The sequence below is a fragment of the Onychostruthus taczanowskii genome, unplaced genomic scaffold (genome assembly GCF_017590055.1).
Source record: "Onychostruthus taczanowskii isolate IOZ18803 unplaced genomic scaffold, ASM1759005v1 scaffold135, whole genome shotgun sequence".
Classification (NCBI taxonomy): domain Eukaryota; kingdom Metazoa; phylum Chordata; class Aves; order Passeriformes; family Passeridae; genus Onychostruthus; species Onychostruthus taczanowskii.
Window position 1 is genome coordinate 1,005,194 of NW_024498518.1, and position 141,497 is coordinate 1,146,690.

General features: G+C 42.4%; 5 protein-coding genes across 18 annotated transcripts in view; 3 read left to right on the top strand and 2 right to left on the bottom strand.

Moving 5' to 3' along the window:
- The first annotated feature begins 1,087 nt into the window (after positions 1-1,087).
- Positions 1,088-8,034, top strand: ITGB2 (integrin subunit beta 2). The gene is made up of 15 exons (XM_041397088.1): positions 1,088-1,151; positions 1,457-1,545; positions 1,846-2,029; positions 2,221-2,391; positions 2,594-2,835; positions 3,170-3,325; positions 3,530-3,625; positions 3,758-3,847; positions 4,025-4,165; positions 4,418-4,602; positions 5,271-5,515; positions 5,753-5,972; positions 6,129-6,343; positions 6,464-6,630; positions 6,928-8,034. The coding sequence occupies exons 1-15, from the start codon at positions 1,088-1,090 to the stop codon at positions 6,988-6,990; spliced, it is 2,328 nt and encodes a 775-aa protein (XP_041253022.1). The 3' UTR covers positions 6,991-8,034.
- An 867-nt stretch (positions 8,035-8,901) lies between these two features.
- KMO (kynurenine 3-monooxygenase) lies at positions 8,902-18,028 on the bottom strand. The gene is made up of 15 exons (XM_041397091.1): positions 17,975-18,028; positions 16,824-16,893; positions 15,645-15,742; positions 14,729-14,818; positions 14,500-14,548; positions 13,828-13,915; positions 12,840-13,005; positions 12,266-12,337; positions 11,022-11,143; positions 10,396-10,543; positions 9,935-9,992; positions 9,741-9,823; positions 9,385-9,486; positions 9,241-9,300; positions 8,902-9,069 (listed from the first exon to the last, which is right to left on the bottom strand). The coding sequence occupies exons 1-15, from the start codon at positions 18,026-18,028 to the stop codon at positions 8,902-8,904; spliced, it is 1,428 nt and encodes a 475-aa protein (XP_041253025.1).
- Positions 18,029-20,708: 2,680 nt separating this feature from the next.
- On the bottom strand, positions 20,709-27,629 carry CUNH21orf58 (chromosome unknown C21orf58 homolog; the record flags this gene model as incomplete). Its single annotated transcript, XM_041397094.1, has 7 exons — positions 27,564-27,629; positions 26,879-26,936; positions 25,432-25,496; positions 24,695-24,838; positions 23,752-23,866; positions 21,429-21,568; positions 20,709-20,867 (listed from the first exon to the last, which is right to left on the bottom strand). Coding segments are annotated over exons 1-7 (741 nt in total), but the record flags the coding sequence as incomplete, so codon positions are not given.
- Positions 27,630-31,303: 3,674 nt separating this feature from the next.
- On the top strand, positions 31,304-102,701 carry PCNT (pericentrin). 14 transcript variants are annotated; one of them, XM_041397067.1, is made up of 55 exons: positions 31,304-31,439; positions 36,388-36,585; positions 38,114-38,164; positions 38,987-39,166; positions 39,933-40,076; positions 42,353-42,517; positions 42,814-45,270; positions 45,356-45,448; positions 45,661-45,837; positions 46,853-47,108; positions 48,906-48,964; positions 49,140-49,314; positions 49,911-50,047; positions 50,574-50,685; positions 51,596-51,628; positions 53,254-53,518; positions 53,758-53,845; positions 54,389-54,605; positions 55,465-55,703; positions 56,600-57,066; positions 58,242-58,818; positions 59,450-59,683; positions 60,658-60,822; positions 62,462-62,596; positions 63,144-63,295; positions 64,575-64,789; positions 65,229-65,455; positions 66,720-66,882; positions 67,345-67,488; positions 67,822-67,860; positions 71,590-71,819; positions 72,262-72,381; positions 72,916-72,936; positions 75,039-75,266; positions 78,359-78,529; positions 79,707-79,859; positions 80,240-80,410; positions 80,670-81,782; positions 83,611-84,138; positions 84,842-84,938; positions 85,380-85,534; positions 88,272-88,469; positions 88,713-88,886; positions 89,479-89,674; positions 90,699-90,912; positions 91,400-91,550; positions 93,314-94,030; positions 94,599-94,873; positions 95,130-95,229; positions 97,167-97,331; positions 98,075-98,310; positions 99,446-99,534; positions 100,227-100,389; positions 100,878-101,005; positions 102,316-102,701. In XM_041397067.1, exons 1-55 carry the CDS (start codon positions 31,386-31,388, stop codon positions 102,357-102,359), a joined length of 13,455 nt encoding a protein of 4,484 aa, XP_041253001.1. In that variant the 5' UTR covers positions 31,304-31,385; the 3' UTR covers positions 102,360-102,701. The 14 variants fall into 14 exon arrangements, with proteins under 14 accessions (XP_041253001.1, XP_041253002.1, XP_041253013.1 ...); XM_041397068.1 differs by having other exon boundaries at positions 84,845-84,938; XM_041397079.1 differs by having other exon boundaries at positions 80,670-81,641.
- Positions 102,702-129,544: 26,843 nt separating this feature from the next.
- The window catches only part of DIP2A (disco interacting protein 2 homolog A), a 54,246-nt gene continuing 42,293 nt past the window's right edge, over positions 129,545-141,497 (top strand). The window contains exons 1-3 of the mRNA XM_041397092.1: positions 129,545-129,554; positions 129,729-129,800; positions 137,810-137,929. Coding sequence (XP_041253026.1) covers positions 129,545-129,554; positions 129,729-129,800; positions 137,810-137,929 — 202 coding nt within the window. The remainder of the gene's footprint in view (positions 129,555-129,728; positions 129,801-137,809; positions 137,930-141,497) is intronic.

Below are 141,497 nucleotides of genomic sequence, written 5' to 3' on the forward strand. Positions count from 1 at the left end.
AAGGCAGGACCCACTTTTCTTTCTTGCAAGCTCAAACTGCTGGCAGAATCTGGAGGTGACAGGAGAATGTGTTGGGACAGCTAAGCACAGGGCATGCATGACACACAGACGGGGACATTGCAGCTGTGACAATAAATTATGCCCTTAAGATCTTACCATGGGGAACTGTAGTGGTGGAGAGGAGCTTGCAGAGTTCTTTGTACAGAAGGGCTCTGGCCACCCACCAAAGGATGGTCTTGTGCAGATGTGGCAGAGTGAGCTCCCAGGCCACATCACCCCGAGGGTTTGGCTGAGTGTCCTCAGGGGTGCCTCTTGTTAGCTGTGGAGCTCTGCCCGGGGGACTGGATCCAGGGCAGGGTGGGCTTCCAGGTGGCCCCAGCCATAATCAGTGATGGCCACCACCCTTAGAGTCCTGCCACATCTCAAAATATATAGCACAGCTGGGCACCAAACCTCACTGTGCAAATATTACCCTCTGACCTACCTGGGCCTTCTCTCTGCCCTTGGGAGGAGACCAGACGTCCTTTCAAGGCTGACCAGTGCCATCCTCAGCTGAGGTTGTTTCCTACAGAGCCTGATGAGCTAAGACAGCACACCCTGATGCCTCAGAAGGGGATCTGAACAGCCCTAATGTATCACCTGCCTCAGTGTCTTTTGACGGTTTCTCTTGTTTTCTCATTTCCACATCATTCTGAGCTGTTTATTTGGTGAGTTTACAGGAAGGGGTGATGGCAGGAGCCAAGGAGTGGTTCTTTTCTTACTCAGGGCAACTATCAGAGCTATTTTGAAACTGATGACCTGGTTTTCAGACACTGTGTCTAATATTGCTATAATGGGCAATGCCTGTTGTTCCTTTTTTTTTCTTATTCCTTTTTCTTCTTTTAACAAATTCCTCTTTTCTGACTTCCCCGTGTTCCATGTTGCAAGGCCATTGTACGGTTAGAGTTTGCTTTGCTGGAGAAAGGTGTGACACATGAGAGTGTTAATGAATGTGATCTCAGCACAGGCTGCCCAGAGAAACTGTGGCTGCCCCATCCCTGGGGCACATCCCAGGTGGTCACAAGAATGCTTTTTTGTCCTGCAGAAAATGCCTCGTGACTGCTGCCTCCAGCTGCCAGAAGTGACCTGGGTGCTGCTGCTGGTGACAACAGGTGAGCCCAACCTGCCTTCCTCCCAGCACCTTTCACGGGCAGTGAAAGAGTGGGGGGATTCAAAATGCTGCCCAACAGCAGCAGGAACATAGCATTCAGAGGTGTGCAAAGGCCATGTCCTTCCACTTCCTGGGATCTGGAGTTAACACAACCCTGAAGGACAGCAAGGCAGCTGAGGGCCCTTCCAGAGCCCCCAGCATTGGCTTGAGAGGCAGGGCAGGCTCAGGCCAGCATGGGTGCCTGGTGTTGGTGTCTGAACACCCCCAGCTGCCCCCCACACCAACTCTGTCTTCTTGCCTTTCCAGCCTTTGCCATGGAGTGCCCCAAGATCAAGGTGGGGACGTGCAAGGACTGCATTCAGTCTGGTCCTGGCTGTGCCTGGTGCAAGAAGCTGGTAGGTTCATGTAGCCTGTCTAGTTGTCACCCCCAGCAGCCAGCTAACAGGCATCAGGATAGTCACCCTCCCTTCCTGGCTTGCCTGACTTCAATGTGGGAATGTTTCATGTCCTGCGTGGAGGATGGGGCCAGGAGGGATCCAACAGCCATGACCTTTCTCCATCAATACCCATCAAAGGTTTTCTTTTCTCCATCAATGCCCTGGAGACGTGGTTTGGGGGCCAGGTAATCTTGTAAGGTGCCTGTTCATCCCCTGCTCCTCTGATTTTTGTTTTCCTGCTGGTGTTGTCACACACAGAATTTCACCAAAGAGGGCGAGCCTGACTCCATCCGCTGTGACACCATTGAGCAGCTGAAGAAGAGGGGGTGCCCAGTCAGTGAGATTGAGTTTCCAGGCAATGAGATCAAGAGAACACAGGACAAGCCCTTAAGCAATGAAACACAGCTGACTCCACAGGAGGTGCACCTGAAGCTGAGGATAGGTATGCTCTGCCCGGTGTTCCCAACTCCCTTCTCCCAACAATGCCCTTCCACTCATCCCCAGACTCACCTGAGACACAGCAACACATTGCAGCCTGCATTTCCACCCCTTTTCTTCCAAGAGAGAGGAGGGGTGGGTGACGGCACAAGGTGGCACAACATGGCAGCTGATCCTGCCATCCCTGTCCCTCAGGCCAGCCTGCTGAGTTTGAGGTGAAGTTTCGCCGTGCCATGGGGTATCCCATTGATCTCTACTACCTCATGGACCTCTCCTACTCCATGCTGGATGACTTGGAGAACGTGAAGAAGCTGGGAGGGGAGCTGCTCAGGGCGCTGGAGAGCACCACCCCTTCTCGGCGCATTGGTGAGCCTGTCTTCAGCCTGGCACATCTGTTTGCTGCTGGGAAGAGTTGCAGGGCTGGAGGGGGATGTGGGAAGTGGACAGCAGCTGTTCTCTGCCAGGCTGAAGAGTGTGGCAGGGCAAGGGACACGGGCATGTACACTGGGGCCAGCAGATTGTCCATGCCCTGTGTCCTGTCCCTAAAACTGTAGTCTGGCTGCCCTAGGGTTTGGCTCCTTTGTGGACAAGACAGTGCTGCCATTCGTGAACACGCACCCCGAGAAGCTGCAGAACCCCTGCCCCAATAAGGACACCAAGTGCCAGCCTCCCTTTGCCTTCAAGCACATCCTGTCGCTGACGGACAACGCCCAGCAGTTTGAGAGCGAAGTGGGGAAGCAGTTCATCTCAGGGAACCTGGATGCCCCAGAGGGGGGGCTGGATGCCATGATGCAGGCAGCAGTGTGCGGGGTGAGTCCTGCACCTGCCCCGCTGCCAGCAACGGTGCTCAGGCAGGAGGGCTGCTGCCCACGCACACCCTGGAGAGGGCTGCTTTTCCCCCTCTCCAGCTGAGCTCTGGAAGCCCATCCTAAGTTCTGATGTGGCATCAGGGGAGGTCACTCTGGAGGGTACAAGAGAGCATCTTACCCCAGAGCTTCCTAACCCTGATCTCCCTTTTCCCACCTTCCTCGTGCCCCCTGCCCCATGCTGTGGCTGGCAGAAGACTTTGGAAAGGGCCATACCCACTGGCACTGTCCTGCCAGCCTTGCTCAGGGACGGGGGCCACTCTCTGTGCCACTTGCAGGACCGGATTGGCTGGCGCAACGTGACCCGCTTGCTGGTGTTTGCTACTGATGACGGCTTCCACTTTGCTGGGGATGGCAAGCTTGCGGGCATCCTCACCCCCAACGACGGCGAGTGCCACTTGGAGGACAACATGTACAAAAGGAGCAATGAGTTTGTAAGTACCTGGGGGCTGTTCAGCATCTCCAGAACCCCCCACCTCCTTCCCCCAGGCAGAAAAGACAATGTCATGTAAAACAGCCTGTTGCAGAGACCAAAACATCACCTTAATCACCATAAGTTGTGCTGCCACACCAGAAGTGTCTTCTCTTCTGCTGGTGGGGGAGGTTGTGTTGAGTGTGATATCCCTCTCCCCATCCAGGACTACCCTTCTGTTGGCCAGCTGGTCCAGAAACTTGCCGAAAACAACATTCAGCCCATTTTTGCTGTCACCAGTAGGGTGGTGGATGTTTACAAGGTGAGAATATGTCAGATGGTCCAGGTGCCTCCATCCCCTTCCCAGGAGGACAGACTGTGTATCTCCCGCTGCTGTCTCCTGCTCTGCTGTCACGTGGTAGGAGGTGCTCACCTCTTTGCTCTCCACTGGCAGAAACTCAGTGAGATGATCCCAAAGTCGGCGGTGGGGGAGCTGAACGAGGACTCCAGCAACATCATTGAGCTCATCCAAGTGGCCTACAATGTAAGTGCTGGAGTTCTCACCTCTCCAATGACATCACCACATTTCCAGAACCACGCCAGGCAGCTGAGATCCTGACCTGTGGTGCTCTCTGGCTCTTCTTCCTGACCTGCAACCCCATACCCTCTTGGTTCAGTCTACTCTTGGACTGATGGCACTTTCTCCACCATTTTTCCAAAGAACCTCTCCTCGCGGATCATCTTGGACCATTCCACCTTGCTGGACACTCTGGATGTCAAATACGACTCCAAATGCAAAAATGACAAGGACTCCGTGAATGAAGCCAGAGGCCAGTGTGACAATGTCAAGATCAATGAAGAGGTATGCTCTCCTGCAGCAGGAGCACCCCACAGCTTGCACAGCTTCTGTTGCCCATCCTGTTTAATGGCAGGAACCCTGGTTGCTCTTCTAGGCTTTCTGTTTATATTAATTTAATGCCAAGAATGTCCAAAATGCTATGGGATGTGGGAAATCCTCCATTGTTCTGGATGTGCATATCCTGAGCCTAGGGCCAATACCACACTCTGACAGCTGGACATCTGGCCCTCCCCTGTCCTACTCTGCACTTTCTAGGTCACCTTCAAAGTGAAGGTCACAGCCAAGGTGTGCATTCCAAACTATTCCTTCACCATCCGGCCACTAGGCTTCACAGACACCCTCACTGTCCGTGTGGCCAGCAACTGCGACTGCCACTGCAATGACAAGCCTGACCCAACTGCTTGCAATGGGCAAGGCACCATCGAATGTGGGACCTGCAGGTATGTGCTGTCCACCCAAAACACAATTTCAAATGCTGCCAGAGCTGGTGAATTACTGGGAGAGGGATGTTGGGCCAAGCCAGGGCTGGGCTCCATAGCTTTGCACACATTTTTTTGCTCTGAGAGGTGGATTTGTGCATTCCCCTTGGAACTGTCCCCTGTGTACATGGAGGCAGAGGATACAATGAGCTTGCTCTTCTGTTGGTGGAGGTTATGCTGTTTTCCTAAGGGCATCAATCCCTCCAACTATCCATCCATCCCAGTATCAAATCATCCACCAATCTACCCACTGAGCAGACACAGATTTCTGTAGAAATCTCTCAAAATCCTATTTCTTGGCTGCAGCTCACACAGCATAATTATTGCTTCATGGCCTCTCAGTGACAAGGAGAGGAAAAGACTGGGTTTCCTCAGGAAATACTCACATCTTCTTGGCAAGGGCTGGGAAATTATATATACAACAATAATTTCTGGGTGGTGTGAATATGACTGATGAAAAAGCAGCATTTCTGAGGTTTTCTCCCTGCTCCAGCACGGAGTTAGCACCAACATGCTGTCATTGTTTTTTGGTGAGGCTGTCCCAGATTTGCTCCACTTTTGCAGAGGTCTGGGCCCTGTGCACGACGCATGGCCGCTGACCCAAGCTTGCTCCTCTCCTCTGGCGGCAGCTGCAATTCAAGGTACACAGGGAAGAACTGCGAGTGCGACACCAAAGGAAAGACCAGCAAGGAGCTGGAGCACAGCTGCCGGAGGGACAACAGCTCGGTGCTCTGCTCGGGGCAGGGGGACTGCGTGTGCGGGCAGTGCGTGTGCCACACCAGCGACGTGCCTGGCAAGTACATCTACGGCACCTACTGCCAGTGCGACAACATGAACTGCGAGTTCTTCAACGGCTCCCTCTGCGGCGGCCCAGGTGACGCACCAGGGACAGCTTCTCCACTCCTTAGAAGAATTAGATGCCATGGGAGATGTGGACTTTTTGTGCCATAACCCCAGTGGGAGGGTTTGGGGCTGCTGGGTCCCACCACACCAGCCTGTAGGACTTCCTTGAGGGTGGTGTGGTGAGGGCAGGGTGGGTGATGCTCCCCAAGCATGGGCAGAGGGAGGGTGGCCTGGCTGTCTGCAGGATCTGAAAGATCTTTCTCTGCAGCACGTGGGCAGTGTGACTGCGGGGCGTGCAAGTGCCTGCCTGGATATGAGGGCAGCGCCTGCCAGTGCCAGCAATCCACGGAGAGCTGCCTCAACGCCCGCAGGCACGTGTGCAGCCTCCGTGGGACCTGCCACTGCAACCGCTGCCAGTGCACGGGAGGGTACCAGCCCCCCTTCTGCCAGGAATGCCCAGGCTGCCCTTCTCCCTGTGGCAAATACATGTGAGTGATGGGCACAGAGAGGGCAGCGGGGATCCCCAGTATCCCAGAGATGCACAGGAAGGCCTTGCCTGTGCTTGGGCAGAGCCCAAAATGCCCAAAGTCAGGTGAGAGCATTTCTGCTCCTGCAGATGTGAGCTGCAGCTGCTTGTTTTGCAGCTCCTGTGTGGAGTGCAAGTTCTTCAGCAGCGGCCCCTTTGAGAAGAACTGCTCCCAGGCCTGTGCCAACATCCAGCTGGACACAAACTCAACAGACTTGAGCACAAGTGATAGGAAATGCAGGGAAAAGGATTCCCAAAACTGCTGGATGTCCTTCCGTATGTTCCAGGAAGATGGCGAGGAGATATATACCGTCATCGTTAATCCTGATAGAGGTATACCATCCCCGCTCCTCCTGCCCTGCCACAGGCAGGCTGCCAGCCCTGCCATGGCAGCCTCGCTGCTTCACCAGGGGCTGCACCCCGACACCGTCTGTCTGTCTGTCTGTCCCACAGAGTGCCCACAGCCTCCCAACGTCCCACTGATCGTGGGCAGCACCATCGCTGGCGTGTTCCTCATTGGCGTTCTGGTCCTGGTCATCTGGCGGCTCTTGATGGAGCTGATTGACCGTCGGGAATACCGCCGGTTTGAGAAGGAGAAGGCCAAAGCCAAGTGGAATGATGTAAGAGAGCCCATCCGTGCCAGTGGGGCATTCTGGGGTGCTCAGATCCACTGGGGAGGGGACTGTAGGAGGGGACATCCTTTCGAGGCAGCCATGTAGACCTGAGCCCTCCCCACTGCTCATTTTTCAGCCCAGCTGGATTTTGCCATTTAGGGGCCTAAATATCCTATGGATAAATATCCTACAGCCTAAATATCCTTCTTCCAATGCTCTCTGTGCTGTTGGCATTGGGATGGGTGGGATGGGTAATGCTCTGCTGGAAAGCCCAACACAAGCCTCTCTCTTCTCTCCCTCCAGGCTGATAATCCCCTCTTCAAGAGTGCCACCACCACTGTCGTCAACCCCAGGTTTAATGAATGAGGCCGTACCTGGCAGCACTGGGATGCACTGTTAAATAAGGAAATGCCAAGCTAAGGAAAGTTCAAACTAAGGAAATCTTGAACTAAGGCTCCCACCCCTTCTTCTTTATCCTCATGGTTTCGTCCCTTCTTCCAAGAGGCCCCCATCATGTCAGGTGCTGGCTGAGGGACTGCAGCCATGCCAGACTCCTGGCCCACTGCTTGATGATTGTGTTAGTGGAGCTGGTAGAGCAGAACACCACAGGAATATGCAGTGGCTCCTGTCCCATCTCCTGATGCTAACCTTGCTTTCTGGCAGCAGTCTTGGACACTGAGCCCCAAAGCCAGCTGAGAGCACAGAGTGCTTCCAGCTTTGATTTTGAACTGAGATTTCAAAACTGCCATCTCTCTTCTGCTGCAGCAGGATCTGCCTCCAGGCTGCTCCATGCCTTCCCCTGCTGCCTTGGTCTCCACCACTGTGCAATGTTTTCCAGAGAACTCACTGCTGAGTAGGACATAAAGGGTGCAAGCAGCTGTTCTAGAGGCTGCAGTGATATGATAGACCCTAAGGACTATTGAGCACCTGTACTTTGTGATGAAGAGCAGCTGGAGAAGATGCACTGGATCTTTTTCCCAAATCACCAACTGCTCCCTGACATCACTCAGATCTACCTCAGGCAAGGTTCTGCCTGGGCTTCTGCATGCTTGGCTTACCTCCTTCAGCCTTGAAGTCCTCTGCACAGTAAGGAGCCACTGTTTGATCTATGAAACTTGATCTATGAGCGCCTGGAAAATGAAGGTTGGAGGTCAGCCATGTCTTCTTCCACCCCTTGGGGCATGATCTTCTCCCTGCTTTGCGAGCATGTTAGACATACCAGGAGCCAGCTGTGCAAAACACCTGGCAGTACCCAGAGCATCTCCAGCTCGGCACTTATCCCAACCCCACACAGCAGCCAGTTGCTCTTACATTGTGGGTCATTCCTGTGAAATGGTGGTACAGCTCCTTATTTGCCTTAAGTTTGGGATTAATTTGCATAGAATTGTATTGTGTTGCATCTTTATTTGCTCTCTGAAGAGGTTTAATGTGAATAAATATTAATATATAAGGTAAATACATCTGTCCTGCTAAGAATTAGATGCAAGAGCAGCAGCTAAAGCATTCATTGGAGAAACTACAGTCACTGTGTTTTCCATAGGTACAGTGCCTGGGAAAGACCCCAGCTAGAGAAGCAAACTGTTTTCTACACAATTTGCCATCTATGCCATGAATGGTGCTCCCTTGCAAGCCAAAACTGACTCATTGAATAGTGCAGAGCAGTTCTCATCCCTCCCATGTGCTGGCAGCTGTACATAGACCACCTCAAATGAGACTGGCAGTGCCACATCAGATCAGGGGTCAATTTGAGCCATTTTATTGTTCTTAAGCAGTGACTGTGAGGGTCTAGGGCAAGGTAAGAAGAAGAAAAGTGTGTCTGATAATCCTCCTAGTTCTAGCCCAGGCTGCAGCTATTTTTGGCTTCAGGACCCTCAAAATGTTGTCTTGTTTTTGGCAAGAGCAGCAGTTTGCAGGCTGGGACACACTGGTCAGGTCACAGAATCATGAGATCATTAAGGCTGGGAAAGAACTGTACTATGACTCACCATCTAACCACTAACCCAGCATGGGCAGGTCCAACACTAAACCATAATCTGTAAGTGCCACATCCACACACCACATCCCTTAAGGCCAGGCTGCCAAGGTTACACACCTGAGTCCCTGGAGGGGCTTTCTGGGCAATGTGCCTGATGGGCTCCTCTCAGCTGGGAAAGGGAGAAAGGCCAAACTGCCTTTCTTTCAGAGATGCCAAACCACATCCCAAGAGAAACAAAATCACCCAGCTGAGCCAACAGTCCGTGCCTTCGTTTTTATTACAACAAGGAGCTCCCCATACATTTAATCCACTCGTGTGCCAAAGGGAAGGGTTCCAATATTCTTCAGATAATGGGGCCAGCCCCACAGGTCTTCCAAGCAGAAGTTCAAGTTCCGTGCCAGATGCTTTATCAGGAGGTAGGTGCCCCCCAGTCCTGCTGCCCCCACTACAAAGAGCCCTCGATTAATTACCTGCAAGTGCAAAGAGAAACCCCAACCTGGTCAGAGGCCGGCCCCTACCCTGCAGCACCAAGCAAAGTCATCACACCTGGCAGCATCCCACCACCAAAGCTAGCAGTGCTGGTGTGCAGGACGCTCCCAAGGCTCATGGCATGGGGAGGATGGGCACCACCCCTGACCAACCTTTGTCTGCCATTTCCAGCGCTGAAGGGCCTCATGGTAGCGAATTCTGGTGAAGGTCACCTGGGAGGGGTTGCAGGAGAATGTCACCACCCCAAAGCCTGGCAGGAGGAGCTCACGGAAGTGGGGAATGACATGCTGGCTTACCATGGTGTACAGTGGGACAATGGTGGAAGGCATGAGGGCGTGGAGGAAGTTGTCTACGCGCTTCCGGAAAATGAACCACGTTGAATTGACGTGCTCACGCATCTGCAACAGAGCAACACTCACCCCTGTGCTGTGGGTTTTGTCAGAGCTCCCCTGTGCTTTGCCAGCTCTCCTACTGTCCTGGAGGTGATGCAGGGATCAGTGCCACCTCAGCCCCAGTGACATTCCCAAGGAGCTCTGAGGCTAAACCTGCCAGGGTGAGAGCCCAGCCAGAGGCCCTGCCTGCTGCATGTACCCTGAGAGCTCTGCTGTGGGCATGGCCCGTGGGACCACGGGTCTGTGTGGGGCTCACCTACCTCTACATAATTGTACATGGCTAAATCCGAGATGGCGTGGTCATCTGGCACCCTCAGCCTGGAGAACTCAGGGAGGCAGGCAGCTGGGAGAGGAAAGAAGCAGTTCACGGGCAGCTCCCTGCAGGGTACCCAGCTGCCCTCAGGTGCAGAGGGATGTTCCTCTGCTCCTGCACGTCCCCAGCCACCTCACTCACCAAGGTCATTGTGGAACTGGTCCATTAATTCATCAAAGACCAGACAATCTTCAAAGCCCTGGGAGGAATATTAGGATGCACACATTCAGGAGAAGTGCTCTCATGGATGCTTGCCTAGTGTAGCTCTTTGGTCCCACTGACCACAGCTTCAGAGCAGGAGTCTTACTCCAGGCCCCTCTGACAGGGGTCTTGAGAGAAATCGAGGGGATTGCCTTTCCCAGCTGCCTGGAACCCCCTCCCATATAGTCCTCTGCTCCATGGGAAGGTGGCATCACCACCCTGTCCCCTGTCCTTCCCAGGAGGACATCCTGACAGGAGCTCAGCCCCTGCCAATGCAGAGGACAGGAGGCTGTGGGACAGGCCAGCCCATGAGCTCTACGGAGTTAAACACTAAAACCAGGAGTTTGTGGGTGAAAGGAGTGGGATCCCCACCAAGAGGGACAGGCCCGCCATGAACTTACTGCATTCATGCCCTGTCCGTAGAAGGGCACAACAGCATGAGCAGCATCTCCCATCAGCACGCACCGGGAGGAGAGGTTGTAGGAAGAGCACTTCACAGAGATCATGGCCTGGGCTGGCAGCAAAAAGTAATCGTGCTTCAGCTCTTGCCTTCAGGTAAAACAACAGATTTTGTTGTGTGGGACCACAAGAGAGAAGAGCTCAAGCCGTGCCACAGCCAAGCTGAGGAAGCCAGGCCACAGACACTGTCAGCTCTTGTATGCAATCCCCAAGCGTGTGCACTAGGCTGTTTGTGCTGGGAAAATGTGGAAGTCAACTTCCCCCCTGTGGACCAGACATTTTGTCTGCAGGTTTTAAGTTCTGCACACATCTTAATATTAAATCAATAACTTGATCATTGACATCTTGGTCCTCTTATTGTGAGCAGTGGTAGATGTTGGTCAATGTAGGAAGAACATACCAGAGAATATCTGAGCTTCTCAGTTAATATGAAGTCCTGGGATAATTCATTTTAAGAGGAAAAGAAACTGCCTAACACAGCTGAGACTGTTGATATCACCCAAGAAAAAGCCCATCCCATAATAGATACCTGTGTTGATGAGTGAAAAGAGGAGATGGGAACACTTACTCTCCGATAAGGGGAATGGCATCTGGGAAGTAGGTCTGGAAAAACCCCAGCACTTGCTCGCCTGTTGTGAGCTTCTCAAACTCCTCAAAGGGCATGAAGAGCGTGCAGGTGAAGGACTTGTCCTGCCAGCCAGGAAACAGGGTCAGTAAGAAGCCCAGAGAGCAGAGGGAACACGTGGCACCTGAAGCAGCAGCTCAGTGCCCAGCCTGCCACCTGGCAATCACAGTGACCCATTGGCACAGCAAGGGACTAATGTCAGGCCACCCACTTTCTCATGGTGGGCAGGCACAGGGGAGGCAGAAACAGTGTGTGGCTGGGCCTGGCACAGTGTCCTGATGCTCCTGGTGTGTAGTTTACAGCATCCAGCTCCAGAGTGCTGGTTTGTGGGGTCTGCTTGGGCTCAGGTGTGTGGGCAGAGAGAGGTGCCACAGGTGCCTACTCAGCACTGCGAGGTGGGACTGGCTCTGAGCACCCTGTCCTGCACCCCCTTAGGCTGTGGTCAGCCTGGCACAGGCTGGGTGTCCTTCCTGGCTCTTCTCTGGACATGTGCCAGAGTGACCAAGAAGGCCAGTGGCACCTGGCTTGTGTGAGAAACTGTGGCCAGCAGGACCAGGGAAGTGATTCTTGCCCTGCACTCAGCACTGGGGAGGCCACACCTCGAGTGCTGTGTCCAGCTCTGGGCCCCTCAGTTTAGGAAGGACATTGAGGTGCTGTAGCATGTCCAGAGAGGGACAAGAGAGCTGGTGAAGGATCTGGAGCACAAATCCTATGAGTAACAGCTGAGGGAGCTGGGGGTATTTAGCCTGGAGAAAAGGAGGCTCAGTGGAGACATCATCACTCTCTACAACACTCAGCTCAGGCTCTGCTCCCAGGTAACAAGGGACCAGATGAGAGGACACAGTGTTAAACTGCACAAGGGGAGGTTTAGACTGGACATCAGGAAGAATTTCTTCACAGAAAGGGTGATCAGACATTGGAATGGGCTGCCCGGGGAGCTGGTGGAGTCACCATCCCTGCAGGTTTTTAAGGAAAGACTGGATGTGGCACTCAGTGCCATGGTCTGGTTGACGAGGTGGTATTGGGTCATGGTTGGACTCTGTGATCTCAGAGATCTTTTCCAATCTAATTGATTCTGTGTTTCGGTTATCCAGTGACTCCTGACCCTTCCAATCCCTGCCACCAGAGCCGTTCATCCCCACCAGCCCCCTCCTGTGCCCCAGGAGAACATGGCCCTGGGCTATCACCATGTTGGGCAGTGCAATCATCATGAAGGTATTCCTCGGCCAGATATGGAGGTAGTTTGGTTCCATGGCAAACTGAAAGAGAAAGAAAATTGCCTTGTATCCTTGACCTGCCCTGCTCAGCTTCCCCAGCCCAGGCTCTGGCTTCCCTCCAGACCAGCACAACAGTTCCCATGGGAAGATGCAACAACTACAGGGCCTCTTTCTGGTCCCTGATGCTTCAGGGAGACACAGAGCAAGGGAAAGAGGAAAGGGTAAAAAATTTGGGCAAAAATCTGATGCTTTGCAATTGCTGGTGTCCTCACAGACATGTTCCCATACCTCCAGGACCACTCAGAGCCAGAGTTAATCCCACCACTCCAGCACAGGCTCTCTAGGATTTTTGCATGCAGGTACCAACATTGGCCCCACGTTTGGAAGAGGAAGAGATCCATGCCTTATCTTAGGAAAGGTTTAATCCCTGAACCCCAGGTGAGAAATCAATTCTTCCAAAGCTGTTGCAGCAGAGCCACAGTGAGAAGGGGGTGGGATATCCAACTGTGAAGGTTGTAGAAGCCCCTGGGACAGGCACACTCACATCTCCATCCTTGGGAGGGATGGTCAGCTCCATGTAGCCATGAGGAATGTACTCGTGGCTGTAGTTGAAGCGTGTTTGCCTCATGAACTGTTTCCTGACTGTTGAGAAGGCTCCGTCACACCCCACGATGAGATCGTAGGTCACTTCCAAGGTCTGCTGGTCAGATCTGAAAGCAGGACAGTACCTTGGATCAATCTGCTCTTTAAGGCCCCTTCCCACCCTAACCATTCCATGATTCTGTTGTTAATCCTCCTGTAACTCCAGACCAGCTCAGCACCCCTATGCCCAGAGGATCTGCCTTTTGCAAAATGTGTTAATAATCTTCTAGGGTGGGGGAAGATCAGCTCGCACTGCTTAGGAAGCACAGCATTAGGATGAATAATTATCCTGTAGTTTATCAAAAGCATAACTCTGCCAGGTCTACTCAGCAATGCAGTGGGCACTTTTGGGATAACACTGCTGTTTTGCAGAGCCTGCAGCACCCACCAGGAGGATGGGGGCAGGACCAGAGCTTGTGTGAAAGACTGTGAAACAAGGTCATGGAACCTCGAATGGTTTGGGTCTGAAGGGACCTTAAAGCTCAGCCCGTTCCACCCCCTGCCATGGGCAGAGACACAACACCAGGGTGCTCAGAGCTTCATCCAGCCTGGCCTGGAACACTCCCAGGGATGGGGCATCAGCAGTTATCCACCCTCCCTGATGAGCAATCTGTCCCTGCACCCAGTGCCATGGATATTGGTAGTTTATCCCCTGCACAGGTAAGGAAGTGTGTGCCTGCTGCCGGCCTGGGGGCTTAGGGAGTTCCTTAAACCTTTCTCACTCTCCCCAGGAGTGCTGCCTTGATGTCTCTCCTTTCCAAAGCTGGAACAAGATTTTGCCTGCACAGAAGTTTCAAAACTGAGATTGCTCAATTGTTTGAGGTTTTATGAATGATTAAGCAGAAACTAACTGACCACAGTGCTCGATCTCACTCTTGTCCAGGGATTACCTTTTTATGGATAATGTCCCCAACTCTGCATTGCACCCGAGGAGCTTGTGTCCAAAGAACAGTTTAGTGTTGGAGTACTTCTCAGCAGCTGTGAAAAGAAAAGACAACTAAATGTAGAGGAGTTTACTGTGACTGCAAAAAATATTTCCAAGAGATCCCTAAATTACAGGGATTTTTGCCATTACAGCAAATAATTTGCTGTGTTGCATGAGGGCCAGCAGGCAGGGCACACAGGGACTGGTCAGCTACGGTATAAACTACTTGAAAATGCAAGGAATCCTGCAAGGATTTTTTTCTTCCCCACAGTGACATGAGTCACTGACTGCTTTCCACCATCACTCCACTGAAGTTCAGGAAGGGATGAGGTGCCTGCAGTCAGCGGGAAATTTGCATGAATTTGGTCTAGTCTGATTGGCCATAGAGCTCCGATTTCTATTTGTCTCTGTACAATCAGGGGTTATGGAAAATGCCACAAGCCATGACAAGGCTGAGCAGGTGTCTCCTGCTCAGCTGGGAACCAGCACAGATTTTCCTCTGCTCTTTCAGGTTTGCACTTTGTGAGATCTTGGTAAGGGAGCTTACCAAGATCAAAGTCTTCTAGTCATGGGGCAAACCCTAAACCCCCAGCTAAAAGTGTGTTGGAAGAATTTGCAAACAGAAGTGACAGCCTACCCGTCAGCAGCTCTTTGTTTAAGTTTGCTCTGTCCACAGAGAGAATATACTGCAAGGCAAACAAACAGAAAGCTTTGCTGAAGGACACACTCTGCACGGCCAGACAGGAAAGCCCCCCTTCCCTCATTCTCTCCAGCCTCTCCCACATCCATGAGCCCCACACTGTCCATGACACAGAGACACAAATGCTGACAAAGACCTCTTGTGCTCTGCAAAGCAACTCCAGTACCTGGTCCTTCTTCCCATAAGGGATGGAGTATTTTTTCCCTGAAGGTGTGTGTATCCGCCTTGCCCGCATGGGAATGCCCTTGGCCACAATCTGAAAGAGAAGGGAACACAGCCCACACCTCTGGCCAGAACTGTGGGTTTTTAGTATGAGTTACCAAGCATCATCCCCTCTCCCAAGCACTGCACTTGAGGGAGAATGGAGGGCTCTTTCCTCACACATTTCCAAATCTCCAGGGAAAACTTGAACAGGGCTGTCATGTCAATTTACTACAGTTTACTGAGATTACTTACAAGCTCATGCTCATAAAAATCAGAGGGAAATTGTCTTCGGATAGAGGGACATGAAAAATCCCAGAGTGCTGGACAGAGCAGAGGATGAAAGCCAAATTACACCCTGGGACTGGGATGTGTGTTGTCAAATTCTGGGCTCCTCTGCAGGGATCCAGGGAGCAGGAGATCCCACCACTGCCAGCAGCTGGATGTTAAATGGTAGCCAGTACCCTGCAGAAGAATGCTGGGCTCCCAGCCAAGCGTGCTGGGCAGAAAGCAGCGTGGATGGATTTCAGGGGTCAGCCCAGAGATCAAGGTTTTCTGGGAAAATACAAATCCGGACATGTCAGTGGGGAAAACAGCTGCCTTTATTGCATCCTGCTTTATTGCATCAGCTCTTTTGGGAGTCCATCTACTCCTGCCCTGCTTGCCCTCTGCTCCAGGAGGCAGGGGAGCACAGCAGGCAGGTAAACACTGGAAGGTGCTTGGTGTCCCAGGGAAGCACCCACTGCCAGCAGCCTGGGGTGGGGAGGGTCCTGCTGGCAGAGTGCAGGGAAGCAGGGCACAGCCAGACTGCAGGCATGCAGTGGAAGGGGTCTGGCTGGGGCAAGAAAGAGCACAGAGACCAAGAGAGTGTGCCAGGGTACCTGCTCCTCCATCCCCACAGCTCGCAGGGCTTGGCGTCCCCGGTGAGACAGGGCCAGGTTGATGCTCCTGCCACGGGCAAAGCTGGCCACTCGGATATCTGCACGGGAGAGCAACGGGTCATGGAGGCAAGGACAGCTCAGCCTGCTGGGGGGAACATCTCCCAGGCCCCCAGCAGCAACAGCCTGGACCCTCCATGCCACCTCTAGCCTGGGAGAAGCAGATGCAGCCAGCCCAGCAAAGGGAATGCTGGATTCTGACAGCACCCCACGTGCCAGAGGGTACATTAATAGGAAGAGCCATTTCCCTTCTAAATGGAGAAGGCTGAGCAATGAATGCCTGCCAGGCTCTGCTGAGCCCCACAGAGTGATGCTTTTTGGGACATTGGCAAGTCACCTCCTTCGTGGCTGATCAGGTGGAAAAGTCTGGGCATTGGCCTGTTCCTCCTCCAAGCTGCCTCATTTAGATTCCTGGGTTGTCTGGCCAGTGCATGGGGCAGAGCCTCCTCCTCCCAACATGTGCACCAGTGTAGGCAATGGGCCAAAAACAGTAGGATCCATCCAGTTCAGAAGGCAGGTAAGAGCAATCAGAGGCTTTCTGAAGCTGTGGGACTTCTGGCAGTGTTAAGCAGTGCAGCAGAACTGCCTGTTCTGATGTCTGTCAGGGCAGGAAGGGTTACCACAGAGTGACAGGCATGGCTCCTCCCTCCCTTCTCTGCACACTTGAGCCATTTCCATGGTATCATTCCCACCTGCCACTGGGCTTGCCATCTCTGCCCAGGTCTTTTTGTCTGCCAGCTGACAGATACTGAAGATGAACAATTTATCTGCCTTTGAGCTAGTGGCTTGGCTCTAAATCCTAATTTCTCTTTTGTTGGTGCCTTGTGGGCCTGGAAGCTCCATCTTCTGACCCAGCACTGTACTATGATGATTTCTGCAGAGACCAGGCTTCAAAGGTGGGGATTTGAATCAGTGTTTAAGCCAAGAATATAAAAAGGGCATCATTTTAGCAGCTAGAGAGTGGGTTCCCTCCACACAAGATGAACTTCAAATAAATGCTCCTTCCCACCACAGGAGCTAAAGGGGAGAGAGAAAAGAATATCCCCAAACTGCCACTCTCAGCTTTCATTATTTTCTTACAGTTTCAGTGAGCTCACACCGTAATGATCAGGCTGCCCTTACCTTCTCTGGCTTCATAAACATCAACATGGAAGCCTCGTCTAGCAAAGAAACAGGCATTTAATGCACCCACCTACAAGACAAAGATCAGGAAGGGTGGATGAGGCATCTCAGAGGTCACTGCTGAGATGCATCAAAGGAAAGAAGTGATCAGGGGATGCAGCTCAGCATAAACAGGGAGCTCCTTTGAGCAAGAACCTCAGAAGATTTTTTTACTGAAGAGCAGTCCTCTGCCAGCCCTGTGTGTTTGCAGAGTCTCCAAGACAAAAGCCACCCATCAAAACTCTTTTTATGAAGTCATACCAAGCTCAGGCTTGTTTACACACAGCAACTGAATGAGCAGGGCTCACCTCTTCAGCCAGAGACAGCAGGGGCTGGTGCAGGCAAGCTCCAGCTCTGCTCTGTACTGTGTTTACCGTGCTCACTAGTAAAGGGCAGAGCAGCATTCTCTTGAGAACATAGTGAGGGAGAACACTATAAATTTGTCCTGTTTGTAATTTAAATAATTTTTAAAAATTTAATTTCCATTATGAATTGTTGTCAGAACTACAGCCTCTTCTGTCATCACTCTTTTCCAAGAAGCTAATGCCCAAAAAGTCAAGAGAGAGATGTAGGTGAATCAGAGACTCATGGAAGGGTTTGGGTTGGAAAGGATGCTAAAGACCATCTTGTTCCAAACCCCTGCCATAGGCAGGGACACCTTCCACTAGACCAGATTACTCAGAGCCCCATCCTGCCTGGCCTTTAGTGTCACACCTCTCTGCAAGTAGCAGTGGATGAAAACCACCCCCAAACAAAAGTGGGCAGAGGAAGGCATTTCCTCTCAGCCTGACGTTTACTGGTTCCAGTCCTTGCAAAGCATTTCACATTAGAGCTTTGGTTACAGCCAAAATCAGCCAAGGGACAGGGGAACCTGGCAGCCCAAACCAGGGCTGGTTTTTAGTGTACACTGCTCACCCACCCCCCAAACCCCTTCACCCAAGAAAAGAGCAGGAGCCTCCCACGGCAGGAACTCAATCAACCCCTTCGCAGCACCCCGTCATCTGACAGAGGAATGACTTTAAGAAAAACATTCACCCCCACATTCAAGCAGTGTTTTTACAGCCCCAGCTCCCCAGCAAACAATCATGCAGCAGCTAAATGGCATTTCCTACCAGACCACCACCAACAACAGCAACTCTTTTCCCTCGTGGGTCACAGGGCTCCATGCTGGGTCACCCCTGGGTCTCAGATCCCTGCTCTGTCTCTGATCCCTCTGCTTCTCTGCCCTTGCCAGTGGGGAGGGGAAGGGCAGGAATGTGGGTGGCTGAGTCATGCCTGGGTTCTTCTCCCCCGAGTCACATTAAAGTTTAACTCCCAGCCCGGAGACCGTCAGGGAGCCAGCCTGGCTGAGCCTGAGGTGTTGAGATGGCAGCATGGTGTTATTCAGTCAGGCTCCTCTGGAAATTGTAGAGCAATCCTGCAGTCTCCAAGGAATACACACAGAGCAGGAGAAGAACTTGCATTGGCCAGGCTTTTTGCTGCTTCACTGGGATGCAACTGCAGAGGCAGTGGTGGGACAATATGGAGTGACTTCTGGAACCTCTCCTGAGGGTGAGTTGTGAGCTACACTACTTACCAGGAGCCTCATCCCATCTTTGAGGACATCCTTCATCCAAGGAAACTGTGTGTGGCGCAGGGTTTGGGGATGTGATGCTCAGGAGAGGGTCCATGCCTGCTCTGCAGAAGCTTTACAGGACTTAGACAAATCTAACGAGGAGACATCTCTGCAGGCATTATTTCACATGCCCATCCTTGGGAGGGAATGCTCTGCCGAGCCAATGCTGCCCACAGTAAGCATTGCAAAGGGAGGAGCCAATTAGAGCCAAATACAATAATCAAACAGACAGTGAAACTGCAGATATTTGTATCACCAAGTACAACTTATTGCTAAACCTGCCAGGCCCCAGCAGATTTGGCTCAGAGAATCATTAAGGCAGAAAAAGGCCTCTGAGAACACCGAGTCCCAGCTGTTAGCCCAGCGCTGCCAAGCACACCACTAAGCTGTGACCCTAAATGCCACATCAAGACCTACAGGGATGGGACAGGACTCAAGTGCTTCCCTGGGCAGCCTCTTCCAATGTCTGACAATGTTTTCAGTCAAGGGTTTCTTCCTAATGTTCAATCCAATGGCACAACCTGAGGCCATTTTCTCTTTCAGGTAGTTGTAGAAAGTGAGGAGTTGCAGAGAGCAATAAGAATCTCAAAGACAACAGAGCAGAGAGGGCAAAGGACAAGGTCGGTTTTACATAGTAAATAAATTATTCATTAATTGTTTTTGAAACACAGACGGCACATGATTAGTTTCCAGCAGTGATAGTTACTATCTTTTCTTCATTCCAAACAAACTTTAGGTCCCTGGGTTTTCTTAATCAGACTCACTCACAAACTGCATGAGGCAAACCCAGTGTACAGATGTTCTCCACTCTAAAAACAGAAGGTGGGAAGATATTGAGAAAGTACTATAAAATCATCATTCATCTTTCTATATTAAGCAAAACCAGGCTGCTGAGAGAATGAAAAAGTGTTGCTTGATAAAAACTCTGAGGGAGCCTTTTAAGAAGTCGTAAATAAAACTAAAAAGGACAGGATAACATGGGCATGGATAAAAGCCTGTCCTCTGGGGAAAAGTAAAGGAGGGAAAAGTAAAGGAGGGAAAAGTGATTGATTTATGTTGCTGAAGAAAAAGACATGTCAATGGCTGAGGAAGAACAGCAGGATTTTATTGGTTTTAGAAAAGCTATGGTCCACTTGCAGAGGATCCTGTACTGTCAGTATGTGGGCCACCTGCAACAAGAAAAAACAGGGTTATTGTATTTAGTGACAGCCAGTAGTGCTGCAGCTGCAAAAAGATGAGTTTGGTCTCATACCTTGTGGTGGCAGGCAGCTGAAGAAGAGGAAGAACAAAGTTTGAAGGCCATGACAAGACCTACTGATTTCTGCAGTGAATTGCACAGATCCTGACAGGAGCCAGGAGTTCTTTACTGGTTCAGATTACAAACCCGTGTCAAGGGGAAATAGGTAGAAATGTTCATCCCTTATAATCCCATTAGGGAAATAATCTGTTCAGGAATTCAAATCCCCTGCTGAAGAGGGCTGTACAGATACCCCTGCCAGCAGGTCACCCGTGCCCAAGGCTGCAGCTGCCTCCATCCTGTTCTCCTGTTCACTAAGGCTCTGAAAGAGCCATGGACAGAAATAAAAGTTGAGTTCTCGGTGTGTCCCCATGTCACCCGCGCTTCCACGCTCTAGCAAGGGGCATTTCTTCACCAGCCTTGGCATGTAAGAACTTGCTAGCACCTAGGAAGGCAAGCAGGAGAAGCTCAGAGGAAGGCACAAAGCAAGTGAGCCCCTGGAGGAGCTGGCTGTGTCCTCTGCACAGGGCTGAGGGGCTCTATGGATTTGGGAGCATCCTGGGGAGAAGTTCAGCCATTTCTGCACTTGAAATCCACCCCCTTCAGCTGCAAGCACAAGCTTATGGCAAAGGCTCAGCATTATTTCTGATACTCCCCTCTCTTTGTACCATTTTTCTTAGCTGGTGGTTTGGGTTTTTATTTTCCCAGGAATTTCTGAGTAGCAAATGTCCCAGCAGTGCTTTAAGAACATAAACCCTGCTGGGAACCTTAGCCTGAATGTAAAACACTTCCCCATCCCCTCCCCAGCCCTGATTTATTTAGCAGGTGACTGCTGTGCTCACAGGGAGACCCAAAAGGCAGGGTGGGGGACCAGTATGATCCTCACCCTTGTCAGATCCCCACATTTACCCCACAATCCGCCTTGCCACCCCACCTGGGCAGGGAGAAAGGGCTGCAAGCGCACGTCACAGCTCCTGCTGACTTACATGGGCTGGGCAGAGCCGCTGCTCCAGGGCTGCTCTGTGGAGGTGGGCAGGAAGCTCCTGGGGGGCACTGGGAGCACCCCCGTGGGAGGGTAGTGGTGGTGGTGGTGCACCACAGGTGCTCTGGGCCTCTCTGCCTTCACGGCCAGGGGAGCAGCGAGCTGCAGCTCCTTCTTGGAGAGAGACAAAGGGCGGCTGCAGAAACCTGTGCCCCCCACGGGGTCCGAGGTGAGGGGGCAGGGTTCCACTCAGCCACCCCCTGGGAAAGGAAGACCTTTGGAGAACAATCTGCAGGTTCCAGTAGACAAGGTCCAAGAACACCTGGTCACTTCAGATTTCACCTGATCCTCAGCCCCCACTCCCTCCAATTTATTCCATAAGTCAATGCCAGGGAAATGCAGCATGCCAGGATGGCCTGGAGAGGAAGGTAGCCATCAGGGCATGCTCTTCCTCTGCCATCTTTCCCAAGTCACAGCGTCCTCCACAGTGCTCTGGCTCTCCCAGCTCTCTGTGTGTTTTGCCCAGGCCTGGTGCCCTCCCAGGGAGATGATGATGCTAAAGGACTTTTCCAACCTTTTCCATTCTATGAGTCAGCGGACTCTCACTCAAGGTGGCACTGCAATATCACGTAAATGTGAGGAAACCTCTCCCAGGAAAGCAGTGATCGGGGCTGGAGCAGTGGAGAGCACAGCCAGGCTCTGAGAGCAGCCCTCCAGGCTGGGTGGTGTTACCTGCCGCGGGTGCTGGAGCGGGGCACAGCCGGCTCCCCCAGGCTGTGTGAGCAGGGCTGGTGGCAGAGCCTTCAGCATCATGTTCTGCATCATGATCTGGTGCATCTGAGCATTCTGCATCAGCATCATCTCCACCACATCTGGGAAGGGAAGGAAAGGGTAAGAGCTTTATCCAAAACTGACAAGCAGCAGAGGCATCGTGGTAAGGAGTGTCCTCCAGCACACAGAGTGGTCACTGCAACAAAGGCAGAGCAGCTGAAAGGGGGCACATTGTCCTGACTTGTAAGATATGTGTGCATTCTATTTGCCATCTGTTAGGAGTAGGGCAGTTATCTTCTGTTCACTGGGCAGTTTTCTTTATCTCTTCCACAACCAATCCTCCCTCCAGAGAGATATCTTCTATTTATAGGCCACTGAGTGTCACTGCATGGCTGATAAAAATTACATCATCCCATTGTAAGATGCTCCACCCAGAAAGAAGAGCCACACATTCCTACTTAAATATAATCTGAGACTTAAAACAACAGAGACACCCTTTCCCCACTAAATTCCCAAAAGAACAACTATCTTCTCCACTACATTCCCAGAAAAAGACCAAACCCACCTACAGCACCACCAGACCCTCAAAAAACCCCTACACCCTTCTACAAAACCACTGCTTCAACAAAACCACATCTGTCACTCCAAGAAAACTACAGCCACTGTTTAATCAAAACTGCTACTAACACCCTAGCCAACAGAGTGTCGTGTTCTAACTCTGTCAGTAGTTTATTTTCTAGGTTTTTCGTACTATTGCAGCTAGCCAACAGAGTGTCAAGTCATGTTCTAACTCTGTCAGTAGTTTATTTTCTAGGTTTTTCGTACTATTGCATTTGTATTTTTGTTAATTTTCCTCGTAAAAAAACTTCCTATTTCCATATCTTTATCTGAAAACCCCTTAATTAAAAAATTATAATAATTCAGAGAGAAAGAGCTTACATTTTCCTTTTCAAGGAAGGCCCCTGCCTTCCTTAACAGACACCTGTCCTTTCAAACCAAGACACCTGTGAAGAATATTGGCACTATTTCCCCAGACACTGCAAAGTTAATGTCTGTGAATGGGGTTGTTCACCCCAGCTTTCCTGTTTCTCCTCCCTCCTACAAGAAAGCTGCTGCTGAGCATTTTGTCTTGCCCTGCCAGCCCACAGCCCTGCCTGTGCTGCAAGGCAGGATGGAGAAGAGCTGAGCTGCAGCTTTCCCTTGCTGCAGCAAGGACAGGCTCGTGGCTGTGCTCTCCAATGCTCCAGCCCCAGATCACTGCTTTCATGGGAGAGGTTTCCTCACATTTACGTGATATTGCAGTGCCACCTTGAGTGAGAGTCCGCTGACTCTTAGAATAGAAAAGGTTGGAAAAGAGCTTTAGCATCATCAAGTCCAACCCTCAGTCTGTCATTTCAGGCACATCAAATCTCCTTATACAATCTCTGGGATCCAAAGGACTTGTGCAGTGTAACTAATTCACTTGGGGAGAAGTGAAGAGGAAGAGGGGAGAAAAAAAAGAAGGGAAAAAATAATGAAGGCAACTCTCATTTTCCTTTTTACTGATCATACAAAAAGTAGTTTACATGTAGCAGCTTCAGAGAAGTCATGAGTGGATTTGGACTATTTTGGTTATGGAAATAAATTCTGATTCAAAAATCCAGACACTTAGATGAAGTATGAGCTGAGAAATACTGCAGTTCCATGACTGAGGATTCCTGGGTAGGATGAACCTTTGGCTGAAGGCTAAGCCAGGGAAATTGTCCCAGGTTTTAGCTCATGTATTATTTCCCAGTAGCACCCCCTAGGTTTAGAAACAAACTCTTTTATTGGCATTGCACTATATTTAGAACAACATTTTCAGATGTTCTGTCTTGTTTCCAAACACAGGGTACAAACAAAAGCCTGAGGAGATTGAACAGCAGCTTAGGAAGGAACAAAAGAATAAAACCAGATTTTAGAAGCCTGTTTGCCAATTCTAGAACCATCCATGTGCATGACTTTGACTTTGTTAATATTACTCAGCGCCACGAGTTGAGCTGTTTTGCTTTCCCAATCTTCCCTCGAGTCTGTAGTTCCTTTTTCTTTAGTTTTAGTGATAAGAGTTTCACAACAGAATGCCTTTCACAACTGGTACCCATCCCATCTATGAAGCACAACTCCCAAAGCTCCACCAGCTCATTAAACAGCACATCCCTAACGAGCTTGGACACCATCCCATGTCCCCTTCCAGTTGCCACAGCACCTGCCCTGCCCTCTCCAGGCCTGGTGGCAGGAGCTGGCTGCCCTGTGGAGGGGTTGTTACCTTCCTTAATGCTCCCAGAGCGGGGGGCTGCAGAGGGCTGGGCTGGGGGAATCTGTGTGATCACAGGGGAGGGCTGAGGCAACTGCTGGATGATGGTGGCAGGCTGAGCTGGCACCTGGAACGGGAAGGAAAATGGAGAAGTCAGGCTTGGTTTTGGCCAGCTCCCTAGCTATGGGAACAGCTGTCATCTGCCTAGGCTTCAGGAAAACTCTGGGATTGTCGTGGAGACGCTGTTGAGGCTGTGGACTGCCTGAGCAGACAGTGAGGTGCATTAGAAAGTGACTGAATGGCCAGGCTGGAGTGTGAGCAGCCCTGCCATTCCATGGGTGTGTTCCAGGGTCCCAGGATGAGGGAAGAGATGAGAATCTTGACTCCATGTTTTAGAAGGCTGGTTTATTATATTATGATATGATATGATATTATATTAAAAGGAAATACTAAAACTAAACTAAAAGAATAGAGAGAAAAGATCCTCCAGAAGGTTAAAAAGAAAAAGAAAAGAATAATAACAAAAGCTCGTGACTCTCAGAAAGTTTAACTGTGATTGGTCATTAATTAAACACAACCAACACAGATCAATCACAAATATACCTGTTGCATTCCACAACAGCAAATAGTTATTATTTACATTTCTTTCCTGAGACTCCTCAACTTCTCAGGAGAGAACCCTATCGAAAGGATTTTCTTAAAATATGTCATGGTGACATGGTGACCACTCTTTTTGCCATCTTGCTCCAAGAGTAAACCATTCCCATTGTTAATTTTGGGCCTTATTGGCAAGATGATTTCCCCTTAGGTTTCACTGCAGGCAGCAAGGGTCCCATAAAAGAGCAAGAGGCATATCGTCCCTTTTTGTGGAATGAACAATTCCATACAGCTCCCAAATGATTGTCAGCTCAGACTGGCACAGTGCTGGTGGTGTTTTCTAGGAGACAATCCTTACTGTCTGCTGGATAATCCTTGGTGGCTCCACTGGGGAAGCTGGAAAAGGGATCTGGTAGATTTGTGGCAGGGCAGCTCTGTGGTCATGGCAGTGTCCCCCATCTGGTGCAGGTGGCTGTGAAAGCTCTTCCAGAAGGTGCTGCTCCTGCAAAGTCAAGTATTTTCTTAAAGAAAATCTGGTCACAGCAAGGCAGACAGTATGGTTATGCTCCCTGGACTAAAAGGGATTAGGCCCTGGGAACCTGCAGCAAGGGCACTGCCAGTGCCTCTATATTCCTTCCCACAGATCTTGAAGCATAAGCAAAAAGGATTGGGAAAAAAAAAATGTGCAAAACAAGCTGGCAAAATTCTGGGAAAACATTTTAATAATTGTTGGTATCCTCCACAAACTAGGAATAAATAACAATTACTACTGTCTCTACTTTGGCATCGCTAAAAATCCCTTCTTTGCATTTTGGCACAGAAAGTTTCTGACACAGCAGCTCAGGAGAAGCAGAATCATCCCACCTTAGTGCCTGAAGCAGGTGCAAGCTCCCTCAGCTGCAGCGAGAGAAGCCAGGCTGCTCTCCAGGCTCTTTCCCTGATTAGCTGGCCCTGCCTTTATATTCCAAAGCAGCAGAGCACTAAATCCTGCCCAGCCCCAGAACCAAAGGCCAGGAAAACACTGAACCCACATCAGCAGTGGGTGTGCAGGTAACTGGGACATGTCTGCTCCTCCTGGCCAGAGAGGGCTCTTACCCTGAGCTCCTGCAGCAGATCTTTCCTTTCTTTCAGGGCATGGAGCATGTCCTGAGGTCTGTTCCCTGGAAGAGGGAGAGTCTCCATTATCTCCTCAAAGGATCACAAAGACAGAGCTATTACAGCACCTGTGTTATGATATGAATGTGGAAAATGTGTTATTGGATAGCTGGATGTTGCATATGGGTAAAAACTTACAAAATAAGGCCTTGTTACCCTTGTAAAATCATTGCTCATGCCTGCTACTTTCGCTAAGCATTAAAGGACTGTGGGAAAGAGACTCAGCTGAATTAGGGGTAGAAAAAGAATTTATATCACCATGATGTGCTCACATCGTGACGTATGGTGGTTGGTTGGATTGTGTTTGATATGATTTAAAACTATGTAACTGGTAAAGGCCTAACTGCTCAAAAAGGTCTGGTTTTTGCAATAAAGAGACTCCTTTGCACCTGCCTGAGGACTCTGCACAGCTCTGCTTCAACAGCTTGAGTTCTTCCACAAAAGGCTTGGGCTACTTTTCTTGTCAAATACATGCATGGATAATGACTTTGTGCCATGTGCAGCCACAGCTGCTCAGCAGCTCTGCAAAGGCAGAACACCTCAGATAATAAACTCTTAAGATTGCTCTCTAAAGCCCCCTTTTAACCTCCTGGTTTAGGAATCCATTTCAGGCTGAAATTTTCTAGAAGTGCCCTGGGCATGCAGAGGATGCCTGTTTGTAGTAACAGCTCCATAAAACTCTGGTTTGAATGCCAACTTTTCTGTTTCCTTTTTGTTCTGAATTAACTTCCTTTTCAGCTCATCCCACACACGATTGATTTTGAAACGAAGATAAGCAAGAATGTTTTCATGCACTTTGGAGCCGTGCCTGGCAGCTGCTCTGGAAAGCACCGTTTTGTATTTTGAAACTGTAAGCTGTTATAGGGGATTTTTTAAAAATGTTTGGCCACAGCATCAGAAAATTCCAACTATTTGTGCACCAGATCAATGAACAGGAGCCCACAGTACAGTCTAGAAAGATCACCGAGCTTCTACTGGTGGCCTTGGATCCTTAGATAATATAAACAGTGTTTATATTATTTTGCCATGCAAAGAAATTAAGGGTTCCTCCTGCCTTTTCAGGATCACCAAAGCCAGGCAAACAGCTGGACTACAGCAGGGTGTACTCCTAGGTGTAAGAGCTGGGAGAAGCTGGATCAGCACAGTTTGCTCCAGCTGAGAGGCTGCAGAGGACGCCTGGGCAGGAATCCATCCTATGGTAGTGCTCAGCTGGTTGTTCACTTCCCTTGGTCAGGAAAAAAACAGCTGAAGAAATTCAAAAGATCAAAAGCAGTTATCTCACAGATGAAGGGAAGAGAGGGGATCATCTCCTGAGGAAGTCATGCCTGACAACATAAGCAAGACCTTTCCAAAATATGACTAAAATTAGGACAAACGCTTCTCTTACTTGCAGCTGGGAGAGACAATTCCATCTTCTCTAAGTTCTCCTGTTCATTTTCTAGTCTCTGTTGGCAGAACCATAACCAGAACTGGTTATAAGTCAGGCAGAAAAGCTCATAAAGATTTCCAGGCCTATGGCACATGTTTGGGATAGAGGAAACAGAGAAGTAGGAAATGTCTCATTACAAATGTAGTTACAGTGAAGAACAGTGATGCTTCCAACTGTGCAAGCTATTCCAGACCTTAAAATTGATAGCACGGTGAATCAGGAGACATAATTTATTTTTCAGGGCAGAGAGCTGCATCATATGAAGAACTTGATAATGTTGAGTTTGGACTCTTGATTCAGCAAAGGTCTGACCAGGCAACACATCTTATGTGAAAGCAGACATGAAATTGCCTTAAAACAATCTGAGATTCTCTTTACCCAAGATTTACTCCTAAACTTTGTCTGTCCCAGCTCAAACTGGCTTTGAGCTAACTGGTGACATCTCCCATAAAATGAAAGTCAATTTAATTTACTGCAGGTCCAGGTAAACTTGTGGAATGTTATTTAAGAAAGGGAAAGCAAGTAGTACCACTCCTCAGTGTATCTCAGTAGAGTTATACTGCTTTAACACACAGTGCTAATGCTTCAACAGGCAAGAGCAAAAAGCAGAGCAGAGGTGACCCCTGCAGAACGATTCCCTTACCTTTTCTAGCAGTTTGAGTTTCAGTCGTGCCAGGTGATCCATCACTGAAGGATCTGCCATTATCTCCTGGAAGAGCAGGCAGGCAAAAGCAGGTTAAAAAGCTAAACAGAGGCAGATAGGTTTCCAGGGCTCATTTTTTCCCCTCCACAATCTTCACAGAATAATTCCATTATTAAAAAACAATAATACAAGATGAGCAGAAATGGAGAGAAGCAGATAAAAGCTTCAGTCTCACTCCCAGCTCAGAATGAGCACAGGCATTCACAAGCTCACAGACACAGCTTTTCCTGCCATTTCTCTCCACATACTTTTGTGCTGCAGGTTGTGATGCTCACAGGAAGGCTATTTAGACCGAATATTTATTTGTCTGTTCCTAATGGTTGCTATCCTTCCCCTGGCAGCATCACTAAGCCTGGCCTCTGTGTTGTTAGAGACTTTTAATTAGCTCAGAGGCTTGTGCCCGGTTGCTAAGTTTATAGTGTCAACAGGTAACATAAACAATTTCATCTCCAGGCACAGGAGCTTGTGTACTTTTGGCAAAGCAAATGCCTGGCACATTAGTGGACAAGAAAGAAAGAAATAAAAGCCAATGGTTCTTTAAAACAAGACCAGTGCCAGCAGTCAGATTATGGTCTTGCTGAGTGGCACCTGTTTATTCCACTAGAAGGGGTCTGCACACTTTTAACATAGCCCTTTACATGAGTTATCACCACACAGTAAGTAAAAAGAAGAAGGAGCATAGCTGGAACCCTCCCCTGGGTAAGTTCAAGAATCAAGAGGCTATGGTGTAACATCCTTTTGGTTACCATCTCCCAGGAAACCTGCAGAATGTCTCCCTTTCCCAGCAAAGCCCTACCAGCATAAAAACAGGGCCACATTTATCAGTGACATCCATGAAATGAACACCAAGGCAAGAGAAAAAAAGCCAAGTGGCAGACACTCCTTCTCAGTAGGAGATTTTAAGCCCAGGAGAGACAAGTTACAACCAAGTTAGAATCCTCTGCTCCCAGGAGAGAGAAGTTAGAAGCCCTTCCTCACTCGAAAGGCCATAGCAAAACTGCAGCAGAGCCACTGCTGGCAGCTGGAGCAGCTCAGGGATGCTCCTGAGCCGTGTGAGAGCAGCACAGACCCTACAGCCCATCCCTAAAAACACACGGGCTGGAAGGCTCTGGAGAACTCGGGGAAACCAAGGTGCAGGGATCCCTAAGGCAGCTGTGCTGGGTCAGAGCTGGGCTGAACAGCAGGAGGAGAAAATCCTCTCACTTGCCAGCAGCTCTCCTGGGAAACAACTCTGAGTCCATTTCTATACTTGAAACCCCAACAAGATTTTTCTCTGAGCCCTTCACGTGAGCAGCTGCAGCAGCCTTTGACAAGGAGTTTCCTAGTTATGCCTGCAAAGTGCAGAAGCATGGTTTGCTCCTGTGCTGGGAAAGAAACCCACCCCTTTTTTATTGCTGGTGAATACTGAGCTGATTATTCTACCATCAACTGGTTTGGTTCAGTGCCCCTAAAAGCTGAATTTCTAGAGCCTTCATTGCAGTATGAAAAGAGGGCCACGAGAGAGTTTGACAAAAAGAACCAGGTATAAGTCTTCCATTAAAAGTACAGCACCAGTGTGAATTTACTAAAGAGGAAATAAAGAGAATTTTTTTGCTTGATGTGACAGGTATCCCAGAGGAAATCCAGGAATTTTTTTTTCTTCTTTTTTTTTTTTTAATCCAGGGATTTTTTTTAAAAGGCACTTTTCAGCAAACCTGCTAAAGGATCTCTCTTCTCCCACAGTTATGGATGCCTTGGTCACAGCGTGATCCTTACTCTTGGGACATCTTACAACCCGCTAACTAATGGGGTGCCAGGAATGTGCCAGCCACACCCCAGATCTGGCTGGAAGGGCTCTGTAGCTACACTGAATCCCAAACAAGAGATCGCACTTGAGGATGAAAATTCAAAAGATCAAAACCAGGCAAAAGCAATGCCACAAAGGAATAACAGGTGTGTTACGTGCACCTCACAGGACATCATTATTCTGCTCTATTTAGCAGGGCTGAAGTCAGAGTTTGGGCACTGTGCTTATTTTTAGACATGGTGGTTCAAGAGGGAAAGAAAGTCCAGGAAAGAAAAAAAAAAATAATAAGGGTGCATTTACAAAATGTTGGTTCTAAGGAAGACTTTAAAGGACTGGCTTTGTTTAATTAGTAAGTAGATGGTGAAAAGAAGACAGGCCAGCAGTTTTTAAATAAATGAGAGGATACAATCAAAGAACGGGGTGAAGTGGGGGGTTTGTCTGGAAAAACATTTGGCTTAATGAGGAAGAGAAAACCTGATAGAAACAGGGAGAGAAAGCTTCATTACCCACTAAGGGAAATGATGGAGCAGCTATTAAAACAAAAAAAAAACTTTCACACAAGTTGTTTAGGAACAATTAAAAACCCAACGGTGTTGAACATTGCAGGGCTCCTCAGATGTAAGAATGGATTAGATAACCTGATGAGGTCCATACCAGTATTGCATTTCTTTGATGTCTTTTATTGGTTTTGATATTTTATACCCTTAATTTTAATTTCTATGAGTTATAAAAGACAATTTTAAAATATATTATGGTAATGGCCAAGATGATTAGAGGGGTGGAGGAGCTCTGCTGCGAGGAAAGGCTGAGAGACTTGGTACTGATCAGCCTGAAAAAGAGGAACTTTGGGTGACCTACATGTGGCCTTCCAGGGTCTGAAGGGAGCGCACAAGAAAGATGGAGAGAGACAATTTTCAGGGGCCTGGAGTGGCAGGACAAGGGGAAATGACTTCCCACTGACAAAGAGCAGGTTTAGATTGGATATTAGGAAAAAAATTATTCTCTGTGGAGCCCTTTTCTGGTTGCCCAGAAAAGTTGTGGCTGCCTGATCCTGGGAGGTGTTCCCTAAGACATTTCATCATTCAGACTTTGTCTTTTGGCACTGCCCTCGAGGCAGACGGGCTTTTTAATGTTTGCCAATCCAGCACGCTGCTCCGAGTACCACATTTGACTAAAGCCTGTATTTTTATAATTCAGTGACTTCAAAATACAAAGAAGCCAACAGTTTTGTAGCTTCAATAAGCAGAGCAAAACGGAATTTAAGGGTGGACATCTGGGATCTTAAATTTTTGGCCCTTCAAAGACATTGGAGTAACCAGAAGACTCCAGAGGAGACAGAAGCCTGGAAAGTTGGAGACAACTCCATGCACAAGAAAATGACAATCGAGGGATTAAAGAATGGCGACCAAATTAGCATGAAGAGCAAGAAATCATTAAGTAATACAGGACAGAATGCTGACTACTGAAGAGAATCATGCACCTCAGAACCAATGAGCATTAATTCATTTCTTGGCTAAAAATTTACAAATAAACAAAAAGGCGGGAAAGGAGCCACCAACCCTCCTCGCACCCTATTGGCCGCCGCTAGCCCCGCCTCCATTGGCCTCCTCCTAGTCCGCGTTTCCCATTGGCTGTCTCCCGCGCTGGGCGGGGACGGCGGCCCTTTTGAAATGGCGCCGGACGCTCCCATTGGTGGCTGCCGCGGGTGGGGGCGTGGCCGGCTGTTCGCGCCGGCTTGCCCGGGCTATCCCAGCAGCCACTTAGCGCGAGTGGGCGGAGCCCGGCTGAGGAAAGCCATCGCCATTGGCCGGCGGCCGCGGCGCGTCAGGAGCTGTGGCCAATGGGCGCAGAGCTCCGCCCCTCGCGGCGCGGCTGGCGCGGCGGCGGGCGGGGAGGGCCCGGGGCGGCCATGACCGACGCTGCGCTGCCGCCGCCGCCGTGAGGGCGCGGGGGGCACGGGGCAGCCCGGCCGCCGTATGGAGGCTCAGGAGGAGGCGCGGAGGCGCAAGCTGGAGGCAGGCAGGGCCAAGGTGAGGGGAAGGGGTCCCGGTTAGGCGGAGGCTGCGCCCTCCCCGGTGCCGGTGCGCTGCCAGGCCCCGCCTGCTTCGCCTCAGCCCGGCCCGGGTCGCTCCCCTCCGTGGGGGGTTCCGGAGCCGGGTGCGGGGTGCCGGCCCGGGCGTGTCCCCGGAGCCCGGTGGGGCTCTCTTGGCACCGAGGCTCCGTAGGAAAAGTGCCCAGCGGTGCGTGTGCCTGCGGGGCCCGTCCCGCTGCACAGGCATGGAGACATTGCCTGGGCCAGCGCGGAGCAGCCCGCAGCTGTGCGTGTGCCTGCTTCAGGCTCTGCTCTCCTTGCGTTTTGGGTTTTTTTCTTGCCAGCTCTCCCATTTTAGCCCGGGAGTCGGTGTTTGTGGGAATACTGCGTTCGCAGCTGAGGATCCCAAAGAACAGGTGGTGTTTTGTTGCTTGCCTGGGTGTGCGCAGGGGGAGGGAGGGCTGGGCTCGGTTTGATGGTTTCCAGCAAACACTTCATAAGCTTTGAACGTTTCAGTGTCTGCTCTTGGGTGTAGTTTAGGGACTTGTGTAGAGCTCGGAGGATGAGGCTGATTCATAAAGATAACATTCCCCAAGTAATTATTACCTGCAGCCATGCGTTTAACGCTGGTTGTGTGCTAACCCCGTTAGATAAACAAAGCTTCTGCTTTGTTTTGGTAGCGATGTTCAAGGAGCTGGTTGTAAACGCTTGGTTACTTTCCTTTTAGTTCGGCATTTCTGCTGGGTTTTGGGCTGCGTTTGGCATATTTCTCTTCTGGCTGTCCCTGCTAAATAAAGCTTTTAGTTCTCACCATTCCACTAGGACTGGAAAGGGCTATGGCTAGACAGGCTCAGGGGAAGTTGGGACCCATCAGATCTTTCCAGATCCCGTCCTTTCTGCAGGGAACCAGCCTGGATACCTGGCTAGTGGAGTCAGAGGTGCCTTGGAGCTGTCCTGTGTGTCTGTTTCAGCTGCTTCCCACCAGTGCTGCGCACAGGAAAATCAAAGAGCACTTGTGGAAGGAAGGGAGCAGGGTCGTAGCTGGAGCTCTGCTGCAGCCTGGTGACGGGCAGTGCAGCTCCTCCATGCCTGGCCTGGCCCTGCCTGATGCTGCCATGGATTCCACACTGCCTGCTCCTGCTCAGCAGGTTCTCATCTGCCTGCCTTCCCAGCCTTGTGATGGGCTGTGAGAACACAATTTCGTGCTGGAGAACAGCTGCTCAAGAGAGAGTTCTGAGAGCAGCAGTTCTTCAGGTTGAAAGGTTACCTTAGTGTGGCACGACCTGTGTTAATATTTCTGTTAACATACATTAACTCCAGGTGCAGGACCTGTTTATGATTGAAAAATGTGACAGACTTAGCTTGAGTAGGTTACTAGTTCCCACCTGTTGGTAAACTGTTGTTTGCCATTAAAAGAAAAAAAGCAGGGGCTTCCCTTCTGTTTCAAGTTATACCTGCAGAGCCAGGGTTGCATTTACTCTTTTTTATACTGTGTGCTAAATCTCCCTCTTCCCATTAAAAGAAAAACCAAACATCATTAGCAGCCCCATCAATGTTGCTGTTGCATGGATGTAGTGCTTCCTCTGCTGATGAAAATGTCACAGAGATCTGTTCCCTGGCTGGCAGATTGTGGGCACCAGACAGCTTCCAAAAAACACCCAGGTGACATTTCCTCTTTTTTATTCCTCTGCTTTTTTTTTTTTTTTTTTTTTTTTTTTTTTTTTTTTTTTTTTTTTTTTTTTTTTTTTTTTTTTTTTTTTTCCTACTTTTCTCTGTGCTCCCCTCCTCATGGATACAGCACAGTTTTGAAAGGGAGGAAGAGCCATGGGCAAGTGCAGCTTCTCCTTGCTGTGGTGCAGCCTGGAGCAGCTGAAGGTGCTCCCACCTCTGGTGTGACACAACAGTGTTCAGTGTCCATCAGAGGAGCTTTCTGAACCATCTCTCAGGAGCTGCTGGCGGCAGGGGACAGGAGGGAGGCTGGCTTGTGTGTGAGAGCCTCTGGTGTAGCAGCCTGTGCAGTGATGTAACTGCAGTTTGGTGCTGCTTCACTCTGGAGGTGTGAACTCCTGGGGGCTTTCTGCCTCACCCCCACCCTCCAGGAAAGGAATTACTTCATCTTTGGCATCCCTAGGTTTTAGTCTGCTAAGCAATGGCTCAGCAAAGAAATATGATCTAAATGTTCTCCTTTTCAGACCAGTGCTTGCATTATTCTTTTTCATATAGGAATTTAAAATTCCATTCTTGAGAAGCATTTATCACCTAATAATAATAATGCCAACTGTTGTATTTATTGGAGACTGTAATTGGCAGCTAAGTATGACTGTATCAGGTGCCTCAGATTCCTGTTTCTATCAAATGCAATGCTCATAGTCAGGGTAGTAATTGAGAAGCAGAACAAGCCTAATTATTCAGTGCTGCTTTTTTTCTCCTTGTTTGTTTCTACCTCACATTAATTAGTCTGCATATTGATCACCTGTGCCTCTAGTTACAGAGCTCTCTGTGCCATACCTCAGGTGTGGGAAGTTTTGCTCTGTTTCCATTTTACAGTTAGGACTTGGAAAATGAGTGCAGGTTTTCCAGGAAGTTTTCTCACCTCATCAGTTTGAGGAAGGTCTAGAAAATATTTCTGGGTTTTGTCTAAGATCACTTGTTGCTTATGTGTGCTGTATCCAAGAGCTGGACTAAAGTTTATTTGAACAACCTGTTTCTGTTTGGTGCTGATGTGGTTTTTCTGCTCTTTTCTGTTTTCTCTGGGTGTTGGTTTTGCTACTAATTTCTGAAGCACATAAAGTAATACATCAACTTTGAGCCCACTGGTCCTGGAGAAGTGAAGTTGCAGTGCTTTGGTACCTGTAGAAAGGTGTCTACAAGGTGTTCTTGTCTTACAGCAGCTGCTTGGGATGCTGTGGAGGACAGTGCTCTCAGGGTTCCTGTGGCAGTGCTACATCTTGGCTAAAAGTCAAGCTTTCACCTTTGCATGGCTTCTGTAAAGCAAAATGAGAGCTAAATCATTCAAAACAGGCGTGATGGGATCTCACTGTGATGAGGCAGAGGCAGTTGTGTCTTGCTTTCTTCACATTCACACTCACTGCTTCGTGTTGGATGGCTGGCTGTGAATTTGAGATTCTCTTGCAACAACACTTAACTATGTGTAGCAGATAAAAGGCTTTGGAAACCTGGTATTGCTCTAAATAGAACTTTTTCCATAAATCTGGAACATGCCACTCCATCAACTCCAGTAGTTCCATAAAATTTTGGTGTGGTTAGATGTTTTTGCATGGCATGTATTGTGATTTTATATGTTTAGTGCGTGTGAATGGAACAAAATAAGTTGTTTTCTTTGACCTGTGCATTTAAAAATGTATAGTGTTTAGGTGTTCAGTCATGCCAAGTCCTGGTATTTTAATGTGAGATTCTTGGTCTCCCTTCATGGATCAGTAACTGCTCTCTGTAATGCCCACTCATCTTTTCTGCTTGCTTTACTCCTGTCTTCCCTTTTTCCCTGCTTCAGCAGTTTCCTCTACTCTCCATTTTTCTGCAGGTTTCCTCCTGCCCCGTTTCCCCATGTTATCAGGTTAATCAGTGCTGTAGCTGTTTTTGACACACATTGCCATCAGTGAGTGCTGGAGTTGACATCTGGTTTCAGAGGATAGTATCTGTGTCTCTCTGCAGCTTTGTGGTCTGTTCTGCTTGCTGTGAAAGGCACAGGTCTGGCAACCTTCATTTAATCTAGATTTTAGTATTAGTAACTGTAGAAATTAATCTTAAGGTAATCTTAAGTTTTTTGTACATAAGAAATTGATGTCTTTCTGCAAATGTACCTTTTAAACAGGCTGCTGGGTGTAGCAGATGTGTAACTGTGCACCTGTTGAGTAGCTAAGCTGTCAGGTAGAAGTTCCTGAACTTTTCACAAACTGAATGAGAAGAATGGGACAAGATTTTTCTGCAGGGTGGCTGTTTGTCAGGAAAACCAAGCTGTCAAGCAGTGGATTTTCACATGTATTGCAGGTAGAACTTGGCAGTGATGTTTACATCCAGTCATCAGTTAACTATCTGTTTTGTCTCATCACAAGGTTATAACACTGCACTTGGTAATCTGTGGTTTTAACCTTGAAGAAGTCTTTTTCCTTATCAGAAGGATGTCTGGATTTCTGCTGTGTGGGAGATGCTACTTGGAAATGCTGCCTAAACACAATACTAGAGTTGAAAATAACAGTAATCCTTTTTAAGCTGTTTAGGGTGTTAGGGAGAGTTGGGTAATAAATTGTCAGTGACATTCTTTACAAGTCTCTGGGGCTTTGTAGAGCTGTGATAGCCTGATAAAGTAGAGCATCTGATTCTTCAACAGAAGAAATTAAAATGACCTGGCTTAATTGATTTTCTATTTATGTACTGGAGGCTGCTTTCTGGCGAAGAAGTTTTGCTGTGTTCTCTTAAGGGGGTGGCAGGGAAGGAGCATTAAAATTAACGGAAGTGAATCCTCATCTCAAAGCTGACGCTGGCTAAGACCTGTTTAGATGTATTTGTAGGGGTGTGCTGGTGCTGCCACCATGACGAGGGGGTTCTTGTTTTTGCTGGTCTTGCAGGAAAACTGCTCAATTATTGTTTTTTCCTAACGCTTCTAGTATATTGGCAACTCGTTCCTTTACTAATTTGTCTTGCTGCAATTCTGGATTATTATTGGCACACGAAGTTTCACTGAGTAAAACTTTGGTTCTTGTGTGGAAATGAGCCTTTAGTGCTGGTGTGAGATTTGCTGCTTGATGGCACCGTTATCCAGTATGTTGTGAATGTGTGGCAAGCAGGCAGATAAAGCAGTTTTTCTGCAGATGTATATATTTTATCAAGACAGGAGCTCCGTCACCCATGACTGTGTTAATCTTGTGGTCCTGCTACTTTTTCCTTGCTTACCTCTCCCTGTACCTCTTGCAATCTTTCCTGAACAGTTTGCTTACTTCAGACAGCGAAAAGCAAAGGGCGACGTCGCGCAGTCGCAGAAAAAGGCGGCGAAGAGGAAGGGCTCGGCTGTCCACACGCATGACCTTCCGAAGGAAGAGCACCCAGTAGCAGCCAGAGGTGCTGGGAAGGGCCTAGAGGGTCAGGCTGAAGACACCAACCTGCCAGAGGCAGCAGCAGAGGCACAGGTAAATGTTAGTGTTTCTTGCCTTCGCGCCGCTCCTCCTGCAGGTAACAAGTGTTGCAGGTGGTTGTTTGACTCGATTGAGTGTTAGCTCACTAGCTGCCCCTGGGGGGTAAGTGAACTGCTTTATTTTCACTTGGAATAGTTCACTCTAACAAAGTCATCTCATTTATTAAGGCATCTCCACAGTATGGCCTGGGCACCTGTTATTGCCAGGTAGCTATTAGCCTCCTAAATTCAAGTCTTTCACTGCCGTGGACTTCTCTTTGGGCAGACCTGTGGTTATGTGGCTGTGAATTCATGAAATGGCAAATCTGGAGTTGGGAGATCAACAGATTAAAAACTGCCAGGGCCATATAATGCACAGCATTAATTTGGTTTTGTATCACTTGGCTGGCTCAAATATGCTTAAATGTTTTCTGAAAAACTATAATTTATTCCAACAAGCTCTCAGTAGCCATTGCAAAGCCAGCATAGATGCTATTTCCACAGATTTGTTTGAGGTGTGACTCTGCTTGTGTCTGATGTATTTTGGTATGTATGTACTAATGGCTCTCTAAAGGAAGTCACGTTCTCTGTGGGAAGAATTTTGGGGAGGTGGTGCCTTCTGCACCAAAAGCATCTCTCCAGATGTTGGTGTGTTTACACAACATACCACAATAGCATCAAACTAACGTGTTTGCAAACCTGCAGTGATGGGGGATAAAATTTACGTGTGTTATCCTGCTTTCTGTTGGGAGGGTATCCCTGATGCTTTCAGAATATCTTCAACAAAATGTTAGCATTACAAAGACTTTTATGAAGCTACACTCTGAGGAAAAACATAATGTTTTGTCACTCAGCCATAGCAGTGTCCTTGCTACATTCATGTGAGCTTAAATTTAAAAAAACAAACAAAAATCACTTACTGCTGTTAAGCAACTTTTTTCAAAATAGCTGGTTTGTAAAGCAACTGGAATTCTAGGTTACCTGGAGAGGGTGCCTCTAGGGAGACAGTAATCATTGGGAACTACTTCAAGCAGAATCAAAATGCAGGGAGAGCTGTGGATTGCCTTTTCCAAATAGTGCAATAGTCATCTTGGTCTTGTTGTGAATTTAGTGAGGGAAATCTCTCTCAAGATATCAAGCTATGTTAAATCTGTATGTCAGAGAAAGGTGTTACTTTTGTGGTTACCTGAATGGTTTTAGCATGTTTGTTAAATAATCTCCTGTCAGTTTACCAATTTTTATTAGTAGAATAAAGATTGCTCAAGTGTTTGCCAGCTGCAACAGCAGAGGATCAAGCATTGAATCAGTGTTGAGGATTAGCCCTAAATTTAAGTGGACATTATAATTATTTTGTTTGTTTGGGTTTTTTTGCAGTTTAGTTCATTTCACCATGAAAGACCAGCTGGATTTAGCATAAAGTCAGTTTCTCACAACACAGACCTTTCTGGCTCATGCTTAAGATTCTTCCAAAATAATTCTGGTTTTCCTTATTTTTGTTTAAAATAGCTTTGATTTAGTGTTTGTTTTATTTGTTTATTTACCAGGGCAGCACTGATTTGTCTAGCTGGGAGCCACTGGATGATCATGCAACTGAAGTAAGTGTGAAAAGGTGTATCTTTAGTAAAAGATGCTGGGTAGAGCTGAAAAAAGACTGATAATTGGTTGCTAAAATGATTAATTGAACATTGTTATCAAATATGATAAAATTGATGTGATTTCACTATTTTATGGTATAAAACAAGCATTTCTCTGTATGTACATGTACTGGCTCTGAAAATTGGTTGCTGAGAAAATTATGTTTTGTAAAATCATAGACTTTGCCCAGGGAAATGTGAATGTTTTGGTGTTACCAATTGATACATGGGTTCATTTTTCATTGTTTCATACAATACAACAGAAAAGTATTCAAAATAAAATACAAGATACTGTATCCTCTATGATGATGGTAACAATGTTGCTCCTAAGAAACCACAGCAATTTCATTTTACTGAAAGAGCTTTACGTTGTTGTTTCTCATTTGGGTGGGCTATTCTCCAGTCAAATGCATGTAAGGGCTTTGTTTAAATTGGTGATATTCTGCTTCCTTCCTCACAACTGGAGGTATTTAAACCCCAATACATGCCAAAATGGCATGTTGCCAGCATTTGGTGCTATAGAATCACAACACTTTGACTTTACTTTTGTGCTTTAAACTATCATGGAAATATATTATCTGTGATCATTTTTAATTTGAAGTTTTTAAGCCTGAAGGATGTCATGTATGTGATGTTTCTATTAGATACAAAGTCCCAGCGTTGAGTTACTTTTAAAGTAGAATTTGCCCAGGACTTAACTTAGAAGCTGAATTTGTTTTCAGATGAGTCATAAAATGGTATTTTTACAATATGAACAAATGCATTTCTGTTTCCTTTATGAAGAAAGATAGGATAAATCCTGCTGCAGAATACAGCGAGGCTGATGCCCAGGTGTGTCAGGTGAGGATAGCTGAGCTGGAGAGCAGGCTGCTGGAAAAACAGGAAGCAGTGGAAAGGCTCACTGCACAGATGGATGAGCTGCAGGACCAACTTACCCAGCACAACGATTCCATGCAGCTTCAGGTATGTTTCACAGAACTGGGTAATGACATAATAGTACCTTGTTTTAATCCTAAAAATATTTAGGTCTCAAGACTCAAGAACCTGTTGTTTCTTTAGTGAGAAGTACTCCACCATGCTAACATGTACTGGAAAAAGCAGCATCCTCTTCCAGAATATTAAAAAATATTATTTTGCATTGCCTTTCTCTAGCAGTTCTATGTAAAGGTAAATTATTACCAGGTGCTTTCTAAGACTAGTTATTTTCCCCTTTATATGTTCTTCTTCTCATTCTAGGATTGGGGAAATAAAGACATTTCCTGTTGGTGAAAAATAAATTGAAAAGATAAATGTGATTAACATAAAGTAGGATTAATGTATCCCATCTCGTCAGCTTCCTCTCACATGACTGAAGGGAATTGCAGGCAGATAGGAAACAGTTTAGGGGGTACTAAATACTCATTATGTTCTTTTTGAAAACTTGATGGCTTTTTATATCAATGAGAGCTACACATTTGGAAGTAAAAATACCAATTTCATTGCTGATGTCCCATAATTTGTTTTTAAAATCACTTTTGATTTGGTTTGTCATCTCTGAGATCAATTTAAGACTCTTCTTTCTTCATGCCTGCCATCATCTTTGGACACAAAGATTTCTTTGGTGCAAGTTGGTTAAAACTGAAATGTAACTACAGGCTCTGTAATGGCTTTGCTTCAAGAAAACCTGCTTGTTTCCAAATATGTCAAGAATATCTTAATGTTAAAAGTGCACTTCTTCTGACCCTTGTAGGAAACAACAGTTCAGGAGCAGAATGAAATCATCAGGAAGTTAACAACCTGCCTTCAACAGGCCAAGAAAGACCGGGATGAGCTACAGGAGGAGGCTTCACATGTGGCTGGTCAGATCCGCGATTTACAGCTCCAGTTACATCAGGTGTGCCTCTCCTCCAATTTGCATTTACAGAGACTGCAAGAACAACTTTAGACTGTGAATATAAAAATATTGAGCTGATCATGTAGCTCCTCATAGTTCAGTTTGCAGCACAGCAGTGAAAATGATTTCAGGGCAGGGCAGGGTTTTTTCCTGGTTGCTACGGAGAAGGCCTGGAAATATCCTCAGATTTTCCACTTGCTTGCATAATGTTTTGAAGGTCATTGCACCACTTTGTTCATCACTTAAGCACTTGCTAGGGAATTTTACACAATGTTGTTAGTGGTGTTATGGGCTGAGTAAAAGCATTAGACAAGCCCTGCCTTAGGTTCAGATTTTTGGCAGCAGCTTGAATTCAGGTGAGGCACACCTAAACCTCTCTGGCTCACGAGCTCTTAAGAATTGCAGATCAGGTCTATCATAAATTGAGTTATTTACTGAATAGGCAGAAGATTAACAGACAAATGGCCTTAAACAGGTTAAAACAACTACTAGAAGATTACATGAAACAGTTCACAGCATAAAGGTACCTATATTACAGCTAGCATAGATTAGGAGTCAGTGTAGCTTGCACAGAACTGATGAGGCGGTACACAGATTGCTTTCACTCAACCCCTGAGAGAGTGACCACAAAGTGGCATCCCAGCTTTGGGGAAGGGCATTTCCACAGAACGTGCAGAAGACTTCTGCCTTGTGAAAATTTGGTGTAGCTTTTATAGTTTGTTAAGTGTCTGTCAGTCAGAAATTCAAGCTTATCTTCCTTCAATCTCTCTCCCAAGGCAAGATGTTTGTCAGCTGGGAATGCCACCTCCATGGTGCCAGAAATATCTCACTACCAGACAGATGTCTGGCCTGAGCTATTTCACCAATTAGCAAATTCTTGTGAGGGGGGAGATGCCCTGAGCTATTGCACCCGCTGGTAGGCAGAACAGAAAAGCCCTTCTGTGGCAGGGGAATGTCCTGCCACAAGTGGTTTGTGGCCTGTGCACAACTGTTGCTGTATAGTTTGGTCTTGCATGTGATCATGTGTCCTTTGCCAGAGAAATCTGTGAGTTTCTGCTTGGGCAGCTGGAATATCTCAGCTGTTAGACAGAAACTTGCTGTGCTGAGGCCATGTGATTTGGCTCAAAGAAAGAAATTTAAAATGACACGGTTCAAGCAGCCTCCTTGACACATAGGAACCTGCTTCAGTGCAACAGCTTAATCATAGATCTAATCCCTGGATAATGACATATACTGCAGCCTTTCTCTGCTTTAAAATATATTTTTAAATGTGCTTTATTCTTTCATGGTGATACTCAGTGTTCCAGTGGCTATTCTCTCTGAAACTATGTGTTTGTTGTCCTTGGAGCTTTGTAGTATATGCCAAAGAGAAATGTTTCTGTATAGTAACTGTTCCAGGTTTGCAGGATATGGGGTTACAAATCTTCAAGTCTGGATAGGAAGGGAAAAGGGTTAAAAAAAAATTTTAAAATAAAATTGAGACTTTTTAATCCAGGAACTATCTTAAAGGGAGTTGCTTATGCCCTGAAAAATGCCTGCTAAATGAAATTTTGTAAAATAACAGAAAATACTGCTTTCTATCTACAATTCTGGTTGCAACAGCAAAATGTGGTAAAAGTGAAGGCTACTCAACAGGTGTTTGGGATTTGCACCATAAGCCATTGAAAGACAAGGATCAAGCCTCAATAGCATTTCAGGCATGTTCTAAATAAGACCAGTGAGATGATGCACATTGTGGAAGGATGTCAGCTTTGATATTAGATGAAAGCACTAATACTGTCTTACATATTCTTCCTTGGTTTTAGCAACATCTGAGAAAAATATATTAAATAAAACATATTTTGTGTTACCCTGATGGGAGAAATGTTTTCCTTTCATTTGAAGGGATGTGGAGAGGGAAAAAACAACTTTTAGTAATAAGCTGTAAATCCTTGGCAGAGAAGACTGGTTTTGTTCATTGTCCTCTTAATGGCACGTCCAGTCCATTGGGAGTTTTCTTCATATTGGAGGAATTCAGTATGATTTATTATGTTAGATTTATAGGTTCATAATGTTAGAAAAGTCATCACAGGGATGAATTTATCTAACATTTGCACCTTGTCAGTAAGTAATAGTATCTAAAACATGACAAGTGTTGTCTGCCTTTTTAGGATGATTTTTATTCCTTGAGAATGAAAGATTTAGGGTAAATCTGTAAATACACTTGTTTACAGTGAGTCTTGTGTATGAGTTGTTTGGATACAAACTTTCTCCTGATGTGCCTTTTATGTGTCCAGGTTACTGAGCTACTGAGGAGTAAAGGTCTCAGGAAAAATGAAGGATTAGAAGCTCAGCAGCAAATGTCCTTGTTTCAGGATCGTCTCAGAGAGCAAAATGCACACTTGGAGATTCTGCGTGAGAAAGCACATGACCTGGAGGTACAGCTGGAGTCTTCTCAAAAGGTAAAAGCATACTCTTTTTTTTTTAATTATTTCAAATTTGGTGGTAACTTGAATTTGCTATGTAGTGACATATTCTTGAAAAAAGTCTTTTTATATAGAAATAAATTCATTGGGGTTGTGATGACTAACATACATTAATGAAACTGCTTAATGTCTGGTTTCCTTTAAGAGTGTAACTAGTAATGCCATAAATGGATACTTTAAACTTAAATGCTATTTCTGAATGCAAATTAAAAACATGAGGCTTAAGGAAAAGAAATCCTTGTGTATTTCATATGTAACATTTTCTTTTTAAGAATTCCAAAGATAAAGAAAATCTGCTTGCCCAAATGGAAGAGGATATGAAAGATACAATGCAAAAGCTACACAAAAGCATAGATGAAAAAGAACAATTTATTAAAAGTCTTCAAGATTTACTGACATCAGAAAGATCTGGATTGTCTATACTACAGCACACACTTTCTCTCCGGGACTCAGAAATAGCAGAATTAAAAAAAGAAATCGCTTTATCCAAAGTGAAAGAACAGCAGCATATTGAAGAACTGAAAGTCAGTCATGAAAAGGATATTTGCAGACAGTTGGATAACTTGAGGAATGAGCTGGAGAAGTGCCACAGACGAGAGATTGCAGAAGCCAAGCAGATCTATGAAAAAGAAATTATTTTAAAATATAAAAATGAACTTGAACAGTTAAAGAAAGAACTCTGTGCTTTGAATTCTGAAGAAAACATTCAGAATTTGAATGGCATAATAATTGACTTAAATGTAAAGCTTCGAGAATCTGAAATTAGTAAAGAAAATTTGAGGAAGAAACTTGAAAACCAACGGGAAGACTTTCAGAGGGAAAAATCTGAAATAGAGACTAAATACAAGGATGTAATTGATGGCCTTAAGTATCAACTTTCTTACGCAGAAGAGCAAGTGAAGGAAGCCCAGCGATACAAAAAAGAAAAACAGGCTTTGAATGAAGAGATTCAGAAGCTGAATTCCTACATCCAGGAATTAAATGAAAAGCAATTTTATGAAGCTGAAAAACACATAGATGTAAGGCAAAAGCGTGATGGAGAGATTGTCTCCAATAAAAAGTTACTGGAATTGAGGGAGAACCAGATTTTATCAGGGCAGTCTCAGCTGCAGGCAGTGGATCTTGAGGAGATGTGGGACAGAGCATGCCTGTCAGAGGATAGCAGTGAGCCAGTGCATCAGCTAGAAATGGAGTTCCAGTATGACTCCTCAAGGGATCAGCTAGAAGAAACAAGGAATTTAGAGATCATGAACGATAATGGAAGTGGGGAAGGGGAGAACCTGTCTGAAGAACCCTTGTCAGAGCTAGGGCATTTCAGTGGTGATGAAGGTATATTGGCTAAATACCTCATTGCCACAGAAACTCCAGAAGAGTCCTATGGGTCCTGCTCTTTGGAGGGCCATGCCATTGAAGAGGGTAGATGCAATATGCAGGGGTTAGACAGCAGTGTGCTCCTAGAACAACCCAGCAGAGATTTTGTATCTTCTTCATTAAACTCTAGCCTCGAGGAGGGGACATGTCTTAGTGGCTTGGCTCAAGACCTTTCTGAAGAGGCAGAGGTGAGAGCAGAGACCTTTGTTTCATATGTGTCAGATGGCTCCCTGCAGCAAAATAAAATTGGGGACCACGGTGACATAGAGGATGATGAGATGATGGGTTTGGCAGAGAGACATCTGAAACCAGCTGAGCTGCTCCATCAGGAGTCAGCCTTGGAAATGCTTTCTTATCAGGACTCCCAAGGAGCTGTTGGAAATTGGGAGGAAGCCATGTCTGAGCTCTCTCATAGGCGTGCAGAACTGGAGGAAGAACATGAAGCACAGATCCGTTGTGAAAAAGAACTTGTTCAGAAAATGGAGAAGGAGAAAGAACTTGAAAATAAACACATGCTTCTACTAAAGCAGCAGGGTGAGGATGGAGGGCAGCCATCTCTAACACAAGTGTCAAACCTCTCTACCTGGCTAGAAATGGTGAAAGACCTCCAGGAGGAAAGAGACATGTTGGTGATGCAGCAGTTAGTGAGAGATGCTGAGGAGGAGAAATCAGCTTCTGATTCCCTGACAAGTGAAGTGCAGGCTCTTTTTGGCTGTCAGCTAACAGCTTTGCAAAGTCAAAAGGATGGGATGCAAAGCCAGCTTAATGCTCAGAAGGCTAAAAACCAGAGAACAGGAGAGCTGTTGAGTCAGAAAACCATATCTGAAGAGACATTGCTAAAAGAACTGGAGTTGCTCAAAGCTGAAATCAATAAGAAAGAGCAAAATTTAGTACTTTTGTTGAAGGAAAAATCAGCCTTAAGAGAGAGACTATCAAATGTGGAGGGGGATCTGTTACAAGCAGAAAAAGCACTAGCAGAGAATGCTAGCATCATTGAGGACCTTGAGAAAAACATCCATGAGCTTAATGCTGAAATGAAAAACATCAAAGAAATACAAGAGTGTGAAAGACTGAGCTATGAGGACAGGTTAAACATCAGCAACCAAGAAATTAATAAACTAATTGCTGAAATAAAGGAAAAGACTACCAAATACAGTGAGGAAAAAAACCAGTTGACTGAAGAACTTGCCCAGTTGAAAAAGGCTCATTTGGAGCTTGAGGCTCGCTTGCAGGAGTCCTGTCAGGCTGCCCAGGAGGCTCAGTCCAAGATGGAGAAGCATTACAAAGAAGAAATGGATAAGATGGAGACTCAGCACCTTGCTGAATTAACTGAAGTGAGTTTGGCACACGAGAAAGAGGTAGGAAACCCTGATAACTGCAGGAGTCATGGGATTTTGGAATGCATAAGGTAGCCATTGCAAATGTTTGTATGCCTGTTTTCAGATAAAAGAGTTAAATGCTGAAATAAAAGACAAAGTGGAAGAACAACAGAAGTTGGAAGAAAAAAGAAAGGAAGAGATTGCTGTAATAAAAAAGGTACATTGTGTAATTTGGTTTATTTTGGAAAAAATAAGGTAATTTTGCATTGTCATGTGGGCAGGGGAAACATTTCAGAGATGCTAAATTCTATTGGTTTTTTCCATGATGGTTTTGATTTGGGGTCAGGAGGAGTGGAGGATTCTTGTTCCATAATTAGGGCTAAACAATGATATTTTGAAGGAAGCGTTTCATCAGAGTATTCTCTGCAGGTTCATGAACGGGAGCACGAGCGGGAAATCTCTGAGCTGGCTGCTAAACACTCAGAGGAAATGGAGAAGCTCCGTGCTGAGCTAAAGGAGGAACAGAGGCACCTCTTAGATGAACTCCAGCAGCAAATGGCAGCCACACACAGAGCAGAGCAGGAGCAAGCTCAGCTCCAATCCCAGGTAAAAACAGGAAATCTCACAGTTATTAATATAGTTCTTAGCTGACTTGATGATCTCCAGCATACACAGAAATCAAGGAGCCTTCTCCTTAATTTTTGTGGGTATTACACCTGCTCTTTCACATGGTACTGCATCCAAAGGAAAAGGAGTGTTCTCTTGGTGGGTGGTAGTAGATATATTTTAGAGGAGTTCTCCAGAATCCTCACTTTATATTATATTTGCTATCTTTAATATATATTGTAATATATATTTTAACATTAATTACATTTTAACATTCTTTCTGAAGAAAACTTGAAATTGATGATTTTAAGGGAGAAAAAAAACAGCTTTGTAATTTTTTGTCTTCGCGAATTTAACAAGTAAATTTTGTAAAGGATATAAACCCTCCCACTTTTTAATAATTCACTATTAATAATTAGGAATGCCTTCTTGTTAAGCTGAAGTGTGAAAACCTGACTTTTACTTCTTTATATTTCCTGGGGTTTTGAACATTTCTACTAAATGCGAGGTGGAAATGGCAGGAATGTCTAGTGTTAGGTCTAATAACAACCTGTTGGGACACTGGTTAGTTCACTTAAGAATTGAGGAGTGGTGAATTTTATTTCTCCTTTTCCAGTATCACTTAGAACTTTACTTTGTTAACAAATTATAAACAACAGCAAACACAAGGAATTGTTTCAATAGACAGTGAAGGGCTGGGGTGAGCTTGTGTTCTGCTTTGATGTGAGGAAGTGGGAGATACTTTGTAGGAAACTACGTATCTACTTTGTAGATATTTTGTAGGAAATTAAGAGGCAGGTAAGGAAGGCCTTTTACATTGCACTAGAAACATTCAAATATCATTATAGCACCTTATTGTAAGGGTTCCTTTAAGGGTCCTTGCACAAAGAAACCATCTCCAAGTACAGAAAGGCAAAACTTTGATGTGTTTTACAGTCAAAACTGAAACTGGTCATGAAAAAGCGAGCACATTTCATTAGAGGGGAGGGAGAAACCCTTTTTTACTCCGCTGCAGACACTGCACAGCCTTGAACTGGAAGCTTTACGCCTGACCTTAAACAATATGCACACCTCTCAGCTGGAGCTTACACAGTCCAACTTGAGGAAAGAGAAGGAGACTGCCCTCGTGGAGCTGCGGGAGATGCTCAACGACAAGCGTGCTCAGGAGGTAGCCATTCTGCAAAGCCGCCACCAGCTGGAGTGGGAGAGGATCAAAGAACAGTGTCTGAAGGAAAAAGAAGACCTTAAGTCCAAGTATCAGCAAGAGCTAGGTATTCAAATTGGGGAATAAGTATTTTTTTCCTGCTCAGGTTCCTGTCTTGGTGTAGAGCTGGGCTGTGAATCACAGCTGGTGTTACCTCTAACATGGGCAGGACTGGCATGTGCAAGAGTGCATGTTTTATATATGAAAATGAAGCTGTGCAGACCTAAGTTTAGTTGTTCTTCATCTGTAAATTAGTGCTAAACTTAACTGCTTTCTTTCAGGAGGCTTTAGACCAAGTTTTCATAAAGAACTTGATCAGTGCAAAGAGTAGAGCTCTTATCCCTTATGTTTTGTCAGGGTTTTTCTTGCCCTAAGTGAGCACTCTGTTATCTTTCTGAGAAGATATGTGAATGCTTCCTGGCTTACCCTCTCAGTGTTAGGAAGGAGTTGGGAAAGAGCTGAAGGGCTCAGTGAGAACCTGTAGCTGGGTGTCCTTTGAGCTGCACTTTATGTAAGATGGTATTTTGGCATAAGCAGAAGGCAATTGCACCTCATAGTACTGAAGGCCTGCTGCTGATGCTCTTGGCATTTTCCTCGTTGAGGTCAGGCCATATTTGACCTGTATGACAGATCTTGAGGAATTTCTGGAGAAAGGTGAATCTTGCAGCATTTCACTGAAGAAGTTTACAGAATCACAGGCTGGTCGGGGTGGAAGGGCTCTCTGGGGATCATCAAAGCCCTGCTAGAGCAGCTTTCACCCAGAGCAGTTTGCACAGGATTGTGTCCAGGCATGTTTTGAATATCTGCAGATTAAAAGGCTCCACAGCCTCTCTGGGCAGCCTGTTACAGGGCTCTGTCACCCTACAGTAAGAAGTTTTTCCTTGTATTCAGATGGATCCATGGGGAGCGCTGCTAGTTGCAGGCCTCCAGCTAGACTCTGCACTGTTCATCACACCTTTGTGAGCTCTGAAATAAGGTTTAGAAATCATTCCTTTAGTTGTCCTTCCCTAAGAGAAAGAAGACATTCATTTAAGGGTGTCTCTTTTTGACCTAAGAGTAGGAAGCCATTTGTTTCCACCAGTAGTGCAGTGAACTGACAGCACAGTGGGATCTGGGAGCAGGAGGAGGTCAAGATGCAGTTCTTAATTTCAGTGCTGTTAAATTGTGTTTTACCAATGTAACTTAATACCAGTTTATTCTCTGTTTTCCTTTCCCATGGAGAGACTTGAAATAATGGTTGCATATTATAAACTATTAAATGTTATAAATAAGCCTAGGCAAGATGGCTGATAGGTTTTTTCAGGGTTCCTGCAAATCAAAAAAGGAGCCAAACAAGAAGCTGGGATTAATCAAGGGAGGAGCTGGAAAGGAAGAATTTGTTTGTGTCAGTGATAACTGAGCAGATAGTGGCATCTGTCTTGCAGTCTTTTTTCCTAGACATTTGTAGAAGAAATTTGAAGTTTCCTACCTGCTGCTGATGCATGCTACTCCTTCTGTCTTTCTGGAGATTCTGTGCTCATAGTGGTGTGCAGTGAGGTGTTAAAATGACATCAATATTCATTTGTGTCTTTAGGGTTATTTTTATCATGTTCTCTTTAGACTTAAGCAGGCTTTACTAGTTAAATTGAACTTTACTGTCTGAGTTGTCTTTGCAGCTGTAAATTTTAGAATGTTTGTTTTCTAAAGTGAACTGGTGGGATATAACACAACAGCAGGTGTGGCTATAACCCAGCATCTTACTCTGCTCTGTGCCTGCCCATTTAACTCCTGAGTTTGATGTTGAAAATTGTCATCTCATCCATATTTCTACTTAACATTGAATACTATTTTATGTACATTTATTAATAACTATTTTATTTCACAGTTGACCAGAGAAAGAAAATAGAATTGGAAATGGAGGAGACACATGTCCAGGCATTAGAGGTACAAATTCTGTTCTTTATACAAGAAAAAAAGAAAGGTCCTTTCAGAAAACGAGAGCTGGTACAAGTCCCAGATCTGCTACACATTTATTGTAAAGGACAAATAAATGGAGGAAAAAAATCATTAATTTACTAAACCTGTTTGCTTTAATATAATGCATGTTTTACTCTCTCAGACCCTCAAAAGAGACTGGGAACTAGAGTCTGATAGACGTTTACAAAACGTGTGTGAGAAGCTGTGTGAAAAACATCAGACTGAGATGATTGCACTGCAGAAATCTCTGGAAATGGATTTGGAAAAAGTCAGAGCAGAGCTGGGGCTTCTTTCTGTTGAGAATGTACAATCTAAAAGTAAGTATCATGCTCTGGGAAGCAGCTGTTTTATTGAACAGAGACGTAGCTAAGTGATTTTACAAAATGTATAAAAGCAAATACAAGCTGTGTTTATGTAGCCTTATTTAAAAACTGGGGTGATGGCATGAGACTGTCTAGACAAGGTTGTAAATGAAAAATGGTTTAAAACCTGGATAGCATTGTTGCATTTCAGTTTCCACAGAGTATGAGATGCAAGGTGAATATTAAAAGGAAATAATCTTCTGCTCCCGTCTGAAAATCTGTTTTGACAGTTGCTGAGTTAATCAAAACTGTGATTAATATTAATAGAAGCTTTTTCTAACAAAAAATTGCATTTGGATTGTGGGTAGTTAAGGCTTAATGGAACAAATGGTTGTCTCTTGGCTAACTAACAGTGTGGGATGCAGAGAACAACGAAGCAGTGCATGGAAGTGTTTGACTTGCAAATACTTTACTGTTCAAGCATTTCTGTGATTCCCTGAAAGCTAGTGCTTAAGCTAGAGACAATACATGTCTATTTTTGTTGCACAGAAGTTGTACACATTATTCATTAACCGGGATGAGGGAGTAACAAAACTAATTTTTAATTTTAGTGCAATGTATAGAATTGGAGAGGCAACACCAGTTAGCCATCGCAAAGTTACAAGAGCAGCTGCAGGCTGAACATAACCAACTCCTAGAAGACATAAAGAGGAAAAGCCAAGAAAAAGAACAGGATCTTCAGAAGGAGGTAAATTCCATTTCTTTAGTAGTTTAGAGTAGTTGATTTCCCTTTATGTAACAAAAACTAGACCATATAAATATCGTTTGGGTGACCCGTTTGTATTTAGGGATGTTACTTAAAAAGGAAAATGAAGCAGGTCAATACTCTGGGAGTTTCCATAGGAGTTCAAAACCTTTGGAATGCAGTTGCTTTTGTGCCATTCAGTGCTATCTCTTCATCCATAATTATATTCCTAATTTTCTGGTTCTCACTTTTTTTTTAAAATCTGGCTAATGCCTTACTTTTTTGCCAGTGAATACACTTATGGCATCAGGAACAAATTCTTGCCTCTCAGGGGAGTGGGTGTAAGAGTTAAGAGATGCTGCTACTCAGTATCTCTGATACTGTCAGGAGCTGAGAGTGGTGGTGTCACTGTTTCCACCTCCTTCTGACAGAAGTGTCTCTTGCGTGTAAAATAAGCCCTGAGAACAAAATTGTTTAACAAGTTGTGGTGGGGTGGTTTTTTTTTGTTTTAACATGGTTTTTTTTGTAGCTGGACCAGCTTCAGGTCAAGCATGAGCAACTTAAGGTTGAGTCACAAGAAGAAATCAGGCAGCTTTGGTCTCAGCTTGGCAGTACCCGAGCAAATCGACAGGAGCTAAGTGGTATGTTCATAACTGATGCATTTTATTTTTTGCCTCTTCTTCATACAGAAGGACACATTATTGACACAAAATGCTTTTAGCTGTTTTACCAGAAACACACAGGAAGGCCACAGTGTCAGTGGCTTGTAGGCCAGTGATCTGTTTCTATGTTGAGGTGAGTTAGTGTCAGATGACAGGTTCTGCAGTGTCAAAAAGCATGGCACGACTGTGGGGAAAAGCTTACTCCTGTGCTTTTCCTTTCCCTTCCCACTCCATTCCTGCACACTATAAAGATATTTAGTGAAAACAAAAGGTTTTTCATTGAAGTGTCAAATCAAGTATCATGTAATTAAACTATGGAGAAAATGCTGGTCAGTGCAGTAACATGCTCCTATTTGTATTTCTGTATTAAATAAAACAGCCATCTTTGCAGTGTGGTGGTTGGAGGTGACATACACTTTTGAAATAAAATGACATGTCTTAGATGTGTGTGCACAGACATGTTTAACACATTAAAGCACTTCTGGGGAAAAGTAAAACCTAGAGACCATGACCCTGCCAGTGTTCTTGTGCTGAGACTCTAAAATGAGGTTCTTGAGTTCTGCTGGGGTAGTTACAACACAAGGCACATGTAACATACTTCAAATGCTGTTTCAGATATTCTGAATAATATAACTCCAGGTAGCTTTTGAATTGTATTAGGGCTTTGTTTGCTTTGGTCATAACCTGAGTAATTTTTTTTGTTAGTCAGACTTTATCTTTTCATCTTTTTGTTTTGGTATTACAGAATTATGGTACATAGCACTTCATTGTATTTGCTGGAATTCTTCTCTGTGCCCCTAATCTTTAATAATTCACATGTTTTTCTATGTTTCTAACCACTCACAATCCCATTCTTTGGACCCTTTCTGTTTCTTCATCTTTCATGAAGGTGGTGAGACCAGAGTGCAGGCCCATGGTCCAGGTGAGGATCTCTTTTGGTGTGTGAGATCTTAAAGGTGTTTAGTTTTACTCTGCTGCTCTTCATTTGAGCGCTGATTTGACCATGCATTTGGGTTGATGGTGGGGTTCAAACCACAGCAGCTGCATGATGGCATTGCTGCTCTGGTGTAAGAATGACATGCCAGTTCAAAACATTGAAACACTTTCTTGGGTTAATTTTGTGCTAGTAGACTTTGCTAGTAGGCGAAACCTACCCATGTCAGATTGGACTTCCCCTGCCTACCTCATTGATGGTGTTACTTTGTGTCACTTGGTTCCTCTGGTCTCTGTGCCTGGCAGCGTCTCCCTTCGGAAGCAGGCTTGAACCATGGACTTACTTCACAGAATCCTGGAGTGGTTTGGGTTGGTAGGGACCTTAAAGATCATCTCATTCCAACCCCAGCCGTGGGCAGGGACACCTTCCACTATCCAAGCCCCATCCAACCTGGCCTTGAACACTTATTTCTTCTCTTACTCTTTCTGTTTGCATTTGCATTGTAAGCATTTTTTCATGCCACGAGTACGTTTTCTGCTTTGCTACACAAAACCACATTGTGACAATCAGTTGTACTGCTCCTGGATGGCATCCTCTGTTTCCATCAACTTAAGTTTCTCTTGTGTAACATAAGCAACTGCTTTTCTCTAGGCAAGTTGTTTATTTTTAAGAAAATTCTCCAAGTTCCTTCTTCTTGAAATGTATTTCCCTCCTCAGCTGGTTCTTTTGCAATTTAACTAGCTTGAATTATTTGGAAAGTTGAGCTATTGGGAAAGCTTATCTCTTGAGATTTTTTTTTCCCCTACCTTTTGACTTACCTAAATGTTACTGCTGCTTTAATACAGAAGGTGGGGAAGAAAGCTCCCAGAGGGCTAATGAAAAGGTTGCAGTGCTGGCCATTGTTCTCACTCTCTGGAAGAAGGGGAACTTGCTGAACCAGCTTTGGCAGCTGCTTTTTACTGCATTCCTGTTTTATTGATTGATTCTTTTAATCCAGCCAGTTCAGCCTCTGAGCATGCAATGGGTAGCAAACTGTCATTAAAGTATCATTTTATTTTCCTTCCTGTGATTTTTGGTTTTCTGCACAGTTTATGCTCAGTTTGTTTTGTTTGGATAGTTTTGCCTGGAGCAGATGAAATCTTCTTGAACAATTTATTGCTTCTGGGTGCTACAGCAGCAAGGAGGTGTGAAGATTAAGCAATAGTGCAGGACTCTTCTTGTTACCAGCTTAGTCCAGAACTGCAAGAAAACGAGGAGAGCTAGCAGTGGGCTGGTGATTTTGATTCTTGGCATGAGAGTGATTTCTCTGAATGCAGTGTAACTGAGAATGTCTTCTGAGGAAGGAATTTTTGTCTGTCAGAAGTTCATTTTTCCTATCTCATTGCTATTTCCACTAAATGGTTTTTACCTCAACCTGTGATCTCTGCCTTTTGTGGCTCCCATTGAGAAGTGAGTGGCTTGTGGTCTTTTTAGTGGAAATATTAATGGGACAATGCCATTCCTAAACCACTGACACTTGGCAGCTAAACCTGATCTTCACAGAATGACTTAGCCTAGTCTTAGTTCTTAGTGTTGTGTTCTTAGTGCTTGTGTTGGCTTTGCCTCTGTTCCAGAGCTAAAAGAGCAGCTCCTGGCTCGAGCATCACAGGTAAAAGAAATAGAATGTTTAAAGCAGGAGTTTGAGCAGCAGCGTCAGCAGAGAAACAGGGAGCACGAAGCTGAACTGGAACAACTGAGACTTCATTTTGAAAACAAGTTAATTGCTGCTGAAGAAAACTACAAAAAAGAATTGACTTTGTTGCATCAGAGACCGCAAGAGCTGACAGACTGTTCACTGCCAGTGTTGGAAATGAGTCAAGATCAAATAGGGGACATCAGGTGATCTGTTCTTTTTCTTTTCATTTTGTGACAGCATGCTTCCATTTTATTTTTCTTTAGCATAAAAGATGATGTTAGCATCTAAACCTATTGGGATTGAGCATTGGGCCATGGCCCAGTCCTGAGCAGTTGTTATAGTTGCTCTTTGCCTACTTTCAGTACTACACCATTAGTCATCAGGTAAATTTAACTTGATTCATGACATATCACAGTCTTAAACTTTAAAACCCTTTTCTCAGGTCTTCTGTCACACTTTTTGAAGAAACTGCTGAGAAAGAGAGAAGTGTTGCACTTGATCACCTCAACCAACAACTTGCACAACAACAGGTAGGATTTTTGATATATTAGAAGTTCTACTGTTCTTTACATGACCTGTATGAAAATTGCTATCTGATTCCTAGCTCTTGCAAAGAGAAAATTAATTGTAGGTGTTTAGTAGGGATTATTTTTGACAAGAATGTTGTGAATTGCCAACTTTAAATAGCTCTCAGTCTCAGAGAGGCTGTACAGTAGAACAGCTGAAACAGTGCTGTGTAATTTTATGTGCTGCTTGGGTTATCCTGTGCTGGGTAAGGAACTTATCAGTTCTTCTTCACCAGTGGAGAATTTGTGGTGTTTCTCTTTTTTATCATGCTGTTAGTAATTGTTCCTGTCCTTGTTCTCTTCAAGCCAAGATGCTAATTGGCCCCTCTTACATTTATGCCTCTATTTTCATGCACCTTGCTGTAACTGAAGGTCTCAACATTTTTGCTCAACTTGTTTCAAGTTGATTAAGAGTTTGGAAAAGGAATTTTGCTTTCTCTTGTTGGAAGATTCTCACCATGGTTTCTTAGAAGCTAAAGATCTCTTCCTAACCCTTTCTTTCTGTAGGAAGAATTTGCCTGTTTGCAGCTACAACTTACAGAACAACACAGGCATGAACTGGATTCCTTGAGATCCTCCCTTGCACTTCAGTATAAAGAGGACCTGATGAAAATGAAGATGGATTTGTCAGACAAATATGCAGCAGAAATTGAGGCCTTGAAAAGAAAGCATGGTTTAGAACTTGAGCAGCTCCATGCCCAACTTTCAGAAGAACAGTCTAAAGGTAGGATGGCCTGACAGACTGGGAAGGGAAACAGGAAGCTGCTTGTGTGTCTTATATTGTTATTTAAACAGGCTTATCTGAGGAAGTTTTCAGTTTGTTAGTTTACCCTAAACTTATGGAGAACATTTAACAGATGTTAATCCCTCTCATTGAGTCCTTATGGGCACGTTGAGCTGTACTTTTGAAGATGTGGTGACCTAAAGTTGTTTATTCTGCAGTAAAAACTACTAGAACTGTAGAGTGGTTCCTAAAAGGAGCTGATCAGGTTTCCATTTTTGATGCCTAGAAGGGCATAGTCATACAAACATTTGGACCAAGAATACATAACCTAGTTAGCTAATTTAACATACTTGGGTATAATTGTATTCCACTGTATGTTGGCTAAAAGGATTAGTAGACCTTTTTTAATTTGCACTTATTTCTTATCTTCAGTTATTTATTTTTAATACTAGAGAGGATATCAAAACTGCTTAAATTAGAATGTTTAGAGATTGCTTTGTGTAAATATGATGTGCAGAAGAGGAGGTACAACTTCCATAAATCTGCCATTACGTTGCCCAGAAAGAGAGTCTGCTCCTCTGGCTGTTGCAGATAAGGAGGGAGGTCCTACCACAGGTTTTGTGATTATTCTGTGTTGATACTGATAAATTCCCAAGGTGGTGATAAAATGGAACAGAGTATAAAATCATCCAGCTGAGGCGTTCTCCTTTTCCTGTATTTAGCTTGGTACTGAAAAATTGCACAGCCGAAAACATTCAACTTTATTTCTATGCATCAACAGGAGCTGTTAAAATTAATTCCAGAATGTCGTTTTATTGTATGGCTTGGATTTTTTGGGTTTTTTTCTTTTTCTTTCCAGAAATCACCAAACTGTGTCTCCAGAGTGTTCAAGAGGTAGCACGTCAGGTTGAGGTGGAGGTGGCTGAGCAAGTGTCTGTGCTGGAGGAAGAGCACAAAGCCAAGCTTGCTCTCTCCAGCTCTGAGAAACAGCGTATTGCAGAGCTCTCAGAGGAAATAAGGCATTTAAAGGAAGAGCTTATAAAACAAAAAGATTTTTCTGAGCAAAATGAAAAGCATCTGAAAGAAGAAATGGAAAAGGTAATTTGCACTACAGAACTGTTTGGTAGAGTTGGGTAAGATCCAGCCTGGTGGGAAGGCCAAGGGGGAGAGAGAGGCAGCACTTGAATTTGAAAGTCCCTGGTTTGGGGACAGTAACTAAAGCTTTAAATGGTCTTGTTGGATAGGCACAAATATTGGAATACACTTCTGTTTTGGTGTAACTCTTGTACCTCAGAGTCTGAGAGCTGAGACAGTTGTACACAGTACTGTCGCTCTTACATGTTAAATCAGCTGTTCCATCTGAGGATAAACTTAGAATAAATGTTAATTCATTGCTTAAGTTGTTCCATATTTGAATGTTTATGAGAATTAGATGAGTGAAGCTCTTATTTATCAAGTCCTCCTTTCCACCCTTTTTAAAGAGCCATGGATATGTGTATCCTTTTCCAGGCTTAGAAACTGATGGAGAAAGCCAGAGAAGTCTTTTTTTGCCTTCTGTCATGGAGCAAACATTAGCTGCTTTGGCTTCTGTTTTTGTGCTACATGCTTTTTATGTGGCTTTTAAAAGAAGTTTAAAAGGGATTTTTATTTATGCCTGATATGCACCTAAGATGCCCATAGCTGTATAAGTTGAACTCCTGAAAAGAAGATAAGTGACCTCAAGAGAAATCAACATAGAACACCATATTAATTCTAGAATTCTGCCTTAATTTTTTCTTATCTTCATAACCCACATTAATTCTTAATAATGCATTGAATTTAATCCATGTCAGTTTATAAATGGTCATTTCAGCCTTACTTTCATTAGGAAGGGTTACTTCACTACAAGAATTTAATCTTCTCAAGACCTTAAATGCCTGAGTGTGTTCATTTCACACACTTCAGTTTGGTTTTGGTGGTTTATTCTTTTTTCTTTTAAATAATTGTCTTCACAGGTAAAATATAAAATTGCTGAGGATCACAAAAAGGAATTAAGAGAAGAAGTCCAGAAAGTAGAGAATATGTACAAAGAAAAGGAGAAGAAATGGCAATGTGAAAGCGAGGCCCAGAGAATCCTAGCAGAAGAGAAGTTATCACAATTGCACATAGAACTGCAAACCAGAGCAGAATCTGAGAAGCAGAACTTACAAAAACAGTTTGAACTCCGTGAAGCCGAAATGATTCAACTTCAAGATCACCAAGCTGCCAAAATTCTGGAGCTGGAGAAGCTGGTGAAGGAGCAGCAAAACAACTTGCAGCAGCTGGAGGACAACCTTGCAGGTGCCCAGGCTGTGCAGAAAGCTCAGCAGCAATACGAAGCTGACCTGGAGGCAGCCAAAGCCCTCATGGCAAAAGAAATGGAAAAGGCCACGCTCTGCCTGCAGGAAGAGTGTGCACTGAAACTCCTGGAAGCACAAAACAAGTAAGCTTCCCTTAGAAGTTGACTCATTGTTAGAGTTGCTTTGTCTTATTTTAGACTTAATGAGTGATAGTGCCGCGTAGTCACTTGATGGCACTGTCTGACTTACACATGTAAAGCAGTGCTGTCTCTTATGATCTGCTGTAGGTGTAGCTTTGTATGAAGGCATTTCATCTAGTCTAGCAAATAAAATGTAGTCAGGTTTTGCCTGCTATGAGTACAACACAGCTGGAAATCAGATACCAGCCTTCAAAGTGTAATGGGACATACAAGTGGAAAAATTCACTAAGTGTTTTCAAACAATTGGAATGAATGTAAACAAGCTTTTCCTGGTGAATGAAGCTTGTGCTAGCCATTGAATGCTGAGGTTGATGGGGCCCCCTTTGGTATTCTTTAGTTCTGGTTAGATGCCTGGAACTATTGCTTTTCTTCCCCTTCCTACACCTGTTGTTTCAAGTGAATTAAGGGAAGTAAACAACAACTTGTTAGTATTTGTATGCATTGATTCAACTTTATCCCTTCTTCCCTCGCCAAAAATATGTTCACAGAACAAGACTGGAGAAATAATGACTGTAAGAAAGCACTGAAAGCAGTAACTTAACTTTTAGATAACTGGGTTTTTTTAGTTATTGGTGTCTGCATGCAAAAATACTGTAATTACTGATTGCAGTAAAGGGCAGTACTTCAGATACTAAATCTTCTGCATCAAGTTTTAAGCAGAACTCAGCTGGGTTTGGAGGAGCCCCACAGTGTCCCACATACACCTCCACAGTGGTTTTATGTATGTCTTTACCAGGTGTTTTTAGAGGTGTTTGTTATGACAGTTCCTTTATTTGCAGACAGCATATTTGAGATGTAGCAGTGTATACACCACGATACAACTGTCATGGCAGTATTTCTCAAACATGTTGCTCTGTATTTGTAAGTTAATAGGGGTGCCAGTTTCTGTAGTAATAACAGATACTCCCAAGTGACATTGCAGAAGCCTTTAATTATGTGGCTATGAAATCATCATTGTGCCTTGCTTTGCATTTAGTTCTGTATTTGAAGCATCAAGTAAAACTTGTGGAGGCTAAGTGAGGTCTATTTCTTTTCCTTGGATTATTATTTATTAACTCAACTATTAAAAAAGTTACTTTTTTGACAACAGTCTCTTAATTTTCTTGGAAATAATACAGGTTTATGGAGGAGCACAAAGCAATGACTCAGAAATTCACAACTGAGCAAGAGATTCTTCTCCAAAAGCTGAAAGAGAAACATGTGCACGAACTGGAACTCCAAAGTCAGCAGTTAGAGGAGAAGCATAAGCAGCAGATTTTGTCTCTGACAGCTGATTTTCAGGCAAAACACAAAGCTGAAATTGAGACACTTAAATCTACCCTGGAAAGTAAACAGCAGATTCAGCTTGAAAGTTGTGTTGCTGAACTACAGACAAAGCATCAGGCCCAAATCGATGAGCTGGAGGTTAAACACTTATCAAATCTGGATTCCTTAGAGTCTTCCTACCTGTCTGAAATTCAGACTATAAGAGATGAACACAGTAGGGCTCTGGAGAAGCTACAGCTGCAGCACAGGGAGCAGCTCCAAGAGCAGGATAAAATCCATCAGGCACAACTGCTTCGGGAGATTGAGATGCTGAAATTGAAGCATGCTGAAGAACTTCAGCTTTCCCAGAATAATTTGAAAATTGAGCTAGCTACTGTTAATATGGAAAAGCTTAGAGCCATGGCTCTTGAAGCAGAAGAAGCTCATAAGGTGAGTCAGAAGGAAAAACTGGCATATAGAAGGTGAAATTTCTGACACATTGTGTGGGATCACCTTTTCCTTTGTTCTCAGGGGATATTTTCACAACCTCTTTGTGCCAGCACTGATACATTGTGTGTGGCCATATTATGAGCTAAAACAGGAAACCCCAGCTGAAAATTAAATCCTTCTGTTGCTTCCTGCCCCAAATGCTCAGTCTAACGAGTTTTCTATATCTTTCCTGGAAAAGGCACAAATGAGGTATATCTTTTAATGTGTTTAAGATTGGAGGGTCTCCATTTTGTTGCTCAGACCTCTCCTTGGTAGAGATACTGTGTAATTCTTCAGAAAGTGATTAGACCAAAGTAAATGCCATTCTGGAAGTTAAGCCACATCTCTAGGAATCCAAAGATCCTTCCAAATAAGCAATTATTTACAAAACTTCTGCTAGATAAGAAAAATAAACCCATTTAAATGTTCTAGAGAGTATGTATATATATGTATGCTCATCCTTAATGAAACAATATTGTTGCTGCTTATTTTAAAAGCTTTGATGCAGCAGGACATGTGCTTGACAAATGGGTTGCAAAGATAACGTACTTCTTTTCTTCCCCTCCCCTTTTTTTAATTACTGCTTACACAGGATGATCTGAACACAGCTCTTCGAAATCAAAGGCAGCTGCTGGAAGAAGAAAAACGTCTGGCTCTGGATTTGTTACGTGATGAAGTGCTGCAGATGGAGGAGAAGCACAGGAAAGCACTCCAAGAGCTTCAGGATCTTCATGAGGCAGATATTAGGAAACATAAGGAACAGTTCTCCAGGGAGTTGGAAGAAGAACTGGGGAAACTAAAAGCACAGCATGAACAAGAGCAAGAGGTCAGAATGCTGCTTGCTAATCCTTAAACCCAAAACAATCCATGTTTTATCATAAAGTAAATTCAGTTTTATTAAGCTTAGAGAGAGGGCTGTACATCTAGATGGTTTTGGAATTTAATAGGGCTAACAATAAGAGGAGACAGTCTGACTTGTGCAGATGCAAGCAGCCACTGGTGTTGTATTACACTCAGTAGTTTTATATTACACTCATGTAGTTGGAAAAGTCACAAACAAAATGAGCTTTATCCAGCTATAGCCACAGAACACATTAAGTTAAAATATTACTAACTTTTGCTTTTTCACTTACTAAATTGAAAATTTGATCATGTTCCAAATAACTCTTAAATCACTTTTAGAAGAATAGATTGTCTGGGGAGGAAGTTTCATGAGTTTCCTGGGAGGTCCTAATGGTGATCCAGTCTTCAAGCACATCATCCTAGAAACAGGATTTGTGTTCTGATGAGTACAGTGACTCTTCTTAGAGAAAACAGTAGGAAAAAACAACCCTAGATGACCAAAAATCTCTCAGACCTTTCACTATTGTATCCCAGGATAATTGCATTAGAGATATGTAATGTTTACTCCCATCTGAACAAGGGAAATCACATCTGAACAAAATATGCTCTCCCTGTATTTCTCTCCCCTTCTTTCCTCTTTATTTTTTTTAATTGCTTTTAGAGAAGTGTCTTTTGGAAAGAGTAAGTCAGGAATACTTGGTTAGTCTGACCTGATGGTCTCATGAATACAGGAGATATTTGATACCTAATGCCTGGTTGGTTATCTATTTTTATCAACCTGCTTTTTTCTATACTCAGCATGGTGATAGACAGCAGCCCTGTATGACCTTGAGGATTGTGAATGTACTACAGAATTTGGTTTAGCTTGATGGGTTTGGTTTGGCTTAATTTGGTTTTAATTTTTTCTTAATTCTAACACTGTGGCTAAAATATTCTGTATTCCTTCTTTGTCTGCAGCTGTATGCTTCTGCATCAGCTTCTGAAGTAAAATCTGTGAGAACAGCTCTTCTGGCTCAATTTGAGGAGGTAAAATTGAAGCAGCAGCTTCAGTTCCAGGAGGAGATTGAGCTGTTGAAGTGTCAGTCAGAGCTGCTGCTGGAACAACAAATTGCACAGCTGAAGGTAGGCTCTGGTGAAAATGCTCTTCTGAATAAGCACTGCGAGTGTGTTTCACTGAAAAAGAGCAATTGATTTAAGATTTTTGTTCTTCAGCCTCTAAAATGGCAGTCTGAGTGAGATCTCTCCCATGCTTCACAATGTTAGAACTAGAAAAACAGCACTGGAAATAAAGCAGTGTTCTGTGAGCAATTGTCCTTACCTCAGGGTTGTCTTCAAGTCTTGAACTGGATGTGAAATGTCCTTCAGCCAAAACCAAAACAATCAGTGGAGCATGCTCTAAGCAGCATTCCTTGTGTTCGTGTTCAGTTTGTCATTTGAGACTTTTTCTTGTCAGTGTCTGCAGACACTGTGCCCTTCTATCATCCCACACCTATTGCACATACTGTGTCTATGTGGCAAAATATTCAGTATTATCTAAGCTTTTACCAAGGGTGTGATGGCAGTGAACTCTTTGTGAGATACTTTGTTTGATAAACATCATGATAAGCATTTTCAAGATGTTTCCTGCCTCTGGCCCTATGTGTAGTCCTGATCACTGTTTGACCTCTCTCTGGCTGGTGCAGCTGTCTTTTGAAACAGAGGGCACAAATGTGTCCTGCAAAGCTGCTGCAGGTATATTTGGCACTGCTGTCCCCAGCTGAACCCCAGCCTTCAGCTCACAGAAGCTGGGACTGGACTGAGGGTTATACAAACTCCAGAAATGATCCCTGGTTTTTTCTCTTATGCTGCCTTAGTTAGCATTTGCAACCCCAGAAACTTCACTTTCTGTTGAAGCTTTTCCAGGGCCAATTCTCCTGCTGGTGCAGCTGTCTGTGGATTCAGATGGGGTTTTTGCCTCATGTACTTGCTCACCAGTGTTTTGTTCCAGAAGAGACTGGCTGGATCTCCTTGCAGTGTCAGACTGAGCTGTGTTGTGGGCTGATACAGGTTTTTACAGCAAGCCTTTTCCTTCCCACTCCCCTGTGTTGATTATGCAGTTGTCTTCATGCCAGCCTGTTCCCTTGGTTTCTTCCCTCTGCCTCCCTAGCAGATTTGAGGTATTCAAAATTGCTGTCTGTGCTCTGACTTAACTCTCTAAGTGCTTCTGAGAAGAACAAGCAGGCTGCTTCAGAGATTTTGTCCACAAATGCCATGTTCTAGGTCAAGAGAACCTACCCCACTGTGTCAGCTCATTTTTACCTAACTGCTAGAGCATGGGGCAAAGACAGGCTCAGTCTTCTGCAAAGGATCCATGTCAGCTTGGGTGAATGCAGGTCTTCTCCTCTGAAGTCTTAGTTTTTCCCCACGGCAAGAAATATTTTCTTGACTAGCCAATGTAAAAAATAGGTGGCCATCACACTGGAGTGTATTTGTGTTCATAGATAAAATTGTACCTCATCAGTGGTGAGTACAGAGGGACAGTCACTGCCCTGGTTCTGCTGGCCACACTATTTTTGATTTTGATCACAGTTTCAGCATAATTTTGTTGTTTGGAGGTGTTGATGTGTAAGTTACTTCTTATTATTCTGAGAGGCGAAGTGTGTATTTCTAAAGAATACAGAAAAAATACAGGGGATGTTTGAGGTGTTTTTGGAGCATGGTGATGGTGTTTGGGCATCTTTTTTCTTCTCTCAGTAAATCCAAGTATATGTGATTTATGCAGGAAGAATTTGAAGCTGAAAAAAAGGCATCACTACATGACAAGGAGCAGATGTTGATTCAGGCACAGGCTACTCACCAAAAGGAACAAGAAATGTTATCAGCCCAGCTGCAGGAAAGAGCAGCAATAATTAACCAGGTGTGGAGAAAATCCTTTAAAAATAGATTTTACATGTGCTTTTGGGGTTGTATTTTAGCACAGGGCTCTCTGCCCCAGTGTGTATAGAGGGACTGCAGGTATAATTCTTGTGGTATGTTAGACTAGGGGGAAACAAAGTAGCACCAAGAATTTCCTGACTGGGAATGCCTTACTCTTTCCAGCTCTTCTTGTAGGACTTGATGAGGGTTGAGAATGTTGGCATGGGAGCAGAATGCTTTTCTGTCTTTGCAGTTTTCTCCCAAATAAATATTTTTACTTATTTGCTAATTTACGGATGAGACAGAGTTTCTGACAAAATGGCAGTAATTCATTTGGCAGCAAAATCTGGAGGTGGGAGTGGGTATATACATACAAATATGTATTTTTATTTATATGTCATCATATGTTTTAATCTGGTATAGGTACCACCTGAAAAAATAAATATAAGATGATGAGTAATTTTTCTAGAAACTTGTTTTCAGGTAGAGTTTATAAAGCAAAGTCTAGGTGAAATTGTTGACTTTGTGTTGTCACTGTGTTTCCACAGCTGGAAAAGAAAGTGGCCTCTTTAAAGCATGAGATTGGGGAGACCAACTCTGAACTGGAGACACTCCTTCAGTGGCAGGGCAGGGAGAACCAAGAAGGAGGAAATTTGGTGGCCTTGCTGAGATCTGATATTGAGCAGTCCAAGGAGGAAAGGTATGTTCATCTTTGGTTGCATAATGCTTAGTGCTTTTCTATTTGCTTGTTTTCTCACTTCTCTTAAAGAAATCAATAGCTAAGCAAAATTAGGCCATCTCAAAATAGTAGTGTTGGAAGATGATATATTGCTTTTATTTGCAGATTATTTTGAGGGTTTTTTAATTATCAACCTAGTCTGATGTTAAGAGCAAGCTGGGTTTTTTTCTTGCTCTTTTTCTTTCAGTGTGATGAAGACTTCGGTGTTTTGGGGTTTCTGCTGTCTCTAATCTTGGAAAAAATCTAAAAAATGGAGAGAGGTTCTGTGACCAAAAGGCTTTCAGATGAAGTGGATTGGTTTGACATGTCATGGGGATTAGAGGAGCTGTCATGTTGAATGAGCTTCTAGAATTCCCTCTCTCATCTTTCAGAAACTGGCTTAGTGTTAATCTTAAAACTAAAATATTTTCATAAATAGAAATAGAGCGTTTGTTGTCAGGTCAGCCAGAACACCCTCTAGTTATTTTGATGTCACTGCTACTGTAGTAGTAGACTCCTTGCTCCTCCTCCTGTAGTAGTGTCTTCCTTGCTGGTGCTTCCACCGGTATGGAAGGCTGAGATGCTTGTGACTGTTGTGGGACCTACATGTGGAGATGACAAAGGTGTTTTGTTGTGATGCCCCAGGTTTTAGCTTTTATAATTTTCAGATTCTATGCTGCTTTAGTGTGCAGTTCTGAGCTTCATGTTTGGGGATGGTGAGCTCTCTGCACAGGGTAGGGAGACAAAACAATTCCTTCTCTAGCTGGGGACAAAAGATCCCAATCTCAGGCCCAAGAGCATCAACAATGTGAACTGAAGAGAGAAAAACAAGAAGGATGGGACTTCATGGGCTAAAGCTATAAGTGAACAATTAACTCCAATATGCAAATGGACCAGAACTTAGAAAAGTGAGAGACCCCGTGACCTGCTGTCCATTTTGTGACCATTTTGGTTCATCTTGGGTGTAGCCCTGGCTGGGCTCTTGTGCTGCCCAAGGTGCATCCATTGAGGCCTTCTAATAAATCCCTGCTTTATTCTTTAACTCTGTCTAGTCTCTGTTCTAGGTCAGCCTTGACAAGGCATCAGCTTTGCCAGCTCTTTAAAAATGACCTGTTTTTTGTGAGTCATCTGAATGATCTTCACTGATAACTGCCAACCACGGCAGATACCCATTTCAGGCTGTCAGGTTTACAGAAGGTTCAAAGTGTCTTTCAAATCAGGTGTGTGCAATTTTTCAAATGTTAACGTGTTTTTGTTCTAGGGAAAAACTGCGTGAATCTTATCAGCACGTTTTGAAACTGCTTATGGAAGTGGTGAAGGCTACAATGGTTATTGAGGACCTTATCTGTAGCAAGATTGGTCTTTGCCTTGATGACAGTCTACCTTCTGGAGATTCTAAAGAAGCACAGAGTATTATGGAAGGAATGGGATTCATGCAGTATTTCAGAGCCAAAGAAAATCATCACCTAGAAAAAGGTGAGTACAAATCAGCAAACCTGGATGTAGTCAATTCATATTCTTGAAAACTGCCTTTTCATATCCTTTTGCATGGATGAAGATCAGAAAGAGAATATCTCTCTTTGCAATGTTTGTGTCTTTCAAAGTTGATCCACACTTAAGATAGTGTCTGCCAGTGTTCTCTGTTTAATTCTTTTAATAGTGCAATTACTAAAATGTTGTTAGAAAAGCTTGGATAGATCATGGGGCAGTAAAGATGGACTTGGAATGCAGAGTTCCAGGTCCTGATGTAAAGCACAGGATTGCCAAACCTTGTGAAAAACCCTTATGATTTTTCAACATTGAGTTGTTGATGGGTCCAAGTTCTCGTTTTGTTGTGCATGCCCAGGACCATCTCACTGCCTGATGTCCGTTTCCTTGGTGACCAATTTTGTCGCTTTTCTGTGTTTTCCAATAGCTTCCTTGTTTTCAGTAGAGGAGCTGCTTGATGAAACTCTCACAGAGCACAACCAGCTGTCTCTAGGGACTGATGAGGTGTCTGAGCTGAGCCAATACTTATGTGAAAGTGTTTTTGCGAAGCCAGAATTGGCGTTTGAAAGTGAAGAAGCAATACTGAAAATTTGTCATCGTTTGCGCACTGCAGTGGAGAGACTTCTGGAACTGGTTTCAGAGTCAACTAAACAAGTAAAGCTTTTTAATCTGTACAGAGTCAACCTAGTCTGGTGGAAGATGTCCTTGCTCATGGCAGGGGTTTGGAACTAGCTGGTCTTTAAAGGTCCCTTTCAAACCAAAGCATTCCATGATTTTGTGTATTACACTGAAAATGTGAAATCAGTTTTAAGGCTGTGTATTTAACCTTTTAACAGATCCTGTGGGAAGACAACAGATTAGTCACCTTAAGATTTAAACTAGGATTTTAAATTCGTTTGGTAACTTCAGGAGACAAGGAGATTTTTTTGAGCGTGTTTTATCACACTTCACATTGATGTCTTTCCAACACTGATAAGCAGGTTCAGGATAACTCAGTCCAAGGTCAGAATGCTTGGGGAATATGTACATAGCAGCAAACAAATGTCCTTGTAATTATATGCTGCTTTAATTGTGACAAAAGTTCATGCACTCAGTGCATTTATAAAAGAGCTTGAGTATTTCCATACTGGCTTTTGCAGTGTCTAAACTGCACGTCTGGGCTCGACTGACAAGCGCTGTATACATGTGAGGATTTAATTTAGTGTGACAATAATTAGTTTGTTGGGTAAGGAAGTCCCTGATCGAAGAGAAGATGGGAAGGGGAAAAACATGTCTGAAATTAATCTACTCAGTGGGTATTTTGTCAAACCCAGAGACGTGTCTGTGTGAAATGTATATTCACCATCTTCAACAATTTGTCTTAGAATGAGGTACATAAATGTACTTTTAGGTACTGATGATGGTTCCACTGTGACATAGCTAACTTGTGGTTAAAGCACTTGCCCAAGCTGTGGCAGATCTGGGTACTAGGTGACCCTCATCAGCTGTGATCCAGCATACTGTGCTTGCTGGGGGTGTTCCTTGGAAGCCTGATGATATATGGACTTCACTGGCTATTAGATATGACTGATTCTCTTGAGGAATTTAAGTGTAAGGATGCTTTGAATTTCAAGTGGCTCAGGAAGTGTCAAGGTAAGCAGTTTAGCCAATAGGGAGGTATTTCTCTTTATGCACAGTGAAAAAACTTAGGTTCCTAAGCAGGACTTGTGGCAAAAATACTGGTATGCAAGTACAGGGATTCGCCAAAGTGTCCAGAGGTTTTGGGCAAAGTCAACTTTGTACAGAAATGAAACTTCAAAACTTGGACCTTAACGCCTAAATGTTATTTAAAAATTGAGTTTTTTGTTGCACTGTCTGCAGTATTACTACCTTGCATGTGCATCTGAGGTCTGATGCTGGGGCAATTATTCACTTGCAGCTGGAGAAGATGCACGAAAACCATGCACAGTTTGAGGAGGAGTTCAGCCGCCGCAATCGGGAGACGGCCCAGGTGGTGAGTCAGCACCAGGAGCTGATGGAGTGCCTCAGTGAGGAGAGCGAGGCCAAGAACCAGCTGGCACTGGAGCTTCATAAGGCAGAGGGTAAGAAACAGAACCTGAGTGAGATTGCAGTGTCATTTACCCACAGCTTTTTCCTCCCGATATCTGGGATGTGCTTTCCTGGATTTCTTGGGCTCTAAATCTAACATTTCATCTTACTTTCTGGTGATTGTGTTTCTTGAAACATCAGCCCTTAGCAGAGGTTTTGTTGTAAGCTCATCTGAGGCCATCAAAGCTTAATGATCCCCATTTGAACCCTACAGGTGTGGAGACACTTTGTGTTGTGTCAGCCTCATAAAATCTTGATAATCTTAGAATACATTAACTAGTACATTTTATTCCTTAAGATACTTCAAAAGCCTAGCTACAGTATAAATATAAATCATCTTCCTTTTTGTCACCTTCCATCGTTTGGAAAAAGTTGTTTACTGATGTTTTCAAGCTGCTTTTTCCCAGCAGATGAGTTTGTCTATGGCTTTATTTGCATTCTGACTTGGTTTCCAGGCATTATTGAAGGCTACGTTGCAGAAAAAGCTGCGTTAGAAGAGGCCTTAAACCTGAAAGAGGAATCTGAGCGTCGTCTTGTTGTGGAGCTGGAGAACATGAGGGAACGTTTCCAGGAGCTGACCCAGGAGCAGGCAATTCTTGGTGAGTAGAGGGTACAGAATTCTTACCACAAAACAAACTTTCCTCCAGCCAGGGCACATTGCAGTGTCCTCCTGTCATGGATCAGAGTTTGGCTCAATGAACTAATGAGCAGCTCAGACTGGTACACAGGTGAGAGGCTCTTCCTGTAAAGGCAGAAAGCTCTTCAGACATGCATCAAGGTCATCAGGAGCTTTGTGGTACAATAAAGAAGACATGCCTAAAATTTGGCACTATTCCATACACTATTCCATTCTGTGTTTTGGTGGTCTAGAAGATGAAATGGATCACAATGCCCTATTCATCTTGTCCATGTGTCTGTGTTTTGATTTCTAGGAGCACCTGTTGCTAATGTAGCACAAAAAGAAGGTTCAGGTTTGTAATAACAAGTGTGGAGTTTTTCTTGCTGTGTTGCTGTAACGCTGAGTGAATGAATTGATAATTTTTATTTTATTTTAACAATGAGGAATAGTACTTAATAATTAGGCCCAACACGTTACTGGATTTATAAGTATCTTGACCATAAAAAGCTATGACTTCTGTGGTGCAAAATTAGGAATATTCAATTCAATAATGAATATTTGAAGTGAAAAAGATGTTTTGCTTCCATCAGGCTTAAAGTGCATTGTGCCATTGTCTTTGTATTTGCCAGCTACATTTTTTTTGAGGGGATGGAGTGGGTTGCAAGCTGGTTGTGAGCTTCTAGTGATACAAAGTTGGGTGTCAAAATGAATAAATTAAGTTAAAAGGATGGGGAAAAAGAAAAGTATTTGAGATGATGTAAAACTGTGAGCTAAAAAAAGTACAGCAAGAGCTGAAGGATGTCTAAGGGAGATGAGAGAAATGTAACTGAATGGATTGGTAGGTCAGAAAAAATAAAAGCAGAATGGTAGGGAAGGCTGCCAAGTAAAGAAATGAAAGAAGAAACCAGAAATAAGCAGGAAGGATCCTTAGAGTTACACACTAATTTTGGAAGTCAAGTGCTGTAGTCAAATTTGTAGATGCCAAATTGAAAGCAATTTTTTTTCCTCCTGAACTGAAGTTTGCATACTAAACTCCTGAATGGCTAACATTTAGATCTGATAAATTCATAGTTCACATTATTACTTTGTGGTCTACTCGAAATGTAATTCTCCTATTGTTTTTTAGATTAATTTTATTTATATATATATATTCATAGATTCTTGCATATTCACTGTTTCTTGTTTCTGGACTTTTTCTTTTCCCCAGAGAGTATGAGCTGAGTAAACCAAATCACTCAGGTGAACAAAAAGCTACGTAGGCAAATTCCTGTTAGAGTCAAAAAGCTGCACTGAGCTTTCTTACCCACTACTGTATCTTTATTCCTTCTGTCCATTCACATCTCCCTCAATGGCTATTTTTAATTCAACCTATTTTTGGTGTCCACCTCACTGTCCTGAAATTTGCTGCTGCCCTCTGTAGAACCGAGTTGGTTATGGTGTATTTTAGGATTGACATTCTCCCAGGAGCTGCAGCCCAGCTCTTGCCAGCAGCTCCTTAGAACTTGAGCAGTTACTTTTGCTGCAAGGGCCAAGTCCTGAAATCCATCCCCTTTCCCTCACCCCAGCCATCTTGTAGTACTTTTCCTCAGGTTTGGAATTGTTTGTAGTATGTGGAAAACATGATAAATATAAATCATATTGTTTGGAGCTGATTGACATAGACTTATTCCTTGAAAAGCTGACTTCTCCTGTTTTCCATGTGGAGTACTAATGTGAGTAGAATGGCCTTGCTAATTAAAACTCTTTTGGAATGGAGCTTGGCATTTGCTAATGATCTGGGGAGTGGGAAGGAGTGTGCTGGGGCATTTCCCAAGGGGAACTGCATGATGTGAAGTAGCATTAATAAAGTAGGTTTGTCTCTACAAAGAAACAAATCTGTGAGCTGATGATCTGTTGGTGTGTTGCTTGAAATTCTGTTTATACGCTTGAGGAACATGTGCTTAAAAAAAAAATTAAAAATTTGTCAGAAAGATTGAGCTTAGAGGTTACCAAAATTTGACACCTGCTTTCTATGAAATACTGCTGATTCCAGGTAAAATCTGCTTGCCTAATTACTTTTTTTCAATTAATTTGCATTTCTGTCTGAGGAGGTGACTGTGACTGTATAGGTCAGTGTTACCTAATCAGTATTTTGTTCTTCATAAAGCACTAGTGTTCCTCTGGAAGCTAAAAAAGAAGCCATCAGCCAAGTTTCTTAGGATAAAGGAGGCAAAATTCTTATACTTATTTTCCCAAATACCAATTGGTTTTTTTTCAGGGTCAGTCTAAATCCATGACCTTCCTTTGGGTGTCCAAATATCTCTATCATAATATCTCTAGCACCTGACCTTGCCCTCCTCTCTGCACCATGTATTAGTAAATACAGTAGAGTGCTATTTTATTCACATTATTCCCATCTCCTGCTTGGCAAAAGATCATCTCTGTCGTGCAGCTATGGCTGGGATTGGATGCCCTGATGGAATTCAGATATTGTTGGGTTTTGTGTTTTGTTTTTTTTTTCTGTTGCATTACATGGTCCATATAATATATTAAATGTATAATACAGCTCCAAGGGGATTGGGAGAGAAATTAGGGCAGAGTCTTCACTTCATGCATGCTGCCAGAGCCTGAGTTACATCCACGACCAAATGAATTTGTGATTACTTATTGTGATTATTTAAAAATAAAATAAAAAGTAGGGAGTGTGGCACAGAGATTGCACTGTGGTTATTATGTAGGCTATAATTAGTGCTTGGAGTGAAATTTAGTTGGACTGTAACTGTAATCCACAACAGGATTGCTGTGGAGCTCCAGAGCTCATGTAGTCCATGTTTTTGTCCCAAACTTTTCTTGTTTCTCTTTGTCTCTTTTTTCTTTTTTTTTCCCAGAGCCAATGAATTCACAGACTTTTCACATTGTTTTCCATTATCCTCACTGTGGTGATATTTTCCCCAATGTGTAGTGTAAATGTTATTGCATTATTCCAAGCCTGTCACACTTTAGTTTTTATGCATGAACATGGAAATTTTCATCATTTTTTGCTTAGTATCAAGGGTCTAGAAATGTCATTAAACATCTGTGGACAATGAAGCCCTAGGAAAAATGTTGTACGTAAGCTATGGTAGCAAAGGTTTGTAAGAGCAGCTTCTAATGACATTAGGTCAGAAATCACATGCATTGTATGGTTCATACTTCAAAAAGGGAATTGTCTCTCCTGGAAATTGGGCTGGATGATTTTTTAAGGTCCTTGTTGCATCACAGACTTACCTTTAACCTATGACCAAAACCATTTGAGGTGAATAATGCAACATTTGAAAAGTAAAATCATGAGCTGTTGCAGGACCTTGCTTTGATACAGAATAGACAGGCTTTTTTTCATGCTCAGATTACTAACTATATTCACAATTAAAGTAGTTTTCTCCAAGAGTGTTCACAGTTTTGGTCTCCTAAATAGTGTATTCAGTGCATCCAACTGACTGAAAATATAGTTTGTAGCTGTAAATTAACTCTTGATAACTTAAATAATTTCAGCTATGTGCGCTTCCCTTTTTTGGTATTTCTTTTTCTGCATAGGGAAAATATGTGCCGTCTTTTTTTCCCAGGTGTTTTCTTCCCTTTATAACCCCAGAACTGGACTGATTTTTCTGTAAGCATGACTTTTCTGTGGGTTTTAATCCCCACTCAGGTTCAGAGAAGTACAGTAACTTTGCTTTTTCATAGCAGCTGGCTTTGGGGTCAGGCTGGGCCCCAGTGGCCCCTGGAAGGATGGTCTGGGTGCTGACTCTGCAGTAGAGATGGCAGCAGCAGTATCCAGCATGGCACACAAGGCAGGAGTCATGGAGAAACTAGCCCAAGACTGGATAGTGGATGGCTGAGGAGGATTTTGGCATGAGAGTTTAGAGGAACTGAGAATTCTGTGTTGGATGGCTTGATCAAGGAGAGATTTGGGACAGAAGGGTGTTAAGGATTTTGGGTAGAGCAGTATAGGATGTCTCTTACAACCCATCTCAGGAATATTTTTTTCTTTAATTTAAGCTCATCTGAAATATGACTTTTTGTACCTTTCACTGACAGCTTTTATTATTTTTGTGTCCTTACGCAGGTCTACTCAAGGAAGTAGAATTTTTGTCAAAGGAGAAACTTGAGCTTCAGTGTCAGGCAGAAAAGGACCATTCCAATTTACGCTCTCAGATGAAGGTGTTGGAGGTGGAACTGGAAGAGCAGCTGCAAAGTAACCAAGACCTGGCTACAAAGTTACTGGAGATAACTGAATTAAAACAGCAAATTGAAGTTCTTGAGAAGCAGCTTAAAAACCAGAGGCAGTTCATGGATGTAAGTAAGAGACCACATTTCCATGGGTTTGGAGGTAATAAATTCTCATCCTGGTTTGAGACATGGAAGGTGATTCCCAAAATGGGCTCTGTTTTTTGGTTGAAATTAAGACCTTAGTGGACTAGTCTCATGAAATAATAAAAAAGTTAAATTTTCTATTCAGTTTTTGTAGTATTGCAGGGTAATTCTTCCTTTTTATTAAATGATAATTTTGGTTTGTATGTATGTTGTCAAAAAGGTGCTTGCTTTTTTTTTTATTTCCCTGTCATAGATATGCTTTCAGGACTTCTAGAAGGTAGTCCTGATTAATTATTAATTGTAAGTTAACTATTTTTTAAATTAACAATTTCTTCACCACAAAAATAAACCCTTATTATTCTTGTATTCAAGATTGTAATGAAATCTTCAAAAGTATTTTGATTCTCTCTGGCTGGGTTTACAGGAACAAGCCATAGAAAGGGAACATGAACGCGATGATTTTCAGCAGGAAATTCAGAAATTGGAAGAACAGTTAAAACTGTCAGCAAAGTCACAGACTTCAGGACAGTCCAGAGAGCACAGGGTGAGTAAAATCAGGCTTGGTGGCCAACAGAGTTTTATTACAATTAAATACCAAAACTGTATGTTCTTGGGGGTCTGGCTCATGGGAGAGCTTTTTCCCTCTGTTACCCAGAGGGCAGATTTTTCCCCAGCTGTGAACTACATTCAGGCAATGAGGGTGCACTTATATTATTTGTTATGGAGATGGAAAGAACTGTTGCAGGTGCTTTACAATAAAGTTTCTGAGTCTGGTTTAAAGGAACCTCTGGGCCTAATTTAAAGGAACCATGGAGGACACCACTACAGACACTCTGCTCTAGAAAGCACCTCTGAGAAATGACTTCTGGGTTCTAAATGTGTTTATTTTTTCCACCTAAACCATTGTAATAGAGATGTCCTTTGTCTGCATGCCTCATCCTGTTTAAGTTTATGAATGAGTCCTTGTTTACAGTTTTGTTTGTTTGATGCTTGGCTTCAAAGATTAACTTTTGCTTTTTTTTTTCTTTTTGATTGGCTGTTTGTTTTGTTTTTTTTCACATAAATGAACATTATACAGAACTATGAATTGATTCTACAGGTATGGAAAACAGCATGAATGTCTCTTAACTTTTCTTTCCTTTTCCTTTCAATCTCTTCTAGATATGCTTTAACTTTTCTCCTCTTCTTGATATGTCAAGGCATGACTTGGAGCTAAGAATACAGGTTTTAGGGTGGCAGTATTCTTGCAGGGAATGAATGACTGCTTTCAATTTAATTTCCTGTACATAGGTACTTAGCTCTCCTGGCTTATTGCTCAAAGGTGTTACAGGCAGTTACTCACCAAAACAGCCTTTTGGTGTAAAATGAGAGGTTGAGGTTTGGAGCATGAAACAAAGATACTGGAGTGGTGATGATAAAACTGTGCCTTTGTTTGTGGCCTGGCTCTTATCAAAACTTGGAAAGTAGTTAATTTCATTTCCATCTGTCTATTTAAGTACAGTTATGAAATTGTGTACCTCAGTGTTAGAGGTGCACATCCATATCTTAAATATTAATGAATTTCCAGTAAATTAATTTTCCATGCTGGAGGGCATAGCTGAAAAAATGGATGCTGTAGCTTTGCAACCTCTCTCAGAAAGGATGAAAATTTACTTGGAGAAAAACACACAAGGATGGTAACTAAGCAAGTGACATTTGTGGGCTGGGTGAGGTATACAGGCATTCTGTGCCAGGAAATGTCAGTATTTGTTCACTTGTTTAATGCAGCTGTAACATCAGTAAGTGCTTAACACACTCCAAAGCAGCTCAAGTGAACTCCTGATTTTTTCAGTAGCACTTATAACATATTTCCCCCTCTAGTGTTTACCTAGTAAACTCGTAAACTAAAGCTATGTGTAAGTGGGATTATTTTGTGAAAAGAGTGCTGACTGGTTCTTGGGAGCTGCACTGTGAGAGTGAAGGTTATGTGGAAGTGTTTTCTTAGCTACAGGATTGCAACACCAGCTTTTTAGCAATGTGGTGTTAAAAACATGCTTTTTATGTCTGAGGTGTCATAGTTTGGGGATTTTGATGCCAAAATGATGTAGCATTAGAAAGATTAGACTTCTAGAAGATTTTTCTGTACCCAAAAGCTTTACTGTAAGACCTGTGTTATGGTTAGCAGTGGTTAGTTGCTGATGAGATGAGAAGGGACTAAGATACATACACAGTCAAGGAAATGTTAGTGCCTGTAAGCAGCTTGAAAATGTAATCTTCATAACTTTTGATTTTCTTAATCAGTCTCCTACACTCTCCCTGTTGATTATTTGACTCTTTGATTTGCTCAAGTGTGTTTTCCTGCTTTAGTAATTTCTCCACAATACTTTGAAGACGTAAAGATCTATGTTAATGCAAAGAATCTTTATTTCATTATGTTGAAGTGGGATTTACATTAACTCAAATACTTTCTGATAAACAAAACATTTATATTGCAAAATCCCATCTTCCTTGCTCATGAGTCTTGACCAAATTACTTCTCCATTCCCACTGCTTTCCTGCCTGAGCTTGCTTTCATTATGCTAAATGACTATCACACCCTGAGATAGTGTCTGTCACACCAAAGCTCCTAGCCTTGCCTTCACCTTGATTACTGGGATCAATGAATGACTGTTTTCCTGCAGCTAAAATTCAGAATTTTTATCCTCTTCATAGTTAAAGGATTTTTGGAAAGCTAAGTACCTGTCTTATGTTGATTCCTGGGAGTCTTTCTGATGGCATATTTATCCTTCAGTTCTTGGTATCTTCCTCTAAACTGGAATTCCTTGGAATATTGGAAGAGGGTTCTTAGGTTGCAGAAATAAACCCAATGCTATTATGAATAACTCATGTAGTCTTGGTGGGTTTTTAATCTGATAACCAACTAACCCCATCACCAAAAGGCTCCTTTGAGAATATACCTTCATCTAAGTACTTTGAGAGTACTGCAGATGTTGTGAGAGTAATCAAACATGTATCTAAGAGCTGCTGCATTTGGAAAACAAGATTTCAGAAAGCTAACTTCTTCTTACTTTCTGTGCATATTTAGTTTTATTTTCACCTGAGATTTTAGCATCGCTTTAATCCGTAGTAAAACCTCCCTCAATGTGAAATGACTCTTGCTTTCAACTGGCAGGAAATTTGTTCATATTGCCTGAATATCTGTATACTGTGATTCCTGTGTAGGTAGAATCTTTGCAAGCAGAAATGAAAGAGAAGATGGATGATTACAATAAACTGTTACTAGAAAAGGAGCGAAAACACCAAGAAATTGCAGCTCGTGATAAAGAGATAGAAAATCTGATGGCACAGATCCAAGAGCTGAAGCTCAGTGGTGCTGAGGTCTCAAAGACTGTACAGAGCTTGGAACAACAGCTGCAGAAAATGAAGAAAGTGGAAACTGAACTGAAACAGGTAATTTTGAAATCCTTATTTAAATGGGGTTGGCAGTACATGACAGTGGCTTTATGGGGGTTGTCAGTAGTGTTTGTGATGTTGTCTGTCACCCAGTGCTGAGTTAAACTGGTGTGTTAATGGCACATATCACAGCCACAGTTTTAAATAATCTCTGGTTCTGCAAAGTCCATTATAAACACTTGCATACTACCTGTAAGTGCTTTGTACTTAGATATTACTTATAAGACTTAAGTAAGATTCAAAGTCCTACTAGGAAGGCTGCTTTTAGCAGTTGTCATGTTTGCTGCTTCAGAGCTGCTCTTGAGCTTGTCTGGAAGCTTCTGAGAAGGTGGTGTTACTGAGCATCCAACACTGAGGGTTTTTAATAAGTACCTGTGTTTAAAATCAAATTATCTTAATCTGTATGTCTTCTTGCTCTGGGTCTGAAGCCAGATCTGTTTGCCATAGTACAAAACTTCTAGCATTTTGTTACTACTCCTGAGTTATTCACAGCCTACAGTTAAGAATGACATACAATCCTTTAGCAAAAGTTACCAAACATCTGAATAACTTTTTCTACCATCTGAAACTAAATGTTCAGTGTCCTCCCAATAATTTTCCTTAGTTGAGTATTGTTGAAAGCTTTGTGGAGATCTTGTTGCCTAAATTCGCATAAGAGGAGGTTATAAGAAAGTGAAGTCAGACTAGAAGGTGCAAATGAAAGGATGAGAAGATGTGTATATAAACAAGGGAAGTTGCAATTAAATGGAAGGGGGAAGTGTTCACACTTCCTTAAAGGAAGCTCAGAGTGGCAGTGATGTCCCTGACTGAGAGACAGAATTGCCTGAGCAGAGCCAACTTGGTTGTGCTTTGAGTCAGAGAACTCTAAAGACCATTCTGAGTTTAATTTTTGCTGTGGTTTTATCCAAACATACAAAAGCCGTGCCCATATACTTTTTGTCTGCCTTGGAGGGGATGGAGACTGTGGAGACTTGCTGTTGGCAAGTTCTCTTTTCTCTGGAATCTTGAGTTGCTGTTAAACAGGCTTTCTTTATCCATGTGAATTCAGAATGTTCTTTTGGTTGTGTGACTGTCCCCATGCATTGGTGTTTTGTAAATATCTTAAATAAGCCAAACTCAGACATTCTTGAGTTTGGTTTTTCTTTTTTTCCCCCAGAAACTAATTAATCCAATCTACACTAAACAAGGTTGTACTATTCAATTTGCCACCTGAAAGCCTTGTGATAACTTGTCTTGAAGCAACTTTGTGCAGTAAATAAGTTCCAGTGGAGCTCTGAGAACAATTACATGCCATGGCATTTTTCTGTAAAAGTACACTTGATGTGAATGGTCATTGAAGAATTTTCTTGTCCTCCAAATTCCAATGTATGAAAAATGCATGTATTGCAGGTGATGGAGAAATAATAAATAGATCTGGGAATAGAATGTCTTGAATAAAGAACAGTTTAGAACTGAGTAAAGTCACAGCTGACAGATTGATTTGCCCTGCTGATGAGCATGGAGCAGATCTTTGTTCTCTCCTGCCCCAGTTCCTCTCGGTGGTTCAGGTTGCTGATGTATAACATTGAAGCTCCTGGATAGGGTTGGGTTGGGAGGATCACTCATCCTTTTGCTTGAGATATAAAAAGTGGGGCTGATTTAGGGAGTCTGCTCTCCTATGGATTTTGGGATTCATGGAAGAAGACACCATGTTAGACTACATGTGAATGACCACCCAGAAAGTTTTACAGTGAAAGGTGCATTATATAAAACCCTGATTTTTGCCTAGTTTGCCAATTGATTTTTCTGGGTTGCTGTAGCAACCTCAGGCCATGGCAACTGGAGAACGCCAGGAGGAGCTGAACTCTTGTGTGCAGAGCTGTGCTGACCCTGCACACTTGCAGCTTTGCTGTCCAGGGAAAGCAGGGACACTGGAGCCAAGGCAGACCACTTCTGCAGCAGTCTGGATGTTGCTGAAGGGTTTTGGGCAGTGATCAGTGTGGTTTGGGTCATGTTTTTAGTTGATAAGAAACAAAAAAAGAAAGGCACTGCTCTTGCTTGGAGTTGGGTTTGGTTTGGTTTGATGTGTGTTCTTTCTGGGTTGCTAGAGGGCTGGTTCATATCACAGGTTTCATGCAAAGGCAAGAAAAATGTCTGGTTTTCCCTTTTTGATACTGTGATACAGCATTAATTTTGCCTTTTTTTTTAAATTGCTGTTCCTTTCAGTTGATAATCAGAAGATGCTAGCCATGTGCTCTGAGACTTAGATCTCTTGAAATAGAGAAAAGATGGTTAAATTTATATATTTTTTTACAAATCATGAGTCTAATGGGTCTAAAATAACCTATTAAAGATATGTGCATTAGACTATGGGCAGAGTAAGTGTTGAATAGCAGAGGCAATTGCTGCCTTAGGTTTCTTGTCAAGCTTTCCCTTACTGTATTAAGTACAGATATGTATGCTTATTCTTTGGACAATTCCCAAGTGAACCTTTCCTCCTTGGACTGACTCAGCTCCTGAGAAGGACTGTGAGAGAAGGAGGATCAAAAACCAGGTTTTTTTTTAAATAAAATAAGCCATGGTAGCTTAGCAGATCACAGGATGGACAAACTTAGTTCTGCTTTACCACATTCTGACTGAACTTGATGTGTTTGTGAGTAGGTTTTGACCTACCCAGAACTCTTCATTTCTTAAACTGTGTCCATCTATCAGATTTAGTTTGGCACATAGATGGTATCGTAACAAATTTGGAAATGGCTAGAAGAACAAGGTGTTATGTTCTTAAATGTATAAAGTGTTGTGTGACTGAGACAGTGTAATTTATCACTGAATGCTAAATTTTCTGAAGTTGTTAAATTTAGATTACAAAAAGTAAAGGGGTAAAAACTTAAATGAGCTAAAAGCATTTAGTTGTTTTGAATTCCTATTTCTTTGTGGAAGAAATAGGCCCAGCACATGACAAGCAGTATGTAATCCCAGGCCACTGGGATTATATACTGCTTTTCATGTGCTGGGTGTGTCAGGGTCAATGAAGTTTCAGCAGGATTGTTCTGGTTAAGTAGTTTTATATATTACCATCAATTAATTCTAACATGAAAAAAACTTCTCAGGATAAAGAAGCATTGCAACAGCAGCAGTACAGTAACCTGATCCAGATCTCTGCCCTGCAGTCTAAACTGGATGAGGCAAGGCACCGAGTGCCAGTGGATGGCGGTTCTGCCCCAGTGCTGAAGGAGCAGCTGCAGGCAGAGCAGGAAGCACTTCAGGCCAAGGAGAGAGAGGTGAGAGCTTTGAGAGAGTTCTACAGACTGAGCTGCTTTGGCCTCAATAAACCAATAAACCTTCCTTTTTCTTGCTTTGTTCTGTGTTCATCTCCTTTCCTGCTGGAAATTGTCTGGTGGTGATTCACATAATTTTGAGACTGATCACTATCAGTTGTAAGCTGATTTTCCTTTCCTTCCAAAGTTGAAATAGACAAGTTTTTGTTTGACAGTGGGAGATAATTATTACATAATTTTTGTGTATTTATGTAATTTTATTTTAGATAATTATTATATATTATTACACCATAATGATGTAATCTAACCTGCTTTGAGAGAATGTTTGTGGCGAATTTTTGCGTCAAGCTAAGAAGAAACGCAGAGAAATTGCTCACAATATCTTAAACTCTTATTGGTTTTACATGTATAAATGCATACACAACCCCTCTGTATGTTTATATTATTATAATACCTGTGATACAGAAACATAGTCCAATTAAGGATGTGTAAAGAAAAAAACAGGAGTGATCCTCTAGTCAATTGTACACCATTCTTTCAAGAGCAGAACAAGATAATAAAAACTAATTTGTTTAGAGGTGGAATTTCCTTTTCTCTTATGAAGTCTGATTTCAACAGTCATAATTCCCAAAGCCACTAGACCCTGCTAACCCATTAAGGCAAGAGATGATAAAAACAGTGGATGGCAACATCACACTGCAGAGAAAAGTGTGGTTGTTGAATCATCTCTTTGTTGTCTGTGTTATTGGGATTGGCACTGCAAGGCTCATTTCTGGCTTCTGGGAGGACAAGGATGGTGTTTATATTGACTGCTTTCTTTGTTCCACATCAAATGCTAATTTGTCTCATATTGTTGCATCCAATGACATCAGTCAAGCCTTGATAGCTCACAGTACAGATTAATAGATTTTTTGTGAGCAGGTAGGTTTTGTTGTTGTTTTTTTTTTTTTTAAAGAAAGCAGAATCCCACCTTTGCAGTATTTTGGTTTTGCAGATGAGGAGCTGGAACATAAGCTTCTCACTCTGTTTTTATATTTATTTATTTATGTTTTATTAATGCAAGTTGATTAGAGTTGAAATCACTGAATTTGCTGAAGTTAATTCTTGTTATTAAATAATACAATGAATGAAGTTTTATCTTGGAGGACTTAATTGCAACAGCTATGCTTTTTTTTTTCAGATTGCAACTTTGCTAGACCAAGTAGAACAATATAAAGATAACTTGAGCAAGAAAGATGAGGAGATATTGCAGCTGAACTTGCAGTTAGAGATACAAAAAAACTTGAGTACTTCCAACATCATCCAGCTTCAGGCAGAGAATGCACACTTGCAGGTAGGTTTCTCTAGCTTTAGTGCACTGCCTAAAATGTCAGAGACCTGCTTGCTTGAGTGCTGAGGTCTTCATCTCATGATGCTGTAAACAGATATTTGGGTTTTGTTTCTCTTGCCGTCAGAATGTTGCATTAACTTTACAAGGCTAATGCTGCATATCATAGCCTCCCAGTATTCTGGATTTGTGCTTGTGGCATTATCTTCTGCAGAGATTTGATGTAAATCAAAAGCTGAGGTTATTTTCTGCGTTGGGGCAGTCTAACACAGTGGTGTGAACCAAAAGTAGCTGTAATTGTGTTCCTGAGTTCTTCATCATTATAGTAAGAGAATGTTTAAATAAAGTCCTCCTTTCTAATGAGATTTTTTGTTTTCTCTGGTTAGGAGGATCTAACAAAACTTCATGAGAAGAAAAGCCAGGACCTGGGTATTAGTGATTCCTCAGCTTTGTCATTCCCACAAGCACTGCTTGAAGAAAAGAATCAAGAAATCGATCACTTGAACGAGCAGATGAAGAGACTTCAGCATGAGCTGCAGAATGCTCTGGAGAATAAAGTAAGAGTGCTTACTGTATGTTCATTGCTTGATTTTTGGGGGAAGCAAGGTGTGCAGATTCTTACTGTAAATGAAATCTGTTTGATAATTCTCTTAGGAAAGTAGAGATTATTTTGAGAAGTTACCAGCTGAAATGTGTGGTCGTTTTTGCTCTTAAATGTGTGATTTAATGCCTATGTGATTCAGAAGAGAAGTATAAACTGTGTGCAGTAATAATTGCCTATATGCAGTAATATTCAGTGCTTTTCCATTTGCTTAGGTTGCAGAAGACCAAAAACCTGAAATCGAAGAGCTCAGATCACTGGTTGAGCACCTTCGCCTTGACCAGGAGAGGCTGCGGAAGGACAAGGATGAAGAGGTGGAGCAACTCCATGGAGTCATTGAGAAGCTTCAAAGAGAGCTGGCACAATTTGGACCAGTATGTCATGAAGACAGTGATAGCCCAGTTTATTTCTATGAAGATGCCTTGGAAAAGTCAGTGGAAAACCTTGAGAATGAGTTGAAGAAAGGACTGGTAGCCTGTCAAGGTGATGCTGATCCAAACAGTAGAAATGAATCGGTACTCTCCAAAGTGAGAGAACTTCAGGAGGAACTGGAGCTTGTCTCAGCTTCTAAAGAAGCTCTGCAGCAGCAACTGGAAAAAAAGGAATTGCAGCTCAAAACAGAAGTGGAAATTTTGGAGAAAAAATGCCAACAGTTGCGAGAGTCATCAGAGCAGTCTGTTGCAGAGCTCACCGCCCTGAGAATCCAGCACCAGGCGCTTCAGGAAGAATACAGGATTTCCCAAACTCTCTTGTCTCAGAGAGAGGCTGAGACAAAGATGACTACATCTCGAGTTCAAGAACTTGAAGATAAGGTGAGAGAAAGGGAAGCAAAAATTCTAGAGAAAGAGATGCAAATTAAGACAATGGCAGATCAAAGAGAAGCTGACACAACTGAGCTGCAGTACTTAACAGAAAAAGCAGCAGAGCTCCAAACAGAGTTGGAAAAGAGAGGTGCAAGTCAGGCACAAGATGTTTACAGGCTTCAATTAGAAGTTTCCAGACTTGATTTCCAGGTGCAAGCACTGAATCAGAAAGAAGTAGCTTACTTGAAAGAAATCAAGGAACTGCAGGGGAGCACTGCAAAACTGAAAGGGGAAATCAAGGCCCATAGGAAAGAGCTCGAAGCCCTACAACTGGAAAGAGCTGAAATTCTTTCCCAGTTGGAGTCTTGCAAGCTGAAGGAGCAAGTAGGTCATGAAGAGTCTCAGTTTCTCAAGCCATTCTGCCAGAGTAAAAGAAAAGATGTAGCCCTTAAAAATGGAATGCAGGAATTAGAAGCAAATATTGATGAGTCATTTGGAGTACTGGCTTCCCCTACTGCTAGACTGGTACATGATTTGATTTTTAATAGTATTATTTATTGTAGAGATTTTTTTTAGTAATACATTTCTAGATTAATAGATTAAATACATTTTCCCCATTTTACTCTATTTTGCCTGCAAGAGTAATTAATAGGTGATATTCCTTCTTTCTTTCCACCTGTGAGTTCTTTCCAGCTTATTTTTTTTCCTCCTGATCTACTGAGGATGGAGGGTGAGAGGATGGGTATCTGCAAGCCGAGCAATGAGCCCACCATGAGCTACCAAAACTGTTTGTCATTCTTCATGGCTGTGTTGGAGAACTGCTTGAAAACACTTCATCATGTCTCCTTTCAAAAATTCTTATTTACCATGACTCTTTCTTGTAATTATTCTGGATCTTCTCTAGAACTATTTGCTCCAAGTAACCTAATCTTAAATTCTTATTAAATCACTCATTTTAGAAAGCAGTAGGACCCTTTTTTAAAGAGATCTGTCCTACACCAAGTTACTGTCTTTAAAGGCTGACTTACAGAGGTAATAAGTGCTAGTTAAGAGGGTTTATATGGAGAGTTCAAGTATACAGGAAAGGAAGAACCTTCAGTGTCAGGCTTATGTGGATTTTCAGGGCCCTGCTTGGCAGAGTGTTATAATCATCACCCAAGGTAGATGACTTATTTAAAGAAATGATAGGATAATTGCTATGTATGATGGCATGTTTATTTTTAAAGCAGAAATGAAGAGTGTAGGTATGCAAAACATGTGATAATTCCTGGTGTTTGTATTTTTATTTGCCTGGAAGTTCAGATTTGGAGCAGTGCCATCAGTGCCTGGGTGACTCTGTAATTCAGGGTCTGCCCCAGAAATCTCTCAGGAAAAAGAAACAGGTGGGGAAAGTGTTAAATGGCCCATGCAGACTGATGCACTTCAGACCATGGGGTGTGTCTGTACAAGGCAGCAGACTTCCAGCCCAGTGGCTGCTGGACCATGTTGTTCATACAGGCAGGCATTGTCAGATCCCTGTTTAAAAAACAGAATTAATTTAGGATCCAGTGAAGAGAGAATTGGTAACATTTTGAAGGATATCAGGGAATGCTGGCATGCTGGGGGCAGTTCAATTATTTCAAAAAACTACATTTGAAGTAGAAACTCAGAATCTGAAAGGTTTAAATTGATCTTTATGTCAGTACATGCATTTCCATGTTTAAGTGGAAGCTTTTAAATAGGCTGAGGAGGGATAATTATCAGAATTGGAGAATATGTTGAATCAAAGTAAATAAACTACCACGTCTTCAATCATTCATTACAATAGATTTTTTTTTTCTATGTATCTAGCTCATCCAGGTATTAGGAAAAGTATAATGCAGCATTGTTAAAGGAGCAAAGAACCCCTTCCTACATTTATGCTTGGGTTCCAAAGTGGAAACCATGTGAAAATTTGGAAATGTATTAAAATGCAAGCTGGAGGAGCAGCAAAATTACTCAAGTCCTGGCAGCTAGCACTAGGCTTAAAACAGATGATTAAGAGTGATGATTAACACAGAAGGATTAAGGTAATGGTCTAAAATGAGAGGGGATAACAGTTATTCACTGTATCTGACAAACTAACAGGTATGGAGGATGAGACAAAATTTCTATGTTGAGAGGTTAAGATAAACTAAAATTTTCTCAAATAGCGCATTATTTAAACTCAGTCACAGAATCAGAGGTTAAGAGTAATTTTGTCTTAAAATTACTTACATAAATCAATTGAAGGAAAAATCAATCAATTCTAAAAGGTCTTTAAGTGCATTTTTCTCAGTTTGTAAAATTGTACTCAAATTCCATTAAACAATTAATATGTGTTATTTCATTATAGGAAAAAGATGAAGTTATGTTTGACTTGACAATTCACAATAAAAATCCAAAAGCACAGATTAAGCAATCGCAAGAAAATATCTTGTGCCAGGAGTTGGACATGATCCACAGCTCTGAAGGGGATCAAGATTTGAAAAAGCACTGCCAGCAAATGTTGGAAATTCATCAAACTCCTGATTCACCAAAACACAATTTGAGCATAGACAAAGAGACTCCAAAATATTTCCAGAATTTAATTGCAAGTATGTCTTCATGGGGCTCGCCTGAGATCATGAGAAAGCAAGATATAAGCATGGAACTTCAGCCAGTGCTTCACCTGACACCCTTCTCAGAAACTGAGAACACAGATTTTCAAATTACGCACACAAGGTCATCCCTGCAAGGAGAGAATTCCGTATCACTAGGATATTCTAACCTGGATGAAACTGGCAGTGAGGATGCAGCAGTGGGAGTAGATAGAAAATCTCCAGCTTTCTCTGAAAGTACCTATTCTGTTGATGATGATGAAGATATGGAGAAGAAGCTCCTGGTAAGTGATATTTCATGTCTGATTTAATTCTTGTTAAACAAGACTGCTCAGCCCTGTGATCATTGAGGGGCCATGGGCTCCAAGTAGTAGAAATCTACACACTGCTGGCAGTAGGTTCAGTGAAGTTCTGGACATACAATTATTAGTTCCTCTCTTACTGTGATAAAAACTGGTAAATTTGTGATAACACTTAATGTGTCAGTAATTGAGCTATACCTGTAAAATCTTTGCTGCCACAGTACTCAGTGTACTCTAACAGCTCCTCACTTCTTCAACAATCTGTTTGTTGAGTGTTAGAACAGACTCTTTCAAAACTGGATAATAAAGGCTTTTCTTTTTAATTGCAGTATTTTATATATTGTATACATATATTATTATATATTGTCTGTATTCTATAGCTTCACAGGAAGATAAAGTCTGTATTTAAGAAAATTTCTCTTTGGCTGTATATTTGTGTGTCTTGCTTTGATGGGTAATTAAATATAAATACATGTATCTTAAGACTATTAAAAGAGGAAAAAATGGAGATGGAATGGCTTCCAGGGAGCATCAATGTTGCAATTAATCATGGTATTTGCCATGTCTAACACTTGGATCAAGTAGGCATTTGCTTAAATCTGCACTAGTAAAAAAGTTGTCATAAATGCTGAAACCAACAGCTGCATTCAGAAAACCAAAGTAACGTGAAAAATTTCTTCTCAAGCAGATGAGAGAAGCTGATAATCTGACTTTAACCCCTTCTGATTTACAAGATGATGAAAGATCAAGAGCATCTGCCATGAGCGATGGATGTGGCAGCAGTAAGTTCAACTTTGTAGACTCCTTTTACCTTTTGTTAACTTCAATATTAAAACATGTTTCTCCTTTCTCCCATTTTCTTTTACTGTGGTTCTTTTCTTGGGATGCTCTGCCTTAGGCAGGTGGTTCTTTGTTTAGAAACATACATACATACATATATATATATATGTATATTGTGCCTGCTTTTACCTTTTCATCTACATACAGGACAGAGGCAGGGGGTTTGAGTCCTGACTTAAGTGCTTAACTACTTCTCTGGTTCTAGAGGCAACTTAATGATTTTTAGCTTGTTGAAGTTAGTTGAGATCTCAACCAACCAACACAATCTGACCCTGCATTCGTACGAGCAGAAAAAATCGTGGTTGTTTTGCAAGTTGTTCTAGTTTCAAGTTCTTTCCATCTTTATAACACTTTGTGGCGTTGGGGGTTGTCTCTTCCTGCAGATACCAGCTCAAATTTGGCAGCTAATCTAAAGCAGGAGCTACAACCATCAGATCATCTAGATGCCAATGTCATGGCTTACCTGCGATACCGGGGGATAATTCCAGATATTATGGAATCAATGAAAGAAAAGGATATACTTTCACCACAGATGAAGGTAATGTATGATTAATATGAGCCTACCATACCAGCAAATTAAAACTGAACAGCAAAAATGAAATGGTAATACAAAATAGCTGCCACATTTACACTGGAAAGTGTTCTGTAATTAGTTTAAACTGCAAGTTGCGAGTTCTTGTCCTTGCATCTCTTGTGACAACATTACTGACATGTGCTTGTACTTGCTGGAATTGAACTAGTTTTGCTAGGACAGCACTGGTGCTGTTTCAGAAGGTGGGGGTACAAGGACTGCTTATTCTGCTTTATGGGATTGCCTTGGAGGCTTCACAGAAAGTTGTTTAGAAGCATCCAGAGCTGGCTGTCATCATGCTCCTCTGCCTGTTCTTGTCATCCTGATGTGATGGAGGGCTGTGGAAACACCAGTGCAAGATGTGCAGGGGTAGGTCAGAGCCAGTTCAAGCAACATGAGGAATATACAGAAGACTGAGCAGTGAGTGCTCACTCTAGTCAGTAATTTAAAGCTGAATATAGTATATGCCTAGAACTCTTTGGTTTGCTCAGCAAGCTCTCAGCCATTTCAAAAATTCCAGCTACAGAAAGGGAGAAATTCTCACCTGTGAGAGACTACAGTGAGTTCTCAAGTAATAAGAAACTGGAAGAACCCTTTCTGGGAAGTGAACCCTGCCTCCTAATATACTTAGCAGGTTCTTTCAGCTTGCCCAGCAAACTGGAGGAAGCTAAGCCTGAATCCAAACTCACTCAAGCTACCTGGCACAGGAAACTCACAAGATGAAGGAGGCTGGGCCTTTATTGCTGCTCAAGTCAGAACAAAGATCCTTCCCCCATCCATCTGCCCTTAAGAGACATGATGCTCTAGGGTTGGAGAAGGAAGAACACATGGGGTAACTGCTGTGAAATAACTGCTGTGATCCAGGAAAAGCTGATGAAACCATCTGCTGGCATTAGAACCAGTGCTACCAGAAAAGTGCATCAGGTGTTAGTAATTGGAGATTCCTTACTGAGAGGCACTGAAGCACCCTCCTGCCATCCACATACTTTCTCTAGAGAAGTTTGTTGCTTACCAGCAGCTTGTATTTGTGGTGTCATTGAGGCTGCCAAGGGTCTAACAGCACTGGAACAGGACAGTTTGGGACCATGGGTGATATTCTCTATCCTCCCAGTCAGAGGAAGTGAGCCAGGATAGAATCCCTGGCACCTGGTGCAGTACTCAAGGTTTTCATTTTTATTACCATGGATTTACCTTTGAGAAGCCAGAAATGTTGAGAGCTCATGGAGTTCACCCAAGTGAGACAAGAGTGTCTCCACCAATAACATGGCCAAACCTATAAGGAAAGCTTTAAATTAAATGAGGAAGGGACTGGAGGAATGAAGTCGCTCCTATTGTAAGGAAAAGATCAGATTCAAGACCACCAGAGGAACCTGGACATAGGTAAGTCCATGGGACCCAAAGATATGAATACCAGGGTCCTGAGGAAATTTTGCAGTTGCAATTGCCAAGCCATTCTCCATTGTTTCTGGAAAGTCACAGCAGTCAGATCAAGTCCCCAGTGCCTGGAGAAAAGGGAATCATAGCAGCCTTTTTTAAAAAGCTTAATAATGAGCACCCTGGAAACTACTGATCTTTCAGCCTCACCTCACTGCCCAGTAAGATCATGAAATGGGTTGGACATAAGTACAGGATTTCTTGTGATGACACACTGCCACAGAGAGGTGGTGGATCCCTAGGAGTCCATCCCACAATCCATTCAAAATGAGATTGGATGGGGCTTTGTGCAACCTGAAATAATAGAAGATGCTCCCCATGCCTGTCACAGCAGAGTTGGACTAGGTATGGTCTTGAAAGGTCCCTTCCAACTGAAAACCATTCTGTGTCTAAAAAATTCTCTGTCAGAGACTTCGTGGAAGAGATTATTTTTATTTTACCTTGAGACAGATTTTTTTTTCCAGTTTCTTTTGTGAAGCATCAATTTAGGCTTTACTGTCTGTAAGATCTGAGTGCATATTCCAGTACTGAATGTTTAGTTTGAACACTTTACTGTGCTTTTGATATTAATGTTTACTAAAGGTTTTCATTGATTATTGAAGTAATCACTATTTTGATTCCAGTGACAGAAAAGCAACTTAAGTTTGTTCAAAAGTAATTTAAAAAACGTGCAAGGAAAGAGTATTAAGAGTTAAATAAAAGTACTCTGTGTTGTTTTTAAATTGTGTAGCAATGAGGAACAGCTCCACATGGAGGCTGGGATATTTCTGATGTGTGCAAGAAAAGGATTTAAATCTCCAGTGACCTTCCTTGAAAAGAGGCCAGGAAACATCTGTGCATGATGTAATAGTTTGTGAACAGGGAATTTATTTAAAATACGTTATTTGGCCTGACAGTGTCAGAGGAAACAATTTCCACTGTGTAAATTATTAAAACTGGCTATTTTAGGAGCTGATGTTTGTACATAATTTGCTAAATTAAGCCAAGGTTTTCTAAATACATAATTTAGTTTTCTGGCATCACTGGGGTTTGGTAACATAGCTTCAGACTTGATAGAATTTCATTTATTCCCAGGAAAGTTAGCTAAATGGTTCAGAAGCAAAGGTGAAGTACAGCCCTTTGGCATAAATAATAATTCATGCTTAATTGCATCTTAATGTCTTGATACAGAGACCTTATTTTTGTTGTCTAGTGCTTTCCCATCCTACTCTTACACTGCCAGGATGCTGATGCCTGTTTCCTAATGTTATCTTTTTTTTTTTCTTCTCAGACTGTGCTGAAGATGGTGTATGAGGAGAGCCACAAAATATTGGCTTTGTCAGAGCATCCCTTGGCTTTGAGGGAGCTGAAGAACGTCCCTCAGACCCAAGTGGCAATGGAGGGCTGGCAGAAGGAGGGATTGTCCCTGCTGGATGCTATCCAGTCACTGAAGGATTACCTCAGCAAGGTGGCAGAAAGAAGAGACAAGGTATGGCTATAAAATACCCTTTAAAGCAAGGGAGCCCAGTTGTGTGTATATACGTGAATGTATATTATTTATATAATATGTTATGACTCATGTCTGTGTGTTTATATATGTTTAAGGAGTAAGGGACAGTACTCTTTAAACACTTCTAAAAGTGCTTAAATTAACAGATGTACTCTTATGGTATGAAAGATGCTGGGTTAGAGGTTGAGAGAGATGCCATTTTAAAAAAATATATTTTAACAGGAAGCATCAGGTGTTGCTGCTGACTGGAGAGGAGAGCTTCTGCAAGCAGTACAGAGTGTGTTTGAGAAGGAGAGAAATGTGTTACAAATTGACTTGAAGTCTCACTTCTCCAATCCTACATCTGGTGACACAACTTCATTAGAGGAAAAGCTGGAGTACATAATGAAAAAACAAGTATGAAAAGCTTTTAAAGTGTGCTGCTCATAAATCACTTTATTCTATTTTTAATTTTTTTGCAGTTTTATTGCTTCTGTTGTTAAATCTTTTGTATTTTTATATTACATTATCTTGTATGACTTGTATAATGCAAATGATGTGGGATCAGTAGCTTTTAGATTTTCTGTTGTGGTAGCATTTTTCCTGTTCATGGTGTTACAAAGCCTATTGGTTACCTTAGCTGGCATCAAGAAAGACTGTGATAGTGAACAGGAAATATGAATTCTTTCCCTCCTTACCATTCATCTAGAACTTCACAGACCTCTCTTGCAAAGGGTATATATTGAACTAACTCTGAATCTGGGGGCTTTTTGCCAACAATATCTAGTTTCTAGGTTGTAGTAATTGTTGTGTATGAACTCAGCAAGGCAAGTGAAGTGGGGTTTTTCTTTTTTGCATAATGTTAACATTTTGCATTAATGTGAAGCGTGAACTTAGTCATTTGAGTGCTTCGGTACAAAACTTGCACTGCCAGAGTTTTCCTAGTACTTATCCTTGCAGAAGACATGGAAATAGCCTTGTAGTTTGAATAGGCCTTGGTTTGTTTCAGGAGGAGCAGAGGCAGATGGTTGTGGAGCACCTCTTCTCCTCAGACCGGAATAGCCTGCTCTCAGAAATCCAGGACCTCCGAGCTCAGCTCCGCATGACACATCTGCAGAACCAGGAGAAGCTGCAGCAGCTGCAGGAAACCCTTACCAAGGCTGAAGAGCATGGGAACAAGCAGGAACACCAGCTCCGGAGGAAAGGTGATTCTTACTGGCTTTGTCAGCTCTTTGTCTTCTACATCAGTTCCTTTTTGCCTCAAAGGTAAAAGGCAAAAAAAGCGTCTTGCAAAGAAGCAGATGCTGTGTAATTCCTCAGTTTCACTGAATGCACTCAGGTTGTCTATGATGAGGGCAGTTCTTGCTCATATCAGAAGTTACGACAAATCTGTGAGAAGCTGTGAAATAACCCAAAGCAATGGAACTGAAGTAGTGTATACATGGAGAAGACCCAGCAAGGATAGTAAAACCCTTGTTTGTGTATCTGTGTGTTTGCTAGTAGAGAATCACAGAATCATTTAGGTTGGACAAGACCTTTAACACTATGGAGTCCCATCATAAACAGTGCCAAGGCCACTGCTAAACCATGTTCCTGACTAAATAAGCAAGCCTTGGTTTTCACAGCAGGTTCCCTTTATGTAATAAAGAAACGAGTGCAAGTGACCTTGGTCAAAAATAAACATCTCTCTCAAAGCAAAACACTGCTTTTTCCTTCTTTTTGTTTTCCCATCACTATCATTAAGGATTCAGCCATTTAATAGCACATGTACTAGTCCAATAGAGGAAAGTCTTCTGGACATCCAGAAGTTTATTGCTAATTTTATTTACATAATGCTGTAGACACAGGTGCATTAATTGTTTTTAAGTACTTATCAAACAGGGACCTCCAAATTTAGAGAGAGTTGTTTCTCTTAACTCACTGGCCTGAAGAGAGCTGACAAAACAGGTTCTATATAGTGATTCCTGTCATAAAATGTTTATGTAAGTGGATAGGTTTCTTTAATGAGTTTTAAAGTTCATTAGTGATATTATAGAGTATCACAGTGATAGAATCATTGTGTTTGTGCATCCTGCTTCTGATTCCTCTCATTTGAAAAGAGATTAATTCTTCAGACAAAAACACTTCAATACAGCTGATTTTTTTTCCTAATTTGGATTAGTGTAAGTGATATCATATTGTCAAGGTCTCTGTGATATAAATAACTGTTACAGTGTTTTCTTATCCTAGTTGAATTATTGGAATATAAGCTTCAGCAGGAAAAATCTATTGTAAGTGACTTGCACAGCACCCTCTCTGAGGAGCAGAAAAGATCCTCTGAAACATGTGATCTCCTGAATCAAGAAAAAGCATCCCTGAAATCAGAGCTTTCTGGAAGCAAGCAAGAGAATGAAAGGTTGCAGAAATCCCTGGAAGAGCTTCAGAGGGAGATAAATCATTTACGGTGAGAAGCAGATTTATTCATTTAGTTGATTTATCAGCAGGTCTGAAAGAGCTTTGTACTAATTGGATCCATAAAGCACTTGGAAACACAGGGAGGAAAACTAGGGTCTCTCAATTTTAAGGGTTATGTTTTCTTTACTAAATTCTGTCATCTTGGGTATGTTCCTTTCCCACTCCCTTCTTAGTGTATGCCAATATTTTGCTTTCCTCTCACAGGACAACAGCTTTGCTCTGCCAGAATAAATAACCTATCTCTTAATTGTTACTAAGTCGAGCAATTCTGGCTTGGCCTGCAGGGAGACAAATGTTTTCAGATGCTGACTAGCTTGAAAACTTGAAAACTGACTCTCTTTAGAAAGAATAGAGGCCACCTCAAAGAAACAAATCAATAGAAAGAACTCAGAGAAACCAACCCAAAATGTCTTGCTTGTGATGCTGGTGAAGGATGTTCTGTTCTGAATGTAGAAGTGTCATTTTGAACTTTGCAGTGTTGAATTGGAAAAAAAAGAAAAGGATTTGGCAGCTGCACTTGAAGACTTGCAGGCTGAGCAGCTGAAGGGATCAGAGCTGCGAGGTTGGTTTGAGGAACAGCAGCGTCAGCAGAGGAAAGCAGAGGATGAAAAGACAAAGGCCATGGAGGTAACGCCCAGCTCCCCTGGGGCATGACGTTAACTAGCAAGTTATTTGTGCAGTCTTCTTCACCTCCTCTGTTCCTTCTTTAGTAACTGTTAAAACCCCCAAACCTTTTCTGAATGTGCACAGCGTCTTTTCTCACTGAGTTAAAGCTTTCAGTTACTTTCATTAATTGCACACGCAGAAGTAAACCAAGGTTGAATGCTGTGTTGGGGTTTTTTGTTCCACATCTTCTTAATGTTTTTTCCTTTCCCACTTTCCCCTGTTGTGTACTGCCCCTTGCTGAGTAGGGACAGACAGATCCTACAGCTGCGTAACTGCACCCTTAATTCCACAGCAAGCTTACCATGAGGGTGTGAGATGTATGATCTCTGAGATTATAAGGAAAACCACCCAATGATAAATAGGTTTGGCAGAGTAAGTGGAGCCTTTTCAATATAATATGTATTTTTGGAGGTTAACCAAAGTCATCCTGTTCCCTTCTAAGTTGAACAGAAAACAAGTAAACAGCTTTCTCTCCAAGACTGTAATAGCAATGACTCAGTGCTTGTAAGAGGCCTACAGTAAATGGAAAAGGAGCAAGATTTAACATAAACCATTTCTTAAACCCCAAAACTAAATCTCTCAAAGAACTCCAAAGAGTCCTTAAATTCCCTAAGTGAGGAAACACACTTCTGACTATTTCCTTATAGTCTGGCTTCTCCTGTCATCTTCCTGGTAGTTGTTTAAGTTTGTGAATGATTTTTGTTGGGATGTTTGTTACTGCTGCGTGGTTAGGAAATGTTGCTACCATCTTTCTCCTTTTCAGAAACCTGCTCATGCAAGGAAGACAGAGTAGCCAAGGCCAGGAGAAAAGTGCTTTGCCCCAGCACAGATTAGTCAGGCATTCACAAATCTTTATAGAAGCTCCATTATGGAAAGATTCTACCTGACCTAGCTTTCTAGGAGATAACAAATGGTGCTGGCTGTGTGGAGGGCAGGGTAGACCTCCCTCCTAGGACAGCAGTGCCAGCTCTGGCTGTCTGCAGTGCCCTACACTGAACCTTCAGTCCCTGCCTTTCCTTCTGAAGAAAGACTGGCTCCCAGAATGGACCTAGAGATTGATTTTAAAGGGAAAGAGGGTAGTTTTTAGACTTGATATAAGGAGGAAATTCTTTCCTGTGAGAGTGGTGAGGCATGCAGATTACCCAGAGCAGCTGTGGCTGGCCCATCCCTCGAAGTGTCCAGGCCAGGGCTTCCTTCCACCTGGGATAGTGGAAGGATTCCCTGCCCATGGCAGGGGGTGGGAATGAGATGAGCTTTAACATCCTTTCCAACCCAGACCATTCTGTGATTATTTTTTTTCAGTGTCTAGTCTGTGCTTTGAAGAGATGGGCTGCCAAGTCTTGAAGCTTTACATCTACTCTTACTGCTTAGATTTTTCTTTTTAAAACAACAGGGTTATTGCTATTGCAGATGTTACTTATTAAAGGGATTGAGTGATGTAAAAAGTTGTGATTTCCTAATGAGGATCTTACTAACTGAAGAAGAAATAATGTACTGGCAGATTAACATGATAATTTATTTTGTTGCTTGGTGCCATGTTCCTAAAGAGCATTTTTCTGTCACTTGTAATTTTAAATTAAACTTTTTAATACCTGAACTACTCTAGTTAAGTCTTGAATATCTTTTTGGATAAAATAGGAGGTTGAAAATTGCTAAATGCCAGCCAGTCCCACAAATGAGTGTTTGTGCTGGAATAGTAATGTGCTCTCCCCCCTTGTGCCCAGGAGCTGCAGGCTGCCCTGGATGTGCAGTCGGTGCAGAACTGCCAGCTGGCCGTGTCCTTGGAGCACGAGAGGACAGTGACAGACAACCTCCGCAAGGAGCTGCAGATCGAGCACTCCCGCTGCGAAGCCTTGCTGGCCCAGGAGCACAACAAACTGAGGGAGCTGCAGAAAAACCTGGAAGCTGAGAAAAACCGGTCCTCGGAGCTCCTGGATTCCTTGAATCATGAGCGTGTTCTGACAGAGCAGTTGAGCGTGAGAGTGAAGGAAGGGGCTTCCTGTCAGCACAGGGAGTCGCTGCTGGAACAAGCCTTTGTCCGAGAGCTCCAAGCCCAGCTGGAAGAGGAGAGGAGCCGAACCATGGAGCTTGCTGCTGTTATTGAGAAAATGCACCAGAAGGCCATCCTGTCCAAAAGGCAGCTGGAGGCTGAGGTACAGATGTGCTGTGAGGAAACCCAGAAGGAGAGGGAGGTCAGTGACAAACTGCGAGCCACCCTGGAGTCTCTTCAGGCACAAAAGCAAGAGGTGATCCGTTCCTTGGAGGCCCAGAGGGAGAGAGAGGTCAAGCTGAAAGTTGACTGGGAGCAACTGCAGTCACTCTTCAAGCTGGTTAAAGAGCAAGATAAGAACAGGAAAGAGGAGAGGGAGAGAGAGCAGAAATGGCAGCAACAGACAGAGCTACAGAAACAGAAGGACTGGCAGAGAGATCAGGAGAGACTGGTGAGAATGCTCTGCCTTACACTGAAATAGCCACACGCTGGGATTTAACCCTCTGGATGGTATTCTTTGATTGGAATGTTTCCTTCTGTTAAAGCATTCTGAAAAATGCATTGAATGAGCTCTTGTCCTGCTTGTGTGAAATGTAGCTGTTTTCAAGGGATTGTGTCTGGGTTTATTGTTGACAGAAGTTGGTCTTTAAATCTTTAAAGTTGATCTTTATATTTTTACCTGTGCTGGTTGTTCACAGGTGGGGATGATGGGTTAAATGCAGCATGGAACCAAACTAACTTTCATGCCATTGCCCTTACTTTTTGAGTTAGGGTCCCAGTCATGCCTTGAGAAAACTGTTGGTTTCACCCTGGGTTTCTCCTTGGATGAAGACAATGCCCACTCCAGTGTCATTAAATGGCTTCCTAGTGGCCCTGGGAAACAGTGCTCTAAGCCTTCCCCCAAAAGTGGTCTGGCAGTTCATGAACACCCAGATGGATATGCTGATTAGGTGTGGTGACACTTACATAAGTGGGTATATATGAGATGCAATTAACTACTACTTATTTTGTTCAAACAGCAAAACTTGGAACGGCAGCACCAAAGGGATGAACAAAGAATTAAAGAACTGCAGGAAATACTGGCAGTATTAAGAGAAAGAAATCCTCCAGCTCCAAACTGTCGGGAGGAACTCTTGCATACCTCAAGCAAAGATGGAAGTCCCACACAGCCTGTGACAAAAGAAACTGAAAAACCCCACTTGCAACAGCAGCAACAACAGCTGGAGAAGATAAGGCAGCAGTTGCTCTTTGTGGTTGTGCACCTGAATGAGTTCATCTATAAAACTCTGGATAAGTGAGTTCATAAAATAGCACTTTGCTTTCCATCCTGCTTCTTAACTTGTCATGGCTGAGAGCCCTTAGCTCTTTTAATTCTTAAAAACTAACAGAACTTGCTAATTTCTCTGCATATTTGTAGTAATTTGTGGGGTAAATACTGCATAAGTAAAGCCTCAGAACCTTAAAGGTCAAGTAGTGGGAAGGAGCAATTAAATGTGTGTTAACATTCCTACAAATCAGCCTCATACTGAAAAGGTATTTCTGCCTAACAGAACGGTTAACGACTGGTCTGCATCAAATGATGAAGCTGTAGCCTCTTTACTGCAGACATTAAGGGAAATAAAATCAGATTTGTCTCCTCCTACATCTCAGGTAAGGAAAATATTAACATATTTTAATGTCCCACTCTGTTTTGTCATATTGCAGACTGTGCTTCTGAGAGCGTTTTTTTTCCTAGATATGTAACATGTCCAAGGATCACAAGCTTTGGGATGTGTTGCTGTAGCTTCTTTATGCATCCAGAGATAGGTTTTTTTTCACCAAAATGCCAAGTACTTTTTTTTTAAAAAGCACCATAGTGGTTTGTAATCTCAGGAGGGCTGTTCTGACCCAAGTTTGCAGTATTGCAAGTACTTTACACAAGCCCAGGGATTACCCAAGACCAAGCTAAGGTCTATTAATACAAAACACATAAATCCATGACTTTCAGATTCCATCTGATTTATGTCTTTCTCTTGCAATAGTCAGAGATCTATGACTGTCTGATAAGTGACAAGTTTTTTGTCTCTTCTTTTCACAAGTCTAATGTGTGACAAGCTGCCTTGGCATGTTGCAGCTCTCCCTGTGTCTACCTGCTTACAAAATACAGTTAATATTTTCCTTCTGTCACCTGTGCAGCCACACAGGTGGTTATGGCCAAATGGATCATCTCCAGCCTTGAGGAGGGGGGATGCAGCCTCTTCTCCAAGTTCATGGGGTTATTTGGGTTAAGCCTTCCTCTCACAAGCCTTTAGAGCTGTCAGCTGTAGACAAAAGTCTTGTTGGAGCAGAGTTCCCTCCTTCAGAGATTGACCACACAAAAATAAAGGAACTCAAGTTTCCTGAGTTGTTGTTTTTTGTTTTTTGGTTTTTTTTAACAAAAAAAGTGTTCAGTAGAGCACTTTGAAGTCACATGCCTTTCTAGAGATGAGGAGCAAAAACTCCACCTCAATAGCTTTTCTTCTGTGGGCACCAACAATCCCTCCTCTCTGCTCTCTTTTCAGGCTTTGATTTTTTTTTTTTTCCAGAATCACCTTTTCCTTCAGTTTCCTCCCTGAATTTCTCCTTCCTTTAATGTACTGAACCACATGCTCAGGAGACCAAAGAAATTTTCTGCTGTTCCCCCCTTGAGTTACAATAAATTGGGGAGTATTGGACGGGTAACCTGGCAAAATGTCAGCATAGAAAATCTGTGCCAAATGGAGCTGTGTGGTCAATCAGCTGCCAAATGGTGCAGCAGAAGTCAAGGACATAGATGAGTCATGCAGAACTCCCTCAGATACCACAGACTGTACTGAAATAAGTTGCTAGGAGAAACTGGGGTCAGTTTGTAGTGGCTTCTCTAATGTATAGATTTTATTCCAAGGGATGAAACATCAGCTACCTTAAAAAAAATCTTCTCTTTCTTTTGTGATCTATTGCATCATGCACTGATGTAACTGATGACCAGTAAATTTGTAGTTGATACAAAGAGGGTTACAAAGGCAGAACTTCCATGAAGAGTTGGAGCTGGAGTCCTGGGTCTCATTCCTTATCACAAAACTCGGTTTCACAGAATCACAACGTAGTTTGGGCTGAAAGGGACCTTAAAGTCGATCTTGTTCCACCTCCTGCCATGGGCTGGGAACCTTCCACTAGACCAGATTGCTCCAAGCCCTGTCCAACCTGACCTTGGACACTTCAAGGGATGGAGCAGCCACAGCTTCTCTGGGCGCCAGACTCTCAGAATTGAATGTGGTTTTTCAGAATTTTTCACAACTTGTTTTTATTGTATGTGCAGCTTGTTTCTGCGTGTACACAGACATCTTCACTATTTCTGTGCTGCCTGTGGATGTAGAAGAAAGCCAGATGAAAGTCAGAAGGGCTTTTAATGCATTTCAGTTTCCCATTGTGCTGTTCAACAAGCTGAATGCCATTGCTGGTTTTCGGGCTCCTTGTTATTATGGTTTAATTTGTCATAAAGTTGGGTTATTGCTCGGTTTGAGATGTTTGATTGTGAAAACAATGTGCAAAACCCATTGTGGCTCACGTTCTTTAGGTTTCTGTTTTAGGTGAGATCTACAGGTGATGCTGGCCCTGTTCAAGAGCTGGAAAGAGAGGCTTGGCAACGAGAGAGGAACACGCTGCAGAACATGCTGAAACAGGCAGAATCCCAGCTGGCTAAAGCCAATGCTGAAATTGAAAACAAACCAGTGGCAGAAACTTCCAATCCTAAGGTAAAATCATGGGGGTAGCCAGCAAAGGGGGTCTCTGGAGCTTGCACAGCCAGGAGGTATCATTTGAAACTGATCTGCTGGGGAAAAAAGGGATCTGTCAGATTATGGCATTTATCTTTCACTTACTGCTGTAATCTTCAGTTGCTATTTTAAAAGGTTGATTTTCTAGAGAAACAGCTTGATATATTATTTTAAATTAGAAGCTTTCCCCATATGTACCTCATCAGAGAAGTTCCTTTGGAATTTTTTCAGTGTTAGACAGGAACTTGCATCAAAAGTAATCTGGATCTTTGGAATTTCTTTCCACACCTAAATGAGAGGGAGACTTGGATTTCTTGTCTAAGCATGGAAGTAGAAAACAATCATTATTTTTAATCCCTGCTAACTAATCTTAAATACTTTTTATTTTTCTGACACTTTGATTGTAATCAAATCTGATAGGCATCTCTCCCACCATGCATTCTGGCTTACATTTTTTTTAAGCAAATGTACTTTTTTATTAAAGAGTTAAACTGTTTTAGAATTTTGAGTATGACAATTTTGCTTGAAAACATTCAGGAGATTTAAAGAGGACTGACACTCCAAATCTGGGTGGATTTTAGCAGTGTACAGAATTGTTTTGGCTGCCCTCATATCCTCAGTCTGGACATTTGACCTGAAGACACCTTGTTTGTGGCTGGCTTTTTGCAACAGTAACTGTGAAAAAAATGAACTCTTAAATTTTGGTTTTTTTCTTTCTGCAGTTGCAGAGATTATATCGAAAGTACATTCGAGCAGAGAGCTTTAGAAAGGCTCTGGTTTATCAGAAGAAATACCTCTTGCTGCTGCTTGGTGGGTTTCAGGACTGTGAGCAAGCAACTCTGTCTCTGATTGCCCGCATGGGAATCTATCCTTCTGCAGACCTGCAGCTCTCTGCATCGCACTCCCGGCCCTTCACCAAGTTCAGGTGTGCAGTCAGAGCCATCATTGCCATCTCAAGGTAATGCAAAACACTCCCTGTCTCTCGTAGGTCATGTTTTCTTGGAAGCTTAAAAAATTGATAGTTGCTGCGGCTTATCCTATGTTAATATTAAGCAGGAGTGTTCTCCAGAACTGGTTCAAGCATGACTTGTTAGCTGAGTTTCATCTGTACTAAAAATTGGTAAAAAATGTCTTTAAGATGAAGGAGGGTAGATTTAGATGGGATATTGGGAAGAAATTATTCCCTTTGAGGATGGGGAGGCCCTGGCACAGGCTGCCCAGAGAAGCTGTGGTTGCCCCATCCCTGGAAGTGTTCAAGGGCAGGTTGGACAGGGCTTGGAGCAGCCTGGTTCGGTGGAAGGTGTCCCAGATCATGGCAGGAGGATGGAACAAGGTGGATTTCCTTAGGATCCCTTCCAGTCCAAACCATTCCATAATTCTAAGAAAAAGCTACTTGAGCGATACCCAGCTGCAATATATTTGGGAACCAGTGCACAGCATTACAAACTGGAGCCCTTTGGGGCTGACCCTGATCTGCTTGGTCTCACTGGACAGTCTGTCTTGTATCAGAATGGGATCTGTCAGGAATGGTTCTCTGGAATCCAGTAGTGTGTGTTTCCCTGGGTGTGATTTTACCATGCTGTGTCACTGTCAGATGGGTTTTGCTAGCTGTACATGGGACAACATGCCACCTCCCAATGGCTTTAATTCAATGGAAAAAAAAAAAAAGGCAATTTTAAATGTAATTGGTGGTTATTTCTGAGCAATTTCATTGTCTAGTTAAAATGATCACTAGCAAATTTCTGTCAGGAGCTGACACAGAGTCTTTGACATGAATACCATTATAACAGCAAAGGCTGCAGCACCTCCAAATTCGTGCAGTAACCTCCAAACTCCTCCTCTCAGCTAGGAAGAGCTCTCTGAAGATCAGGAGCAGAGCCAAAATAAGCAAGTTTTCAGCAGTTCAAAGATCATTGGAGGGTAAAATGGGCTAAGCCAGCATTCCCAAGACTGAATTTTGAAGAGTTCTCCTGTCATTCCCACAACAATAATTGCTTATGTTGCTTAATAGGTTCTATACCAACAAATAATATTAAAATTTGATTTATTTCTGCTTATTTTTAATGCTTGTACAAATTTGTTTTCTTACCAAGGTTAAAGTTTTTGGTGAAGAAGTGGAACAAAGTTGGCAGGAAGAGCACACAGGGTGAAAGCATTTCTCACAGTATAGGAGGTAACACAGGTACGTGTTTGGATAAGTACGTTGTTTTCTTTGTAATTTCTCTTCAGTGATTTGTTCCATTTAAAAACAAAACCTAAGTGGGAAAATCTGTTTATTTTGCCACTATCCATCTGGAGAGTAGATGGATAGATGGTCTGATGCAGGTCAATAAGGACTTGAGTTACTTGAGGAACATTTGAATGTTCCTTTGAGTTACTGGTTGAGTGCCTTTGTAACAATTCCAACAAACATCTTAATGCAGCACCCAGTATTGGGGAACTCTTGGCCTTGATGTAAAATTCCTTTATGACTTTTCGATGCTAAACAAAATTCAGATTAAGTAGTGTATTTTTCATTACCTGGTACTATGTAATTTTCAATTTCTAAGTTGTTGGAAATACTTACTTTAAAAGAAAGCAGAACCTTTGTACATAAACCCACTCTTGTATGATTCCCAAGAAATTTGAATCCTCAAATGCTGAACTTTCTACCTCAATAGAAAATAGCATCACAATTCTGTTAAATACAGTTAAAACAAAAAAACCCACACAAACCAAAAAAGCAGTTAGCTGTAGAAAGTGTATTTACCTGCATTTGAAACCAAACTTAAGCATACTCTGCTGTCATTTTCATGGCTTTATTGGATGTGTTTATGACAGCCCATTCTCAAGGGTTCCTAGTGCATATTTTTTAACCCTTCCTATTTGCCACAGCCTTCGGTGCTAGAACAGAAGTCCTGAGAGAGCAGCAGCCCCCAGCTGGCCCTGTCAGCTCTCCCCCTACCCAGGACAGGGACACAGGGCTGTGCCACAGATCCAGCTGCGCTGCAAGATTCACGAGCCTTTCCCCACGATCCTCCTCCCGCTCACACAACAGGTCAGTCTGCAAAGATGGGAGGTGCTTCAGATTATTGTAGGGGGTTTTTAACTTTGCTGAGTGGTTTGCCACAAACAGCCAGGTAGTCTTCTGGTCTGCAAGGAATTCAGCAAAATGTTTTGGAGAGTTTGAGACCTGCAAGAACTTCCAAAAGACTTAGTTCTACCCCACTCTCTTCCTCTGTCATGGCATGTGTCTGTTTCTGACAACCTGTATGATATGGAGCAGGGTATTAATAACAGCAGCCCTGACTGGTGCTCTGTGTGACTGGATTAGTGGTGGCTCAGGTCTGATGTAGATCCAGGGTATGCTAAATGATGCCTCTTGCTGCTCTTGTTTCCAGGAACAGCTATACAAATAGAAAGAGTGGTGATGGTTCCAGTTTTCTTTGCCCAGAATTCCTGACTATATGAATGTAACTTCTGGATTTATTTGAGAGTATAGCATGAGAAGGAGGAAATGATTTGTTGTTTTATTTTTTTTTTAAGATTGCACCTGTCCCCAAGTTCAGCTCCAGACAAGTCCCTTGTGCCACCTCAGGACCCTGAGCAGTCACTCACAGAATACATCCATCGCTTGGAGGCGATTCAGCAAAGGCTGCGAGGGGTGCAGCCAGGTAAGAGGCACCTTCTCACCCCTCACAGCTCCTGCACGTCTGGGCTGCTTTTCACAAGGTTCTTTGTACACATTGCCAATAAAGAGCATCATTTTAAGGAATAATTGTCATTATTGAGGAGTAACCACTAAGTCAGTCTCCAAAAGGAAACCTTTCCAAGTCGTATCTAAAACTCCTCCAAGTGTGGCATTTCTCTAAATTCATAGTGAAAGAGATAAGATGGAATAATTTAATGTGATTTCTGCCCCCCCTCCTGTTCCCAAATCTAAACAAGCAAGTGTTGTAATTCAAATGCAGCTGTGTATAGAGTTAATTTGGTTTAAAGTCAACCATAGCTGTTGTAATAGCTGAGCAGGGCTTTCTCTGCAGCACAAACTGTAATGCTTCCCTTAATTATCATTTCCTTATGTTCATAACAGATTTTTAAAAAAGATTTGGAGGCTGATAAATACAACCATCTAGTTCTAAGATTTATCAAAGAGCACACAAAGGATTGTAGTGACACTTAGCTTTGCTATTTAAAACAGTTCCACCTAATTTCTAGACCACATTTACTTAATTAGTCTAATTACCTGCTCTTGTTACATGTTGGTTATAGCACAGAAACACCTTGTCCTAAGGAGGAACTTGCAACCTGTCATCCTGAAATCCTGAAGAGTTTGGGAATATTGTTCTCAGCAGGACTTTACCTAGAAACTTTATTACCTTGACTTTGTGGGTTTGTTTGGTTTGGGTTTTTTTTGGGTTTTTTTTTTTTTTTTCCAAATATTGCAGCTGCATGGCTGATTCAGATAGTTAAACAGATTTTAGACTTGAAACCTATCAGCCTTTATGGAAGCAACACATTTTGCTTCATTCCAAGAGTGGAAAAAGTACTCCACAGCTGGGACACCATAAGCACTGCAGTGAAAAGTGTATGTGATTTCTGTCATTTCCATCTTACCAGGATGATAATGTCCAGGCATTACAGAATGATGCTGCAATCTTTAGAACAGTGCTGTCAGCCAAGTGATTTCCCAGTTCCTAATGAACTAAAGAATCACCACAGGAGGGGCAGAATTGAGCTGTCACTGGGGTAAAGCAGCCTGTGATGGAGCACTGGTCCCAGGGTATGAAGGTTTGTTTTGGCAGATGTTTAGGCTTTCAAATCCTGTTTGGGATTGCTCCTACGTGGTTCGTGAAAATTGAAATTGCTTTCAGTGTAGCTCATATGAAGTGCTTTGAGGAAATAACATGCTGCTAATTGTACACTGTTGCTTCATAACACAAGCAGTTTTCTAATATTGATCTGTTGTTTTTTTTTAATTTAGGACAAGTGCTAGGTTCACCTCATCAGAGAAACCTCAGAAAGTGACGGGAACACTTAGAAAATCTGTCCTGCAAGTTCCTGCTTCCTCCGAGTCAGTCCTCACTCAACAGATGCACTTGCAATCTGCCATGCAACTGAATAAAGGGCAGTGCTTTTAAAGCAGATTTTTATATGACTCTTTTTATTATATTTTAGTACTTTAAGAGGGGCTTACTTTTCACTAAGAACAATGTTTTACATTCTCATGTGAAATTAAGTCAACAGCTGAAGTGTGCCTGCATCACTGTATTGTAAGCTGGAAAAAGTCTCTGTGGTGTTTATTTTTCTATAGTGTATAGGTGGATTCCTTGTAAAAAAAAGTTATTAAAATGGCATTTTACTAGTGAATTCTTACATTTTGTGGTTGTTTCTTTCAATCATACCTATTTATTTATTTTGCTGTTTCTAAAATTGTTTATGTTTTAGTATTTCTATAGGATCATTCCAATTAAAGGAATAGCTCAAATACTCTCAAAAATATCAAAGATGCCTGTGGCTTTCTGCGAATTTAGGGTTTACCCTTCTGGTTTTTCAGAACATAAATCCTCCCTCAGACTGTCCTATTTATTCTGGACACTTTTAGCTTCATTTTTCTAGTCAAAAGGCCCATAATTTTGTTTAACTCTTTTGTACCAAACGAAACCTGTGAACTCTACCTACATCTGATGTAAGTGATCCTGCCTCCATCTGGTATCTTGTGCTGTAGCTGCTTTCAGGGGGGCAGTTCCAAATGTGTATGAACTTGCTGATCAGGGAAGAGCAAAGAGGTGCTCTCTTGGTACACCCACTTCCAGTCACAATGTTTCACTGCAAAAATGAGAGAGATCCAAGTATCATGTTGAATAAGACTTTCCTGTGATAATTCTATTTTTCTTTAGAAAAGGCATAGGAAGAATTATAATACCAGAATATTTTAAATCTCTGGACATGTGAAATCTCTGCTTTTGAAGCAGTTGTGGTTTTTAACTTTGGAACATGAGAGAAATCTCTTCTGGAGGCAAATTGTTCTGCTGCAGCCTATTAAAAGATTTTTTCTCTACTGAGTATTGAGAATTATGTAATAGCATTCATCTGAGATTGTTTTATTTCTTATTTAACCGCTTTTGTCTTGGTAAACTCATATTTATCTGTCAGGTAGTTCACAATTTGGTTCTCTGGAAGAAAAAGTGGTAGAGATAGATCTTGGCACATGTACAGATTTATTACCCCCCTGACAGCTATAGGAGAACCCTTGAACTGATTTGGCATAAATTTAAGAGAGCTGTGAACTTGATGTGAACAAATGCTTGATTTGGTGTAAAAGCTTGGCAAAGATAAATTAACTTGTCCAGAGTTCCAAACCAATTTGAACTAAGTTTAAGCTGGCTCAGTGACTGCGTCATATTTCTTTTAAAAATCAGATTCTAAGAGTCCTAACAAAGAAATCTGCAGAGAAGATGATGCCTTGAGAGGCTGCCTAGAACAGAGGCTAGACAGTGTTAAAGGAATCAAGAGGGTAGCTATTTATTAAAAGGCCTTCAAAGATACACCTTGGGCAGTACAAGAGCCTGGCCAAGGCTACACCCAATATGGGTGACAGGTCACACATTTTCACACTTTTATAAGTTTTGATCCATTCACATGTTGGGGTTAATTGTCCAATTACAGCTTCAGGTTATGAAGTCCCATCCCTCCAGATTGCTCTCCTCAATTCAGTGTTGTTTTACACTTCTTGGGCCTGAAGCTGCAATGGTGTCCTTGGTTCTCAGGCTGCAAAAGGTTTGTTTTGTCTGACTAAACCGTCATGAGAACTTGCTAACACTTTGTATGAAGTTTAGAGTTATATACTAATGCAGTATGGAATCTGGAAAATATGAAAGCTAAAACTTATGGCATCAAAAGAATCCAACCCAGTAGGATCTGAGCTACAGGCAATGTGTTCCCTGTGGCTACCTCCCCATCAGCTCCCCGATACCCACAGACGGCTTTCTGGAGGGTAGTGGAAGCAGAAGCATTTCTGCCCAGTGTAAGGGATGACATTTTAAGCTGCATGGTTTTCCTAGTGTTGGTGTGTGTCTATACCCTTGGAAGAGCAGCCATACAGGACACACTACTTGTGATGTGTTAACCTCAGTAATGTGAGTAGAGAAATCGGAAGCCCCAACATGAACCCGATCATCCAAACAGGAGCGTTTTTTTTGGGCAGAAGCAGTTGTCGTCAGAAGATTACTAGATTTTCTAGTTCTAGGAAAGGTGCTACTGGCAGGGTGGTTTGGGTGGTCAGGAGCACTGGCAAGGTCGTGGCTTTCCCTTTGCCCGAGCCGCAGGGAGGCTGCAGGAATGCCGGAACATCAGGCTGTGGTGCCCTGCCACCTGCTCACCCTGGAACCTAGAGCTGAACATGGAAAAGCTACTGTCTCAACATAGCCTCCAACCCAAAGGCTTCCTGCTGCTCTCTACTGCCCTTTGACAGGTGCTTGGTTATAAAAAAAGACACTCTTACTAGAATTTTTTTTTTCTTTTATGTAGTCCCAGGCACCACTTTATGTCCAGGCTCTCACAGTGGAACTCCGTGCCATGAAAATGTCCCTGCTCTGTCCTGGGATACCCGGTGGGCCCAGGCTGGGTCACAGTTCCTATTTTCCGTCGGGAGGAAGAAGTGGGGAGGGAAAGGGCAGTTTGGGTATTTACAGGAAAGGGGGCTCAGCCCAGCAGGTGCCAAGGCAACGAGAAGGGTGGGAAAGGGAGGGAAGCTCGAGCAGGGCAGTGCTGTACCCGGGAGCGGGCGGGCCGCGCTGAGGCCCCTCCCCGGCGGCGCGGCCCCGTCCCGCCCCTGGCTCGGGCTGCGGGAGCGGCTGCGCGGGGCGGCGGGGCCGGGCCTGCACCGACCGCCCGCGGCCCCTGCGGCCGGCGCCTGGTGGAGGCCCCGCAGGAACTCTTCCAGATGGGCACATAGTGTGCAGCTGGATACTCTGGGAAGACAATTTTGTTTTAGGTTCAGTGTCTGTTCCTAACTGTAGGTAAAACCTTAAATCTCTCTGTGTGTATCTGTCGTTAATTTCCAACTTTTTTGTGCTTCACTGTATATATAGTCAGGAAGGAATATGATGATGCTCGCTCCGTTTTTATAGAGCCACAGAATCGTAGAATGGTTTGGGTTGGAATCTTGAAGCATGTCCAGTTCATTCTCCTGCCATGGGCAAGGACACCTTCATTAGACCACGTTGTCCAAGCCCCATCCAACTTGGCCTTGGAAACTTCCAGGCATGGGCAGCCACAGCTGCTCTGGGCAGCCTGTGCCAGGGCCTCAGCACCTTCCCAGGGAAGAATTTCTCCCCAGTATCCCATCTAACCCTGCTTTTTTGTCAGTGGGAAGCCACTCTCCATTGTCTTGTCACTCCAGGCCCTTGTCCGAAAGTCCCCCCAGCTTTCTTGGAGCCCTTGCAGACACTGAAAGGGGCTCTAGGGTCTTCTTAGAGTTTTCTTTTCTCCAGGCTCAACATCCCCAGCTCTCCTTGCCTGTCTCCATAGCAGAGGGGCTCCAGCCCTGTGCATTAATGGGCCCAGAGGTGACAATAAGCAGTGCCAGGCACAGGGTCACTGTGACCATTTGATGGATTTTCAGCCCCCAAAAGGCAACATCCCTTCCTCCTCCAGGTCAGTGTTTGGTGATAACAGCCCTGTGGGTGTCAGTCGTGGTATCTGTGTTAAAGAGCTGCGGAAGGATTTTTTGCATACTGATTCTCTGGCGTGGCCTGTGCTGCAGACATGCAGGTATAAGCACTCGGCACAGGAGGGCACGCTGGGATGGAGGTGACAGAGGCAGCATGTTGTGGGAGCAGCTGCTCCTTGCATTTTCTCCAGTTACACTGTCAAGCTGCACCTTTGAATAGAAGAGCTAAAAACCTGTTAGCACCATCTGTGGTTTTGGGATTAGGAGCATTCAGTGTGCTCCTGAGATGTTGCAGTTTTCAGATCAGCAGGTTCAGGTGGGCATAACTGGGGCTAATTGACCTAAACATGTGCTGCCTGATTCAGGTCACAGTTTCAGAAGTTATTCACAGGTCTGCTGTCGTCATCTCCAGTGTGGAAGCTGTGGTGTAGAGGCAGGGGAAAAGTGTAGGATGGGTGACTGTTGTCCAAGTGTAACCTGTTGCTGCATGCCTGCTGGCACAGTCAGAAGCAGTGCCTGGCATGCCTGTTGCATGTGCAAGATGAGTTCCTGCGTGTGAGCTGGGACCGTGTGCTCCGTGGCCGTGCTGGCTGCAGTGCTTCTTCCTGTGTGCCTGCTGACACGTGCAGGGATATCCTGGAGCTGGCTCCTCTGCTGTCTAGTTCCTGTCTGCGTGTTTGTTTAACTGATAAAATATATTATTGCAGGGGGGTCTGCAGTATGTTAAACCTGTGAGAGGCCTGAAGTGATTGCACGCTGTCCTAGTGCTGTGGGTCTGATGTGGAATGTGTATTTCTGTGTAGCTGCTGGATTAATGAGTGGTTGGGTAATGTGAGCTTGAATTTCTTGATCATTCTGAAGACGTAGTTTATGAGCTTAGATGTGACGCCTTTTCTGAGTTTCCTATACTGGAAAACATTTGCAAGTAGCTCTTCATCATCTGGTAATATGTTATGTGCTCGTATCCTGTCATTGCTTGATGTTTGTATGGGCAGCTTCTAATGGAGCCCTCCATCATTAATGCTGAGAACTTGCTTACTTGGAGAGGAAGGAATAGCAGTCTGAGATTTCTTACACTGAATATGCCTCAGGTTAGAGAAGGTCAGTACTTGGGCGGATGTTCCATCATCTGAGAGGAACTGTGAAAGGGGGAAAGAAAAGGAGAAACGTGAGAGCAAGTTCCTTTTTAGTTTGTCTGTGTACTTTGTTAATTAAAATATTTGTGTGTTGTGATAAGGCAGGAATAATGTCTGTTCTCTTTGATTACATTATTTTCACCTGTAAAATATAAGTCAGGAAGGTGATCAATCTCCTCCTTTGGTTTTGCTTCAGATGATCACAGCAAAAGTTGGGAAAAATGTTTGTGTTGAGGTATAGAGAAGAATGGAGACATGAGTACCATGGTACTTTATAAAGACAACTCAAAATCCTAAGTAGAGCATTCAGCTGAGAAGAATTTTTGGATGGGGATGGAATGCCAGTTCTTGCTGCAATTCCAATCATATGCACTGTTAGGAATCCTTCAGCTTTACAAGATCTTAATCTCTTGCTTGACATTGTTTGTATTCTTCATGTACTAGAAAAATAATATTTTGGGATAAAAAGTGACCCTACTGTGTTGCTTTTTCATATCAACACTAATTTATTTCTTGTTGAAAATAATTTGTGAATCCTGTAAAGAAAACTGAGAGATCTGCCCACAAGATTTTGGGGAGATAAGGGCAGTTTTGAGACCATGCCTGTCATCTAAGCTGATGGATCTGTGGGCTAGACTTGCTTATCTTAAGACTCAAAGATGCTGCAGCTTTCTGATGTAATGGAAAGATGCAGAGCTCCCTAATCAGACTGGCAGGATCTGTGTCAGAGTGGGATGGGGATGCTGTGAAGCTCCAGTACTTCAGGCTGTTTGTTAGTAACTATAAAATGCTGATGTTTGTGGGTTTGTTTGTTGGTTGGTTTTGGAGGTTTGGGGTCGTTTTTTCATCCCTTCTCTAAAAGAGAGCTAAGGTTATAAAAGTTCTTAAAACATTCTTATCTGCAGTGGAGATTCTGTAGGAAAGGCATTAATGTGCATTTTAAAACCTGTACTTGTTCTATGATATGGCATCATGTATATGTATATATTTTTATGTACCTAAATATACTTGTACACCGCTTTGGAATTGGGTAGTTTTTTGCTTCTTCTGGGTTATCTGTGCAGGAAGAAGCTTCTCTTGTTCCTTGATCATCTAAGGACAAGGCACGTAGAAGTATTCAAAGATAAAATTGTGTGATATGTTCATGCAGCAACGAGGACCTGGTGTCAGCTTGTGTTAGCTTTGTCTTCTAGGACTGGTGGTGGTGGCAGTGTCCTCAGCCAGCAGTTCAGGGACTTACAAGAATATATGACTGTATTTGTTTATTTTCTTGCAAATTTTTGGTCCTTGTTGCTATCTGGATCCAGTTAGTTTGGGCCATTTGGGTGCACAGCACTGGATTTGTGTTCAGTAAAAATCAGATAAAAACTGCGGGAAGAAAAATGCAGTGTACCAACTTTGAGGTGTGTTTGACCAGTGTGTGAATGGCACAATGTTTTCTTGGTTTGAATTTCTTCAGCTTGAAACATTAAGTGTATGGCTTTGGGTTTTCTTCTGTTTGCTTGGAATTTGTAGATTGGTCTTACTTTGGACTCAGCGTTTTCTTGGTTTGAATTTCTGCAGCTTGAAACATTAAGTGTATGGGTTTTCTTCTGTTTGCTAGGAATTTGTAGATTGGTCTTACTTTGGACTCAGTGATCTTGGAGGTCTTTTCCAACCCTAATGATTCCATGAACTAAGCTGAAGCTCCAGAGATTACCTGCAGTAAAGAGGCTGAAGAGATTTTTTTGCTAGTTCAAATCTATTCTATTACTCCACCGATTGACAGATGGGGAACACTGTTCTCAGTGGCTTCTATCAAAGAGGCTGTAGGATTACTTCAGAGATAAAAAAGTATTTCCTGTAGCTTACCATCTTAATTATAACCTCAGTTATTTCTCGGTTGATTTGGGGAGGAGCATTTTCTGCTTCCTGCCACATTGCTCACAAGTTTCTTCTGAGCCTGGCTGAGCTTTAGTGGCAAAGGATGCAGTTTACATGGAGTGGTCAGTGGGCTGGTTGCTCTGGTTCCCCTTCAAGTGTTTACATCTGCCTAGACTGAAAGCTGACTCTCAATGTGATTTTTATTTCAATTTTTTATTTCCCTTTTAAGAAAGGAAGAAATTGTGTGTATGACAATGAAGCTTTCTCTGGGGTTTTATTGTTTTGGGGATTTTTTTGCAAGGGTTGGGGGGTTTTTTTTGCATGTTTTCAGGTACTGTGGGTAATTCCTGAGTGGAAGAAGATACTAGCTATGAAGTATTTCCTGAAAAAAGTAAAGATACTTAATGTCTGACATCTTTGACAACTGCAAATTTTCCAGCAATACTTCAGCAAATACTTTTTGTCGTTAGTTTGATTGGGCTTTTTGAAAAATTGATACAAGAATACTTTTTTATTTTGTCAGAACACCTTTCTTATAAAACCTAAAGGTAGTGGTTAGACCTGAAAACTTTAGGTGCTTTTGTTACACCAACAGGATTGATGTGGTGTGATAAAATTTCTTTGTGATAAATCAGGTGAGGAAGAGACACCCACAAACACTTGCACCTGTTTTTCTTGTGATAAATCATGGTATTTAGGAGTTAAGTTTTTTTCTGGTCTTAAGATGGTAGTTTTCTGTTATGGAAGTTTTGGAAATACGTGGAAATAAATATGATCTGAGGATATCAGTGGGAGGAACTGTTGTAGCTGGGGAGACAGATGGCAGTCTGTGAAACTTGACCTGCAGCACCTTTCTTAATTTCTGGGCTCTCCAACAGAAACTGTTAATTGTGTGATAGTACCTGGGGCTTGCCAAATGCCCATGGGGACTGAGTGAGTTTTCAAAGCTTGTTCTCCCGTGTTAACACCCGGCACAGCTCTGGGCACCTGGCTGATGTCCTTCAGGCTGTCCCCATCCTGAGAGGGAGTGAGGAGCTGAGCTCAGCCCCCCACACCCCAGCCAAAATCTCACATCCTTCTCAAGGCAAAGCCCCTCAGCTACAAGAGTGCAGCCAGCTGCACCTTTCCCCCTTCTCCCTGGCTACATCTTTGTCTCTCTTAAGTACAGGTCGTTACCATCTCTTAGGCAGCAGGTGGGAGATTATCCACCCTGAATTTTTTCCCATACTCAACATGTTACACCAAACTTAAACTTTTAAACTATATGCATACATGCATTACCCCAGTTATATACATGTATACATCTAGATTTAGATATGGGCACAGTGTGACAGGCAGTTCACCCTAAAACAAGGTCCCCTTGAGGGATGCATTGTGTCTCTCCATCCTTTTGCACCACCAGGTGCAAAAACATTACCACCTGAGCAAAGACAATACCACAGGTGGGTTTGTCTTTGCTTGAGGAAGAATTAATCCAGACAGTTTTTTCCAGGATACCTCTCACATGTACCACCAGGACCTTATCTCGGTTGTTCACAAGAGTTCAGATTGGGCAGGTGCAGCTCAGTTAGTGGAGCCTCTGGTGTTAATTAGCCAGGTACTAAGTGCAGCTCCCAATTTTTGAAGGTCTCCCTGCCCAGTGCCTTCAAGCAGTCTGTTGCACCTCTCAGCTTTCCCAGCAGCTGGTGCATGGTAAGGAATATGGTACACCCACTCAGTGCCGTGTTCTCTAGCCCAGGTGTTCATAAGGCTGTTCATGAAATTAGTCCTGTTGTTGGACTCAATTCTCATGGGGATACCATGCCACCAGAGGAGCTGCTTTTCAAGGCCCAGGATGGTGTTCCAGGCAGTGGTGTGAGGCACAGGGTAGGTCTCCAGCCATCCCATGATGGTTTTTACCATTATGACTATGTAAAGCTTGCCTTGGCGGGTTTGAGGCAGCGTGATATAATTAATCTTATATTTGGACCACCACCCACCCTACCATAGGGGTTTTACCTGCTTGATCTCAGCACATGTCTCACAATTGCGGATAACCTCGGAGATACTGTTCATGGTTAAATCCACCCCTCGGTCTCATGCCCACTTATAGGTGGCATCTCTGCCCTGTAAGAGGCATGATGTCTCTGGCATCATGGGCCCATCGAGCTAGGAGCAGCTCTCCCTTGTGTTGCCGGTCCAGCTCTGTCTGTGACGCCTCTATTTTTGTAGCCTGGTCTACGCACTCGTTGTTTCGGTGTTCCTCATTAGCCTGACTCCTGGGGACGTGGGCATGCACGTGACAGACTTCCACAGGTAACTTCTCTACCTGAGTGGCAATGTCTTACCATTCTTCAGCAGCCCAGATTGGCTTTCCTCTATGCTGCCAGTTGGCCTTTTTCCCCCTTCTTTGAGCCAAAGCCATGTGCCAACCAAACCAGGCTAGGCTAGACCACATGGTGCTGCTTAGTGTGGCTTCTATATTCAGCACACAAAAACCAGGTTACCCAGGAACTGTTATTCCTTTCTCACCCTTTCCCCTCAATGCCCTCAGGCCTCACGTTGGGTGCCAAGAGTCCTCTGAACTTTTCTACATGTGGAGGGTAAAATAAATTGACCCATTTTCTTTTTCTTGCTGTGTCTGATGTGCTGGATGGTCAGAGGAGACTTTTTTTTCCTTCTGCCCTCTATTTTGGAAGGTAATAAGAAGCTGGTTAAGAGGTTCTTGTTGAGTTGACCTGAAATGTTAGCAACCATGTTACAAAAGCACTGTTGTAGCAGTGGAACAGTACTATTGGCAATGGTTTTCATCTGTAATGTGCCTTCCCTTTTGTTCTTATTCCCAGTCCCCTATCATGCTCATTTTCCATCGTTGTTACTCTGCTGTCCCTCCCTCCTCTGTTTGCTTTCCTGCCTTCTGGAACATGGGAGGATAAACAAGGTATCTAGTCTTAGCTGAGAGCAATCCTTACACTTCTTACCTTTAGCTGTTTCTAATGAAACTATTCAGTGAGGACGTCCAGTCTTATTTTGTTGGCTCTGGCTTCCAGCTTAAGAAAGATGGTGATGCACTTAAAGGCTTGCAGAAAAAAGGACTAAATGTACTATTCTGTTAGTTTCATCACTGTGAGGAAACAGAAGATTCTGAACCAGGAAAACGGGGATTGCTAGATCATCAACTTCCTTTCCCATCAAAGCAGAATTTCAAACTCAACCAGTTAGGTGCATGGGGCTTTTATTGGTTGTCTTCTGGATTTCTGCTGTAGTTAACCGGTGTTTAAATTAATCTCTATGTTGTGTTTGAGTAGAAGTCATGTTACTCTTTTGTATGTTGCTTTGGCAAGGAAGGTTAAAACCTGGTGAGAAACAAAAGTATGATGGCAACCTGTACATTAAGAAGATTAAAGGAAATACATTTTCTTCCAGGTGTTCTTGTGTATAAATAAGCTTTCCTTAAAATTATAAATGCACATTTATGAAGTAAATAGACCTTTATAAAATTAGCACTGAACACTGTCCTGATCTACCTCCCTGTCCTTCCCCTAAACGTAAATTAAGCTCTGCCAATCTTGAGATCATGAAGTGACTTAATGCTGTTGGGGAGGTTTTCTTTCTTTGAGTTAGTTTGGTTTTTTGAAAGGAATAGACTAGTCCTCTGAAATGTGATTTCATTGAGGATGAGCTATGGCATCTCTTGGACTAAAGAAGGTGTCTGCTTGATGATACTTCATACAGTTGAGTTACAGATGTATCACCCAGTTCTGTTACTGAAAGACAGACTTCAATATACCTGTATGCAAATGGGAGGGAAAACACATCAGTCTGTCTTGATTACATGACAGTGGTTTGGTTATTAAGAACCCTTGTATTTACCTTGGAATAAGTATCAAGGTATTTGACAGTTTCTTGGCACAAGGTTTGTAGCTCTTGAGGAAACATAAACTTGATGCTTTTGCCTGAGTTTTCGTGATGTGATGATTGCAGACCCAAATTCAAAGATCATAGAATCATTTAGGCTGGAAGAGACCTCAGAGTTTGTGGAGTCCAACTGTTACCCACCATGATGTGCAGTAAAATAGACTGTATTATTTTCCTGTGCAGAGGTCTCACAAAGTAGTTCTGCAATGCAGAATTCAGGGGACCAAGCTGAAATGTATGACTGAATAATTAAAGCCTCCAAATCATCGTCATATCCTTCTATCACTTTCTCACTGCTTTATTATGACCTTTCTTCTTTCTCAAGGTGATGTTTCCCCAGCAGTGCTCTAGAGGACACAAAGATTTTAAGCTTCTGTGGATTTTTGTTGTTGTTTTCCTCTGTGGAAGCTTGTGCCTTGTGGTTGGTGCCTGTGTTTACAATTCAGTGAAGAAATAAGCAGCTCGTACTCTTCTGTGTCTGTTGTTATTTTTAAAGGTCAAGACCTTTCTATTTAATTATCTCTGTGTACATCCCTTTAAGAACCTGAAGAGAATTCCAGCACCTGGTGAATCCAGTTGGGCTTCATCCCTCAACTAGCAGGGAGTTTTTTGTTCAGTGTTCTGCTGGTTGCCAGTGATGTCTGACAAAAATCTGCCTCTTGTAGGATTTGCTGTTTATGGACACTGACTAATAGCTGGTGTTATGGTATTATGAAGATAGATGCAAAGAATCTTTTTTCTGTCTTTTTGTTATAATTCACAGTGGCTCAAATTTTTTTTTTTTTTTAATTTTTCCTTTTTCCTGCTTACAGCCATATGGCCTCAGAGCTGGATTGGGTTGAGGGCAGAAGAGTGAAAGAGGGTGCCAGTACTTCAGCTTAGCTGCAACATGAATCCATACTCAAAATAAACTTCTTCAGTGTCTGCCTGTATCTGTACGGCTGTTCCTTCAATCTGTTGTGGATCCAGCCTCAAATGAAACGTAGGACTTGCTGATTGTAGCAGCATTTTTTCCTAGAACTTGAAATATGAAAGCTCCCATAAATCATAATCAGTATGTTTATGTCCTACAGATCTGGGATTCATCAGATACAGGGAAAATACCAGCATTTTATCAAATAGTGTTTGAGAAGTTACTTGCTTATGGAGCAATGAAAACCTGTGTTGGGAGGCGGGCTGGATATAACTGGGGGGCCTTCATCTCCATATGTACCAGCTGCCTGTGTACTAAGATGGAATTCTGTCAAAGTCCCACATCATGAGATTTCTGCCTTACATTATAAGGAGTAAGAAATGTTAAGAAAGTGCCAGAGTGTGTGGCTGCAAAGAAAGCATGTCAGACAGGCCATGCTGTGGAAGCACACAGTTTGGTAGGGTTAGGAAAAGGCATTGTGACCACAGAACATTTGTTGGCAATTATGTGTTGTCTAACAAAATTACCAAAGTTTCTTATTTCAGATGTTTGTGTATAATTTGTATTTGGTGAGAGTTACTTCAGCTTGCAAAGAATATTCACTGTTTCCAGAGATGGCAGCTCAGTAAAGACTTTTTCCTTCATTTTTCTTTCAGAAACAGTATTGGAAAAGAGCAAATTTAGGTGTGAGCATATTATCTAATTTTTTTGTCCTATGCTCTCATTTGCTAAGTAAAACTCATGAAGAAGCTTTATAAACCAGCTAGTTGAGGTTGTGTGGTACACGTTGTAGGAATTAAAATGGTTCTACTTGGGGATGCTCATTCAAAGGCTCATTCAAAGGCTCTTTGCCTTTTTTCTACTGCCTCTGGGTTAGAGGTCTGTGTAGTAAAATGCACGACCTTGAAACTTCTTACCAGTCAAGCAGATGAGCCCAGAGTCCCTCCTGGCAGGAGCTTGAGGTCTTTTTCCCTGCCTTGGTCTAGTGCAAGCATGTCAAGAGCTTCACTCTGGAGGTCCTCCCAGTTTGACTCTGCGAAGTCTCAGTTGACTGCATGTACAGAAGCACCCGTGAGATCAGGATTAGTTTGGCTGCTGTGGTTTTGTGTGTTGTATTTTTGCCACGTGTTTGTCTGCCTTGAGCAGTTTGGGAAACTAGAGAAATAATATATTCTGTGGTGGTCAGATCCAGATCCGCGTCTGGACGGTTTGGGCAATACCACAGGAGTCAAGGCAATGGGTGCTGGTGTCCCTGTGCTCACTTCCCATCTACAGCCTCCTTGTTAGAGAGGGTTTGGGTTACTTTTCATGAATAATTGAATAAACCAGTCTGTTTAAAAGTATTGCTTATAGTCATCAACCAGTGTGATTGTGCTACAGATGAAGGAATGTGTTAAGGAAATGGGTATTTTTAAACAGGAAATTCTTCTGATGAACTTAGTGATCAAAACAAATTATATCTGTGATTCTAGACTTTTCACAGTTGTGAAGCCAAGATTAGATATATCGGAAACTATTGCCTAAATAAGTGCAAAGTCTTAGTTTTCTTCAGATTTGGGTTTTAGCAGATTTTGGCAGGGCTCTGATTTGATTTGATTTCCACAGGACATCAATTTATCAGTGCCCGAGACTGACCAATAGCAAATGAGACTCTTCCCTTCCTAGGAGAGGATGATTCCACGTGCCCTTCAGAATATTTGATTCTGCTGATTGTAAAAAGAACTTCAGGTGCTGGGAATACCTGTAGCACAGGTGCTTACAGGAGGCAGAGGCTGGGACAAAGATCTGCAAAAGGTATCACTATGGATATTGTCCTTTTCCTGTGAAAGTGATTATTATTTGATTTTTACCTCCTTGCTACTTACAATGTAAGTAACTTGTGGCACAGCCCGGACAAAACTATAAAAACCTTCCTTGACACACATATTCTGTATTTGCTTGTAGCTGTGGCTTGATATTCTAATCTTAAATTACTGTTAAGATTATAAATCATAATTTAAATTATAAAATGTCTGTGTATAAATCCTTGCACATGTTACTTTTATCCTAGCAAGTTATATGGGTGTTAAACAGTGAGATAAGTCTGTGTTGCAGAGTTGTAGCAGGGTAGTTGGGATGAGGTGATTACAGGCTGGTTTGAGACAGAGGAGGAGTGGCAGAATGCTTAGTGAAACCAGAAAACGGTAGATAGTAGTAAGAAATAAATAGTCTCGTATTTTTATTTAAAATGGAAGCCATATAAATTAGATTCTACAGACTCAGTATGTACTTACACAGCTGCTCCTTCTTCCTGGCAAGACCAGTGTTCCCTGGACTGCATCCAGAGGGAAAAAAATTAAAAATAATTTTAAACATATAAAACTTGTGAATAGCTAATAACTGACAACTTGTTATCGTGATCATTGCATGTTTTCTGTGCCCTACAGCACCTCACTGCATCTTCTGTGGGCAAGCTCTTGCATCAGGGTTGCTTGTACCATTTATTTGGGTTGTTCTCTTTCTGGGTTAAGGCCATTGTGCTGCAAACAGGTAGATTTTTCCTCACTGTGGAATGAGCCTTTTCTTGGTTTTATGCACTTCTGTCCAAAATATTCAGCACTAATAATAACCCACGAGGTTTTTTTGAGGATTTTCCTTTCCTTAGTGAATATTTGTAAGTAGTGAACTGATAGACACTGTGTGCTGAGCTTGGAGCTGGGCTCTGCAGGGCTTCGGTCACGTGTTGGTGCAGCTGGTGCAGTTTGGGGAGCCCAATAAACTGACTCATGGCAAGAGGTAGCCTTGCTGTGTTCAGACAAGCAATGTTTTGACACTGGAAAATAAAGAGAGATTCTGAATCGGTATGAGATAATTCCCTGGGGTGATTGAAGGGGCCTGTGGGATAGATTGATGACTCATGCAGTACTGATGCTATCAAAATTGTGTTCATCACATGAAATAGGTTCTCCCTGCCCTTTCATAAGGGAAGCTACGAGCTGCAGAACTTGAGAACTTACTTTGTGGCCCTCATCAGTGGGTGTCATATTTGAGAAGATGATTACACTGAAATTGTTACCTGATGCTGTGTGAAGAACCTTACCTAATTTTGGTTTAGAAGGATGGTATGACAGTTCACTTGAAGTTAATGTTGCTATTTTTGTAATTAGTTGAAATGTCTTCAGCAAAACATGGTTCAGATTAATATTTAAGTAGAGATATTTCTGTAAACACAATGCTGTTACATTGTGACCAGAGAAGGGCAACCTGCCCAACCCCATCCCCCCCCACCCAACCCCCCAAAAAAAGCTTTGTGACATATTACCTTCAGATGATAAACCGGGTGATCGTGTAGTAACTTCTGCAGCCTTATCAGTTTATAGACATTATTAGTAACAGTGAAGTAATATGTATTTAGTGAAATTACCAATTGGTGTTTTATGCTGAATGCAAGTGGATTGCATTTTGAGACTGAGGAAAACTTAGGTTTAAAGGAAATCCAGTTACTATCTTTATAGGAATTGGTGTAACGCCTTTGAGACTGATCATCAGGGGGTTTTAGGTGTTTCAAGAAAGTTTCTGACGTCTGGACTTTCACAAAACGCTTCTGGAGAGTCTTGAATACATGAGTCTGTTAGCAGAGATTCTGAACAGCAAGTCCTTGACTGAGGGCTACTGAAGTAAGGCATGAACATAGAAATAAGCATAGAATCTGTAATATGACAGAAGGACTTTGTGTTGATGCCTTTAACCTTCTTTTCGTGTTGCAGTAGATGTTAATGGATCTTGACACAATGTTAATAACATTGCTGATTTCCAGCTCCTGCCGGAAGGGCCTTTATTGGTGACTTTCATAGGTGATTTTTTTTTTCCTCACAACAGAGAAAGTAACAACAGGATCCTAAGGAAAATCTGCATGCAGACTTATTGACTTTGAAATTACTTTTTCTTTTTTTTTCTTTCCCAGCTGCAGCGACTTAGGGAATTCTTTTAGGGATGTTGCATTAGCCTGACATGAGTAGAATTTCTTGAGATTTCTTGAGAATTTCATGAGAATTTCTTGATTTCCGTCTCATTCTTCTGGGGATGTCTTGGTTTGAAAGACAGGTGTCTGCTGAGGAAAGCAGGAACTTCCCTTGGAATGGAAAATACGACCCACCCCCTCCAAATTATTATAACTTTGAAGTTAAGGGGCTTTGAGGCAAAGATATGGGAAAATAAATAAGTTATTTACTCATATGTGTGTGTGACCAGGCAAACAAGCAGCAAACAGCGCACTCCCAGTCCCGTTCTCTCCAGAGCTTTCCCCTCGCTGCAGTTCCCGTCACGGCCGCCAGGGGCGCTGCTGGCTCCCGGCCGGGCAGGCGGGCGTGACTCCCCTGCCTGCAGGGGGCGCTGTGGCGCAGCGCTGCCCTCAGCGGCCATGGCGGACGGGCTGGAGGGGAAGAGGGGCTGCAGCAGCGCCCGGGAGCAGCAGGGCAGGCTCGCCCAGTGCCAAACAAGAGGCAGCAGGAACTCTGCAGGTGTAGCTGGAACCATAGGGCATTGGGGCAGGGCAGGGGTTGCAGAGCTACAGTGTACAAAAAACCCAGAGCAGTGGCAAAGAATGGGCAGGCGGGGATGGGCAGGGGTGGCCCAGCTCCCTAATGCAGCAGAGAGAGGCTCCCTTGGGACAGAAAGGGGCTCAGGGTCCCGGGGTGTCCCCTGAGGCAACCCAGCAGATGGAAGGGTCCTCCCTGCGAGAAACAGCCCTCACTTTTAAAATTTTAAAAGGTTTGTTAAACCTTAATAAAAACACAACAAAGAACTGACTAAGGAAAAGTTACAGTGGTGGGAGTCTCTGTGACTAGCAGCCACGTGCTTGTCTACAAAATGGATGCTCTGCTTTTTGTACCCTTACCTCTCCCAAAGTTTTGTCAGTGAACTCCTTCTCTGCCATCCACTGGTGGAGATTATTTTCTTACATCTTGATTGGAGGTCAGGTGTTGTTACGCTGCACCTCCTGGTCACAAGCTGGCCCTCCCGAAATGCTCTGACTACTGAGGCTATTACAAGGGGGAGAAAAAAAAGGACTATGGGAGGACATACTATAGTAACATCACTATACATAAACATAATATCTGTCTCCTAATTGTGAGAGCCTACCATTACATTACTCATCTCTACCACCCCTTCGGTGAGGTTGGGTGTTAATAAGGTCCTGTCTGCTTTTACAAGCAGAGCTCCGCTCTTGCTAGAAGAAAGGCAGCAGGACATGGAACCCTGCAGTGGTGATGATCTCTCCCCACAGCACCCAAAGCCTCTCTCCCCTACAAATACTGAGATCACAGGAGAGAGCTAGGAGCTGTCCCAACCCCCTTTTTCTCAGCCCAGTTCTCGAGCTGTCTTGGAGAAACCCTCAGATTAGAGGAGAGCAGCCGAGTGCCCTCCTCCCCTGAGCTTGGCAACTTCTTCTGTCTCTCCTAAGTACCTGGTCATTATTGTCTCCTGAGAACACAAGGGAGAAAATTCCCTAAGAGAAAGAAACAAAAGGAAAAATCCTAAACCCCCACAGGGAACTTTCTAGAATCTTGGAGAGAACTAACCGTAGCAAGTGTAAAATCTTTTAAATTTTAGATGTTTAAAGTATCTTTAAGAATTCGGGAATTACTGCTACTTTCTAAATGTATGAATAAATCAGTCAAGCTGTTGAAAGTGCACTTGAGCGTCTAAGAGAAATATATAAGAATTTGAGATTAATATCCACTTGTGTCAGGTTTAGAGTGTTTTAAACTCATGGTTTATGGGTAAGTCATGTGCACTGGAAAAGTTGGCAAGATAATTAAGGAAAACTAGAATAACGTTGGTCCTAAGAGAAGCTAAACTTCTGGGGGAATGTCTGATTTCTGAAGCACTGGAGGATTTAGCCATGCAGCTGTAGAGAATATAGGATCACTGGGATTCAGTGGTTTTCTCAAGACCACGGTGCATCCTAAAAAGACATCTATAAAAATCAGAAAAGCTCTGCAGTTTGGAGGTATTGGAAAGTCTAAAATTGCAGAAATTTGGCTGAAAAATAGAGCTGTTAATAGTGGCATACCAGACGGTTTTCTTGGGAAAGGAGTTGCATTTCTGAAAGGAAAATTTAGGTCAAATGCATTCAGATGTGTGTGTGTGTGTACGTACATATATGTCTGTGTGTGTATATATGTGTGTGTATATGTATATATAAATTGATGGGTTTAGAGCTCTCTTACCAGACAGCTGGAGAGTCTTAGTTTTTCCAGGAATAAAAACCAAAATGCTCATTAATTAATAAAAGTCATGGTAGAGAAGTGATTTTTTTTTCTTTTCTTGGTCTTAATCAAGACTGGGGAGAGAGAAGACTGGGGAACTTGAGAAGCCTAGTCTAGATGAATGGGCAGAGGAAGGGAAACGTCATTTGTACAGGTCCACGTCAGCAGCTTCTACATATTAGATTAACAGGAATTTATTTGTTTAAAAATTCACAGCTGTTTATGTAATGCAGCAAGGCCATTAAAGTGTCTTCTGACCATCAGTTAAAATGAAGGGGCTGATTAGAGCTATTTGAAATCCTGAACTCTAAGAGTATCTGCTCTGTGTTAGCAACGTAGGGAGTTCTTTATGCCAATCTAAAGTAATGTAGATGCCTGAACAAGAACTGCTTTGTCTTAGGAATGTTTAAACCAATTATTCAAACAATTTAAACATGATGTGGGGTGTCAATTTCAAAAATACTGGTATATTCCACTTATCACAGACATTGTCTAAGTCTTGGTAATTGAAACAGCCACTTCTGCAAGAGATGGAAAAAGCAAGCAGTAATCCCTTGAAACTCACAGGTTTGCTGAAGTGGCTCTGGCCATTTTAATGTTTAGTTAATTTTTTAATAATAAATAATAAACCACTGCAGTTTAGAGTGCTGCTTTTTAACAACACCTTTCAGTTGTCCGAGAAAGTGCTTCTGTAGCAGAGCATTTGGAAGGATTATGTCAGTGGTGCTGGGGCTTTTGGAGACAAGTGTCAAAACCTATTGCTTTGGACTCAGTTTCATTGCTAATGAGTTTCTTGTGTGGAGACTTATATTCAAATTGCTTCAGTTTAAGTGCAGGAGACTGAGTAAAAACCAACTTAACAGCTTAGCTTGATTCTGCATGTGTCTTGAAACTTTTTTAAGGCAGTTTTATACAAGGTGAAAGCAGATCCTGTGAATGTACTGACTTCCATGTGAACAGTAGGGTCTCTTCTTGGGTTTGGATTTTTTGGTTGGTTGTTTTGGTTTTTGGTTTTGTTTTGGTTTTTTTGCTTTCTTTGGTTTTCAGGTCCTTGAGTGGTCCTGCTTTCCTGCATCCAGTCCCAAGGATCCAACAGGTTGTCGCTGCTTTACCAGGTTTTAACACCAGCAAGAGGTGCTGTCCTGCTGGTGATCTTGGAGGAGATTTGAAATAAATCCACACTCAGACTAGATCTGAATTTCGGGTTAGGTGACTTTTCCTACTGTAACATGTCTGAATAAGACTGTTCTGAGTATAAACAAGGATGGATTTTCTGGTTTAGGATGAAGAAGTTGAAACAGGTGATGACTTCTCCTTCCCAAATACCGCCTTCATCCATGACCTTCCTGTTCATGAGCTCCTGCATTCTGAAGCCTTTTGTATCTTGGAAAAAGAATTTAGAAACAAAACAGATACCTATTCAATATTCTCTTTATTGAACAATGTCTCTTCAGTGCCCTGGATGAGTCACGGGTCTTGTTGAAAAATAAATAAGTGCAGTCATGTAGATTTTCCCAGTACTTGCGCGCAAGGGTGTTTGTTGGATTGAATGGAGAAGCTTAAATCTGATATTTTTGTGCTCCAGTATTTGTCTTTGTAAGTGTAATAGTTTGTCTGAGCTTGCATTCTGGGCACTCAGTGTGGTGTGTTAGTACTGGGTAACACTGCATTGGTGGGTTTTTTGTACTGGGCTTCACTGTTAAGGCATCAAATAAGTGAACTTTTCTAAGTTCATAGATGAATATTGTTTTAAGGGAATTGCTTGCAATCTTTTTATTTTAATAAAGAGATTCCAAGTGATTAGATGATTTGTAGTTACTTAATAGTGCTCAGTGTTAATGAGCTGTAGTGGTAAAAGCTGCTTATAATGGCAGAGCTCAAGGAAAGCAGAACTGGTTGGTGTCAAGTGGAAGAACTTTGGTGTTTTGTGGCTTCCTTGAAACCAGGTTTTGTTGAAACTTTTTGTTTAACTGAAGCTTTGTTCTGTTGTGGGGTTTTGAGGGGCCTGGCGCAGAATGTGTCCTGGGCAGTTGTTCTTGGGGCACCCAAAAGGGAGCAGGTCCCTCTCTTCCCATTGCAGTCCTGCCTCGTGCATCCACGCCCTTTGCCTCTCTGCCTCTGTTTCTCACAGCTCTGCTGCTGCATTCCTCCTCAGCCACCCTCATGATGGGCAGAGTGTTCAGCACATTTTAGTGACCTTTCAGCAGTGCTGGCATTAATGACAGCACCACAGCTGCACCCCATACTAAAGGTGAGCCCTCAATGAATCTCTATGGCGTGATCATAGAGATATCACATGTCAGAGAAAGAATAGGAAAACAAAGTGAGTTGCCTGTCTGACATTCATGGTTGTTTTGGCAGAGATTTTCTGAATAATTTATTGGTATTTTTCTGTCTCCTGTCTGTTTACCAGACTCAAAAAAGTAAGGAATTGGCCACCAGAAAACCAGAGGCGTAATTTGGCAGGAAATAGATGAGCATATCCTAGGACAGAAGGAGGTCAGTCTGTGTGAATAGGGAAGACTTGAGAATACAGCTTTTTGGATGGACCAAAATCTTCTGCGAATAACTGCCATGGGAGAATCCTGGAGAAAAATAGAGGTATTGGAGTTAGTGGTGTGGTACTAGGAAGCTGGAAAGGTAAGAAGTCGCTATGAATGAATTGAAAAGCAGTTTAATGATATGGCCTTAACAAGGGAATTATAAATTAGATTAATTATATCATCATAATTGTAAATGATAATACTTTGATAATACTGTGGGTATTAGAACGCTCATTATACAATAACAGTCAATTATAATTAATCACCCAGTTTAGTGTAAGGTGTGCCTGACCATAGGAAGTTATTGAAACTAGATGAGCCTTAAGGTCCCTTCTATCCAAACCATTCTCTGATTCTATAAACGTGACCACCTCCCAGATGGCAGCATTTTTGGAAGATTTCTCAGGTTTGGTCCAGTTAAAGGTGCTTTATATTTCTCATTCAATTGACAATCAAATACTTTTTATCTTAGAGTAGGATTAGTAAAGGTAAATAACCAAGTAGCTTGGTAAGGACATTCTGAGGCAATGCCATCAAATACATGGATATGGAATAAAAAGATGCAGGATAGAATCCATTATCCATGTGCATATTTTGGGAAACAGCAATTACAAAGATTAGGCAGGTACAGTAAGGAAGAATAAGTGACTTAAGGTACTGCCAACCTGTCTTTTCCAGATAATCATTAATGTTGGTAAGGATATGTTACTGCAAAAGAGAATTTTTCAGGCCTTTGATTATGGGTATCACAGCATGGGACATTCTGGAAATGTGCTCGGTATGTACTGGAGTTGATTCATCTTTTCTCCCTAACATGCTTTGTTCTTAAGCAGACAATTTTAAAATTATTCTTGTGTTGAGTACTTTATTGTGGTAAAGATGCATTTCACAAATAAGGTTTTAACAAACCTTAGCTCAAAGAAAATTCTGCTGCTGAGCCCCTGCCTTGGCAGCAGCCTGGGATCAGCATGTTACATTCAACCTCAAGCAGGTGCTGGCTGGGGGCGTGAGCATCTGAGACTGCAGACACCAAACCTGGCTTTCCTTTGGCTCTTTTTAACAGATAAACAAGGAAAAAGGTGCAGTTGGCAGAAACTACAGAATCATGGAATGGGCCAAGTTGGAAAGGACCACAGTGGGTCGTCTGGTCCAACCTCCCCGCTCAACATTTTGTTGCCAATGTTTGGTTCATGCTGTTCAGGGAGAGCTCCATTTCATCAGAAAATACACTTAATGAGTAGTGTTGCAACTGGAAATAAATTGTAAATAAGTTTAACCACCACAGGGACCCATGCTGGGGCTTCCCAAATGTGCAAGCACTGAACTGTTCAGGTCCTAATAGGGATTGATGGATTTTTTTTCCTGCCATGAGAAGATGTCTGTGTGCACCAGCTGGCTTGCTTTGCTGCCTCCTTCTGTGAATAATTCAGCTGGTTTCTTTTTTTCTTTTTTTTTTTTTTTTTTCAGTTTATCATTCTGTAGTTCAGCCAGAATCTCTGAATCATTCATCTGATTCTTTGTGATCATGTCAGATGACTTATGTGCACCCAATATATCAGTCTGGTTTCTTAGTAGAATTATATTGTATTATGTTTGTTATGTAGGTTTAACATGAATACTGATGAAGTTTGGGTTTTTTTTAAATATGCCAATGTTTTATTTTAAGAAGTCAAAGTGTCTGCATTCACCATAAAATTTTGCCCAGTAGCCACCCCCCCTCACCTGTTATTTCAAGATTAACTGTAAATCTTTTCTCTAAAAGCATGGTTTTACAGTGCATGTGAGGACATGGTAATGCCATGTCAGGAAACTAATCAAATCTGAAACCGAGACCTAGAAATCCATTGAAAAAGTTCCAGTTTGCAAACTGAAATAACTTGTGTATGGAGTAGACACTGCAGATTACAGACCTTCTCATTGTAAGTTTTTAACATACCTGGTGAATTTTGAGTGTTGTGCTGCTGTTGGAGTGTTTTGGGGTTTGCTGGTGGGTTTTTTAATTACTTTCATGGTCTCATGAGTTGGATATTTCCATGGTCATGGATTTTTGAATCAGTCTGCTTCAGTCTTTAGTGTGGTGCATCTGCCTAAATGGCGCCTTTGCTGTAATCTTTGTGATTGCTACAAAAATTTTAAGTGTGAGCTATTGCAAGTAGTAAGTATGAAATGCTCTATTTTCTGTAAAATGGCTGATGGGGTTACTTCTTGCATATTAGTGGAGGGAGGGAAAAAAAATCAATGTTGCTGACATCCAAAAACACACCATAAAAATAAAGTTTCATACCAGTTTAATAATCTGAAGTATCTTCATTATGTTAATTAATCACTATGCCTTATATGATGAGTCTGTGAAGGATATGAAAGGAAAAGAAACTGTGCTTTAGAAGGGCTTTTCTTTGATTTCTCCATACCTGGTTGTTTCTAGATTTGCATCTTCAGTCAAATCTAGAGGCAGTTTTCATGGAATTTTTTGGGGAGACCATAGAATGACTTGGTTCAGGTAATTATTTGTGGCTTCATTAATTATAATAATTGGTTGCTACGTGTCAGACAGTTATTCTGCTTTGGAATTTTATCCTTGATACAGCTGGGAAGTGACAAACAGAAACTCTGAATGTTTTCATTTCTGTAGTACACTGGGATTTTGACTGTTTTGAAATAGCATTTCCATGATGGGGAGCACATTGCATCTATACAGCATTCTTTCTAAAGCTTTTCACTTTGGAATCTTACCAAAATAACCGTGTCAGAGTTACTCAGAAGTAAACATCAAGCCCTAATTTTTGGCTTGAAGCTTAAAGATCCTGTCCATTGATCTGCCTGACCACTCCTAGTCTGGTTTTTCCCAACTTCTTTTGTTGGTTTTTGTGAAGCAGACAGTACATTCCCTATGGGCCAGAGGATTCCCATTCCTTTCTCCCCGTGTGTGTAGCTTTCCTCAACCTTTTGAAGGGGATGGCAATGTTACTGATCTCCATCCTGATGAGAACTGGAAGTGGTACCTGGTGTGATAGATGTTGTTCACCCACAGGTGTACATCTGTCAGTCTGTCAGTCTGTCTGTGTTCTGCAGGGAGCTCTGACAGCAAAGAAGGGAAGGGGCAGAGTTGGAGCTTTTGCTGTGTCCCTGTGGACCAAGCTTAAGGATTTACTGCAGCAGAGGAAGAACAATTCATTAATTTGGCTGAACTGAGCCTAGAAACTGCTGCTAAGGCTGCTTTTATGATCTGGTTATTTAACCTTCTTTTGTGCTGTCAGGTGCTGACTCCTGGCAGATGAAGCAGTAAGTGTTTAAGTGTTTAAGCCAGGCAGTTTTAGAGTTTAAAAGGAGCAGCTCTCTCTTCTCCCTGCGTGCACGCACACTTCACAAGTATGGGTTGTGTGGAGCAGAATAACCTGGAATGCACTGACTTTGCACATCCTCGCCGAACTGCAGGATTCACCCAGCCTTGGCTTTTTAAAGGTGTAAATACAAGTGGTGTCTTTGTCCTGCAACTGCTTTCAAACTTAAGGCTGAAAAGATGATATGTAAATATGTCAGAAAAGAATTTTCTAATTCTAATTTCAAATTTTCTAATTGTGAATGTTACTTTGGATTGCTTTGTCAATGCGAAATTCCTAATGGCTTGGTCAAACTAAATTTCTTTGTTTTGATAATTTCTTTTATAATTTATTAGCAATTAATGGTATTGTAAAATATAGTCTCACTATGTAATTGTGAACAGAGTGGAATACCAAATCTTTGCTATTAACATATTGGTCAAATTAAGATACATGTAATTAGCTAGTCAGTATTTGCCTAGTGTCTAGAACTTGATGTGTGAGTGGCTCTGTTGTATGTGCAAAGGTTTAATGAAATTCTGCACTTATGTAGTTGTGTATCTCCATGCTGCTGCTTTTACATCAGACAAGTTTTATACTTTGATAACTTAAATTCCCTCAAAGGGATGCAAGTCCTTCTGCAAATTAGGAATTACCAGTACCATGCATTTTCAGTGAAGTCGTGCTAAACTTCTAACACTGCTTTAAAGGCATCGTGATGCTCTCAGGATGTTTCAAATAGGGTCTTTGAAATAGAATTTCTAATGGCTTAGTCAAATGCATCACCATATGAAATGATCAGATGTCATTTCCATTTTAAAGAGATTCCTGTAATATGAAAGATTCCAATCAAGATGTTTTCACACTTCACTTAGCTCATCATATGCAAACTAAATTAAGGTATCAGTCGACCTACCAGATGTGGTAGGCTCAGAATTATCAGAGCCTGTATCTCAGGGATGGCAGCAAGTGTTGGCTGCTGTATAGTTTGGAGATCCAAATCTTTTTTTGATTTCGAGTAATGGTTTTTATCTTTTAGTTCCTTTGTTGCCTGTTGCTCAGTTTGGCTTTTGCCTGATTTACATAAGTGTGGTGTCTGGGAGAACATGTACCTGGTAAATCTTGGAATGGGTACTAGTAGTAGGTTTGGAGGAGTTGTTCTGGTTCCTAGATTTAGGTGGTGATAAAAGCTTGTATGTTACATAAAAATGATTGAGAACTATCATGGGCAGAATCTTTTGGTGGCACACCTGTCTCTGTCCCAGCTTGAAGCTCACAGGTGTGCGTGCATATGGAGAAAATATGTCCCAAACCATTTCCATTTTTATTCAGACTGTTTAATTTCTGCCATTGTTCCTTAACCTTCTCCCATCTTTTCCAATGTTTCTGTAGTTTGTCTTAAATGATTTGTATTTTGATCTTTGGTTCATCTTCAGGGTCTTTTTTAAAAAGGTTGTTTAAGACGTAGAACTAGCAATTATGTCTGTTGAATCAATTCTTCCACTTCCACCAGCTTTTCAAACACAGTGAAATCTATCCCAGAAACATGGGGATATGCTTTAAATACTTTTACTGATGACATGTAAGTTATCGTTTAGACTGGCAACTTGCCTGCCTTTCCAAACCACCCAGGAGCCACCTCTGAGGCAGACGGCAATGTTGTTGCCCTTGACTTTATCCTGAAGGAACTGGCAAAGGTTTCTGCAGCCGAGGTGACGGACCTGCAGTTGTGGCTGTGCTCACCAGTGGCCAAACAGTGCAGCTATTAAAGGTTTCGTCTTGCAGAGCTGATCCAGCTGATTAGGTTCATCCACGTTTCATGTACAGTCAGCTCATTTAGAATTGTTTCTGCTTTGACCTCTGCGAATTGGGGACCAGGAGCCATTTCCCTATGTTTAGCAAGTGACAATGAATATCACAGATCCATTCTCAGTTCAATTTAGTGAATTTGGCATTAATATTCTGTTAGGTCTAGTGCTAACATGGTGGAATAGAACCATGCATGGGCAGAATCAGGGTAACTACAGATTCTTGTGTCCACTAATGAAGAATATATATTTTATAGATAATTTTAAGAAATGCTACCACTTTCATCTCTGTCTAGATTAATTTTCTTGGCACCTGACATATTTTATGATGTATCTTTTATGATACTTCAGATATTTCAAGTAAAAATCTTTTCCAAAGAGAGCTCTAACAGCTCAGGCCAGTGTCTGGCTTTATGCAGGCTTCCCAGCTGCCTTGCTGAGGCCGAGGAACCTCAGATTGCTTTTGTGTAATCCAGTAACTCAGGAGAAAGTGAGGCTAAATTACAGCAGCTGTGGCCCCGGTGTACCAATGTGGCAAAGTGGCTCTTTTGGGAAGAAATGAGGGATCACAAAAAAACCATATGATGGGTGAATCCCCCTGAGGCTCTGGGGGCAAGGGGGGAACAGTTGTTAGGAAGGGCCCCACCCCCAGGCTTTGGAGAAAGGAACAAAGCCCAGCTTGGCTGGGCAGCACAGCTCGACCTGCCACAGCGCTGCAGAAAGCGACAGAGATGCTTTTGACTCTGTCCTTTGCTTAACCTCATTCAAGGAAAGTCCTCCAAGTCAGCATTCCAGCAAAATCAAAGAATTTCCAAGTGCAGCAAGATGCCGGCTTGTGAAGTCCTCTGGTTTGAATAGGACTCTCTCTTGAGCCCTGCCTTTTGATCGTGGCTTACCTGTGCACTTGGGTGGTACCTGGCAGAGGCTGAGCTGTGCAGAGGTTTGGGATAAGGATTATGTGGAGCATTTATGAAGCTGTGCAAATTGATGTCTTCACTGAGCTCACAGTGCAGCACATTTGTGTAAGGTACAGTTTTGATCCTTAAAGACTTTGCTGAGCTTTAGTCTTCCAAGTTGATTCCGGTTTGAGAAAAACTGTTCTTACTGGTGCTTATTGTCTGTTGGATTGGGTTTTTTATTTCTTCCATAATTGATAATGATGCATCTGTTCATCTGTTCTTCTGAGATACCAGATATCTTCTGATATCCTTTTCCGTTTTTTGTAAAAAGTGTAGTTTGTCATTTTGACCACATGTTCCCAGGCAAACAAATCTGCTTGGGCATTTGTAGTGCTTTGTTTTAGTTTGATCTAATAATACTATATATACATTAAAAAATTATATTTCTGTGTATTTTTCTCTGCTAATTTTATTTTTTGCTCAAGAAAAATGGTAATTTCTGTCTTGTGCCCAAATTTTATGCATAATATTTACATGGGTTTATGAAGAAAAACTGGCAGATTGTAGTTTGAAATACCTGCAATGATTGAAGCACTCCAGGATGTGCATTTGTTTTTCTTACCTGTTTTGAAAAATGTCTTTGAACTCCCATTGCTTGTTTTGGGAGAGTGTCAGTAGCTTGAAATTATGAATATTCTCTTGGATGGAGGTTGGGGGTGGCAGAATGAAATGACTTTGTGTCTGTTAGTTCTCTGATATAGGGGTGAGGCGGATACTTGAGGAAATAAAGAATATTTAGCAAAAATTCACTGCAGTCCTTAAGGACTAAGGAAAGTACTTGAGAATCATTCTAAAATACAGAGTAAGAACTCTTATGTGTAAAATCTGACTGAGTAAAAGGGGTTCTACATGGCTAGAGGTAGGCTGAATCCATATATATATGTAATTAATGCCTTTTTTGTTGTTGGTTTTTCCCTGCATAGTTTGCTTTGTTAAACTCTTTCACCAATATGTTGCTGACAGAATGTGCTTGATGCAAAGATTTAAATGGAGAATTTCCAAACAACGTGTATTTATTTCTTCTTTTCTTTAGGAGACATCACTCAGAAAGGATATGAAAAGAAGAGGGCAAAGCTGTTAGCACGGTACATACCACTAATTCAAGGTGAGAAACTGCATGGCAGTTACCTTTGTGCCAAATCTGTGAAAATATAAAATGGAAAAGTTCTCACTAAATACACTGGATGAATTATAATAGTGTTTGATATGGCATCTAACCAGCAGTGGGAAATGGCTGTCACAAAGAAGTGCAGAGCAAGGAATAAGCTTGAAATATACATTTTTTATAGTTTTATATAAAATGTTAAATGGTAACATTTTTGTCAGCAAACTTCGGTTTGACAACTGCATCTGAGACTTCAAGATAACTTTAGAAATGAATAAAGTTATTGCTAAAAGCAAATTGGCTGCTTTCATTACATGAAAATACTCAGTGATCCCCACTCTCGTGCTTTAATGTGCTGTTTTTTGCCTTCCTGTGCCTCACCCCATTTCCACACACTCCCTCACGCCCTCTGTTTCTTCAAAGTACTGACTTTTTTATATATAAACTATTATTTCTCAAGCTGGTTATTATCAGACTTCATCACCCACAGCCAAAACCTAAGTGCCCAGCTTTATAAAATCTATTTTTATGCTAGGACACTGCAATCACTCGGGGTTTAGGGCTGTTATGCTGTCACTGAGATTTGGTATTCTATAGTCCCCCAATTTTCCATAGCTAACAGATTTTAAGATAAGGGAAAATGAGAAGAAAACCAAGGTGAGTGGAAGCAATAATGAGACACTGTAAACTGAAACAGTGTTGAACAGTCAGAAAGTAACCAAGTGTTTCATCATGGGGGGTTCTTAGCAAATGTTTCTTTTTTGTCGTTTTGGTTTTTATTTGGATTTGGAGATTTTTTTAAGAATATATATAGGTTTTCCCTTAGCAAATTTGTAATCTCTGTAGGTGAAGCAGAACCAAACTCATCTCTTTAAAATGGCTTGTTCCTTGCAAAGAAGCAGTTTCGATTTTTAGGATGACTTTGACAGTCAGCAGCAAGCTCTAGCTGCACCTGCCACAGTTTCTCCTCCTTCCACCATTTTTCTGGAAAGAGCTGTCTCAGTTTTCTGTTCAAAATACCCTGTCCTCTAACTCAGCTTACTTAAAGATTCTGAGACCAGGTGAGGTATGGATTTTGACTGAGAATTCACAATTACTAGAAATATTCTCTCAATGCACTTTGTCTCCTAGAAAGTCATGTCTTTGGATTTCTGTCTCTTGTTTAATCTCTCATCATCTTTGTTTTACTCTGCCCTTCACTCCTTTCTATTGACAGTGGGGGTTTTATTCTCTATTTTTTCTTTCTCAGCTCTCACAAGGCTGTTTGCACAAATATTCAAGTACTGAGCTCTCAAGCATAGCTTAGACAACTCCAGTACTTTGTCTGCCACACTCCTTAAAGTAGGTTTAGCTTTTCAGCTGCTTAAAGATTTTTCTCCTTGTTCAGCTATATTTTCCCTAATCGCCTTAAGCAGTAGTTTAATGAGTCAGCAAATCCTGTGGTTTGTCCTACTTGCTTGATACCACATTTTCTAAGAAGCACCAGATTACCTGATCTTTTTTTTACCACTTCTGCCTAGATTAGCATTAAGCTGACAGGAATCTAGCTTTAATATGCTAAAAAATGAATAGACTGCCTGCCTCTGAGCACAAAGAATGATGCTCTGGTAAAAAGATAAAATTTGCTTAAAACATTAAGCTAACTGTCTGGTTCAGTTTCCTGACATATGCTCCATTAACCCAGTTCTAACTTGAAATTTCCTTAATTGACACAGCTTCAGCATGGCTCAGAATAGTGTGTGGGAGTCCCAAAGGCTTTGAGCCTGCAGAAATTTGTCATCGTTAACAATTTAATTGCAGCATTCCTGATAGGATTCATAAGGTTCAGTATCCATCAAGTCTTTTCAGACTGATGAATGTCAGCATTTTACATTTGTTGAGTTCTTGCTCTATGATTTGATGTCCCCAGGATCACTAAATCATGTCTTTCTACAGCTTTATGTCTTAAAAGTGCACTTGCATGCCCATAGGTTTGGGTTCTGGAAGTTTAACTTTCCCTGTTACACCTCATCAACTGCTACCTACAAACTAATCATGTGCAAACTCCTGCTCTCTCAATGCCTTCTAAAATGGTTTGGGCTATGTTCTGCTGCACTGTACAGCTGAATCTGTGGGGAGCTAAATCATTACCCAGTGTTAAACAGCCCCACAGAGGGCTTGGGGAACAGAAAAAGACTGAAGTGGCTGCAGAGCACATTTTCAATTAACAGGAGAATTAAGCAGAGCACCCTGTGATTCAAGGGTCTTATTCCTGTAGATTGTTTTGTATTCTAAAATTCTAAATCTGCAGTGATGAAGTGAAATGTAAAGATTTTGCTTAGGAACCATAGAACTCTGTAATTATATGGAAATAATAGCTAGAATGAGTTATTTTTCACTGATCCAACCAAGTTCACTGTGCAAAATCAAAAACAAGTGTTGAGTAATAGCAAGCATGAAACAGTAATTAATTATTTTAATGAAGTAAAATTTAACAGTCAGTAATTGGCTTCCTCAGTCAACCTCTGCATGCAAATTACAGATAAAACTCTGAGGAAATAATTAATTATATCTGTAGGCAATCTGGCATACTGCATGGTGAAGCTTCTGAGTGATGGATAATATTAGATACATGGCAGAGGATGATTTTGAATGTAGGTAGAGCTGGGGTGTAAAAACATTCAGAAATAACACAATAAAATAAGCATCATTTACAGTGAGAATTCTGTCCTGGTGGGCAGGTGATGGTCTTAAACTTCCTTTCTAACACCTCAAGTAAAACTCCTGCCTTGTGATGGTTGTTTTCTGATTATCCTGATTTCTTACTGATGTTTTTACAGTGTTACTGGTTATTTTCAAGTTGCCTCTTTGGCTGTGTAAATGAGGTTGCAATTGCAGTTAGTGTCCTGGTGCTGCTTTACAGGGCAGTCCCTGGAAATTATTTCACTGGAATTAGTTCGTGCTAGAAGAACACCTTGGTGAGTGACTTCATTTCTCCTCTGGTGTCAGAGTGATTCCACTCTAAAATTATTTTCTTTTATTGTCTTCCTCAGCACTTCTGCTCCAGCAAAATTGAAATGTTAACCATTTTCATATTTTTATTTTAAGGGAACTGATGATGAAACCTCCTCTAATTTCAGTTGAGGCTGGCATGTCCCATACTTCTATTTTTCTTATGTTTTCATGGTTTTAGGTCTCTGAAAAATGTTTCAGCTACTACCAGGAATACATATGCATTCTTTCCTGGCTGCACCAGGTGATCTTCAAGGTCCCTTCAACTTGGGTTGTTCTGTAATTCTGTGTAACTGTGATCTTTGGTTTTGCATCTTTGTGGGTAAGAGGTATCCACAAATCAGCCTCTCATTCAATTAGAGTGGGAGTTTTACGTACCCCTATAGCACTTAGTACTTGTAGTTCCATTTTTAAGGAATGTGCAACTTACTCTGGTGTCTTGCAGTCTACAAAAGCTTTATAATTTCTTATAATTTAAGGGGAAAACATTTAAGTACCTTTCTTGGTGCTGTGGAGTTAAAATTCCCTCTTTATACTATGGGTATAATGGCTATGATCAAAGGATGTCCAAATTTTAATTGGCTAATTTGGTTGGATCTTAGTGTACTTGGATTAAATGAGGTATGTGAAAATGTAATGTGTTAACATGGTCTAGTTTGAAAAAGAAGTTTATAGCTTCATTGCTCACAGTTTCTCAAAATATCAAAAAATTGCTATTCCCGTGCCTTTTCAATTCAGTGCACATCCTCCTGCATTAGGAGTGCTGGGCTGCTTGTGAAGCACCTCCTGAACTGCTGCTTAAAATGGACTGCTATTTTGAGAAATTAAACTTCTAGCTAATGCCCTGTGGGTGTTCTGCTTACCAGTCTGTCATGGTGTCTAAATAAGTGTGTCTCTTACTTGTGGGTATTTTCATTGAGATGGTTTAGTCAGTGTTTGGATTCTCTGAATTGGATCCAAATCCTGGCTTGTATTCGGTTTCAATGAATTTATAACAAGTGTCTTCTGTGCTTTTGTATTCTTTGCTGCTGTTTTCATGCTTCCTTGAATGGAAAGTGTTAATGCCCTTAAAGTGGATTCGTAGGCTTCAAGTTGAAGCTTATGAGCTGGAATTTACTTCCTTGAGTAGAGGAGAATGTTACAGAATCATGGAAGATTGTCAAACATAATGCATGTGTATAATGCCTTTTGTTATCATTATTATTTCTAATCTCTTGAATTTCTGATTCCATATTCTGGGTAATAAATTACATTGGGTAAACCCTTGTTCAGTCCCTCCAATCTAGAAGCTGTTAACACTTCCAAAACTGGATCTTGAGAACAAAAAAAGTGTGTACAGCAGGTAGTATGTTCTGAGATGGGATATGACAGTAAATGATGGTAACATTGAACTTGAGTGAGGACTGGATGCTCAGTAACTGCCTCAGAGCCAGACCTCCACTTTCTGGATTTTCTGCCTTGTCATCCTTTTCCTTTCTTTTTGCACTTTGAACCTGGCTGCTGTATTTTGTTCCTTTCTTATTTCCAGACCCAGTTCAATAGCTGCAGAAAGATTTGATAATGTACAAAGAGTCTGCAGTTTCCTCTTTGGCCTCCCTCTTCCCCTCTACTCTCTACAGAGCTCTTTAATACATTCTGTTTTGAAAATTTCATCTCTACCCACCTAATATCTTTAGCTGTGCATCGTCCTCAGTGATGCCAGCAGAGAATCTTCCTTGTCCTGGCAGCTCTTCCCTGCTCTTACAGTGAAATCAGTTTTGCTTGTATAAATGGAAATTGCTTGAAATGCCAGTGTTAGTCTTGATTCTCGAGTGCTTGTGGATAGACGAATACAGGAATAATTCAAATACTATTTTTAATTTCATCCTGTAGAAGCAAATTGTTCAGTTAGTTGGAACAAGCAGCCTCTTTAAGCTGACTTTATTCTTGTTAGCTTTGGGAAAGTTAAAAATTGAGAAAATGCAGTGAGTAGTGGATCAAGTGCCTTTAGTATATGTATTTTCTGTAAAGGTGTTGGTGTGAGGGGGAGACTTCGCCTAATTACCCATCTGCTTTTGCTGAAGGCTAAGGTAGTGATTTGCATAGTAGGAGAATAAATGAACAAGCTCACCAGGCTTGTGGAACAGCATTTTACTGGCACATAGTTATGTAGCCTAAGAGTCAGATGCACTATCTTACTATTTTTACCAAAAAGTGACATTTTTCAGATTCATTGTTGGTATTTTTGCACTGTGATATGAAACCTACTTTCAGAAAGCAAGAAGGGAGACTTAATATGAAGAAACTGAGTTGTGGTTTCTAACAGTACCAAGGAATTCATGCCTCATCCTGATTTAAAAGGAACTTCTGGCATTCACTGAGACATACTTCATCACAATAGCTGATTCACAAAAATCTGATCTTAGTCTTGAGAGGAGGAGAGTGTTCTGGTGTTGGAGTTGGTCATGGACTCCTGTTGTTATGTGTGGTCACTTCTTCCCTGCTCCTCCTGCCCCCAGGACTGGTGTGGCCAAACAGCAGTGCTTGGTTTGCACATGACTCAGGACATCCTGCATGCAGATTGTCATCTGCTGATGGGTTATACCAATCAGCTCGTTGTCCAGATTGTTTGCCTCACACAGGGGATCACAGAGTGAAAAAGGAGCTCTTACAAGTCCTGATTTCAAGGCTCTCTAGTTACTACAAGACTGCAAATGGGAAGAGTAAGGAATTGGGAGGAACATGAATCTCTTTTTCTGCTTACAGCTAACAACTCTCCTGGAGGAAAAGAAATGGCACAACAAAAAAAAGTTCTGGTTTTCTTTTGCTATCTTTTCCATCCAAGGTCTCTTTTGACACAATTACACAAAAATTATGTAGATATGATGTTTTCTGAGAATTTCTTAAGTAGTCTTAGTTGAGAGGACGCTCCCATCCCTGCTGCCTGTTCTCTTTTGTACAGTTGAGTTATCCTGTTATCCCTTTCCCTTGGCTATTTGCTTGGCTCAGGCTTAAGGAGATGACTTGCCTTGATCTTTCTAACAGAATCTAAAGCTGTTGTTTATTGTTTCCAGATCCCAACAAATCCCCCTGGACTGTTGACCTGTGGTTATGGAAAACTTGTGTTCAAATGAAATGTGGAATAGAATTCTGCAGTATTTTCACCACTTATCAGATCTGTTGAATCAATTCAGTTGGCAGACTGCATTTGTTTTTCTATTACAAACAGAATTCTGCTTAAGTGTTTCAAGGAGTGCTAGGTCTGTATATTAGTAAACACACATTCTGTTCTGCTCCACTGAGGACACTTTGGTTTCTTTGCTGGGCTGTCTCCATTTATCCCATTGAGGAATGCAGTTGATGTTAGATATTCTGTCATCTGTTTAAAAAGCTTTACTTTTGGAAAACAGGAAAAATTAGGTGAGAATGTGTTTGTTCTTTATTACAAACTGTAAAAGAAAGGAGCATATCTCTGGGATCGGACTAATTTCTTAAAACTTAGATCTGTGTGAATTATTAAATGTTCCTTTGTTTTTCTATTATTTAGGCTCATTTTTTCCCACACCCACACCCTGAACCCATATCTAGTTCAAGGTTGCCTCTTCAACATCCAGAGGTGTTCACTGTTAGCTGCAAAGGGGTTGGGAAAGGGTTTATGGAGTGCATTCATCCAAAAGTTTTAACAGATACCCAAGAAAGCTGGTATATAGTAATTCAGCTTGTCATGAAGATGATAAAACTTTTTCCCTGAGGATATTGCATTTAAATAGAGTATTTGAAAGTTCTTTTTCATCAATTGAAGTAGAAATGGGATATTTAATCCAATTACACTCCTAAGGTAAAGACTATATCTTACTGAAACGTCTTCATAAAAATGTCTTATAATTCCTAGATTTGTTAGTAGCTGCCAATTTCTTTCCTGATACTCACTTTGTAACAAAGGGAACAGAAACCCCATGAGAGAGGAAGGAACCTTTTCTTACTTGTTAAAGTGGGATCTTTCCTTGCAAAGGAACTGACCCAGATTCCTCTGGAATGATGTCTTCAGTTCAGTGAGAGCTGCTTTTTGGTAAATATTTGCATTTTGGAAACTTGGTGTTCAAACACTTTGTTTCCACAATGTGTTGTTTTCAAAAGGCTTGGGGGCAGGTAGGAAAGCAGAAGCTCTTGAAGGGAAGGAAGGAGTGAAATGAAAGATGTACTGAGCCTGTGTGGTACAAGGGCTGAGTAAATACAGTGACCTTGATGCAGCAGGTCTCACATGGCTGAGGAAAGTTGATTGTAAAACACAGCACTAATCTCTGTTTATGTTGGGATTGTGCAAAAAAACCTTCCAGCTGCATTGGAATTTTTACATTATATTTGGAAGTGTGGATGTATAATAAAACTGCAAATGGATGTTTCTAGTCCAAATTTATATCGTCCTTGATGGATCAAGAGCCAGCAGGAGTCTCCTCATTTTGGGGATTGGGAAATGATAATGGATATTTAATAGTTACTGTTCACCCCTTTGATTTTTTATTCCTGTTGTGCTACAATGTAAAATTGAGATCATCTTCCTGAATATTAGCCAGGCTAAACATAAGCAGCTGCTCTGGGTTATCTAGAGCCCTGTTCTAATGAGGTGCAGAGAAAATAGCTAGAGAATGGTTCAATTGCTCTTATTTTTGTTACCTTGTGTGGGGCTGGGAAGGTCTGTCATCGTTTTAGGAGTACATGAAGCACCCAGACAACCTAGATTACAGCAGGAGCTTTTACACAGCTGAAGCTGACAGTAATTCTGCATTAATATCTGCAAAGGTCTTACTGGAGAATTGCAACACTTTTGTCAAATGTGAATCTTATGAGTATTGCTCTGTTAAATGGGTATAGATTAAATTGGATTAAAATGTAGGCAAAAGATGAGCCCTTTTCAAAGGTACTGTCTTGCTCCAGTTGAACTTGTGAATAAATGTTGAGGGTAGTGAAACAATGTAGATGTGGGGAGCAGATATTATATTTGCAAAGCTGAGTTTGTACTAAAATAAACTGTGTTTCAGGTGTGGATCCATCCCTGCAAGCAGAGAACAGAGTCCCAGGCTCTTCCCAAGCCACTGCTGGGGTATCAAAACAGCAGAAATCCCGATCCACCAACTCGAGGGACGAGCGCTTCCGATCCGGTAAGGGACACAGATACAGCTGAGGCATCACGGGTCCTCAGAGGAAAAGTATACCTGTAAAATGGTACCTGCACCTACACAGAAAGGTGTAGTGCTTTGGAGGAAGGGAGGAGATAATGAAGGCCTTTCAAGTATCTTTTTGTTTTGTTACAAGAGTGGTTTTGTTTGAATTCAGCCTGGAGGAAACACAAGAAGAGAAAGAGACTGTAGACCTGTCTTCTGATGTGTTTCTTGTTGTGAATTTTACCATGCTCAACAGGTTTTTCATATTTACTGAGAAAACAAAATTGGGTCTCCAGTCTGTATAACAGTTACTTAAAAATTTTGAAGGCTAGAGTGTGTGAATTTGGGGGATTTTTTTGCTTGCTTTTTGGGTTATTTTGTTAAAGCAAGGTTATATATTTGTTGTAGCTTTCTTTCTAATATTTCCTGGTTTAAAGCAAGTGCACAAAAAAGGGAAATATCACAATGGATATTCTACTTCATTTTAAATGGACACCACAGTGACAGACCTGTTTTGGAAAATTGTGTGAAAATACTGATATTCTCATTGCATCCTGTTCCCATTGTTACTTTTCAGGTGGTTGAAGTGCACCATTTCCCTGTGAAATTCCTTGTCACAATAGTGAGGAAAAACAGGTGTTTGAAAGCTTTTCTCTCCTAAATACTTTTGGACTTCTAGCTGGGTATTTTTCTGTTTGTTGTGCAGGGTAATTCCACATCTTCTTGGGTTTGGGGATGAGAAGTGCAAGTGATGGCATGCACTGCACATCCTTAACAGGAGTCTGGTCTTGGGTCACCTTGTCTTGCCACTGCTTGGGCAGAGTGCTTATTGCATCCTATTTGCCCTGCTGATACGGAAAACCTGGCTCCAGAGCTGGAGCAGATGTGCCTTGTACATTCCTTAGGGCTAATTGAATGATGAATGAGACTTCTTAAATATTCTGTGGATATATACAGACTCCTGGGAAAGATACCTGTATTCAGCTACACAGAGAAGAAACTTCTAAATGCCAGGGAATATTGCATAGTGTTGTAATCAGCTAAATGACATGTTTAAAAATATTTTTTAAATTATTAAATTATAGAAATATGTTATAGAAAATTGTATTATAGGAAATAATTAGAGTAAGATGTGCCATTGTTAAACTAACAGAAATAAAAATCTGCAAGAAGAGTGCAACTACTGCAGGAAATCCTTGGGAGGTAGTCCTTGGTGGGGAGACTGCCATGTCCTTCATGTGGTTTCCTATCACTGCTCCCCAAACTAATTTTTCATTAAATATTTCTGCCTATAACAAATTCGTTACTTGGAAATTTTGCAAAGTTCTTAGTTATAACACACATAATTGGATTTTTTTCTCCCATTAGTGCTACATGACAAGGCTTAATGTGCTCAGATGGTATCAAAACCAAATAGTGACAGTTTTGTTTGACTTGGCTTAGGTTAAACTTATTTAGTTCTGTGCAAGGAAATATAGATATGGCTTTTAGATGCCAATATCTATTGCCCTTTTTCCTCTGTAGTTAAAAAAAATTGTTCAGATTTACTGCATTAATGGTTGGCTTCTTCATCTCAGCAAAGATGGTGCCTTTTTTGACTTCCCTGTGTGCTGACACATTGACTGTTGTGAGGGATGATAACCAGCTTCAGCCTCCTTCCCTCAATCTCACACCTTACTTCAGACTGTTATGGGGAAGGGAGGATGTGTTGTTCCTCCTTTTTTCTTTTCTTCCAGCCTTTAGTTCTTGTTTTCCTTGCTTCAGATCTCATCAGTTCTCCTATGTCTGTTTCAAGAGTAGTTGATGAGGGGAGAATGAAGCCTTTCCTAGAACAGGATCTCTTTCTGGAGCAATTATAGGTACTTTACAACCATCAACATGAATTACTTAAAATAAGCAAGGAAGTGAAACAATTTTGTCTTTCTATACAATTAATCTGTCATCTACTCTCTGTAAGCACTTTTTTAAATAGTTTCACAGAAGTGCTGTGTATTTAAATCAACTGTATGTTTTTATCATCCCCAGATAACTTGTCTTCAAACAACAAATATAATCCAAAAAGTTCCAGCAGTGAATACTATTAATATACACAAGCCTGCTGTCCAGGCTTGAGCTGGATCAGTGTTAATTTTCTTCTTGATATCTGGTACAGTACTGTGTTTTGGATTTACAATGAGAATAATGCTCATATTTTACTATTCTTGTTCTAAGTCTATTATTTTTATTATTATCATCATCATTATTATTGCATTTTAATTTACTTCAGATATTATTGTTCATATCTCAACCCATTGATTTTACCTTTTTCCAGGTCTTGTCCCCATCCCACCTAGATAGTGCTTATTGATTTGCCTGTTGGTATTTTGAAATCCATGAGCAGCAGGGACCCTGATCAGCCTATAAATGTCATTTTTTTCTTCAACCAACTAGAAATTCTTGCTTCTGTGCCTGAGGCAGGGACAAGAATCAGGGGCTGATAAATGAGCAGAGGCTACAAATAGGAAAGAAAAATGCTCTTCTAATAGCTGAACAGTTGAGGAGCTGTAAGAGTTTAGGTGATTTATAGTCCACAAACTATTTAGTTTTTCTCCCTAATCCTTTTTTAAGGACATGTGGAAAGAAAGAAAATGAGAATAGGTATAAAGAACAGGAGAGAAGATTATGTGGTTTACTACAGCAGAAGGAGAAAATGTTTATAATAAGTTACTAACTGTTGATGGTTGCTTGCAGCTTAATAAAGTGCAGAAGCTTCGAAATATTTCTCCAAGACTTTTTCTTCTGCATTTTGGATGGCAGCATATGAGTTTTTTCCCTCTCTTTGGTACATATATTCTTTGTGTTAATGAAATGCTGGGCTTGCTGTTCATCACTTCCAGTGATCACTGTTGAGCATTTCTGATCCCTGTTCTCAAAAATGTGACACATTTGGTCTGGTTATGAGTGATTAATTCCCTGAAGAAAACTGAACTCCACAGTTCTTACATGGTGAATCACTTTCACAGTAAATTTTGAAGAATTTAAGTAACAGACAGTGGTAGAGAGCTTCTTTTTGCAATTCCAATATCCAGTTAAAATTTAATTTATACTAATTAATGAATTTTTGTACCCTAAGTGTTGTGCTTCTTTAAAATAATTTCATTCCTTTTACTTCTTTTATTGAAATGTGTTTCATCGTGTAGAAAAGCTCTTAAAGCAAAAGTGGAATAGGAACACAGTGTTCCAGGGAAGTGAAAGCAATTACTTCATTGATTTGGATGAGAGAGGATGTTCCTACTCAGCTGATGTCCAAGGACAAGATATTATAGGAAAGATTTCAAGCCAGGAATAGATTTTAATGAGTATAGAGGGAATGATGAGTTAAATTGGCGCTGTAAAAATAAAACGTGGAACAGAATAAAAATTCATCCTGACTGTCTCCTGGTTGCATTTTTATTAGTTAATCCAGTCTGTTCCAGGTTTTGGGGTGGGAGTTAGGCCTAGAGGATAAGGTGGTAGTGATTTTGCCCTCTGGAAATGGAATAAAAAGTGGTTCCCATGCTTGCTCCCACAAACCTGTGTGATGTTA

Bases quoted from the DNA above. Each gene is read 5' to 3' on its own strand.
- ITGB2 (XM_041397088.1), top strand. From the start codon at position 1,088: ATGCCTCGTGACTGCTGCCTCCAGCTGCCAGAAGTGACCTGGGTGCTG. The intron at 2,030-2,220 runs GTATGCTCTGCC...CCTGTCCCTCAG, and splicing joins GCACCTGAAGCTGAGGATAG to GCCAGCCTGCTGAGTTTGAG. The intron at 3,326-3,529 runs GTAAGTACCTGG...CTCCCCATCCAG, and splicing joins ACAAAAGGAGCAATGAGTTT to GACTACCCTTCTGTTGGCCA.
- KMO (XM_041397091.1), bottom strand. From the start codon at position 18,028: ATGGAGCCCTGTGACCCACGAGGGAAAAGAGTTGCTGTTGTTGGTGGT. The intron at 12,338-12,839 runs GTGAGTGTGCCT...TTTCTCTTTCAG, and splicing joins TCCCTCCCAAGGATGGAGAT to TTTGCCATGGAACCAAACTA. The intron at 9,301-9,384 runs GTAAGCCAGCAT...AACCCCTCCCAG, and splicing joins TTGTCCCACTGTACACCATG to GTGACCTTCACCAGAATTCG.
- PCNT (XM_041397067.1), top strand. From the start codon at position 31,386: ATGGAGGCTCAGGAGGAGGCGCGGAGGCGCAAGCTGGAGGCAGGCAGG. The intron at 31,440-36,387 runs GTGAGGGGAAGG...TTTCCTGAACAG, and splicing joins TGGAGGCAGGCAGGGCCAAG to TTTGCTTACTTCAGACAGCG. The intron at 90,913-91,399 runs GTGAGAAGCAGA...TGAACTTTGCAG, and splicing joins AGGGAGATAAATCATTTACG to TGTTGAATTGGAAAAAAAAG.